Source organism: Syngnathus leptorhynchus, chromosome 12 (genome assembly GCF_054491065.1).
Source record: "Syngnathus leptorhynchus isolate UIUO chromosome 12, UIUO_Slep, whole genome shotgun sequence".
Taxonomy (NCBI): Eukaryota; Metazoa; Chordata; class Actinopteri; order Syngnathiformes; family Syngnathidae; genus Syngnathus; species Syngnathus leptorhynchus.
The window spans coordinates 5,977,745-6,089,893 of record NC_141206.1 but is presented as its reverse complement, the minus strand read 5'-3'; the positions used below and the strand labels follow the sequence as shown (position 1 = coordinate 6,089,893).

The following is a 112,149-nucleotide window of genomic DNA, read 5'->3' as shown; positions in this document are numbered from 1 at the left end:
CTTTTTTTTTGCGTACGTTTGTGCAGTAGCCAGATGTTACATCGTGATTGTTTTGGAGGAATTTAACAGCAGATTGGGTTTAGGGACAGCCTGGAACCCCTATAATGAGATCATGCGTCCGGCCTGCCCTACTGTGCAATCTGCTTAATCCAGCATCGGATCGACTAAAAACAAGATATTGCTGTAAATGAATCCACCATGTTTTCAACACACAAACATGCATTCATAGGGTCATTTTAGCAAAGTCTTTCCTGACTTTTATCTGGCCAGATGATGATTTTCTGCAGGCTCGACGAAATGCAGCGTCAGAAATTTTGGCCCGATTGGCGTTGCCATGGCGGAGTGTATACTCAAGGATGACACTCGTAATGGGCCCCCCTAGAGACAGAGCATCACATGTGCACGCGTGTGCACGCGTGTGCGTGTGAAATGGTGCTGAGGAGAATCACACCGTGTTATCCTTTCGACACCTGCCGTCGTGTTTTAGATTTTAATGAGCCGTCTAGCTGCATGCATTATTCCAGTATAGCCAGCAAATACACTCTGGCTGCAGCCTCGACTATCTGAAGTGAGGTGGGGATGTGTGAGTGCCTATAAATCCTCATATATGGTGTATAGTATATGCATTCAAGCATGTGTGCAAGGGAGGGAGGGGGGGGGGAGTACGCCCCAGGCTCCTTTCATGGCTTAAGAAAGGTTAGATTCCTCAGGGAGGTTGCTGTCCTCTTTACTCATTATTCATGTATTTTATCATTACATCTTGTTGGGTTTGTGTAGCCAAAGTTTTTAGTGACATCAGATAAAGAATAAAAAAAGTATGGACGTATGTAAAATATGCAAGTTGAAAAGCTCACAAGTTGCAGTACACTGTTTTGGAATATGATGGAAAGAAACACAATGACGCCTCAATGACGTCATCCCCATTCTAATTGCAACCCCTAGAGGGCATATTTTCATAACATCTGAGGATTGCTATGGTAAGCTTTGATGTGTTAACCAGTTTTCTTATTATTCAAGCAGAAATTTTGTTTGCAAGGAATTGCAATTATACCGTTGGCCCTCTCGTTTCTTCACTTTCTTCTACTTTTATTCTCTTCATCTCACTCATACATTCCATGTCAGCATTGTCCAAGCACCAAAGAGAACAGGGGTGCATTTTTTCTCCTTTTTTTTTTTTGGGGTGGATGGCGAGAGGGGGGGGGGGTATCCGGCAGGGTAGGTGGGGCCTGCCTGCCTGCAATTCGCCAGCACTTTCCCCTGCTTCTTGCCAGTGTTGAAGCCCCCCTCCCTCCCATCCATCCATCCTCCCACTCTCTCTCCCCCTCCCTGTGGTTCACCCTCCCCCCACCCACCCACACGCCTTTCACAAGCAAGCAATGAGGTAATCCCTAGCAGCCGCGTGAAGTGCAGCAAGTGCGGTGAGAGGCGCAAGAACAGCAGCCGGCGTGATGTCTTCAGCTATGATATCACTTTTCTCCCGTTTGCAGCTCTCTCATCGAGATGATCTGCTTAGCTACTAACAAGCTGTAGCTTTGACAATTTTTTTTTTTTTAGTCAGGGGGGGATGAATATGTGGAGGGGCTTTTAGGATAGGCAGGGGTGGGACAGGCTTAGCCCAGGGGCTCGTCGGCTTATATCGGACATCCCGGGTGGGGGTGGAGAGACAGTAGAGGCAATAAAAAGACAAGAGGACGAAAGGTGTGCAACCACTATGACGGAAAGGTGCAGTCTGTGGAGCGCCCTGTCGGCTGCAGCATGCTGCTTCTACCGGGGATCTTTCATGCAGGTGCAGGTTAGTGTTGTATTGCATGCCATGTCTTCTAATGCAATTCCTCTTGATGCACATGTGAGCCGGTTGCATCAAGCTTCATGCAAGCTGGCTCACCGGTGACATCATAGAAGTAGTACCGGGCTGTCAAAATCACCGTGAAGAGACAGGAAGTGACATTTTCGACTTTGAGTGCATTGGAGGGAAAAGTATTTTGAGGTCTACTGGATCATCTTCACTTGATCTAATTCCAGCTCAGTTTGAAACTCAATATGGGAGAATATACACGGGACCGGATGATTCTATTTTGCTTAACATATATTGGCCAATGGAAAAGGCTGTATTGAATTTCAGATGTGCTTGGATGGATGAGAACATTTGGAGAACTCAAATATATCCTGTTTGAATATAATGTAGACAGCACGTGCTGAAAGTTCTTTTTTGCGACGGTTCGGCCGACTTTGTTGTGTCACTGGTTATGACAATCTAATGAGGTGCAATGCATTTTTGGATATGATGCAAATGTGTTTGAATTAGACAGGATGAGCATTGCAATCATCAGATTGGAACTGATTGAAGCAGTTGATGCAAAATGGAGGCATTATTGATTCTGTCTCAACTAGTTTACAGTTCAAGGCAAAGATGAGCAAGCATGGAAATAGGAGTTCAGAACATTCTGGTAGACATTGCCCCCATTTCATTAGATGTCACAAGTCAGGTTGGATAGAATTGTGATCTCACCCAAAATATTCTTGAATAAACATAGCCAAAGTTGTCACTTTTGTTTACATCTGTTTGGCTTCAGATGGGAACGTTTAAGCTCAGAGTCGTTAAGTTATTTTTAATCAAAGCGGAGTCGGGTTGGTGCGTAATAGCGGTCGAATTAATTAGCTAGCGAAGCCTTTACGAGTTAAGTGGCAGCGTTTCTATTGTAAGCAAATAATTGCTTCATTCTATGCAACATGGGATTGTTTTCAAACACTTGCATTTTATCTGGCCCAATATTGACTCCCCCAATCCATTTTCATTATAGATAGCTTGTCAAGCACAATACTTGGAGGGGGGGTTGCAATTGTTACTTGTTCAACTCATCTATAGTCCCATTGACATCTCATCCATTTGTTTTCCCAACATGAAAGAGTTTCTCATATTTGTTTGAGTCTTTGCACAAACTGGATGCCATCCAGAGTTTTGAGATAGCAATCGAATTTTCCTATTCTCATATAATATTTGATGGCATGACAAATAAGGGATAAATCCGTAAGAACTGATGTTGTGCTGTGCCCCCGGCTCATCAGCTGTATCAGTGAAGAGAGATTACATTTGATCCCCTGGTCTAGACTGCACTATTCTTGCTGTGTGTACACACACACACACACAGTCATGCTGCTCAGCCATTGTGTATGCATTCTACCCAGTGCTTCCAGCGCATCTTTGTAACTGGGACAATGTAACTACCCCCTGGACTCTGACAGTGACAGTAACATCCCCCCCTCTTCATCACTCACACACACACATATGCATGGTTAGCTAGCCCTCCCTTCCACTTTGATTGTTTTTCGAGTTAATCTTCTCTTCTTCTCTCCGCCAGCCACTTTCCCTCCTTCTCCTTCTCGTCTTTCCTTAGCCTCCAAGGCTGTGGCCTCATTCCCCCGCTGACCTGAGCAGCATGTGGCCGCCATGGTACCCAAGCCAGCAGCCGGTCACTCTGTCCTTTAGCATTCCTGTGCCCGACTGGACGTGCGTGTCGCGTTCACGCAGTTCTCAACATGGCACCTCGGTGCCTGCCAGCCACATGAGCAGTCATTATCTCATGCCATTGTTTTGACGTACAATGTGACAATATCTTCTTTTGTATGTTGTGGAACATTATCACATGGAAGAGCAGCTCATCATTGTCCCTTTATATTATTGGTGGGCAAATGAAGCTTCAAATTTGCTTCATGAAGCAGTTGTATTTATTTTTTTTATTTTTTTTTTTTTGACTTCTCAATATGGCACTCTAAGAGCCTAATGTTGAACAGAGAAGAGTCCAAAAATACAATAACTGGTTTGAAGCTTCTTTTTTTTCCCCATCATGACTTTATATCCTTCTAAACATCTTGTATTCCAGTTTGTTGGATTGAGAGTAGTAAAAGAGAGTGTGTTCTGTAAATCTTTGACAAAAGCAAGGAGGTTAGTTATGGCCGACTCAGTCACAGCAGGTTAACCCGCAATGGTCTTGTCAGTCAGATGATACACTCTTGCCATTGTGTGTGTGTGTGTGTGTGTGTGTGTGTGTGTGTGTGTGTGTGTGTGTGTGTGTGTGTGTGTTGGGCCAAGGAAGAGCTGGAGCCAACTGGTATGTTTTAGCATTGAAAGATTCACCATGTAATCCCCTCCTCTTATCAGTCTCTCCTTCTCGCCCTCCTCCCTAAAAAGCATTTTGCCATAAATCCTCTTTTGGCATGCTGGCTTGTCACACCCTGGAGGCTTCATAGTGTGATGGCCGGGCAGCTGTGTGTATATATGTGTGTGTGTGTGTGTGTGTGTGTATCCTCATTCGTGCACGGCCATGTTTTTGGCATTAATTAGGCGTGGGACTTGTCTGTCAGCGGCATCTTTTTGTTTAATGGATGTTTTGTCTGTTTCGACTATACGGGCAGACATCAAACTGTGAAGGTTGAAAAGTGGGATTTGTTCAAGTCAGTTTAATTGATCATTCATTCTGTAGTTTGGATACTTTGATAACGAGAAGCCTCGTTTTGGATTCTCGGCGTGAGATCAAAGTCGGGATGTATGAAGCATACTGAACGAGTAGATAGGATTGATCAATTATCGGCCCAAAAAAGTGACTTGAAATAATAAGTGATGTAGCATTTTTTTTTTTTTTGCTCATCAGTTCGGGTGTGTTTGTAAAGTGCGGTTCCGTCGTCGGGTCGATGAAACGTACGGTTGCGGAATAACAGACAGTAAATCGTTATTTGTGATTGAGAGCGAAGGATGGACTTGAACGCCACTCGTTACGCCTTCATCAAATCTCTGATCATTTGAGTTTATCTGACCTTGATGTTGATAAAAAATAAGCTCAATTCATTTCGCTGAAATAAAATCCTTTTGACTTTTCACATATGCTTTATACTGATGATAATGACTTTTAAAAAAAAAAAAAAAAAAAAAAAGCAAAGACGCCAGCTGTAAGATGTTATCATTCCAACTATTTACTCTGGTTTGAAGTGGCGTTTTGCAATCTATAGAAGGAATTCTTATTTATACTCCATGGTTTCCCAGTAGTCTTGTGATTTTTGAGCTCCAGGCCAAGATTACCGTGCTCTCCACCTCAGCGCCTCCTGTTATCACCGCTGCTCCTCTCTAACATGATTGAGGAAAGCGTCACATTAGAATAACAAACAAAAAAAGAAAAACTGCTTCAGGAAAGGGGATTATTCCAAAGAGGAGCTGCCTGCCAGTTAAATATTCGGCCCTATCAGCATTTGAGAGAGTGATCGAAAGTTGCGTCATGGAATTGCTGAGTAAAACTAACAAAATTGAGGCCTCGCGGATTTGAATGGTGAAACTAATTAGAAATATGGACTTCATTTTACGGGACAAAATGGATCTGCAGATGCTCACAAAATGTTAACAAGGTCTTGATGGATTTAGCTTAATAGAGAGTGAAGGTTGGCTGCATCAACCATTAGTGCCATTTCTCCTCTTTGCTTATTAACTTGCTCATCTTTTCTCGCTTATACGTTTGGGTAGTTGGGAACTGACAGAATTTTTTTATATTTGGCTTTATGAACCACTAAGATACAAAAAAAAAAACCACAATTTAGCTTCAGGAGTTTTTAAGGACTGCGCCGTTGTGGGTGTGAACACTGCTCCACTCATTCTCTGCACACAGACGTAGCTTATATTTGGAAAGCCACAGCTGACGGGAAGTGCGTGGCATAGTGATGCGATCTGGAGCAAGAGGTGAGCAATTGTTTGCTTCCTTCATATTCGACCTCGGACGGCTGCAGCTTGAAGTTTCTCGTCATGTAACAATAGACGAGAGCTTTCAACTTCACATTGAAGAAATATTTACAAAGCATTAATGCTTCTGATTTCTCATGTTTTATAAATGTCTTGATGAGTCCCAATGGCTAAAGTGCGTTTTGAGGCCTCCGACCACTGGGGAGATTTCAACGCATCATTTTACTGAATGAACAGACCGGAGGCTGTTAAAGCGTCTCGGTGTGATTTGCAGGGAGCAGCTGAGAATGGCACACTTGTTTTAGACGCTTTCTTTGAAGAACAGAATTCCACGCTTGCACGCGTTCACTCCTACACGCAGCAATGCTTACATTTTAAGAACAATTTCATTTGTATGGTCAGCTCAATGGGTGTGAAAATTCCCCCCCAAATTTTATTTGAATCAAATCAATGTCAACCAACTACTTGTGGTATAAATTACAGCTTAGAAGAAAACACACAGACAAAAGAAGAACAATACATAAAATCTATAGTAGTATTTTTTTTGGGTTCTGGAACTATTGATGGGGTGCAGATACATCCTTGGGGGGGGGCATGAGGAGGAAAACAAACTTGAAGTCTCTGCAAACCAAAACAAGATTACAAACCCTAATAATAAAAGAGGGTGCCAATGCCCCCCGGGCCCCCCTTCCTCTAGCTGCGCCACTGTGAAGGTGGATTTCATCTTATGAACGGAATAGGTATAGCGTGCATGCTATTTTCCCTCCAGCTAGCACGTTAAAAAGTTTGCAAGCATCTTACGTTCACGCGTAAAGTCTTAAAAGTCATCCCAGCAGTTAGGCTGACAATTACCATCCAGTAAGTGACATCATGCTTTAAAAAAAAACGAGAGGGGGGGTGGAAGGGGAGCTCAAAGCATACAGAGGCAAGAGCGTGAACAACTGCACATCACGGGCTAATTTCCCATGAGCGTCTCTTTGCGGAACGTGTCGAGTGTCTCTCACGGGAATGTTTACGCTCATATCTTCCACACGCACAAAATCACTTTCTTGCTCTTGGTCTCTCTTCATGGCATGGCTGGTTCTCTGAAAGTGTGCTTACATCAATACACACGTGTGTGTGTGTGTGTGTGTGTGTGTGGTTTATGGCAAGTGAGAGTCCCAGCTCCATCTGCATTACCATGACAACCGCCCGGTAACAACTCGGAGACAACACCCATTTCTCCCCCCCACCCCTTCTTCAGCTTAAATTTTGTGCAGTGTTCCTCGCGTGTCTCCGAGCACGTCCATTAGTGAGCGTCCCAGCAGGTTTCAAGACCCTGATAACTGTGTGCCTCAGTCGGGCGTGGTCACACACATACACACATGAATGGAGGTGATACCTCCGAGGAGCTCTCACGCTGTGTACTTGGCCAGCCAATTGCAACGCTGGCTTTCTCCAGCTCCACAATCGCGATGACATCACCGGCGGCCAATGGCGTGGCGTTTAAAGGGCGTGCTTCTTTTTCTGCTGGCGTGCGCGGCGGTGATAAAACTAATTGATATGCATCTAAGGGTCCTTGTGGGTTCAAGCTACTCCTCTTTTTTTTTTGCCCCCCCCCATCATGCACCCTGCTTCTTTTCACTTCATCCCTTCTTTGCTATTCCCACTTCACTCGCCATCATAATCAACATCATCTCTCCTCCTCCCCCTTGCGTGCGTGAGGTGCGTGCGTGTCAAGTTCCAAGGCCAGTCGATAGGTCATTGTTTGTATTGTGACTAAGCAAGATGTGTGTGTGTGTGTGTGTGTGTGTGTGTGTGTGTGTGTGTGTGTGTGTGTGTGTGTGTGTGTGTGTGTGTGTGTGCCGGTCCAGATAAATGTCTCTATGACAACCTTCCCGGCTATGACCTTCGATCTAAATGAGTCTTCGCATCATCAATTCTCTGTCACGCCACAAGAGTTATGGTCCGTCTTGATGCAGCTATTATGTTGTCAGTTTATTAAAACGGGTCCCAAGCCGTTGGTATTGTGATAAGCCGACACTATTCTGGGTAAATACAAATTGCTCTTTTATTAAGATAACCGTCTGTCTTGAGTGTTTGGTTTTTTTGTTTTTGTTTTTTTAAGCCTGAATGTAATGTAGCTGAAGATAACTGTCTTGGTTAAACACAATGTTGTATTCTTATATTTAGAATTAGACTCAATAATTGATAAATCTATAGAAGGATGCTGTATGTGTTTGTTGAAGGTATTTGTGCTGCTAGCTTCTCATCATTCAGTGTTGAGAGGCTACAATTGATGGATTAGGATGCCAGGCTGGCTGTCAAGATGTGTTTCTCCCAGGGGATGTGGGTTAAGAGGCCCCGCCCCTCGGCTAAAAAAAAAAAAAAAAAAAAAAACATGGGCCCCTCTGAGTTTAATTGAAATTTATGCAGCTGGAAATGATGCAAGGCTTAAAATTTCGAGTTAGTCAACTATTCAATTTCTTGGTCCTGCTTTAATAATGATATTAGACAAACTATTGCTAGCAGCCATTGTTGACATCAGAGTAGCACAGCTCGGATTCGTCACCATAAATTAATGCTACTTGATTTTTGATTTTTGGCAAGACCTAAAGAGAATTTTTGAAGTCTATGCTCGTGTTTGTTGTGACAGTATCCACGGGTGGTGTTTTACATCATGGCGTAGTTCCAAGAAGCAAAGCTGATTAGGTCTCCTCTGTCAGTCATTGATTAATTCATCAGATGCTGTGTCACCATATGCTGTTTGCATTCATGGCTACAAATAAAAAAAAAATGCAGCTGAGGTTAGCATAGCATGGAATTTAATTGTGCATGATGAGATATTGTACATTGGTTTTGTCTTGGAATTGTATTTTTTTGCCATGGCTGCTGTTTATCATCCACCCTCCATTTAAGTACCCTCGTCTACTATTAAAGAACAAAGAAAAAGAAATGCATTGTGGGTTTGGGGGAGTTTTCCCATCACGCTTGTCACGGTCGAGATGGATGGTACTAGTATGGATGGTAATACTATAGTGCCTTGCTTCCAAATGGTAGTGAGGAAAGTGTGATTCTGATTGGTTGCACATCTTGTTTGGACCTTTTTTGTGTCTGTGTGAGCTTTAACGTTCGAGTGGCTAGTATTGATGAATCCCCAGAAAACATCCATCCGTCCACATGGTGACCTTTTACCTCCAAAAAGCCTGCAAATTAGCCATTAATGGCTCATCCCCAAGAGAAGAGGGTGACAGTGAGTGGCAAAGGCCCCAGGTGTGGTGTCAATGCATGTATGTGTGTGTCATAGAAAAAAAAAATTGATGACTAGGCTGGACATGGCAAGGGTGTTTTGCCATTGCCGCTGGACTTTTGGCTATTAATATTTATGCTACTATAATGAACATATTTTTTTGATGTCAAGCTGAGGTTATGGATGGTTATATTCAGTTTATATTGCTCACCCATTTTTGATAAAGGATGCATGTAGCTGACGTCATAAAGTCTATCTAGAATAATGATCGAATGACAAAAACAGAGGCGATATCATCCACCGTGAATACCCCTGGTTGCTATTAGAGGAAAATACAGTCGTTTATTTTAGTCTCCTCCATGCATCATGTCTGTTTTGCTAGTGGAACCAGATGATGCTTCCTTTAAACACACACAGGAGCTGAGTGCATTTTTAAGTGATATGTCAAAAGAAAGCAAGATGGAAGCCGGTGAGTGAGATGATCTGTCAGCGAGAAGGTAACCGGTAAAACGGCAAGGGAGGACTCGATACAAGGTGAAGGAGATAAAAAATAAATTAAAAAAAATCAAGTGAGGAAGTAAGCGTGATAAATAGCCGTGGCTGCTTAAAGAAGATAAAATGAGACAACTGAGTTCCTTACATGTATTTATCTTTATAGTTCCCGCCTGTGCCTTGTAAAGTGTCATGTTACACAGCAAGGAGGCAAAGCAAACGTACAAAAAAAAAAAAAAGAAAGAAATTGACAAGATGCTGGATACGCTATACAAGTCCCCTAGAGACTTATTTGGATGGAGTACAGATATTTGATGTCAGTGTTGTGGAGTAAAAATAAAAATGGAAGACTCAATCGATTTAATTTGGCAAACGATTAGTTCATTAATCGTACTCCATTGCGGCTCTGCTTCCCACTACATCGTAGCGCTCGAGAATGAAGGAGTAATTGCGCCAAAACCGGGCGTTCATCATATTAGTCACACTTTGTCAGCGTCTTGATAAAACTAATTGCCGCAAAATCTATCTGGAGCATTGATTAATAGAGCAGGATGAGCGCTTGGTGGTAAGATGTATTGATGGATTGTAAACTTCCCCAAACGCCCTGATAATGTAGCCTTTGTTTCAATATTTTATTTATTTATTAAGGTACGAGCTTAAATTGTAGTGTGTTCTCAAAACGTTCATATCTTAAATCATCATCCTCCATTAAAATGAATGGAAATGTCATTAATCCGTTCCGAGTCCTCATTGGAGGGATGGACAAGTTCAACATTAGACGGGCACTCACATCTGGTGTTTTGCTGAGTTGTTTGAACCGCTCCAAACTGCTGACCGAGCCGTGCCAGAATTCGAGGAACACACGGTCGTACACGGGATGAGATACCGTAATGATCCTCTCAACCTGCCGCATTTTCCTCACCAGTTCACACCATTGCACATGACAGAGCAGTACACACATGGGGCGCATTAACCTCTCTCACTCTCGCGTACGTCACATATTTTACTTCCTTAGGGCGGCGCACCAGCTGGGGTGTTCGGCGTTACCATAGCAACAGCATCTGAAGGCGTGGCATCACGTCATCTGATTTAAAAAAAATAAATAAAATAAAAATCCATACCATTTTAAAAGTGGAAGACGCTGCATATTCATTTGGTTTCATTTTACAGCAATATCAGCTACACCGCTGTGTCATTAGCCGACTTATTAATTTGAATTGGAATTAGCCTTGTGTATTTTATCTGAGTTCATCTACAGAAACAGCTCATTAAATGTGCGTTAGCACTAATCGGTATTTGTACGGTGTTCGTTTCTGGATGTGCACTGACTGCAGATGTCCTCATCAGATTTGAACAGGTACAGATCGGCACGGATCCGGTTTTGTACATTCAATTGGCAGCGAGGTCAGCCTCAGGGATTCATACATAAAAGTATACACGAGGCCTTCGGGCGGGTGATGTCATCGTATATCTTTGGGCGTGATGGGACTGGCGGACGCACGCCTGTCTCACTCACATTCAATTGTATTGTCATCAAAACGGCGTTTGCAGACTGAAGCTTTGAGGGCGTGATTGATTTGATTTCATGGTCATATGCAAAGAGGAAATATGGATTCACTGAGGAATTGGAATTAAAATGTAAATCGTAATGTCAGGTCGTGCGATACGCTGACAAAGACGTTAAATCCAGTTAGATTGCAGTGGATGTATAAAAAGGCGACACACCCCTATTTCAAATCTGTACAATACAGTAATTTGGTTTTTATATCACAAAAATCTGGCATTTTAGGCACAACATCACTATTCTAGTTGGAATTCTTTTTATTGATGATATGATGTAATTCATTGAGAACAAACCAACTAAAGAACAATTAATAGGAACCGAAATAATTGACACAGTAAGGATTGGATTTATAATACTGCTTAAAATCAAAAGGATCCTGATTTTTTGTTCAAGCGTGTCAGCGTGAACGTTATGATTGTACCCCAGTTTTCCCAAATGTGTGGCCTGGTTTAGTAAACTACAACTTATTTTCACAGCTGCTGATACAATGGAGCTTGTTGAATATTTCAAAGACTGTATAATGATGATGTACGACACTCCCCCCGGTGCACAAATGAATATGTACGACTGCTTTTGTAACCTGGAGGGGGAGCTTTAAAAAGACATTTGTCAAATGGGTCTAAATGCTGCAGCGCAACATCTTGGTTCAACCTGCCTTGACCTCACATTTAGTGGAATGTGATTGATTTGAGAACACAAAAGACAAAATTGAAATGCTTAGTGGGAAATAGTCCAAAATCAGTCTCGTGAATCAAAATCGCAAATATTCTTTCGCCATTGAAATGAATGGAAATGACATAAATCTGTTGGAGTTTCGTCCTCTAAAACTACAAAATGTTGTAATTTTTAAAAAAATGATACGAATAGTTTTCTATATTGTAGTTTATAAAAGTATGTAGTAGTTACATACTCTCAATAAAAGAACAAAAATAAGCAATTCAATGCATATTGTGCTGCTCCTTCTGGTATGTGAGCTTTGGCCACAAGGGGGCAGTATAATACGGACAAGGCATACAAAGCAAATTTTCACAATTAACTCAGTAAATTGCAGTAATATTATTCATATTTGGATAAGCTTGAAATATATATGCCTTTATTTATTGGGGTTTTTTTCTCTACATTTGTTGCTGCACCATTTGTCTTCAAACACTTTGGAAGAAAAAAAAATCTTTTTGAATGAATTTTTTTTGCTGTTGTGCAAAATCCTACTACACTCACTTGATGTGGGTCATCGGGGAGATGGAATATAAAGCAGAGCATGCAGTACAAAAATGAGGCTGCATGTGCTACTGCCTCAGTGGGAGTGTTAGTGTATGTCACATCTTTTCTACCAGCTGTCAGTCAGTCAGTCCTGGAGGTCTATTTGCACACATTACACTGACAACAACGCTGCAGGTTGTGTAGATTGCTGCAGAAAATGTGAAGTACATATCAGCATCTACCTGCTGAGCTGCCCTGAGACATTATTGCCTGGATGTGTATTTGTGTTCATTCTTAACACATGTACAACAGAAGGTCACTGTTATTATTAGACTGGTGGGTTTGCTCTTTTCAACTCAATGGTGGTCATTTTATCTAGTCATGTGCCACATTGGGTCCATTTCTTCTGCTTTTTTTTGTTACCTCACCCAAATTTGTCTCTGAAGAATGGTTTGTATTTTTTCATGCATGTGGGCAACAATAACATCACAAACACTTATCAGATGCTAATGTTGATAGCTCATGCTAATCTGTGCAGCCGACAAGCTCTGCTTACCTTGCACAAAGCCACCACTTGGTAAATGTACCAGATTGTGACCATCGAAACTATCCGAACAATATCCCAAAGTTTTGCATCGACTTTTGAGGTCAAAGAGTATTTGATGTTCCCGACCTCTCCAGCCATCATTACAGTACTCATGTGACTTTCAAACTATTATACCCGTGTGAACCAGGCAGAAGGTATCAGTACACGTCAAGCTGGAGGGCACAAAAGGATTATGAGAATCTGGAGAACAGTGATACTGGACACGTACATACGTGCAAACCCCCAATCCGTCCCCCCCTTAATGGGAGACTGGAGCGTTGCATGGTCTTAATGCCATAATCCTGGTCTGTATCTCCTAAAAAAAAAAAAAAAGAGTAGATCACAGGCCAGCTTCTACATTTTTGGTGGGATTCCCCGATCCACTCCCAAAGCCTTCCCCCATTTTCCACCCCCACTGCTTTAGGCGTTACCATGACAACAGGGTCAGCCGCAAGCCCCGTGGGTTGAAAACAGAAAAGGTGCCCTCCAGTCTTTTAAGCACACCCCCTTTTTTTTTTTTTTTTTTTTTTTTTTTTTTGTGCTCCACTTTCATTTTGTTGACATGCTGAGCAATGCATGAGACTTCCAGCAGATGTTGAGAGATTCACCATGACTTTCTGTTTTTCACTTTCCTAAAATTTGTATTAATGATGCTTCACGTGAAGGTGTAAATGAAGTGGCACATCACACCGTACGATACTATATCTACTATATATCGTACTATATACGCCTGCCTCTACGATAACAGTGCTTATCTTTGATGACATGCTCTTAGTGCCTGTCTGGACCCTCAACTAAATATTGAGTCCCATCCATCAATAGTCACTCACACAATGCACTCACAAAGTCCTGCATCAGCTGTTAAATTGCCTTAACTCTTCGTGTTGCTAATGGGCTAGCCGTTCTCCCCTCCCTGCTAGCCTCTCCTACATTTAATGAGGTTCCGTTGTTCCGACTGTCTGACTTTCAACGCTCTCTGCACTCTCGTTATGTTTTGTCTTGGTTTTCCATCGAGCGTGTGTCTAGTATAGGTTGGCTTGCTTGCTATTTAATGCTTCCCCCAGTGGGATTTTGCAGAGCGGTCCTACTTAGCATTACTGGATATGGATTGAAGGTTTCTTGTCAGAGTAACTGACTTAAGGCCACGCTCTGTTTGCTTTGACTGTTTGATTGGCTGGAACGCATTGATGGCGTTTCCATTAGTTTCAATAGTAAGGAGTGATTTGAGATAGACAAGCATAAGGCAGATGTGCTCATCATTACTGTGCTAGCCACATCTCTTCTAGGATAATAATAGATATATAGGATAATAGGATTCTTCTTGCCTATACTAAGATTGCACGGTATGTTGTCATGGAAACCAACAATTATTTTGCTACGTGAGAATTCAGTACAACGATTCACTGTAAAAATACCAGTGATGTATTATTGATGTTTTTCCCTCTACATATGTCAACAGTAATAAAAATTAATGAACACAGCTAAGTAAGTAAAAAAAAAAAAAAATTTTGATGAGTGTCACCTTGAAAACAAAGCCAAGCAGTCAATTAAGTGATGTGCTCATTTGGCCTCAGTCGTGCACTTTGGGAGATTTATTTAATTATTTTTATGTATCTATTATTTTTATTCATACACACGAACGAGTTGGGCTTGACCAACTGCACAGAACTTTTTTCTTATTTTGGTGGAAGCCAAAAGCAATATGAAGCACCATCATGTTATATAAGTTATTAAAGTCGATGTCTCTTGTGTCTTTATTCTTGTCATATTACTTTTTCCTCTCCACTTTTTTTTTTCCCCCATTGTCAATTTGTCAGTATCTCTGACGAATCCATGAAGCGCATCTATAGTGCAGCCCCATTCAATTTTCAATTTACCCCCATAACTTCTCGTATAGAGACACACAACACAAACACACAAGTCTATTGTCGAGAATCTGTTCGAGGCCTTCTGTGGGTTTCCACGGAGAGGAGCTGAAGCAATAAACGCGCACTTGACCCTGCCGCTCACTTATTGGCCTCCGCGCACACACACACACACACACACACCTCAAATCTAATCTGGGAAGAGTGAGTCTCTGAGGCCATATCCCTCCATCTGCCCCCCAGGACCAGAGGGGAGAGGAGGAGGGCGAAGGTGGTGAAGACACAAGGAAGTTAATAATTTCATTTTGGACTGACCTGGGGAAGAGAGCATCGATCACTTGCTTCTTCTGGTCACTTCATATCACCATCACAGACAGTCAACAACTTTGTGATGATGGAAACAGTAGAAACAAACAGAAGCTGTGGTTCTGTTTCTCAATATTATCTTGCATCAAGTTAATGTATTTCTCTGTTTAAAAAAAAAAGGTGCAGAAAGTGGATGATGTCATGACTGGCGTTGGCCAGTTATTTCATCAAGTTTTCTCCATTTACACATGAATAAAAAAAACTTGTACAATATTTTATGTTTGTGCAAACTATAGCAACTCTTGGCACATATTTTCATTCTGGATTCAACTAACCGAGTAGAAAATGCCTCAAAAGCAGCTTGACTTATTTGGTTATCATCATTTTTTTTTTCTGCAGCTAGAGAGTCTTTGAAAGGTAAATAGGCATGAAAATGTTTGGCGGAATTCATTTTCATGTATTACAAGCAGAGATTTCCCTAGAGTGTTGCTTATTTGTGCAAGCAAACAGCAAGTGGAAAGCTTTGAAAATCTGAAACATGATCCTCTTGTTTGTGTCTGAGAGTAGCGTGTGTACGTGTTGAGTCATTGAAAAGCAACTGAAGGACTCCGCAATTCCTCAAAATAATAAAAGCTTAGCATGATTTCTTCCTCTTGGTAATCAGGTCAGGGTCAATTGGATTGTTGTGTGCGCATTTGTGTTGTCTTGTATTATTTCCTTCTCTAATGCAGATGTTCAACCCACATTATTTTTGTTTTATCTTTACACCGTAGTTCCGACCCCAAAAAGTACCAACTTCGGTATCCATAGTGTGAACTATTTAGAGTACCAGTAAAGTAGATGTAACTTTGTTGTTTTTTTTTCTTCTCCTGTTTGTGTCCTCCAGTTCTCCAAGGAGAAGTACCTGCTGGAGTCTCCTCCCGAGAAGCTACGTAAGGAGCTAGAGGAGGAGCTGAAGCTGAGTCCTGCTGACATCAGGAGCCATGGTTGGTACCATGGACACATACCCAGAGAGGTTTGTATCACAAACACATTCCATTTTTCCATTTATTGCTTTTGTCCTCATTAGGAAATAAAATTTAAATAGCCAATACAAGGAATTTTATCTTATTTGTGGACTATATTAAAGAATAGAGTGGGCCGTTTGTGGCCCACGTGCCCTACTTTGCTCACCGCTGACTTGAATCATTTCATATGACATCACAAAAGCCTCATAATCCATCTATTTTGTGAAATAACAAAGTGTGGACATAGAATTGTGCTCAATAAACAAAGCCATGCGGATGAAAAGCATCTTGGCAGAGGTAATTAAACAAGATTAAAGTGTGGGTTGATGTGTGTTTGAAACGGCCGTGCTTTTTAAGAGCTCACTTGAGCGGCTTTTTAGCAGCGCAAACACGGGATGACATCGATTAATGACTCCCATCATCGCTCTGGCTGCTCTGCGGGATTGACTTAAGTGTTCACAAAGCGGGACTCGGTGCCAAGCAGACAGCTGGAGGCATCGCTCACCTATGCAATTGGATTTCGGTGGGGGGGGCTCAACAGTGCTCTAACAGCGCCCCCTGGTTCTTAATTGTGATTCAAACCAAGGATCACATCTACCCCGATATGTTTTTTTTATCAATGGTGTGGCATTAAGATGCATGTAGGGGGCAAAAAGAAATGAGCTGTGTTCTTACTGCCCCCTGCTGGTGATGTTGTGTCTGTACATGGATGCTTTACAGTTTACCGTCTTATCAGACATTTCTATATAATATTACTATACAATATGACTGCTTTATAATTTCACTTTTTTTATTTGTCTTTTAAAAAAATGAAAGAAAAAAAATCACAGTCTTGTTTTTGTTTACTCCTAAGCCTTAACCCACCGTGACAAAAAGATTACTTTTATAGATTGCTCTTTCTCACTTTATATTCAAAAACAAAGTGCTTTTTTTTTTTTTTTTCTAACGCAATAATGCTGAACACAATAGATTTCTACTGGGGGGGAAAAAAAAAAGCTTTTTGTAGTCAGCAGTCGCTGCCGGCACCTTATTTGTCTCTGCCAGCTTGAACAGCACAGCAGATGTATTTTGGCAGCTTTTTGCCGTTGTTGTGCAACACCAAAATGTCCTAAGGCCTTGTTGTAATTAATCCTGATAGACAGGATTCTCATTATTTTATGATTTCAAAACATGACGTTTTGACAAATGATGTCAAACAAGTGTATCTATTTTGTGATTTGATTTTATTCCATGTATTTACTGAGAGACTATTCAGATGAATGACTGAGTGAAGTTCCTCTTTGGATTTAATATACGAGATGACATCAGCATTAGAGAAGCGATGATGTCATGACAGTGGCTCAAAGCACTTTGTCCAATAAGATTGCTCTGATGTCATTCCTTTTCTTAGGACCAGCTTTATTGTCTTCTTAGGGCTCGCAGATATGGTCATAAAAAAAAAATCATAACTTGATCGATTATGCCTTGCCTTACTTTGCTTGAACAAAATTAATTCAGCACATATTCCTTCTGCATTAACTTGTATTAACTTCCACAGAAATAAAAATAAATAAATAAATAAATAAAAATAGATAAAAAAATTAAATCCACATTTTAAAAATGTTTCTTTCAATGATGTGTGTTGGTTGTGTCTAGGTGTCCGAGACTTTGGTGCAGCATCACGGAGACTTCCTGGTCCGTGACTCTCTGATCAACGCCAGTGACTACGTGCTGACCTGTCGGTGGGATAACGATGTGCTGCATTTCAAGATCAGCAAAGTCCTGGTCAAATCCAGCGACACCAAGGTTGCGCGCTCTCCACTTCAAGGCAAATGACAACTTGTCATGGGGATCAGTGAATGTCACCTTTCTTCTGGGTGGTCAATATTAGGTGCAGTACGTGCTGGAGTCGGAAAGCTTCGACTCGGTCCAGGAGCTGGTGCGTTTCTACGTAAGTCAGCGTAAAGCCATCTCGCAGTCCAGCGGCGTCCACATCTACTGCCCGGTGAGCCGGACCCTCCCGCTTCGTTACCTGGAGGCCACTTTCGCCCTATCCGGCGGCAAGCACGGCTGCGCCTACTCGCCGTCCAATCAGAGGGGAGCTTACATCAAGAGGCGGAGCGTCACCATGATGGACGGGCTCACGACGGAGAAGATGATGCCTCACAGGTGAGCTGAGTAGAGTGGTCTTCTAAATAGAAAATTCATCTCATGATTCAAAAAGTCTGACGTTTTGGATTTTATGAATTTATTCCCGATAAAATCTGCCTAGTCATGGTCTCCCCATTGAAACCATTGTTCCATTCTTATCCATGATGTCATTTTATTGCTTCTTGTCACACACGCAATCAGTGACTCAGACAGCCCGAGTCCAGTTGAGGGACCACCGGACCCTCAGCCGCAACCTGCGTCCAAATGCAGCTGGTGTGTGTATTACGTGTGTGTGTGAGACACAAGTAGAGCTAGTAAACCTGCCGCATCCCTGAAGTCCCTCACCTCATCAGCACCTCGTCCCCAGAAGTGTGTTAAATTAACATCAGGTGGACCACCAAATTTCAACCTTGACCCCTGAGCAATGAACTCCTATAACCACACCACTTCCTGTCATGTGACACTAATCTCCCCCCCCCCCCCCTTGCCATGTCGACAACATGTAAATCCACCCGTGTGGATTTTTAACAAGTGCCGACTGTTTTTGTAGTCCTTCTACCATTCACCACCACAAAGACTCAATGAGGAACTGCGCAATGAGCATGGACCAGATTCAAGAGTACCGCTGCCCTTTGTCGCCCGTCCGGGAGACCCCGATGTCTCCCGCATACTGTGCAAGTACGTTATTGACTTACATAGATACGCTTTAAAGACAATGACTTGGATTAAAATGTCTTTTCTGCAGTCACCAGACAAAGAGCCCACTCAGGTGGGCGAGTCCTGGCGGTGGTGCCCCCTTCTCCAGTCATACGACGTTCCAGCGACCCTCAGCTCAGCCCGTCTTCCGGCAACAACCCCCCAGAGCATCCCGTCTTTCACTCGGCGCACTCGTCTCCAGCCCATCGTTCCGCTTTTCAATCACACTCTTCCGAAACGGCGGGCAGCTACTGCGACCTCAGACCTTGCCCGGCCGGACCACCTAAACCTCCCACCAAGGGTTACGTGGAGCGCTTAAGGGTGGAGGAGGGAAGGAATGAGGGTGTGAGGGAGGAAGGAGACGGGATGTGCAGCGCTCCTCAGGTGGAGACGGCTTCCTTGTTTCGACCATCCAGGTATGGAAGCAACTTGTGAAAAATAAAAGGTTGAATTTTCATCTTTCATACTTATCTTGTGTCTACGTTGACTATTCAGATATGAGTCTGGCATAATGCCGGCTGACAATAAACCTCTGGAGATGTCCGTGCTGAAGAGAGTGAAAGAGCTGCTGGCTGAAGTGGATGCCAGGACGGCGGCAAAGCACATCACCTTGGTGGACTGCACGGTATGTAAATACATCTATCGGCATTAATTGGGCAGAACTTCGGAGGAGTGAGGGCAAGAACACAATATTTTGTCCCATCCCTTCTTGAGTAGATTGCCAGAATACTGGGTGTTAACTCGGACATGCAAAGGATGATGGGCGTGTCCTCGGGCTTGGAATTACTCACACTACCTCATGGACACCAGCTAAGACTTGACCTACTGGAGAGGTGCGCTGGCTTCTACTGCGATCCATCCATCTATTAGTGCTCTGTTGCTAACCAAAACAGCAGACTCAGTCAGATTCATCTTCACTCAGGTTCTACACCATGTCTATCATGACGGCCGTGGATCTGCTGGGTTGCACGGGAAGCACCGAGGAGCGGGCGGCCCTACTCCATAAGACCATCCAGTTGGCGGCTGAGCTGAAGAGCAACTTGGGGAACATGTTTGGCTTCGCCGCTGTGATGAGGGCCTTGGAGTTGCCACAGGTAAGATAAACACGGTTGCCGTCATGCACGCTTTCAATCTGTATTGTACTTTTTTTTTTTTTTTTTGACGTGATTGTGTTTCAGATTTCCAGGCTGGAGCAGACGTGGGTGACGTTACGCCAGAGACATACAGAAGGTGCCATCCTGTACGAGAAGAAGCTCAAACCTTTCCTGAAGAATTTGAATGATGGCAAAGGTAAGCAGCAAGTCAAATTAAAGTCCTCACCGGTGGTTATTTCTTTTTTTTTTTTTTTTCTTTGCCTCCAGAGAGCAGCGTCGTATCCAGCACCACCTTCCCGCACATCATCCCCGTCCTGTCTTTGCTGGAGCGAGGCCTGGCTCTCGGGGAGGTCCTGGAGCCGTGGGAGAGCTCGGAAGTGGGCGTCGACGTGGTCATGCACCACCTGGAGGCGGCTCGAACCGTCGCCCATCACGGCGGGATCTACAGGAGCAACGTGGAGAGCAAATTGCAGGGTATGCATTGAACTGTGTTTGGACTCATGGCCCTGTTGTGCCCTTCTAGCAGTCACAGCATGTATTTATTGCCATGATTAAGAATTGATCGCTCACTGTATTGATTGTGAAGCCATTAAACCTGTTAACCCTGGTTAATCAGGGTGACTAAATAGAATCGGTGGAATTGCATTTCATTTCATTCGATTGTGCTTGTAGCGTTCAGCTTCAAGGCTATTTTTGATTTTTGGGCTTAACATTGTAATATTTGCATTATTACAATTAGAGAACCAATCAATACTATCATCTGGAGCAGGTCACAATATTTTTTTTTTAGTCACAAAAACCTCACCAGAGATGATTGTATGTAATATCATTGGAGCCGCAATGTAAATCCAGACTAACTCCTCGCTTCTTCTTTGCAGGATTCCAAGTCCAAGCCGACGTCCACGAAATCTTCCAGACGGAGTTCCAGATGCGTCTACTGTGGGGCTGCCGCGGTTCCGGGGGTAGCCAGCTGGAGCGCTACGAGAAATTCGACAAGGTCCTCACCGCCCTCTCCCACAAGCTTGAGCCTCCGGTGCGCCACAGCGAGCTATAGCGAAGATGTTCACAAAAAAAAGACAACTTGCATTGATCTGCACTTACCACTCCAAAGTGGTCTTGTCTTGCATGGCCAAAAACGTGGAAGAGGGCGGGGGAGTGGACGACTGTGAGAGGAGAGGAGAGGCAGCTAAAAGTACAGTCAGATGTCACGTTTAACACGACAGGCACTCAACTGTAAACTGTGGCACTGTGGACATCCTCACCTATCCCTAAAATGTCCACAAGAGGACGCAAATGTCCCCCTGGGGGGTCCATCTGCAAAGTTTGGCTTTGCTCCGCACACACAGATGCTTCCCTGCTGTCTCACGCTGTCATAGGAATGACATTTGAATTGGATCATTCATGTACATGAATTTTTGTAAGTATGTCAATCATGTGAACATTCCTTCATTTGGTATTTATTTTTTCTTAGAGGAGCTTCATCCATTCAGGGTATTCGGCATGTCGGACCTCGTGACATAAAAGCTCAAGATGGAGCGGGTCCATCAAATATATATCAGCCACTCATTAATACATGCATCTTAAATGAAGAAGGAAGGCTTTGAGAGTTGTTCAAAACAACTCATGTCAGCTTGGAGCTGTCCGCTAAATGTTGCTAAAAGCGAGGCAAGGTTGCTGTAGTATTCCACGTACAGCATAAACATTCATGAAAATACTAACGATGGGCATTGACTTAATTTATTCATTTTTGATGAATGGGATGAATATTTCGGTATGTTTCAATGTTGTGCATATAAAATGGAAACTCAACACTGCCTTCAGTAGTTCACTCCATTTTGAGTCAATTATGCAAACAATCAAAATTGATTTCTGCTTGATAATGTTCATTAGCATTTTTTTTTTGGTAGTTATTAATAAAGGTTGTAAATGAACCTTGTGAAACAAAAAAACTACAAATCACAGTAGAGGTAATATTTTGCTTCTCTGATGCACCCATGATTGATCTGTGAACTCACCTTGTGATGATTTTGTGTTCCCTTCATTTTTAAGCAGTATACATGAATACTCAGGATCTTTTGTTCATGATAGTTGCAAGAGGGACTCCAATGTTGGTAGCAGAATAATGACAACAGCCAAAGCCCCATTTCACTTATTCTACAAAATACTTTGCCCTCCCTTCTGTCTTGTTCTCTACCTCCAAATCCAATATGAACATTCTTTAACATACTCTGAATGTTCATGTCTGATATCAATCAATCAATCAATGTGAATTCATTCTCAATTTAATTTAATCTTTACATGAGTGTTGTTATTTTGTAGTAGGAAACGCGTCGTGGGGAGTACAAGGTGTACAGGTCACGCAAAAAAAGAGACAATGCGTCATTGCCATTATAACCCAGCAGGGGGCGCCCTTAATTCAAACAAGCTCCAGAATTGTAATGCATCTGTGTTGTGTATTTTCTGAACCCCGATTCCGGTTTGTCACCTGCTCACACTGATGGTGGAAGAATGATTTTTATGTATTTTTATTGATTCTTGCTTTGGATACTGAAAAAGGTGATGCTTTGAGGACTGCGTGGAAGACGAAAGGACAGTCTGATGAATTTTGTTGTGGTTGCTTTTGTTTTTCTACATATTCTACATAGCAATTCACTCTTTTTCAAATAAAATGATTGCTTGTGTCATAGACTGCACCTTTTGATTTGAAGTCAAACATCAAGTTTCATCCATCTGACACTCTTGCTTCTTTAAAATCTTTCAGCCCCCAAGTCTTAGAATTCTCTTCCATATGTCTAATCAGAGAAAAATGATGGCATCTATGATGTAGAACCGATAAAGAAACTACAGAAACAAGCACAATGGGATGAAACTGGGCCTCCGCGCCATCTGCCACAAGAGGAAAATCATCATTGGCTCTGCTCTTTGTCTCCACCGCCCATACAGTTCCATAGGCGTAACATGTTATGGATGTAATCTCTAAAAAGGATTCTCTCTGCTTGATATCTTGGAACGTGTTCATTTCAGCTCTTTATGTTCCTTATTGAAACAGACACAAGATCTCACAGTCCCGCCAGCCAGCAAACCAGTCGGGACCGCCAACGGACCAACCGCCATCCCCTAATCTCAACCCCCCTACCCCCCCCCCCCCATCCCCTTTTATTGCTAATCCATTGTGTTGGTCATTGTCATGTGATCATGTGTGACCCGAGCAGCCGCGGTAGTGACTTTTGACGTCTGTCTACAGAAGGAAATCTTTCCTTCTCAGAGGCCATTTCTGCTCTATTAAGTTCTTGAATCATTTGGGGGAACTAAATTATTAAATGTATTCGTTTAGCATTGGGTTTTTCTAGCTTCATATCAGGCCGTATATGGCCCACAGGCTCTATGTTGCCCACCACTGTGGCACAGAATAAACCCAAAAGCTTCTCTCATTCTCTCTCGCTTTCTCACGTTTCAAAAAAACACAAACTTAACAAATCATTTAAAACATGCTAACAATGATAGAGCACTAATTGGTTTTTATGAATGTAAAGTACTCAAACTATGCAATTAAATAAGTTTGATTCCCAGTTTTTCCCCCCAGAGTTTCTCATTAGCTAAAGGAGAAAGCAGATCCATGAACCTCATGGCAGTTTAACAAATGCAAGGTGGCACCCATAGCAGTTGTTGAGGGCCGCAGGGGGTCATCCTTTTCTGGATAACTCAACCCATAACCGTGAAGCCTATATGAATATAAGACATAGCGCAGATACTTATCGCGTCTTTATTACTAAAACCACCACCGACGTTGTCATCAGGCTCCTCTCAATTTCCCGCCTGATGCTTCACATATCCTCCCCCTGGCCCCCCCCCCTGGCCCTCGCAAGGCCTCTGGTCGATCTATCTATGTGGCCCTGCACTGACTCCTCATTAACACATGAATACAGGGGAGGAAAGAGACGGCGAAGGCTTGGACGCCAACAGAAGGCAGAACGATTTGCAATTCAAACCTCTGACTGACCCTTTAGCACAGACACACACACACACACACATATGCATGCACACCCACTTCGTATCCCACTATATCCTCTATACTGGCTCCAGAACTGTCACCAGTATGACTGAGCATCTATATAAAGAGGGAGGGTCAGGGAGAGACAGATGTGGATTCACACAGCCATGTCATATTTGACCATTGAAAAAGTTCCACACAACTAATTTTTGATTAATTTCATAGAATAATTTATAGAAAACAAAGTACTGTAATAGAAATGTTGTTTTTGCTGACAATAGTAGAAGTCTAAATATTGGAATTGTATGACTCTTTACAATTTCAATAATCAGTTAAACGATATTTATTTATTTATTTATTTATTTATTTATAAATCATTTACTTATTTTAAAATAATAATGCATTAAACTAAAACTAATCATATTTGTTCAAAAATCATTTTGTAAGAATGTCCTGCCTTACATATTTATCCTCACAAATAATTTTTATCATGTTTATTAAGATAATAAAGATTTTTTAAAGATTTTCTTTAAAATAATAAAATTCCAAAACCATTCGTTGTTTCGCAAAACGGAAATGGACTTCTGTTCATTACGTCACGCTCTAAACGTCACTTCCTGCATGTGCCGACAAGATGGCTGCACCCATGGCTATACATCTGGAGTTTGGGTAGGTCATTCAAAACCCTTCGCGACTGCTTACTGTGTCTCCAAATGTACCCCAGAATTCTTTTAGTAGGAGCATACGATACTACGCAATAGTTCCAATAGTTATTGTTCCATAGTTACTCTTCTGTGTAGTTTAAGAAGACGTAAAGTGATGGAGAAGCTAGCTATAAATTAGCTGTGTTTGTAGCCTGAGCTGTTTCTGTCAACCTGACTCGCTCTCTCAGAAAGATTAGAGCGTCTTCACCGGTTTGAAAGCTGATTGCTTTATCGGTGTGTAAATACAATAATTTCGTAATTTCTAATATACTGGCACGGTAATGCCAGATGAACTGAACGCTCGAGTGTATTTAGAAATTTAGTTTTCTCAAATGCGGAGAAGAACATCATAAAAACCGTGCACTTTCAACCTGGATTATTTTTCTATACTTATCACTTTAAATGGTGAGTAAATCTGTTTGCAATAATTTTTTGTGAAATATTTGTGGTGAAATCATAAATGTATAATGCACATACTATTTTTCAGGTGTTTTTTTTAATCGATGACTTGAATGTGTACTTCGTCCATCTACTGCATTCATATTTGATTTTGACAAAGCTTACTTTGAATATGGATAGATTATATTACAAAAAAATCTAATGTTTCTTTTCTTTTCCAGTGGAGGAGCAGAGCTTCTTTTTGGTGGTGTGAAGGAACATCATGTCACTCTTCCAAGCCATGAAGAACCTTGTGAGTGTCTCTCCGCACGAACATTTATTGTTTGTTGTCTTCATAGTCAAGTCAAGATTGTTAATAATAATACTAAACATTATTAATGGCATTTGCGGAGGTAGAATTGAAAAAAATATATTTTACAAACCTTAAAATAATTTCAGAAAACGCAGATAAACATTCATGAAATGGTTCCTTTATAGGACTGAAGGAAATTTAGAAAAATATCCCCAAAAAATGAGAAAATACCCAAGTCCCCTGTGACGATGCATACAGGGTAACACGTATAGATCAAAGTGGCTAATTGGAGTTGCAATTGAGATTTACTTGGGTATAGCGAGCCCTGATTACAAGACTGCACGAAGCCTTCCCCAGCCGACTGAAGGCGAGAGGCAACATCAGCCAATCACAGCCACATTGGGTCAAAAAAGGCCAACGTGATGAAGGTGTAAGCATACCAGGCCTCTACATTTTTATGTCAGTGTGTTACTCATCTTAAACATATATAAGCTATAAAGCGTCGGGTATATATTTCCCATATCCATCTTGCCCTTATATGGCTCTCGCTTTCTTCCTCCTATTTTCCCTAACGAGTAGTGCCAGAGTGTGAACGGAGGCAGTAAAAAAGGCAGTAAAGGAGACTCAAAGGGCTTCTGGGGCTTTACAAGAATGGAATTAGGGTTCATCCTCCTAGTCCTCTTATTTTTTATTTTTATTTTTTTTTGTCCATGCTCATTTCTAGAGGACAACAAAACTGAAAAAAAATCCACTGATGGGAATTCCCTGAGACTTAAGTCGGGACCTTGCTCATTAGCTGCAGGGTTAAATGGTAGTTTCCACGCAAGTTGGAATGAACGTGGGAGAAATAAGTGTCATATTGGTTTTGGACCAAACAAAGGACGAGCGGCTGTGACGCTGGAGTTACCACGGTGACGACGACACAAAAGTTGACCAGAGAAGGGAATGTTTAAGACGATATAACCTTAGTGCACTACGCCACACCACCCGTGTGCATTTATGCATGTGTGTGTAATACGGGATTTCACATCTCAATATCGGGTTCAATTCGAAAACACATTGAGTCAAATATTACATGATTTGTAGTTTGTGACATTTCTATTTTTATACTAAAGCCCACAAATTTGATTGATTTACAGAAATAAATAAGCTTTTCACTCAAATGCTCATTTTACTATCCTGTGTCCTCCATATAATTGTAATTATTGTAGTGTGTGTGCGTGTATGTGTGTGTTGGCGGAGTGGGGTTTGAAGGGGCGGGGTGGGTTCGGGCAAATATAATTGCTTCTGAATCCTTCTTATTTCTCTGTGACCCTAGCCGGTGATTGATGACCCTCGACTGAAAGACCCCGCCCCCACTCTCCTCTCTCCTACGCACGCACACAAGCGAAAACCCCCAATGGTCTGGGGGTCTCGTCGTTTTTACATCAGTGGAAAGATGGATCACTCGTACCCCCCCTCGTAGTCACACGACCGTCATAATCGGTCAAAGAACCCCCCCCTAAAAAAAAAATAGACAGCACTGGCAGTGATTGGCCGGTCATATGAAAAGAAGAAAAAAACCCAGCATTGGCGTTTTTGAATCTCCATCAAAATGGCGCCTTTTCCCTCCCCTCGCTTCTCCTTCCCAGCACCCACGCGTCGGCGAACTCCCATGATGCACGGCAAGGACGTGACGCACTTTCTCCCCTTTACTCGTTGGCTCATGTCCATTTTGTTTTATCAGCGCTCATTCCCGGCGACGATGGCGACGTCCGTGTTCTCCCCCCCTCTGTAGTCACCTTTCGTCAGAACGACACCACATATATTTACTCTACATTCGGCTGCCTTTTCGGGTTTAATCTGAACTAGCAGCCATTAACGGCAGCGCCATTAACAGCCCCCCCCCCCCCGCCCCCCCGCCCTCTCGCCGCGGCTTGTTTCTATTTTAGGGCACAGTTTGAATGATGGCCGTGTCTTCCTGGAGGAGGAGAGCAGGTTTTATTGGGAGGAAGGTGGTGGTGGTGGTGGGGGGGTAAATGAAAAGCAAAACGGGGGCCGAGAGGTAATGATGGAGAAAAGCACAAACAGTCGATAGAGGAGAAAGTGAAGAAAAAAGAGAAGGGGTCGGACTGCAAAGGAGTTATAACTTTTCTGCTGATTACTTCCGTTTTTAGCCCTGCAGGTGTGTGTGCGCGTGTGTGTGTGTGGCGTTAGGTACACTTACACAATCTAGTGAGCTCTACGAAAATTTCGCCTTAAAATAAGAGAATGGTGTTCATTTTTTTCCCCAAGACTGTTTAATTGAACAATATGTTATATAGAAGGGGAATGCATCATATTGTACTCAGAGCTGTCTCTAATATTTTGTTTACTGTGTGCGTGCGTGTGTGTGTGTGTGTGTGTGTGTGTGTGTGTGTGTGTGTGTGTGTGTGTGTGTGTGTGTGTGTGTGTGTGTGTGTGTGTGTGTGTGTGTGTGTGTGTGTGTGTGTGTGTGTGTGTGTGTGTGTGTGTGTGTGTGTGTGTGTGTGTGTGTGTGTGTGTGTGTGTGTGTGTGTGTGTGTGTGTGTTTGGGCCCCAAAACACTCGCATTGTTATACGTCTGCCTCATAGGCACTGCGGTGAAAATGAACTATACTCGCGTAGGTTCATTCGACACATTGGCGAACACACACACTCGCACTGACACTCTCTCCCACACACACACACACACGCATTTGACAGGTAGCTAGCGCTGCAAATCCTATTTGCTCCATTTTTGATTCATTGTTCTTTAAATTTTATTTTGGTTGTTTTTATTTACACTGATGCAAGCTTTAATTGTGTTGATTTTCTTTTCTGAAGAGGAACATTCAATCTATATGGACAGGTCGTTGTCGTAAAAATGGCGGAAATAAATTGCCTTTTTTAATGATTTGATTTGTTCTTGTTTCTCATTTTAAACCAATTTATTTCCGTATTGTGTTGCCTTCCCCATTACTGCTGCGTCTCAGCGTGAATCGACTGATACCTTCACCCTACCTCACTTCACCTCGTCATACCTTCGCGCCACCTCTTCTCTTTTCCTCTCTCCTTTTTTTAATCCTCTCTTGCCATTATTTGGATGAGCTTGTGACAGGGTTTCAAACAGTGGTGGGCAATCTACGGCCCAAGGGCCTCATTTAGTTCCCGAATGCATTCGATCTAGCCCATGCAGATCATATGCATGATAAACGTGTGTTTTTTTTTTGTTCAGTCTTTTTTTTCCCCTAATATTAGTTTTGTTTGACAGAAAAAAAATCCTCGCATAAGAATTGCGTGTTGTGACTTTGACTAACACATCTTGCACTCATACACGAGTGTAATCATTTTGTCTACGAAAACACACACATTTAACATAAAGCTAATATATTCATTGGGCGATGGCGTTTAGCGTGGTCGGGGGGGGGGGGGGGCTGCTTGCATTTATCCTAAAAGTGCTCATTGTCGCCCGGTCTGAGCGCAGCTTATCCCTTTGTCGACGGGGTCAGCGTCACCGCAGATGAGGTCGTGCTCATTCAATGCCAAGCCACGACGTCGTTCAATCTCAGACGCCTTTGACTCTTAACGAAGAAAACAATCAAGCTTACGTAAACATCTGTAACACTGCTATGATGTTTGCTCTCTTTCAAATGTTGTCCTTGCTTCTTCATCAAGTGCAGTTGCCAGAAAAACGAGCTGCTCTTATTCTTCTCAGTCTCCCCCGATGTTGTAAATATGTGCGTTGTGTAATTCTTGATTCTTCTTCTGTGCTGCCGCTGTCCACTTAGCTGCTGTAAAACCAAAATCTCCTCACTGCGGGACTACTAAAGCCTCATCTATTCTATTCTAGTCTGAGCAAGGTGATCAATGTCACCCTTGGCCATTGACATTAGCCTTCCCCCCCCCCCTTCCCCTCCTCAACGCCAACACATGAACTCATACATATACATGCGGCCACGTCCCGCCTGGTGCCTCCGTCCCGTCGCGTCACATCGACCAGGGGGCTGGAAAGCACGCACCTTGACCTCTCACCCCTGACCTCTGTTGTCTGCCTTTTTTTTTTTTTTTTTTTTGCAGGGGACATGAAGCAGCTGCTGGTGTGGATCCGACTCAACCTGCTCAAGGAGCGGCCTGAGCTCTTTGTCCAGGGCGACTCTGTGTGAGTTGTGTTGTCATTGTAGGTGTTTGTCAAAAGCCGGTAAGGAAACGTAGCATCATTAGAGATCGCTGGCTGGCTGCAGAGCCGTCTGAGTTTTACGGCGTGCCTTTGCGGGACCGCTATTTATAGCATCACCTGACCACGGAATAGAGCGAGCACGCCTATAAACCTGCTCCGTTAGTCGTAGGCGTGTGTATTGTCTCCTTTCATCAAGGCGTTTTTATGACCTCTACCGTTTTGTGATCATTTTACAGTCTTTCTTGTTCTTCTGTACTTTAATGTCATATCGACACATATGACGCACACAGATGTACTGTGTGTGTGTGTTTGCGTGTGTGTGTCGTGTGTCCATCATTACCGTTAACCTTCCCCCTCTCATCCTCTCCCTCCCGCACTTGTTTAAAAGCCTCATCAGGATGTATGTGATGCTTCTGGCTCTCCATTAATTTCAACTGACATTTTGATTCCCTTCATAATCTCTATATTTACCCTCTTCCATTAAATTTCATTTAAGAAATCGAATGGGGAAACTGAGACTGACGTGGAACTCTCTACCATAATGTGACAATATATATCTAAACATAAATCATATAAATATAAACATATAATTTATATATATATAATTTATATATATATAAATATGTTCATATTTATATATATATATATAATAAATAATATTAGATAAATAATAACATTTGCATGATGGGAATAAATTATTTCAAAATTAGAACAACCGGAATTTACCTAGCATCTCTGTAAAGATTGTGTGTGGAGGTTCCACTGTGCTCATTTATGTTTCTTGCTTCTGCTGTATAAAAAAAAAAAGACCACACACATGCAATGCAAGGGGCTCCTAGGGTGCCCCTGAGTGTTGAGTGGTGGGATGAAGGGTCTTGCATTTCTCTAATACTGTAATAATTTCAGGTTTTTTTTTTTTATTCACCATCTTAAACAAAAAGGATATTTTTAATTATTTTTGTCCACGCATATTCATTATTCTCAATGTGGAAAAATTTTTACATTTTTACCTGATTATAATAAAAAAATCACATTATTAAGTATTTAAGATATTTGCGGTATAAAAATAATCTCCAATAACTTTAGAAGAAATGAACTATTCAATATTTGTAAAATAATGTGCGAAAAAATGTTTTGTTTTGTTTTTGCATATGTGCAACGTTTAAAAAATGCCCCCAACCGTCTTGTATTCAAATAGCTACTTTACATTTTTTTTATAGTTTGGCTTTTGCACATATTGAAGTATATTATGATCCCCCGCTTTACCTGTGTGATTCATTACCCCTAACCTGCCCCCCCCCCCCCCCCCCCTCTTCCTCCACCACCACGGCCATTATAGGAGACCTGGGATCTTGGTGCTGATCAACGATGCAGACTGGGAGCTAATGGTGAGCACTGCCAAATTTGTAGCCTTTTTTCACATCTGGTTGTTCGACAGAGCAGAGAGGGCAAAGCTACGGCTCGTGGGCCATATGTGGCTCTGCCAGAGCATTTGTTGTGATATAAAAAATAAGTAACTACAACTTCAGAAGAGCTTTTATTTCGGAAAAAATCTCAACACATTCAAGCCACAAATACATCATACATTTTTGACACGTTTGTCGTCGAGGAGTATTGAGGACACGTGGCCTCCATTTTGTGCCATGCGTGGTGCCTCACAGTATGCTTGCGTGTCACAATTAGAAGATGAGCACAAAGGCTAATCTGTACACCGGCGGAAGGCATTCATTGTGATCCCTATAGGTCAACGGCATTTGATGCCTGACCTTGTAGACACACACACACACACACACACACACACACACACACACACTCTTAAAGGATTCTGTGTACACAAGTCCCATTCATGGGCAATATGTTTGTATTGACACAAGGATATTTACTGTGTTATGTTGTGGGGGCCTCCAGGGCGAGTTGGACTACCGCCTGCAAGAGCGAGACAACGTGGTGTTTATTTCTACTTTGCATGGAGGATAGAATACACACAGACACATTCATGGACACATTATATCCTCCTTTCCTCATTCACATCCCAACAAAGCTGAATCCCATTGGACGTCGCCGCGTCAGATCGCAGAGGTGATGGATGGTCCTTAGGAGCCTGAGGGGATCTCAGAAATGGCTACCAAGCTTTCTGACAGGAATCTTGGAGGATTGTTCCTTCTTTTTTTTTTGTCTGGCAGAAGGTTCTCACAGGTGGACACTGTGCCATAGCAAATTATTCTCACCTCACCATGGTGGTGCTTTATTTCTAGCCATTATTCATATTTTCCCGCCGTTTTAATATAAACATGCTAATATTTTTAAAACTGCACAAATAAAATGAATTTGTTTTAGAATGAATTCATAGCAGGAGGAATGCTATTTTTGTTGTTAGTTTGCCATTTACCAATTTAATTAAATCATCATTATGAAATAACATTTATCGACTAGCTGGAGAAATTTTACTGATATTGTTACAAGGGTGCCATTTACCAATTGAATTATGCCCCCCCCCCCCCCCCCCCCCATTGTTGATAATTTTTTCCTACTTTTCTCCATTGTACTTACTTTCTTAATTCTGGTAAATGTAAACAGTAATGCAGTTTTTGCCATTATGACAAGGTGGCATTTATCAATAAATAAACCAAAACATAATTTGAGTCCCCAATATATTTTCAAATCGTGTCAAATTAGTATAAAGTATTATGTTCTTTTTGTACTAGAATAAAATTTTACAAATCACAAACCCATCTTTATATAAACATCATTTTGTGGTTCCTAGAAAGTGAAAACTCTTTTTCATGTTAGCTTTATTTCAGTTTTGTTTTTAATTCAGGCCATAACAAATCCTGTTGTCATTTTACCTCAGTAAAACCAGCTTGAACACAATATTTATATCATCCTAATTTTGAAAATGTAAAACTTCTTTAGTTACCTAATTAAAAACTCTTTATTTTTCGTTGTTATTTACAGTCCCCTTTAGTAACAAAACATCAATTGTGCTGAAGGCCTTGTCAAATGCTGTATTTTTGAAATAAATAAATTTCTCTGAAAACAGTTTTTGTGTTTTATTTTACACCGTTTTTTTTACTGTTATAATTGCACATGTTATTTTATGATCACTTGAGGGACTTTTTTTTTCAGCCTGCTAAAGGCCTGTTGTGGAACCATCCAAGACACGTGTGTTTCTGTGAGTGTGTGTCCGCGCGTGCGCGCTTCTGTGTGTTTACGCGTGTGTGTGTGTTCGAGGATGACTGCGGGAGGTCGAAGTGTCGCCTTGGGCTGCCCACTTCTACGAGCGCTCCTGGCGACCTAGCCCCCCCCCCCCCCCCCCTTCTTTTTTGCAGAATTTTTTTTATTGCCTGTAAGTTCTTATTTTGCAACGAGTTAGCGTCCGAGAATAAGCTGAAAAGAAAATGCAAATGTGTGCGCGAGGGCCTCATCAGAAACTAAAGAGATCATTTTAAATAAGTTTTTTTTAACTGTACTTAATAAGTTAAGCATTGTAAAAAAAATCACGATTTGTTAATTTGCTAACATGCATTTGAAGTGCAGCATGCATGCACACTCAACGTGGATGATTGGCAGGCATTAAGTTTCTTCTGTCGATCTATCAGGAAAAATATATAAAGCACATGCCAGGCATAGATTAATACAATTTAATTATTATTTTTTTTACTTCCAGTGTTAAATGAGGTTAAACAAATGAATGTAGTTTAAAACCTGATTGCTTTTTTGTGTGTGCATGAAGCAACATTTTCCATAAGCAAGACACACAAAACGAAACACCTTTTTACTCAAATGTTTCTGTAAATCGTTTTTGCACGTACGCGGTAATTGTGATTCACGTTTGAATTAAATTCTAAAATAATTTGCTGTGTATGTGCGTGTGTGCTCCAGATAAAGAAAATTACAAATATATTATACAAGAAATTATCTCCCAGGTTTATAGCATTTTATTTTTTTCCCAGTTGTCATTATTTGGAGTGACAATAATGCATTCAAATAAATACAAATATAGCTTATTGCTAAATCATGTTTCATCAGGCCTACGCTGTTTAAAACATTTAAACACATCTTAGTGTAACGAATTGCATCTAATGCATGCCCTATGGTCAATATGTTTTATAAACATGTAAGTTTTTTTTGTGCTAATTTTGCAGGACGGTGCAAGGTGCGATTAGTGTGGGGGGGGGGGGGGGGTTCATTTGGTGCTGAATGTGCGTCACTGTTGCTCGCAGGGCGGCCTGTCAGCACTCAACTTACTGCTTTTCTACTATTTGCCAAACCAAAGTCGATACATCGACGCCCCCCCGCTCAATATTTGCCATTTAAAGCAAACAGCCTTGATTAGATGTTCGACAAAGTGTAAATACCAATCGGGGATGGGATGGGGGGGAGGCGGCCCAAGACGTGTCCCCCCCTCCCTGAACGCATCACGAGACCTGTGCCCGTTCGTGAAATTGTCACCCCTTGTCCAAACCACCAAAATAACACATTTCCCACCTTTTTTTTTTTTTTTGCTTCCTCCTCCTCTTTCTTACCTGCAGTGACACTAAAGAAACGAGAAGGCCTCGACGTGATGAATGCGAGTCTGCAGCAACAGATGTCCATACACAATTCTTGGTGGTCGTACTGGAGTGGACGCAAGAATTGCGTTTGGACAATCAGCCGCTAAAAGACCCCAACTTGTCCTCACGGGAAGGTAACGATGCTTCAAATATTGTAGCTTTTCGATGAGGTTTCCCCTAAATATGCATATTCTCACACTAGTCAGGACACTAAACATTTTTTTGCTGTTATTAAAAAACAGCTGCATAAGCAAATTGACTTTTTTTTTGTTTGTTGCAAAACTAACTTAGCTTTAAGTCAATGCACATTTCTCGAGCAGCATTTGCCTCTTCAAATCAAATCAAAACACACTCCTTAACGTGAAATAGAAATAAGCATTTTCATTTTCCCCTAAAAGATGAATAAAGTCCATTTAGAAGACGCCATTTGTGCACCTGTCATTGGTTCACTTCCAGACGCACAAAGGCTTTCCCATTGGAAGAAGAAGGCCAAAGGGGGAAAAAAAAAAATCCTTCCCCGTTTAAAGGAGAAACGCGCCGCTGCAGGTGTCTTCGGGATTGTAACCCCAAAACGTCTTCACAAATGAAATATCACACTCTTCTCTCCCTCTTTTTTTTTTTTTGGAGCGCGTCGTTGCTTCACTTCCCTGCTGCGTTCAGGTGCCCCTCGTGCGTCGTTGCGTTCGAACGTCGCCCAGAAAAAGCAAAAAAAAAAAAAAAGGTGCAGCTTCGTCCTTGCAAAATGCCCCCTCCCCTTTTTTTTCCCCTTCCACGCCATCCTTTCCTCGTGGGTGTCGAGCTGTGACTGGGTGCGTGTTGGTGTGCCCCGCTGCCTTTTTCTTGCTTCAACAATACCAGAGAGAGAGAGAGAGAGAGGGAGAGAGAGAGGGAGTGGGGGAGAAAGAAGGGGCAAAAAAAAAAAAACCGACGCAAGGCGCAGGGAGGAGCGCGGAGAGCCTCCTCGCTTGGTACTGAATTTGAATAACACCACGGGGTGATAAATGTCCATTGTACTGCTTAAGTCATGAATCTCGGCTGTCCTCTGTGACACACACGCACACGCACCGCCAGCCAACAGCTGCGATGAGAAACCAGCAAGCTCCTCTTAAAGACACAACAACCGTTTTTTTTCTTCTCACCCCCTTTGCTCATCCCTCGTTAATTCTTTTCTTTTTTTTTTTCCTCAAATCAGAGAGATTACAATCCTGACAGTGTTTACTCGGCGGCCCGCACTGCATGACGTGTCAGTGTGCCTCTTGCAGCCAGGCACTTGCCACATAAAGTGGTGCCTTCAAGCGCCATGTGCAGCCATTCTGCAGAGAAGAGAGGAGATTTGTGTATTAAGCAGGGCTCCTTGTTGGCTAAAGAGCAAGTGCATTATGGGAGGTGACAGAAGACGTGTTGTCAAATCCAGCAACTTTGTCCTTATGGAGGATTGCGCCACGTGTGCAGCTGTCAGAATTGGACAATGTGTTTATTATTATTATCGGGCAGCATCATTTGGGCTCGGAGGTGTTTCCAAAATTCCTAGTTCGAGTAGTCACACTTGCATCCTCGTGACCTCCAGTATGCTTGATATATATAAAAATTGATTGAACACAATGATAAATTATGACTGAAGAACGTAATGCATTTGATGATTTGCACATGTCAAACTGACAGTATAGCGCCAACTACAGGTATGGAGGTCTTACTTGATGTTAGATTAAAAAAAAATGGCGGTGGCTGGTATCGGCAGCCTCCGCGAGTACCTGATACCTTCATATAATTCTATTATCAGACCGATTCGATACCTGGTATTACTACTTGGCCATCCTTACTTTTTACACTAAGTACCACCAAAGGAAATAGTTAGCTCTTCAAGCACAAACATAATAACTAACACTGGAAAAAAAAGTGTAGTTGGTCCAAATGTTCATCGAAAACAAGGAAGAGGTTGCGGTTGCTAAAATGCGTAACATTGTTCTAAGCCACTGTAACATTTGAAATCATTTGAACATAACATTTAAATATAAGAACATTTTAAATATGAAAAAAGTACCTCAATTGTTTTAAAAACGGTTTGAAAATGCAAATGTATTAAATGTAATACCAATAATACTTCTGCTGTTGATAACAAAGGTTTCAAGCAGAAGTCAAGTAAAAAAAAATTCCATGACAAAAAACAAAAATCTATATTTTCATATAGAACTGTGCCAAAAGTGAAGTGTTGAGAGACTCTGTCGCTAACATGCATGGCTGCTGTAAATCACTGCTAACAGACTTTCAAACTATCCACATGCTGTCTTTTAATCAAACCTCTTTCCTGTCCGATGCTTTTGATAATTACGCCATGTTTTTGAGGTTCATAAAAAAAAAATACAAAATAAATGAGATGCTGCAAAATTTGGCTGCAGTTTTGCTAGATGTGGCCAAAGGCTCTTTTCACCCTTAAATGTGCGGGTGTACTTAATAAAGTGTCTCAGCACTTTCTAACGCTGCAGCGTTTGTTTGATGCGTACAAACTCCCCCCCGTCCCTTTTACTTCTTCTTCTCTCCTCTCTCTTGTGTCTCTAATAAATCATCCTGACTGATCCCGCCCTGGGCGCAGGGGGTCCTCCTCTTTAAAGCTCAATCCACCCCCCCCTCCTCCTCCTCCCCTTTTCATCTCTGTGAAGAAACCGAGTTAACCTCTGCTGATCCACGGGGCCAGAGCCCCTCTTCAGCTTCAGCCCACCTCTCATTCATCCAGCCAGCCACTCATTCATTGCTCTTTTCTTGCAGGTTGCAAAAAAGTGGTGAAAAGCAAACCTCGCGTCCTCTACTTCCTCGCTTTGCCCTTTTCATGCGCCGACTCCTCCTGAGGCGGGAGAACCCAGTAAGTCAAGAGGCTTCCACTTTCACTCTCACCTCTTTGCCGCTGGGGTTTTGAGAGCTTTCACCTCGTAGTTACATGAAACGTCACGTTGGGAAAGAAGGCGCCAAAGCATCTGCTTTTTTTGCAAAGTAATTCCAGAGCATTTCAGTCTTATGTTAAGTTGTGAATTTCTTCTCTTGAAATTGTTTTCCTCTTTAATTTTTTTTTTTTCTTGTAATGTTATATAGGTCTGTAGAGTACTGGTAAAATTATAACTTCAAGATTTAAATTTTGTGTAATCACAACTTTGTTCATTAAAATTATAACTTCATTTCTAGTAACATTCCACAATATTTGCACATTTAAGCTTATTTTCTACATCACAACTTTATTGTCATAGAATTAAAACTTTTTTTCTTGTATTACAACTTGAATGTTTATGAGCTAATAGTCATAGTTTGCTGAAAAAAAAGTGGTGTGTTGAATTTTCAAACATTTTATTTCATCAAGTGGTTGCAGAAAATAAAAATCATCTTTCCTCAAATTTATTTTTGAATTAGATGTATCTGTATCCAGATGATTTTTATCTTATGCAACCACTTGATCAAATAAAATTATGTCAATCCAACCAAAATATTTTTCACCCTAATAGTATTTTTTTTTCCTTCATTGTGACTCTAACACTCACTGTGCCTATTTAATGAGATGAAAACAATTAAGTATCTTTGTCTAAATAGCAACAGTGACAAAGAAAATGTGAGGGCTCAGTACGGCACATCCAGCATTGTTGAATGAAGGCCTTTTGGCTGAGCGCCTTTTATGGTAACCCATGCTCTTGGTGGTGTATAGTGGCCGTGTGTGTGTGTACACACACAAGCAATAGGGGACTGCTGGGCTCCACGCGGGGACCACTGTGCCTCTCCCCATTCACAAATCAATGTTTAACCCGCTGGCTAAAAGGCTTGGCAGGGGAGAGGGAGGCCCAGTCGGCAGGGTGGGCTATCAAACCATCCCGTGGAGGGATAGAAGGGAGAGAGAGGGGACAAAAGCCGCATGGGAATTATTGGGCCCAACCTCATCGGGTGAAGGCATCTCCATCCTACTGCTGACTATGAGGTTGTGCTAACAGCGGGGTAATCTGCGTGAAGCGTTAAATACCCTCTCGGTACACTGATTTTTTTTGTGGTTAGCGCTGTTGTGTCATAAAAACACGGTTTCCTGCACGTCAGGAAAAAGTGGAAGTGAAACAGAACTAAGCTCGTTATATCGGCCACATCATCTTCAAGGCTATTTACGAGATCTATTTACACACTGCTGTTTTGGTTAGCAACAGAGTTCAAAAGGGCTCAGTAATTAAACTATTTAATGCTCATGTGTAAACAATAGTGTCATTGAACTGAGATAATTACAGTTACAACCTGGTTTTGTCCTGATGGGAAAAGAGGCGTGTTTATTTTTCTTAAGCAGCTGAAAACTGGTCCTGTACTTGAAAAATGTCTAGTACATTAAAAAGTATACGATTTAAAAAAAAAAAAGTTTTAACTTTATTGAATCAACCTTATTCTACTATGTTTGATTGGATTTTATTTGTTTGAATATAAATCGGATTTGCAAATAATTCAACGATTGTTTCGACAAACACTTTTGTTGTTGCTAGGCAGAGTCCACAGGTTTCAAATGTAACTGCCCTGCTGACCAATAAAAAAAAAAAAAAACACTAATGAGATTTACGCAATAGTTTCACAATTAAAACCATCTGTATTAAATATAAAAAAAACGTACTGGAAAGCAGGAAAGCGGCATCTGGTGTCTGGCAAATAAATCCAGGAAGAATCAGCTCATGGTATAATGTCTCACATTAAAGGATTAAAAGTGACTCTTTCCTCCAAGCTCACTCCCCATCCTCCCCACTTCACGCCCCCAATCATCCACAGCACCCATACAAACACACCTTCCTTCCTCCCCCCAGCTCGCATGCCATGACATTGGCTGCACTGTTGCCTGGCAACCAGGGCGGATGGACAGCGTCATCCGGGGAGTAACAACGCTAATGTAAAGCTGCTCCCCTATACATCAACTTTATATCTTCATCTGCAATTTATTTATTTATGCTAAACATGAATCGTTTCAGGCCATTTCATCATGAATCATATGCAGGTCTTCAAGTATTTTCAATGCATTTTAAATTCAATTCAATTGCTATCACCCAGTATATGAAAAAAAAAATAGTCAAGTAAATGAAATGAGGCTTCAAAATGGTGAAAATTCAAGCCGTTGTCATCACTCTCAAATAGTATCATGCGGCCTGCTGAAAAAAAGGATGCGACTTTGCCTTCCAACTTATCGTTTGAGCTAAAAAGATCTATCCACATGAAACCACCAGTTAGCCGCCAGCTAACAGCTAACATTGAAAAGTAGTTAAAAGTAGTGCTGTGCTTCCATGTTGTCAGCAACTCTAACCAATCTTAAAGCATGTACAGTATAATGGATTCAGCAACAAATCTCTGGATTGACTTTACAAGGATTTGAACATAAAACATTAAATAGGGGCAACCCACCTGTTTTTAATGTGTTTGCCTTTTTATAGTAGCTTGAATTGCTTTCGGCTCACCGCAATAAGAGCATCATGATGATGCACATGGCCATATTGGATAAGTCCTTATAAAATACACCCAGAAAATCGGTGATTCTTTGTGCAAATTACTGTGATGCGTGGAATCAGTGGTCCATTGGGGAGTGGGTGTAGCCATAGTAGACAGAGCAAACGCTCCATAGCTGCTGAGTAAGAGGGTACGTGCCTCGGCTCAGACCCTGAGTGACAGCTATTGACCCGCCCCGGCCAAAAAGACGTCTCAGTGGGAACGCTATTGATTATCGCCGCGGCAATAAAGGTCCCGGAAGCTCGGGAGAATGTCATGGATCTCGGACGCCCGTACGCAGCTGATCTGAACACACACAAGAGACACATTTTAAGCTATACAAAGAAGGTGGATAGATAGCCATCGGTTGGTGAGCTGGTAAGGTCACGCAAAAAACATAGCATCATCAGAAGCAAGGGGCCGAGGGGAGGGTCAAAGTTCCAATATTATAACCCAAAACATTTCAGAATAGAGGAAAAAAAAAAGGTGCTATCTTATATCATATGTTCTATGCGCTCCTATTAGTCGTTGCTCAGTGCTCAGGTAACGACCTTGTTTATTGAGTCATGTGACATTCAGAAGCTACGCTGTGATTGGTTGTTAAAAGTTTCCATTTCAAAGCATCAACTTCTATACTAAAGGGGCAAATTATATTACTCCGTAACAGTAAAGTCATAATACAATGGAAAAAAAATAAAATGATTTCTTTTTTTTTAGTAATAGTGAGAGAATACAAGTCGTAATCAATGAAAATTAACGAATCGATGTAATGATAAAACTTAACGGCATAGAATTGTCTTGTTTTCAAACTAACCACTTTAACTGCTAATAATATTTCATATTAAGTCAAACAAAAAGGACTGAAAAGTGATATCAAAACACTTTCAAAAATTCCAACAATTACATTAATATCAAACCTTATTAGATTTTCAATCCAATTTCATATTTCTTGAAAAAAATACTATAAAAATAAAAAAATATAACCCTAAAACCTTTGATCAAAGTGTGTCAAATGTTTTCTTCTATAATTCAACCCAATCTGCAAATTGTGTCTAATTTAGCTGAACGCTCCCTTTAAACATGTCAGGTGCGGTCAAGTGAGTCTGTATACATTTTCTTTAGCCAAACAATGATGAATTTCTTTTTGTCTTGAATGCTTTCTCTAACTTTTTCCTTTTCCTTATGCCCTGCATTCACACACCCCCGCGCCACCCTTGACCTCGCTGTGAAAAGTTAGCGCACCCGAGGTTGAACTCTCCCAGCTCGCTCGCAGCCACCGAACGCTGGGAAAGTGGCCCTCCTGACATACGTGTGTGTGCGCGTGTGTGATCTGGTGTGTGAGCGTGGCGACACTCGGGGTGTTATGAAAAGGAGAGTTTTGACCCTCAACCCCTGACCTGTCCACACAAATGACCTTTTTAATGCCCAACGCCGCTATTGTCAGCCGTGGTTGCCCGGGCTTATGCTTGGAGCCCGCCAACAGAGTCCTAATTCATTCTATTTTTGATATGGAGGACAATGATACAATTAAGAAATAAAAGACATCAAGTTTCAAAAATAAAGTTGTCATATATCACAGCAAAAAAAATATTATTCAAGAAAAATGTATCATGAAGTTCGATGATAAAGACCCAACAAAATTAATTCTAAAAAAAAATGTTTTAATATTGCAAGAATAAAATCACCTTTCTGCTAAATGTTGCAATATTGTATGAATAAAGTTAAATAGAATCTAATAAATCTTGAAAAATAGAAAGTTCTAATGTTAAAAGAAACAAGTTGTAATATTCAACGTCGTTTTTCTTAATAAGGTTGTAATATCATGATAAAAGATGACAATATTATGAGGAGAAACCATAGAATAGTAAGCAAAAAACGATTTTCCTAATTTTGACACTGAGTTACAATATTGGGATACAAGTTTTCATATCAGGAAAGAAAAGTTGTAATGCAATTTTTGGAAAAAAAATAGGCCAAGTGTTTGCATCAATCTGTTTATTGTCATTGCCATTAAATCTTTGAAGCATACAACACATAGAATTCCACGGTGTGCAATTAACTACATTACGTAAGACTAGGAGCTAAATTAATATGAATATATTTTAAAGAATACAAATAACTACGAGGTAGTAAGAGCAGGCGTGAGTGAGCGACTTTCATGACAAAGACGAGCGTGCTTTTTTTTGCCGTGTGACGTAATCTCGAAGCGTCGTATGTCGGGACCAATTTGCCGCTGCAATGGTCAAATGGGGATTTTTAATTGGGCAAACGGCGCCCTCTAGCGGCCAATTCTTGAAACTGCGGTTATGACTGGAACTTTTAGGTACATTTTCTTTCCACGTTGAAATAAGAAAGTTTTTCAAGCATATAACTTGCTGTACCCTAATATATACTTGACATCATACTTTTTATTGATACAGGAAAATATGACAATAGTCTTTGGACTCAATCCTACGTGCCTCAATTTGGTGACATGTTGTTACATAGGCGGAACTTGTAAACCGAGATGAGGGGAAATGTTCTAACTTGTACGCTGGAAAAGGGAAAGGGGCTTGGAAATTTGGGAATGCCCTCTTTTCTTTTTTTTTTCTTCTTCTTCTTCCTTGTGGTAACTTGGACTGCTGACGCGTCCGGCAGCTGCCTGCACTCCTCCTTCCTTCTTTCCTTCCAGAAGAAAAAGAAGGAGAAGCAGCTCATTCGGAGCTTGTTTCGCCATGTTGCTCCGCTACATTGTTTGTGTTTTAGGTGTCTTATTGTGCCCGTCCCGATGTTACTTCTCCGAGGAGAGATCTCCCGAGGAGTCGCGAATGCAGCTTCCAACGGTGGTGATCGCCATCATAGCCAGGAACGCCGCTCACTCCCTTCCTTACTACCTCGGAGCTTTGGAGAGGCTCGACTACCCCAAAGATCGCATCTCTGTGTGGTGGGTGAATTCATTTTCATCTTTTAAATCACGATATTAAAATCACAAAGTTATATTTTCCTAAAAAAACAGCTCCATGTTCACTCAAATGTCACTTTTGTCATCTTTGTCAAACTTGGGTTCGACGCCTATTATGGGTCATTTTTTTTGGGGGGGGGGTCAGACCTGAATGCGGTGCCATTTCTTTTGGATTTATATTTGCAGAAGGGATCAAGTACTTTTTCAATTAAAAATCCCAAGAGATGACAGAGTCGAGTTTTTATTTTGCAATCGAATTTTCTAGCCATTCTGGATGATGTCTTCCCCCAAAGTCAGGTGAGACCAGGGTCAGTGGGGTCAAGCACTCCTGGGCTATCACAGCATGTCTGCCTCACTGTTCTGAGGTTTAGGACATCCACAAATTGAAAATGCATAGAGAAGAAGTATGCGCACATGTGTCACTTTGAGCTCATGACTCAGTTGTTGGCAAGGAGGACAGAAGCGGTTGAAATGTCTGCTGATTTGGGTGTGCGGGTTGGATGGAGCCAACCACAGGGAAGGACTTTGAATTGCTGCCATGTTTCAACTTTTGTTTTAGGCCTCAGTTCAGTAGATTTGCTTTCAGCGTGATGGTAACGACTTTTGTGATTTCTCCTTCCCAACAGTTTTCTGCATCCAGTATGTTCCTTCTCACTTGTCTTTTTTTTTTTAATAAATCTGTTCTTTGTGTGCTCCTCAGGGCAGCCACAGATCACAATGCAGATAACACCACAGCCATCCTTAAAGAGTGGCTTACCATCATGCAGAAATTTTACCATTATGTGGAGTGGAGACCCATGGAGCAACCTGTGTAAGCCTTTATTTTGACATCTTTGACTATATGTGTGATTTTTTTTTTTTTTTTTCCTAGAAATGTAAATCTCAATACCTCATGTCAGGTCTTATGTGGGAGAGATGGGTCCCAAACATTGGCCTAACACCAGATACGAGTATGTGATGAAGTTAAAGCAAGCGGCGCTTAACTTTGCCCGGAAACGTTGGGCGGATTACATCCTGGTACGGAATACAATTTACATAAACACAAATAGCCAATCGATGTTATTTATTATACTGTCATAATTTCTCATCAATGGAGGTTTTGGTTATACTGAATTGGAGGTTTTTTTTTTTTTTAATCTTCCAAAACACAAGTGTGAATGAAATGTTTTTTTTTTTTTGTAGTATGCAGACACCGATAACATCCTTACCAACCCTAACGCACTCAACTTGCTGATAGCTGAGAACAAGTCGGTCATAGCTCCCATGCTGGACTCTCAGGGAGCGTACTCCAACTACTGGTGTGGAATAACACCACAGGTGAGGTGCAACTTTAACATCCTCTCTTCAAAAAATATTTTTAAAACCTCCATTTTTTTATTTTTTTAGGGCTATTATCGAAGGACAGCAGAGTATTTCCCCACCCGCCACCGTCACCGCTTGGGCTGCTTCCCCGTCCCGATGGTGCACTCCACCATGTTGCTGGATTTAAGGAAAGAGGGAATGAGGAAACTTGCTTTCTACCCTCCTCACAAAGAATACTCCTGGCCCTACGACGACATCATCGTCTTTGCCTTTTCTTGCCGAGCCGCAGGTTTGCAAACGCTCCGCTTTGTGTAATTCTCATTAATTATATCAGTTGATCTCAATCAGTAAAAAATATATCTTCAGTCTTCACTTCGGGTCTTCCTGTTTTGGAATTATTTGTAAATTGATTGCAGCGATTCAGATGTACCTTTGCAACAAGGAACGCTACGGCTACTTGAATATCCCGGCCAAACCTCAACACACTCTTGAGGACGATCGTCTCAATTTTGTCCACGTTCTCTTGGAGTCTATGAGTAAGTCCATCTTTTTCTTTGCTGTTCTTCCTCTTTGACGTCACATAAAAGAATGCAGTCAATGTGTTTTGTCTGTTGTGGTTTTTCGAACAGTTGACGGCCCTCCAATGAAGCCCTCCCGTTACGTCCACATGTTACCCAAGCAAAGAGACCTGATGGGATTTGATGAGGTAAATTTTAATATTTGATTTCTTTTCATGAAGCAATAGAAACGTCTACATTGTATTGTGCACATTTTGATGGATATTAAGTGTCTATTGGCAGCATAACATAGGGGGAAAATGTTTTCCTGTCTCGTCAGGGAAATCTACGGAAACTTTCTCCCAGTCGGTTATACTTGACGAGCAAATAATTCTGTTCATTTGTTTTTTTCTCTCTTTTTTTTTCTTTGTTTTTATTGATTAGCAAACAAATCAAATAATTTATACAATATTTTAAAACTAAAATTCATAGCAAAAAAATACTTAATTGAAATGTATTTTAATTAAAAATAATAAAAAAGCCTTTTTTTTTCCGGATAAATATCCTCAGAACATTTTTGACATCTTCCTTAGATTTACCTGATTAATTTGCGCCGGCGCCCCGACCGCAGACAGAGGATGTTATTCTCCCTGAACGAGCTGGAGATCGACGTCAAGGTAGTTGACGCCGTGGATGGAAAGTGAGTAGACTCTTACAGAAAGTCTGTTTGAAGGATGGCAGAACAATAAGCCCCGCCCACCTTACATCCATGTGTCTGTATAGTGCACTGAACAGCAGTGACATCAAAATTCTGGGGGTGGACTTACTACCGGGCTATTACGACCCGTTCTCGGGACGTACTCTCACCAAAGGAGAGGTGGGCTGTTTCCTCAGCCACTTCTACATCTGGAAGGAGGTAACAAAAACTTCATCAAAATGTGTAGATTGTAGGCTAATATTATTTTCTCCAGATGGTGGACATGCAGCTGGACAAAGCTCTGGTGCTGGAGGACGACGTCCGCTTCCAGGCAAATTTTAAACGACGAGTCCTGCTGTTGATGGAGGAGGTGGAGCAGGTGGAGCTGGACTGGGATCTCATGTGAGACCAAATTAAATGACCCTCATCCATTGCGAGAGGTTTTGTTTTGTCAGGAAGATTATGGATAAAGAACATTCTCTTGGACAACAGAGTTCCAGTCTTCATTTTGCCTTCTCTTGCTTCCACAGATATTTTGGCAGGAAGCAGGTGAACCCGACAAAAGAAGAAGCGGTAGATGATGTCCAGAATCTGGTGGTGGCAGACTATTCCTACTGGACCCTCTCTTACGCCATCTCCCAGCAAGGTGCCCAGAAGCTAGTCAATGCTGAGCCGCTTTCCAAGATGCTGCCCGTCGACGAATTCCTCCCCATCATGTACGACAAACATCCAAAGTACGTATTCACTCCATTTTTTTTTGTGTGTGTGTGGCTGCACCCGGAAATATGGATTGTTTATTTTTTTGGGTGAAAACACACCTTTAAATGATAATCACTACGACGCGTGTTTAACTTTTCCCAGCTGCTGTCTTCCTCCCCCTCACTTTATTTTCATGACCCACGGCAAAACGTTTCCACATGTTTGTTCCTCGCTTTATTTATTTTTTCTGCATTTACATGCGATCCCAGAAAATCCTTCATGTTGCATAGTTGGCCATCCCGCTGCAGAGTGAATGAGATACCGAAAAACACACCGAGTAAAATATTTGAGAGGTTTACTCACCAGACGGCCCGGCCTGGCTGTGTCCTTTTTCTCGAACATGTGTGGAAAACTGGATTATATCCAACGCCTCTGGGATTCTCATTCAACTCGCTACACTTAACCACTAAGGACTGAACAATGACAACACAGCACTTCTGAGTTCCACATTTATGTTTTAATATGGGATTAATATTTCCCTCCATTTTTTTTTTTTTTCCCTCACAGCGAGGACTACAAGTCCCACTTCCCCAACAGGAATTTACAAACCTTCAGCACGCGCCCACTTCTGGTGCAGCCCTGCCATTACGCCGGCGACCCAGAATGGGTGAGCGACACCGAAACGTCAACGCTGTGGGACGACGACGCGGTGCGTACAGACTGGAGGGGCTCCCACAAGACCCTAAAGGGGGGCGTACCCCCACCCGAGATGCTGTCGGCTTCCTACAGGGACGAACTCTAGGAGGCGAGAGAGAGAGAGAGGTGAACACTGTCGGGATAAAGTGTTGTCGCAATCCCACCCCATGTCACGTGGACCACCTTGTGCCGTTTTAAGTGGACTTTCCTGCAAAGCACGTTAATGGTGACCTGATGATGGTGGTAAGGTTGTCTTTTTTCTTTTTTTATTTGTGTTCATCAGGGACAGGTTTTCTTACACGTTGCACAGAAAGACATTTTGCAATTGTGGCAAACTATTCATTTGTTTGTTCATCCTCAAATGTACCTCATAATGTATCTGGAGCAATAATGCACTCACTTTATTAGGTACACCTACACTATCTGAAAGTTAATAAAAAAAAAAGACCTTTTCAAAATTTTTTAATGATGTTGCAGGACACTGCAGGGGTGCATGATGTGTTTTCCTTGCGGGCTGCAAAGCTTTTTGGGCAAAATTAATATTTGACTACCTACATTGGAGTTAAGGGTATCATTTGATTCGTATTCAGTATGGTAACATTACAAACTTCTTACTCACTTTTGCATATCGAGATTTGCTTTTCCACCGCACTGTTTATTTAATTTTTTTTATAAACATGGCGTCTGTGTGCTAGAAGCTAAACTGCACTGTGAGTTTATTGACTAAACGTGGCAGTTGCACTTCCTGTCCCTTCCCTGATACAAGTATGTTCTGTGCGCAAAGCCAAATAATCTTCCCAACATAATTCGAGCTGCATTTTGTTTTTCTGAATTTATATGATGCCTAACTTGTTTTGAACAGAAGTCAAGGGGGGGAAAAAAATCGCAAACTTTCCTGAAATTGATGTGTAGAATCTGACGCTGCATCATAAGCCGACATTTTTCATTATCATCCCTGTCATCCAACTAAATACTCCCAACTTCATCTTTGTTTTGAATCACTGATTTCCTCTTTAAATTCATCTCGACGGAGTTACAATTGAAGTAACTCATATTTCCGATGCGCCATCATAGATTTTGAACGCAATCACAGCGTACACACGTCAATGAAACTAGCGTTGCATTGCATTGCTTTGTTCATCACAATGTCTTAATTTATTTGTTGTCTCACAACTTTTTCCACTTGTCAGTGTCTTCTCTGCATTATGCATTTTGTTACAATAAAAAAAAAAAACAGCAACAACTGTATCATAAATATCTGGAATTCTCATTGTCTGACTGTGACTTTTTGTTGTTGATTTACAATCTTTTCACACTGTTGGTAACTTCACACATGAGTATTATTTTTACAAACTTGACCAATCTAAAATTTTGAAAATAGCTTGGTTGGATCAGTGTTAATGATTGAAGAAACATTTTGGGGGGTTTGGTGGCAAATGATATCAGAGGACTGCGATCTGGGAAATTTGCCTCCAATGACACACATTTGCACTCGATAGCACTTTCCGTCTTTATCTGCAGGGTCTATAAACAATTCTGAAATTTGAACTGGTCAGAGCACATTTAGCAGTCTGCAATAAGCACACAACTAACTATTAACTGGGTCTGAACAATATTATTGTATCATCTGAAAGAGTGTGAACTCGTATTGTGCAAGGGGCTAATTGGCTTCTTCTTATTAATGATCAACTGAAGTTTACTCGCTGAATCATGACCATTTTCTGTTGCTATGCATCTGTGATCATATTTCCATTCAACCTTGTTCAGGTTGCATCCATGTGTGCAATTCTCCTCCAAGCAACACCCCAGCTGCTCACATAGCCACCTATCTGGTTTGCATGACCTAGATTCATCTGGAACAGAGCGACTCTAACCGGATTGAGTGAGGTTCATCTGCAAACTAAAGTAAACTAAAAATAAATGTATTTTATTAGGTTCGATTCTTTTTCTGTTTTGCAAGAACCTTCACTTGCCACAAGATGGCACCGTAGCTACACTAATAGGTGGACAGTAGCTAAGTTTAGCCTGGGTTGTTAGTGGAAGAATTTACAAGTGCATTCATGTGCACACACATTTGCTGTGTCTGTAAATTATTTATTTTTAGGTCAATGTCATGAGATAGATATGTGAGTAATAAGAGATTTTTTTTTCCACCCCTATACAATTGTTACAATAAGACAATCTACCAAACTCAAATGTCCTAATTTTGAGTTTAATCTTGTTGACGGTGCACACTTGATATATAATAGTCCAGATTAGATATTGTTATCCATGACCATGGTTAGGATTCAAAGGGTTCCGTTCAAAGGTTCCTTGGGTTAATTTTCACAGGCACAAATGCAGAAGATTGTGAGATTCCACCGCTTTCGGCCTGTCGCCGTGTACTCCAACTGGTAAGAACCTACTTCTGCAGGAGGCTTCCTGAAGTAAGCTCCTCATTGGCTGCCTGGCTGCAGGTAGGGCTTTCACACATATGTTTTGCATGCATTTTTTTGAAGTTTTAATGGCCTACTCGAGCATTTTATTTTGCATTGACTATGTTCTGAATTCACTTTGACTCCAAAATGTCTGCATGTAATCATTTGCAATTTCGTGTCTTAAAATAATTCTAGAGTAATTATTAATGTTCACAGACTAGGTTTTCTGTTATACATTTAGCAAAAAAAAAACGGGCGGAATTTGACCTTATGATCGGTCGGTTCGGTTGACACCACTCGTTTCGTAAACAGGAAAGGGGCGTGGCCAACGAGTACTCAGCTCCACGTTGTGGACATATGTCCATGTGGCTTGCCAGGAAGTCTCCGATATTTTACATGTAATTGATTTCCTCTGGACATACTTACACAGCTCCAAAGCTTTTTTTTTTTTTTTGAACTTGCTCATTTTATTCATTCCGGTAAGTATTGACAAGTGTCATGGCTGCTGCATCTGTATGCCACGTAATGCCGATCAGACTTGTTTGTGCTTGCATGTGCTGCATGATCGACGCTTTCCAGTCATTGCAATACTTTATTTACATGCATTTTGCAAACCTTTCGAGGTGAACTGTGAGTGCAGGCAAACGATCATTAAAGCTCGTTTCTTCTCGTCAGCATTTCTTGGTCACAGTGAAGAAAAATCTGACAGCCCTCCTCAGCTTAGCTTGAAAGTTTGTAAATAAATAGTTAGCTCGCAGTAATAGATTTACAGCGTATTAATTGTTTTTATTTTATATGCGTTTATACATATATTTATATGCACTCGTACTTAAATATAAGTACACTGACAGAGTGTACACACACTGCACGCATTTTCGTGACGTCATCTGGTTTCTGCCTCTTTACTCCACAGAGGGCCATGGCCTTTGTTGGGACTGCAGTTAGGCGATTGGTGTCGGCGGCGCGCCCCCGGGTCACCACCCCATTGTGCCGCACAAGTTGTCGGACCTACAGTTCCGAGCACACCACAGAGAAGAGCGTCCCCTATGAGAAGACACTCAAACAAGATGACACGATCACATCCGGGCCAACTAAACCTTTACCGAGGTTTTGCGTCGATAAGATCAACCACGTGGTTGTTATGATGTCACAATAATTTGTTCTCCTGCTTCTTTATTCAGGTCAGCTGATGTAGTGGTGATCGGTGGAGGAAGTCTGGGTTGTCAGACTGTCTACCATCTTGCTAAAATGGGCATGACCAATGTGGTTCTGCTGGAGAGGGACCGACTAACTGCTGGAACTACCTGGCACACAGCGGGTTAATAGTCTTCAACTTTGGGCTTGCTCGGGGCATTGTGACTGAGAAGGTGCATTGACCAAAAAGAGGGCCTTTCTTCTAGGCCTCCTGTGGCAGCTCCGCCCGAGCGACGTTGAAGTGGAGCTACTGGCCCACACGCGTAACGTCATTAGTAAAGACCTAGAGGAAGAGACGGGCCTCCATACCGGCTGGATCCAGAACGGAGGACTCTTCATCGCCTCCAATAAGCAACGTCTGGATGAGTACAAACGTCTCATGTCGGTGAGAAACCAGATTGGAACCTTTTGTCACACAACTGCCAATTGTTGCATGCTTTCAAAATAAAATTGCTGTTTGGTTCTATACATGTCGATACATGTCGATAAGAACTGCTTTGATTACTTTGAGTCGACCGCTGCCAAGAGTCTCAAGTTCAACTCGTGCAATGAGACTCCTCTTGCATATTTGGATCCAATGTTGAAAATGGTTCTTTTCATAACCACTCTCTATTTTCTAGCTGGGGAAAGTTTACGGTATCGAATCCCATGTGCTGTCACCTGCTGAGACCAAGGACCTTTATCCTCTGATGAACGTCGATGACCTCTATGGGACCCTTTACGTGCCCAAAGATGGCACCATGGATCCTGCGGGTACCTGCACCACCCTGAGCAGAGCTGCTTCTGCTAGGGGAGCGACGGTAACATTTACTCATCGTATTATATCACAAGATGCCGATAGCTAGCATTTCTGTGATGCCCTCCTAAATCAGGTGATTGAGAACTGCCCTGTTACCGGTATCAAAGTGCGAGCGGATGACCTCGGGGTAAACAGAGTGAAGGCAGTGGAGACCCCGCACGGCACCATCGAGACACCGTGTGTGGTCAACTGTGCAGGTCGGGCAATTAGATTTTTTGTGTCAGATACAAAAAAAAATGCAAATAAGTAAATGCTAAAGTTAGGAGTGCTATCATTGCATATTTTTAAAATAAAAGGTGACATTTATGTTGGTATGTTACAGGAGTGTGGGCCAACAAGTTGGGGAAAATGGCTGGAGTGAAGGTGCCCCTCGTTGCCATGCATCACGCCTACGTGGTCACAGAGAGAATTGAAGGCATTCAGGTACTTTTTTTATACCATGCTAGTTGGTAGAAATTCTTGATCCAACCAGCAGAGGGCACTGTAACCATTTAAATGCAAAACCTCAGCTGGTTTTGTGTGGGTATTTTTTTTATGTGTGTACATATTCTAATTGTATTAGGCTGGCCGTGTATTTACAAGTCCTACCTAAAGTGACACTACTTAACTTTGTCATGTGTATCAAATTAGCAAATGTGCACCGAGCCAGTGGGCAGATGTGTAACAGTGCTCATCCTCCAGAGGCTGATGCTTTTTAAGCCAGAACTCGTCTCTCTTATCTAGTTTAAGAGGAGCTTAGGCAGCATTACTGCTCCATCACGCTCGCACACATAGGCTTTCATAAAATGGAATCAAGTAGGCACAGTCACTAAAAAGTGCTTTCTTTCTAATGGCCAGCCGGCGGCGACTCAACCGGTCATATTTTGTCAGGGGAAAAATGATTTGCTTGTCACACTGATTTATGATGATAGTCAAGTTTTTCTTGGTGAGTTTACAGTTTTGATTCACAACATATATTTTTTTCTCATCCATTGTATTATTGGTTGTAAATTGTGTTACCCTTTAAATGGAAATGATAAATGCCTCATTTGTGGGGAGAGCTCTTACATTAGACTGAAAACACCTCCACAATGTTCACACTCAGCAATAAAGTGTCGCTTTTCAGAATCTGAATGCAGCTCTGCTTACCTATTGCAATGTCTTAGTTGTCTCTCGAGCCTGACGATGACCTTTGCTTGAAAGTGGCCTGAGTTGGCAGTTTCTTTTGTCTTTCTCTTTTGTGGTGTTCTATAACATTTTGCTCCATCTGTACAGAATATGCCAAATGTGAGGGACCATGATGCATCGGTGTACCTGCGTCTCCAAGGCGACGCCTTGTCCGTGGGTGGCTACGAACAAAACCCGATCTTTTGGGATGAGGTAAACGGTCGTGTTACCTCTTAATGCATCGGTGTCAAACTCAAGGCCCGGGGGGGCCCGATACGGCCCGCCACATCATTTTATGTGGCCCGCATAGACACATTTTACATCGACTTTGAGTCATTACAAAATTACAAATTGTTGTCACTTTTTAAAGATAGGGATATTGTTAGCTATTTATATTACCATTTAAACTATTTGATTTTTTTTTTTTTACTAGTCTCAATTTCAAAACTAATCAGTTTGTCGTGTAGCCTATACTGTAAATAATGGCCATCCGAGGGAAACTATGACTACGACGTGATGAGTTTGACACCCCTGTCTTAATGTGCTGTATGATGTCATCATTGTATTTCAGCAGTGACATCATAAACTGGCATCTCAACATCCTCAAACAATTTCAGAAGGCGTTTCTATTTCACCCTGATTACACAATTGTACGCGGCGCAATACCGCAGGGGGTTACTTTTGATGCAGACATCAAAATGAATCTCTTTACTCCTAGTTGTACAAATCTCTCATCCTCGTGGAATGTTCCTTAGCGAGAGCGTCGGCTTTTATCACGTGAATGAAAAAAAATCAAATACATCACGTAGCTCATTCTGTCGACTTCGCATCCTCGCCCGTTTAATCTGTTCTTCTTTCAACTGACTCAAACACTCAGCGGGTGTGCAATTTGTTATGCTGTCATCCTTTTTGAAACTTTTTAAATTATGTTTTCTTTCTTGACCTTTATCGAAGTGGAAAAAAAAAAAACGGAGTGCACAGGTTAATTAAGTACCACCCTGAAAGAACATTCAGTCATTATTCCTGTCGCTCTATGTTGCTGGCGAAGGTAGTTGAACAAAGAGAAATTATTTCTAGAAAAGTTGGATTGGGTGTGTTTATTTCTTATCTCTTTATCAAAGCAGATTAACAGTTCCTTAGTTTGGGTTGATTCTTTTTTGTTGGTGTACCTAATGGTATGGCCCATAAATGCAAATTGCCTACGTGTGACTGCTTTCCGAAGTGACTCGATCAAACAGTTCGACTTCATCTTTCGTGACTTTACGTCTTTGTGGCGTATGCCGTGATTCATGCGTACCGGAGTCACTTCTTAATCTTTCCTCCTTGTTCTGCAGCCGAGCGCTGGCTTTGATCGCTTTAGAGGAGAAAGAGGAGATGAGAGTTAGACGGCAATAGCGAGAATAGAGGGCAAAGTAAGGAGGATTGATGTCTCGGGAAGAACGTGGAGGACTGTGCTCAATTGGACAAAAGCAATTTTCACTTGAGCAAGCTGTGCTTCGTAAGAACACAAAGCTCCTGGGCTGCATCGTTTTTGAATTCTGTCCGAAACAGTAAACATGTTTTCAAAATGTTTTGAAATTTGCCATTTTCTAATGAATAAGAATCTATGATTGGCATATGTTTATTGTTTTTTTCTTTTTCAGGTTTCTGATAAATTTGCTTTCAGCCTGTTTGACTTGGACTGGGATGTATTCATGCAACATATCGAGGGCGCTATCAACAGAGTTCCTGTTTTAGAACAGACTGGTATTAAATCCACTGTCTGTGGACCAGGTACATAAATGTCCAGAAAAAGAATTTAGAAATGAATAGATTCCATCTGTGATTCTACCGAGTCGGATTTCTCCCAGAAACACTCATACCTAATTTCAAAGAAATAAATATGGAAATATGGAAAAATGGAAAGATTATAATAAATGCAAATGAGTGATGAGGGGAGACTAATGGGTTTAGGAAGATCTGTCTGTCTGAAAATCAGTCTGATGACATCACCATGTAGGCCTACTTTAAGGGAATTTTAAATGAAATGGTAATGACCATAAATTTGTTATAGTATGCCAATATTTTATATATTCAATATGAGTTATCAGTAATGTTTGTTTTGTTCTGCTAGTGTAATGTAAACATTCTGTCTTTTTTTTTTTTTTTCTCTACAGAATCCTTCACAGCAGACCATAAGCCGCTAATGGGAGAGGCTCCAGAGGTCAGAGGTTTCTTTTTGGGCTGTGGCTTCAACAGTGCTGGTACGTTTATTTTTTGTACAACAACACATTTTGCACAAGGTTGGGTAAAAGTAAACAAAGTTATTTGTTTGGTAGCCTGCAAAGCAGTGCATATTTACATGTTGTTCTCGTTTTGTAAGTCAACAGCAAGATGAGATTTGACAAAGAAGGGAATTTTAATGAAGCATACTCCTAAAGAAATAATTCTTGCCAACAGAAATGTACATTTGCAGGAATTTGAGGGTTGATGGTCTTTACAGAAATTCAAGAGAATAGCTGAAAGGGTTGAATAACTTTAATCAAGTACCACATTCTGCAGTGGCATCAAAGTAGTGACTTTTAGGGTGCAGGTTTTATATTTATTGTAATTTATAAATTTCCCATGGAATGGTTTTATTTACATTTGTTGTATTTTATACAGTATTGTATATTTTTACATTATATTTGTGCCTGTTTTCTTATCACTCATAGTCACACATTAGCCAGAAATCATAAATAAGGTGATTAAAACCAAAAAAAAAAAAAAAACATTACATAACCAAATGATTATTCTGAATTTACTAATGACCTTTAATCTTCCCCACTATTATACCTGAACTCTGACAGGCACAAAGTAATCCAAAAGTGCCTCGGGTTAAAAGTGTCATTCCATTAAGTGACTTGACAGAGTTCACCCCTGAATTGAGACATGAAGAAATGTCAGCGTCAAGAAAGATGCATCGTGCGGAGGTGTAAATGTTAAAGTTATCGGCGTAAGAGAAAGTACCCACAAAACAATCCACCGTTAGCCTGGGCTAAAGCTGAAGTCTCGTTATGAAATCCTTGCTCTGATGTCTCTCTCTGAAAAATGCACCCCCCCCCCCTCTCGCCCGGCCGCCGTCTCATCTCACATCTCTTATCGCACAGAACACATTCACGTCACACAGCGGCTTACTTGGCGCTCTGTTTGGGTTTGGGAGAAACCAGCGGGCTAAAGTTCAGCACTTGCTTCAAGTGCTTCCTTTTCAGTAATTGTACTCGTTGCCAGGCAACATTGAATTACCTGGGCGATGTCAGAGCATCGGTCAGAACTCTTAAGAGATTTTGTTTGTAGTGATGATTATGGGCATGTAATTGCTTTTAACCACTGGATGGCTGTTGCCATGTCGCCCCATTTTATATAATCTCAATAATTAGCACCTTCATCTCAGTGATATTTGGTAGGGTACTAAAAATTGCCTGTACATTAGGCAGTGATGCTTTTAGAAAAGTAATAAGTGCAATTAGTCTGAGTGCTGCAATGCTTTTTTTTAGCAGATTTTGACTCGCTAATGCAAAAAAAAAAAAAAGTGAAACCACAATAACAAGTTAATCAAGACCTGCATGATGGTTTGTATTACCAATTTCAGAAAATTAAATCACAGAAAAAATATCAATATAACCTTATCATTTGTGGCGCTCTACTCTCAAAGTTTATATGAGGTCAGGCATGTAATGACTGTTTGTTTGTGGAAAATGCATCTGGGCTACAGTGCCCTCTCATTTGCCTTTTTTTTTTTTCTATGGGGGTGGAACAATGTATGCCAACTGACTCACGAGCCTTCCCCCAGCTGCCCTTCATGGTCCCATCAAGCTGTGTGCAACCAGAGGAAGCCATGCGTTGTACAGCTGTGGATGAAGTTGGGGTCTTTGCCAAAGCGGGCAGTCGCATGCATGCTAGCTTATTATTGCAGCGAGATGGTGGTTAGGACAAAGAAAGCGGCTATAACTAGTTGCTTTGTGTCTATTTTGGAAGAAATGGCAGAGGTATTATCAAAAGTGTTGCAGGAGAAGGGAATAAATGGCTTGAATGCGGAAATACAACCAACGTGTTATTATCCGAAGGAAAGTTTTGACATTTTGGGTTACAATTGGAGTTGTCATCCATTTTTCTTCAGCTGCTTTTAAAAAGAAATACACGGAAAGAGGATTTGATACAATGTTCTCGTATGTTGTGCCCATCATTTCCTTGGCTACCCAGTCTCTCTATTTAAACTCAATTTCTGAGCGTTTGTAAAAGCGCCACACGAGAAAGGAGCGGGAGAGAAAGATAGAGAGAGACACAGCGGGGAACAAATGTTTGCGCAGCACGAGCTAACGATAATAGAGCGGCGAGCAGACAGCCGAGTAGGAAACGAGGAGTCCTGACGAGATGAGTGGACGCACCAACACTCGCACGCCGATGCGTTCTCGCACGTCAGCCCCGGTTATCTCGAGTGACATTTATCAGTGCCACCTCGCCCCGCTGCTTGTCCAAGTGTCTCGGGAGAACTCTGTCATCCCGCTTTTCCTCCTCCCCACCATCCATCCGTTCAGACGTCCACCTCCGGGCCCGACCCCGGAGTGACGACGCTGGCAGATGTGTGAAATGATCTTCGATGGAGAGAAAGCGCTGATGGGGGGATGAAAGAAAGAAAGATGCAAGGCCACTCGGGTTGCGCTGCTGCATATTGATGCTGTGTCGCAACACACACACACACATATGCAAATTGCTAAGAAGGGAACCAAAGGGGAGGGGGTGGGGGGGGCGCTTTGAGGGAAAAACTCATTAATGCTGCTCTGTTGGGACCAAGATGGCTGAAATACTAAATTGGAAGTTAGTGTCGGGGTCAACTAACTTCCCAAATGCTGTTTTTTGAGGAGGTCACAATAAAATCATAATGTGAGTTTCTCTTTTAATTTGATTCACTTTCTGTTTGCTTATTTTTCATGTTAGCGATATTTTGACTATGGAAATGAATTTAAATACACTCATTTTTTTCCAGGTATGATGCTGGGAGGTGGCTGCGGTCGCGAGCTAGCTCATTGGATTATCCACGGCCGGCCTGAGAAGGACATGTATGGATATGATATTAGGTATGTGCAGCAAAAAAAACATACCAATGTATCATAATGGCAAATATTTTCAATCTGCATGATTGTGACTTTGCTCGTTTGGATTTTCACGTCAGGCGTTTCCATAACTCGCTGACGGACAACCAACGCTGGATCAGAGAGCGGAGCCATGAGTCGTACGCCAAGAATTACTCGGTGGTTTTCCCGTTTGATGAGCCCTTGGCGAGCAGAAACATGAGGAAGGATCCGTTCCATCGGGTACCTGACAGCTTTTGACTTATGCTTCACAAGCACAAACACTTGGTGCATATTTTATAATGCCTGCTGACGGAAAGGCTGATATTATGAAAAGTTTTGTTTGCTTTACACACTGGCAGCAGCCTACAATATTTCCCATTGAGATTAATTTGTATTTGAAGGTATTAAATCCAAAGTCCAAAGAGTCACCACATTAAAATCTTCATTAACTCCACTGGAAATTAAATGCAATCAGTAGCACATTAGCTTAATTAATTGTAGTGAACCATTTGTTAAAAACAAAACACTCTCTCTATTTGAATGTTAGTAAGAAGGGCTAATAAACATCCTGGATCTGATTATTTAACTTTGACTATCACACAAGTGGACAATTGAGATTTAAGACTTCATCACAAGTGACAAGCCGGTGGCAGCCAGCCAGTCGGTCTGAGAGAAGTGAATGTTTCTCTTCTTTGTTGCCATTTTTTAAAATGATTTCTAAAATAATTGGTCGGCAATAACAAGGCGTACCACACCTTTTGTCGGTGCATCGTTTGCAGTCAACGTGCGCGTTTGTGATGAATGTCTTCCCGCGTCAAACTTTGACTCCTTTTTTTGTTGTCTAGCCAGCGTCTGTCTCATTTAATTCCTTTGTCATTGTCATTTGTCCCCTCCGTCCCTCCTTCATCCTTTCACCCTCTGTTGCCTTTTCATGCGGTCAGAAAAACCATTGAGGCTGAAGCCGAAGGCAGTTAGCCGTGTCACTCTTCTTCCGTGGCTACGTTTATTAATGCGATCCCGCCACGGCGACTATAAATGACACACTTATCTCCACTCGCCGACTCTCGCATGTCTTTCAACTTCCCTTTACGTCCGACACAAATTCCTAATGGATCCTTGCCGTCGTATTTAAACATTAATGGCCCACTTAGTCTTGCTTCCTCTTTGCTGACTTCATTTAACTGCCACGTTGTCTGACAGGGTCTGTCCTTGTACATGCTGCTCAGCGTTTTTCTGCACAACAGATTGCGTTAACTAACGTTTGTTACTGTCGACTGTTATTTTTTTAATTCTTTTTTTTTTTTTTCTTATATGGGAGCTCATTACTTCAGCAAAGGAAGGAGGCAATGTTTGCCAATTATCTGCAGCAAACTAGTTTAGACTCAACACTGCCTCTGCTGGTCTCTGCCATGTACCGCACTCAAATTTGCTTGGATAATTCCAAAACGCAATTACGCATTATCTCAAGTTCATGCTCCCGTTGTACTTTTCCCCGGCCCGAGTAGTCACGTGTTAACGTCGGCTTTCTCCATCCTAATTACGGCACCTTTTCCACCCCCATCTTAACGTGCATGTGTTTGTAAGTAACTTTTCCTGTGCAACTAGGCTGCTCTAACCTTCGTCTCGGAGCCTTTTAAGACCCACGCTAATCACTTGCTAAGAGAGATCACCTAGCAACTGGCCTTCCTTCAGCCGGTGAGCAGTGTTGACAGTTTTAGTAGCAGCCCTGGGAAAAAAAAAAAAGGAAAAAAAAGTCCATTATTGTCTAAATGAGTCGTGTGTGTGTGTGTGTGTGTGTGTGTGTGTGTGTGTGTGTGTGTGTGTGTGTGTGTGTGTGTGTGTGTGTGTGCGATACTGGTCTCACCACAACATAGAGGTACTTAGTGTTCACTTGTTCCTTTGAAACTAATTAGATGGAGTCATTTTAGGAGGCACGGTGAGCCCGCTTTTGTAAGACTAACTGTGGCCTCCTCTGACGTGGCCGCTTGCACGTTTGCTGTGTAGCACAGATGGTAAATATAGCTCGGTGTGGGAAGGCTTGGCAGGAGACGGCTAACGCAACAGACACCTACAGTAAGCAACTGTGGGCGATTGTCAATTCCAGCGAGGAGGAGGTGAAGCATTTTATTCCGACGTGTTCCATCATATCCCAAAAAAAATTAAGAGACATTTTATGTAATTTGTGCGCTTATTGATTTTAGTCAGACAGTGATATTTTGATCCCGGATGGCTATCGGCGTAATCTTGCATGATTCACAGTTTTAAAAGGAAACACATAAATATATTACTGGAAAGGAGTGTTTCGAAGTCCACAATATTCAACTACCATCACAATTTTTTTTTTTTCTTATTTGAAATCACAAAAAAAAAAAAAAAAAACTCCCAGTTTGTAGATACGTACATCCGACTCACTTGACTATCATACCCTGAGCTTTCCATATTAACTGTTGATTGGCTTTGCTTCATAGGTGCTGACAGAGCAAGGCTGCGTCTTCCAGGAGAGACACGGCTGGGAGAGACCGGGCTGGTTCACCAAGGACGGACAAGCTCCCGTAAGACAAACACACACACATATTAAAACCACATTAGCATGGTCAAATCCAAACTAATCCCAGTACGGGATGTAGTTTGTAGTAGTAATTCCAAATCCCTCTCCTCGTTTGTGTTCATCTATGTCGTTGGGAAGGTCAAAGATTACGATTACTACGGCGCCTACGACATCAAGACTAATCAGCAGTATAAATACAACGAGCTGCTGGGCAAGGAGTACACCTTTGACTTCCCACCGCATCACGATGTGGTAAGAGTGAATTTAGCCATGGGGTTAGATATGAGCGTTTTGGTTCTTGAGTGCTCACGGTAGATTTTTTTTTTTCGTCTTCCCCAAATGCAGATCAAAAGCGAGTGCCTGTCGTGCAGGCACGCCGTTGCCGTGTTTGACATGTCCTACTTTGGAAAGTTCTATCTCACCGGTCCAGATGCCAAGAAAGCAGCCGATTGGCTGTTCACTGCCGATGTCAACAAGAAGCCAGGTCGGTGTGACTAGCCAACGCATCTCACATACGTGCAAGGTAGCGACAGATGGTGGAGAAGGATTGACAGTTTCAGAATGAGCAGTAGATTTTCTCAATCACCTCCAATTAAGTATTCGGAGTTGTTGTGAAATGGAAGCCAGCTTACTTTATCACTTAGCGAGGCATTCCTCTGATTAAAAAAAAAAAAAAACTGCAGCCAACAGTTTGATCCAAGCAACTGTTTGTGGCAGAAGAGACTGAGAAGACAAGATGTCTATCATGTGATGTTTTATGTCAATCACCTTTTTGCTGTGCGTGATGGCTGAAGGACACGTCCCCCAGTCAGCCGGGTGACGTTTATGTCTCTTGAAATTATACACAGATGTCATTCGACACAATGTCGCCGGCGGTCTCGCGGTGACTCTTTCCGCCTGCGATGCGCTCGGTTGACATTTCCGTTTTAATAGGGGTTCACGTTCAGCCGTGTTAGCTTCTGAACAAAAACCAAAAAAAGAAAAAAAGGGTTTACGTTTTATTGGTAGAGCTTCTGACAAACACTGCTGCCAGGAATCGCACACGGGCTTCAAAAGTGTGTCAAGACAAACGAGGCAGATCTGATGTGTTCTCCTTTGAGGTATTGGGATAGGCCTTTGAAGAAATCGCTCTCTATTGATAAACAAAAAATTTGTTTCTCAAAGGTGCTCTGACAATGTATAGAGCTAACTTAAAAAAATAAAAATACAGGAGCATTTTTTTTCTGATACAGCTTCATTCTAATACCCTTGATTTTTTAAAAAAAATTTTAATTGTCTTTGTGTATTTCTGGATTTTCTGTGTGTGTTTTGCAGGTTCCACTGTGTACACCTGCATGCTGAATTCAAGAGGAGGGACGGAAGCTGATCTAACAGTCAGCAGACTTGAATCCGAGGCCGCTAACCTCCCGCTGGCACCTGAGTCAAATGGTAAGTTGAAAAAAAAAAAGAAAAAATCCTGTCTTTAGTGTCATTATATCTTGTTCCATTTGTCCTTCAAATGACTACCCACCTTTTCTGGAAAATTGACATAAGGCGTTTGTGACTGTTAAATTACAGGTTGTGTCTACCTGTCTATTTTTTTTCTTTTAAGCAATAAAGTGACTTTTTTTTTTTTTTTTTTAAAGTCGTTGAATTTCTGATCTTTTTTTACCGGAGGCGATGCATACTACCTAGCCATCGGAGGCGGCGTTGCCGAGCACAACTGGAACCACATTCGAAGCGTTCTCCAAGACCAGGGCTTCCGCTGCCAGCTAACGGACCACTCAGAGGACATGGGCATGATCAGCATCCAGGGACCCAAGAGGTAAGGTGGGCAAACATGCACTCAAGCTATTCATTGGACTTGACTCGGCTCGATTTCAAATCAAAAAGAAACATTTTTAAGCATATTCCGAATCCCCTTCAATCATTAGATTCGCACTCAGTCACATTCTGCTCTACTTATATGTTGTGTTGATGGCATCCCCTTGAGGAGTATTTTTTTTTTTCCATCTTCTCTTGATCTTGCTATATTCTCCCCCTGCCGCACTTTTCTTTTATCCTCAACCAACTCTTCTAATCTTCTCCTCACCCCAACACCCGCCCTCCACCTTCTCCTCTTGCTGTGAACGTTTGCGTCAAAGCACTATCGAGTGCGTCACTAGCTCCAGGAGTCTGTCACACTAAAACCGTATGTGTGTATTTGTGTGTGTGTGTGTGTGTTCATTTCATTATAGATTCACACAACTAATTGAATGTTGACTATGGGAATTATTGAGTGGCTCTTGACTGGTGTGAACATATGAAGTAATTAAGGCATGTTTTAGCTTCAGAGAATGGAAGTGTGGTGAAGTTATGATAATTAATGTGCACGTTTTGCATGTTTATTGGAATTATGAGAGGCCGTGTTTAATAAGCGGTCTCGTGAGAATTCAGTCGGACACCAAGTTAAGTGCTGTGTTATGTTGAATGCACGCTACTATTAATCAACAACAAGCTTACTGTGCAAGTTCAAGGTGCAATCCCCCCCCCAAAGACGATTGAATGGAACCCCCAAAGTCGTTTGAAATAAAAATATTTTATATACACGGATAAGCTAGGATGTCCAAGAAAGGAGCACACGCAACCTTTTCACAGCTTATTTATAGCTAATTGTTCTTCCTCTTGTGTTCTCGAGTTCAATGAACAAAACGTAGCTTCAGGGAGGGCAGAAGTGAGACGACAGCCCCCCCCCCCCACACGCACGCACCACTGCACGCCTGCGACTTCATCGATTGCTTTTTTGAGAAAAATCCAACATGTTCCCCCAACTTCACTTGTGGCTTCCTGACATTTGGTTTTTGCTCCTGTAAAAATATCCTTCAGAGGCATTGAGTTCTTTCACTGCCCCCCCCCCTCCCCCCTTCAAAGTGTACAAGAAGCAAAGGAAGCTAAACTTAGTGCTTTTTTTTTTTTTTTGCCGCTGACTCATTTTTATGTAATATCGATTTTGTGCGTGTGTGTTAGTGGGAGAGGTTATCACGGGAGCACCTTTTTAGATTGCTTGTGAGCCGTGAGCTCTTTTTTTTTTCCCCCCTCTTCTTCTTCTTTTATTTCTTAAGTCTTATCACATCTATCTCAGTGTAATACGTCTCATATGAGAGCAGGATTTTCAAAGTGTGGCAAAGTGAGCTTCCCATAAAAAGCCGCTTTTCATATTACATTGTGCCCTCTTTAACAAACTGATATGCTTATACATTTAACATTTTATTTTGAATGTATAAAACACTTGATAAGTTAGTTTTAAACAATAAAAACAAAAACAAAAATAAAAGAAATAAATACAATTTATTAAAAATATATTTTAATGATAAGTCATAAGATTTTATATTTTATTTTTAATGTATAAAACACATGAGTTAGTTTTAAATAATTATCAAATATATTTGGTCTTATTGATGATTTTTTGTTTGCTCGTCTTGTCCAGTCGAGAGGTGCTACAAGAAGTGTTGGACACAGACCTCAGCAATGAAGCCTTTCCTTTTTCCACCCACAAAGTTGTCAAAGCGGCCGGCCACCAGGTGAGAACACGCACGTACTCGCACAGAGCACACGGTCGGTGGCTCGGCTTTTAATTGCAAGTGATGACCTGAAAATAACCCTGATTTCATTTTCTTCTCAGCTCAACTGCTGCTCAATTTCTACTAGGGGTGGGGTCATTAATCCAAATATAGTTGGGATTTTCATTTTGCCATCTCACTGTCATAGAAAAACTATGATGTGCAGCAAGTTTTGAAATTTAAATATCTTTTTTTTTTTTTCTGTAATGGCCCAGCCAGTATGTCAGAGTAAGAACGAGTGTAACTTTGGTCTTTGAAACTGACCAACAGTGTCATTGGCCTACGACCAAAGCAAACGTACTGTTCCGGCTCATGCAGCGCCTAACACATGCCCGAGCCCCGCTGTCTTGGTTGCTCTTGCGTAAATTATTCAAGGCACAAGTGACTGGAGCCGGCATTTCTCTGGCAATGTTTGCGCATGTACACAAGTGTGTTGCTTGTGCTGCTTACTGGTCTTGTCTGGGTGACATTTTAATGGCTGCACAACCCCCCCTCATAACTCGCCGGAGGAACCGAGTGTGCCGCTTTGGGTCATTTGAATTGTTCTTGGTTTGTGTTTGCTCATGTGCAACGTGTGTCCGCGTTTGATGCGGCAAGCGTGCAGATTATTTGTGAGCGTGCACTTTTTGTGACATGTACATATGGGGCCCAGGGTGAACCTTGGCTGGCCAGATGGCCCAACTGTCACAGCGCCCACTGGGGAAACTGTTGGAGACATTTCTCTCTTTACTTCACACTTTTTTTTTTTTTTTTCCTCATTTGCTCACTAATTCGTTTTTGCTATCAGGCCATCCTCTGAGCTTTGCCTTCTTGTCAAAGTGTTATTCAAATACAGAGGGACCTCTTAGGATTAACACAATCTATTTCGGAATGCAGATTTGTTCCTATTCAATTTCCCATGAGGGACCATGTAAAGTGAGCGAATCTGCCCCAGCGTCGTCATGCAGTGTCTGTTTTCTAAGAACGAGCTGTTGAGATTTTATCTAGCATCCTCATCCCATTTTGGGATTCCTGAAATCTCTGCAGCAGAGATTGCAAGATGAGAATGATGATAGGAGGGAGAGCAGACCATTTTCAAATGCTCCATTTTCTATTAAAATCCAGATTTTCTTTTTTTTTACTCTTGCCTTTCGCCAGATTTAAATGCATAAAAGTCCTTTTTCGCCTCCCCTGTCTTCCACCATTTCAACTCCAAAATGTCATTTTAAATGTCCTTTCAGGCATTTTTTGACATGTCATTTATAAAACAAAGATAATAATGGCATCTTTACTCCTGATTTTCTATGTTTTATATACTTTCTATTCATTTTGCTTTTCCTCTTCCTGGCTTCCTTCCTCTGTGTACAGACACTATTCAAATGCAATTCAATGTGGAGCTTCGAGATTAAATGTGTGCATTTGTGTCCTTGTGTTTGGCGGAGAATGCTTGTGTGTGTGTGTGTAGGCATGCCGCATCTTTTTCTAAGCCTCCTCGTCTGTCGCTCTCTTCTAGGTGCGAGCAATGCGTCTGTCCTTTGTCGGGGAGCTGGGCTGGGAGCTGCATGTTCCCAAAGACTCGTGCCTTCCCGTCTACCTCGCCGTCATGGCTGCCGGCGCCAAGCACGGCATCGTCAATTCAGGCTACAGGGCCATCGATTCGCTCAGTATAGAGAAAGGTAACGTGGACACTCAAGTCTGCTGGGAGCAATCAACATATTTAGCCTTATTATGAAGATATAAATACTTCAGCTGGAGTGTGAAACCATTTCGGAGTAGGACGGCCTTTTTCTTTATTCTGAATGTATTTTTGCAGAGTTGAACGGTTCCATGAATGGAATGACGGTAATTAGGTTGCAGGATTGTGTTGAATAATAAGCACCCGCCATTTTGTCAGGGTACCGCCACTGGCACGCCGACCTTCGCCCGGATGACACGCCCCTGGAGGCGGGGCTAGCCTTCACTTGCAAGTTGAAAAGCTCCATCCCCTTCCAGGGTCGCCATCGGCTGGAGAAGCAGAAGGAGGAAGGCCTCAGGAGACGCATCGTCTCCTTCACCATCAATGAGTCAGTCGGGCTTGAATCAGACTATATCTAACTGTAATACATCCTGTTCACTGGTGGAGCTAGAAGGGGGGGGGTCTGCAGGGGCTCTGCCTCCCCCATGTAAAGTGCCAAGATAATTAACTTTGGGGTATTTTCTGACTTACAGGAAAGTACCAATGTTTGGCCTGGAGGCAATCTTCCGTAATGGCGTCCCTGTCGGTCACCTACGGCGGGCTGACTATGGATTCTATATCGACAAGACAATCGGTTATGGATATATCCGCAATCCCGATGGCGGAGTGGTAATTATGATCTTTCACCATTCGCGTTGGGTCGAAAGCTTTTCAGTGCTACCTTTATCACCAATCCATTTGTTTTGACGTCAATATCATTTTTGCCCATCTTCAGGTGAGCACTGATTTCATCAAGAGTGGCGAGTTCACCCTGGAGAGAATGGGAGTAACGTACAAGGCCACGCCTCACGTCAGATCTCCATTTGACCCCGAGAACAAGCGTGTGAAAGGCATCTACCATTGATATGGACGTCAACCTCCTCCGCTCGGGGTTGAGCTGAGCCTCACGTGTTTTGGCTTGCAGGTGCAAGATTTCAATCAAATCTCTGGCAAATATCGAACTTTTATTCAAGCTGTGACTGGATGGGGATTTGATATCAATGCTGATGGTTCGGAGATGAAATGAATCCAATCGGAATGAGCCATCGCCAAGGGTCATTTCCGCCCTCGGCTTTTATGTGTCGCTGCTCGAGTTTACTTATTAAATGATTCTATAAATTGTTTCGAAAACAAGAATGTTACACAATTAATCTGAAAGGATCAAAAGCAAAGTAGATGATTAGAAAGGTCTAAATTCAAGATAATTGGTTTTCTTCTGGGTAATTCGCTCAAGACAACACAACTGCTAAGGTAGCAGCTCACTTAGACTAACACTAATGTATTGATTGATTTGCATTGGAAATAGTGAAGTAAAAAAAATAAAAAATAAATAACGGCCATAAAATGCAAAAAAAAAAAAAAAAAACACGACAAAATGAAATCAAAACGGCTTTAAAGTGAAATGAGAGCTTTACTTTGTCAATTTGGAGGTTTACAACAATCTCTGTTCTCAGTCAAATGATAATTTCAGCTTTTGTGGCAGGATACTTCAAAAGTATACATTAGTAGTATATCGCTAACCTTGTTTGTGGCCCATCCTATGCGGTCTAACGGTATAACATTCGCCAGTTACACACGACAAACCCTGCAGGCACTTTGAGTCACATTACAAATGACTGATGTCTATTATGAGAATCATGACTTGAGGGAGAGGAAAAAAAAAAAAAAAATTCCTTGCTCAGTCTGACTTCAATGACATTGAGCACAAAAACATATATATATATTTTTTTGATGCAGTCTTAATCACTTTTACATTTAATGTCCAGGATGAAATAAGAACCACTGGAGACTTTCTGTGAACGACTTCTTGTCTAATTATGTGGAAAAATTGTTTACAAAAAGAAATTGAATTGTGGCGCCTTTGGTTTTTAATTGAGATGAGCGTGTCTGTCTGCGCCAATTCATCTTTCTAATGGCCTATCGGGTTTTCAATTTCTATTGGATAAATCCTGCTTGTTTGATTGACTGTGTCTCATTGTGTTTCTATTGAAGCAAGCGGCTGCTCCATATCGCTAATGCGGCAACTGCTGCAACATCCATATATTATATATTATTAATTATTTGGTCAATTTACAAATCACATGAGCTTAAAATTAGTCTGTTTTCACAGCTGCAGTTAAAAAAAAAAGATTTTTCTTCACAGTACCTTTTTTTTTTCTTGTATCAACACAATACTCCAAACAACAAGCTAGTGTGTATTTTCATATAAGGGTATAATTAAACTAGCAAGTCATCAATGATCACAGACAATGTATGCAGTGTAACTTGGCCCCAAAAGTGGAACCTTCTTGGGCTCATCCCGCTTGGCTTGGCTCAGACTGGGGGGACATCAGGGCGATTGGTGGGGCGTGCGCCCACCTCACAAGGGTAAGGCGGCTTTTTGAGTGTCGAGGTTACGACAGGTAGAGTCTGCTTATCCCAATCTCCCTGGAAAAAGGAGCACATGATGGAGACTCTTCACGCTTCGCTTTTTATGTATCCTTTTTGTTCACCGAATGTTCCCATATCATGGAGTCTGTATTTATCCATTTCAAATTTCAGCTTAGTTTCGCCTGTCAAATTTTGGTGCTTGTTTGTGAGACTCACAGGAAAGAGGCGAGCAGTGGATTGGTTGCAGTGCATCGAGATGGGCGCCGTGTTGTAAAGGGAATCCAGCACCTGCGTGGCAAAGCCGTCCCACTCTAGTTTGGAGTACTGCTCTGTCACACCTTCGTCGCCACAAACACACTGATCCTTTCCTTGGAATCTAACATGTTGATTGATAGGGAAGTACATGATTGATTGATTGATGGATGGATAGATGATTGCACACTACCTGTTGATGAAGCTGAAATATTTTTGTAGGTGGTCCAAGTCCACGTGGGTCTTGCACAGCTCCAGCTGAGTGCGCGGGTAATAGTGGACGTAGTTGACGCACATTTCCTCCATGATGCCGAAACCGCCCTGAGGAACCCCAGAAAAAACAGACATGAAATGACCTAGGTATGCAATGTTCAAATTTTTGCACAGGAATCCATGAATGAATTTTTTATTTGAGTTGTAATTGGCGACTCACCACGGTGGGCTTGTCCCTATCCTCTGTATTATAAGTACACTTTGTTATGAGGACATCACCCTGTCAGGAGAAGCACATCGTTTTTTTTTTTTAGTATGCACCACAAAGCACAAAATCCCAAAATTGCAAAAAAAAAGTTTATGGATTTCCCATTATGCCACCAAATGCCGCCGTGTTCCAAAATCTACTCTATTAAACTTACAAAATCAATGGGACCCTTTGAGATTGCTATCACTCTGATGTTCTTGAGTAAAAATAAATATTACAATAGTAAAGTCAATACTAGAGTTTTATTTATAGATTTTTTTTTCTGAAATTCATGGTTCTTTTCATACTCACCGGTAAAACGTTTGCCATCTTCCTCAGAACTCGAATAGTCTATAAGAAGAAAAAAAAAACAATAGGGACAAGGAACCAGATTTAATCAATTCAAATTAATATCAAGAAATGGATAATGCTAATTAATATCCATGACAATTGTATAGTTTTATATCTTTTCTACAACACAACCTAAATAAACCATTACACAAATAGTCTAATGAATTAAATGCTTTACCTCGACTAAATTTAACCACTACAGGAGGAAACCGAGTAGAAATAGGATGTTCTTTCTTTTTCTTACTATATATGGCGTAAGGATTAATTGACTGAATAATTAATTAGCACACCTAAGGGTGTTCATAAATTTAAAGTAGAATGACTGCACTCCTAAAAATGGATTTTCAGATTTTTCCGCTATTCCTTTCTATCTCTCCAAGCATTTGTTCAAGGCGTTGCCGCACTTGAAGCTTTCGTAGTATCATCCGGCTCGCACGTCCATTGACGGCGTGTCGGAATATTCCTAATGAGGCTGAGTACTTAGACAGCAGCACCACTCGGGTGGGCTGGTGATGTTCAAGGCACAAGCAGATGTTCCTCTGCGCCACCCTCGTATGTTTAATTCATCTTCCTTCAGATGGCAATGCAAAGAACAGATGTTAGGCGTTGGTTGCTATTTGTTGCGATGATGAGAGCAAAAGCAGATGTTGATATAGAGAATGTGCTGACTCATACTGACAAATGTTTTTTTCCTAATTTCATACAAAGATCAAATTAACTAAAAAAAGAATTACAAATCAATCCCCATTACTGATTAATAAAATTGAATAGACTCAATAAAAAAAATAATGTTATTTTTCGTAAGTAAAAAAAAGATTTGCAAACACACCACTGAATCTGTGGAAAAAAAACGCAAGTCATGCAAGAGAGGCTTTACTGTGGCTCACCTGGTAGTGTGTGCTGAAATGTTGATCCTCCTGCACCACCTCCACTTCTTTACCCTCCCTAACCAAGACGGTGCGCACCCCGCGGCCCGCCAAATGCGTGTGCAGCTGCGACGCGAATATAAAGATACCGCCACGAGGCAAAGCCTATTAAAGCAGATGATGACATATAGACAAGCTTGTTACATTCAATATAATTACCTCCAAAAAGATTTTAAAAATGTTTTGCGGGCCCCCTGCGATATCCTTCACCCTCCCCATGGCCCCCCCAAGGAAATCATTTTAGCTCCGCCACTGAATATTGGTACTTTGCAGATAATATGTGTCGTGTGTACTTACAGCGCGTGTACACTTTGAGGTGCAGTAGCCAGTGAGGTAGAAGGCGTGTTGTTTAGGTGGGACGGCCATGATAGGTGTGTAGACCAGGCCCAGCTCCATGATCCCGGCGTCGTCGCGCCTCAGACTGGGGGTGTAATGTAACCTTATCCCGGATGAGTCACGTCTGCCTGCACGCAACGACGTCGCGGATCGTTAATGTGCTTCACGTGCGCTCCATTGACTCCCTGTAACATATTCACATGCTCGCAGGGCAGAATAATTTCAGCAGGACTCGTAAGCATTCATGAGTGAATGATTCAAGGCGGGCCTTGTTTTTCCTCTCGTAGCTTTGTTAGAGGATATTGAGGCGGGAATGACGGGGGATGAAAAATTCAGGATGTCATTAATTTGAGGCAGAAAAGACAATGTCGTCATGACTAAATCTGCTGCACAATGTAGTTTCCAGTGAAACATCATCACGCAATCTAGGCCAGCAGACTGCCGGATGTAAAAAAGTGGTTTCATTTCCAGTAGTGTAGAAATTTTGAAAAATTACAGGTGCTGCTTTGTGTTCTATAATTTCACAGATTCATTTTCTTTGTCTTATTTCGCACACAGTAATTTAGGCACACTATAAAAAAAAACACTCCAAAAAATAAAAATAAATAAAATAATATAAATATTATTTTTTTTAAATACTCTAAAAAATGTAAGAAACTGAATTTGGTATTTGATGAAATAGTAGAAAAAAAAAGTCAACCTGCCAGATGTTGTGTCATGGATAATAAGGAACACATGAATTAGCCCCGTCACGATGCTGATTGACATCCCCCTCCATTAGAAGAGGCAAGTATAATTATCTCCCCAGTGCGCTACATGTTTGCTTGTTTGTCAACAGCATTCAAACTCCTCTCTAACGTTGGAACATGACAGAGGCGTTGTGGTTTATGCTAATAAAAAAAAAAAAAGATGCATTTTAACCGTAGGACTTCCCTAAGTTGAACAGAATAATATGAAAGAGCAGTGAGAATATATGAAATATGAAAAAGCTAGAATATGCGGACAAGGTGTTGAAGGTCACCTGAGGAGAATAGTCTGTAATAATGACTATGGCCCAGATGAAAAAGCGTCATCTGGAAAATTTTAAATGAATTGCTCTGTTGGAAATTAGCCCGCAGCTTCTCAGCAACACTCTCCTGCTGCTTGTTGGAGTGTGTGATCACATGCGTGCCCCCGTATTTTACCCGATATAAGGAGAGGGTTGTGGTAATGGACTTCCAGGCGGAGGAACCGTGAGGAACCCGGCCCACCAATAGGGAGGCCTGCATCCAGAGGGTAGTAGAATTCCTGCAAAGACATATTTTGATTGACCAAACACATACGCAAATGAAAACAAGCCATATTTTTGGCAACACGCAAGATGGCTCTGTCCACTTCTCGCTGATGTGCCATGAAATAACAAAAGCATTCGGGGTATCTACATCACTATCGTCGGGAAATCTCGATTCAATCTTAATACATCATTTAATCGTGCACCAGATGCAAGCGCACATGCCTTCTGTTGATCCAATTGCGTAGTGTTATTTTTATATTCTAATGTTATTTCCCTTATCGGCAAAGCAAAAAATATTTGAAGACTCGAAGCCTCTTCCGCACACACGTACACAACTTTGTGTTTATTTTTGCAAGGTCGCATTTCTTTTTGTTGCGCTGCCGGGGAGAATTGAACAACGCTATTACGAGGTGATGAAAGAGGCCTGAATATTTCCCACCTAATCTCGTCTTCACCGCTCACAGAAGGCAAGGGAGGCATCCCGCTTGTTCTTGTTTGGCTGACACATAATCCAATCAGAGAGCAGCCTGGCTGGGGAGTGCAGAAATATGGTGACAGGCTCCCCGTTCCGCTGTCCTCTTTGTTTTATGTGTCACCCCCCACTGCCTGCTGGCCCGCTCCGCTGGCTGCTCTCTAGCTTCTGTTTATTACGCTAAACTTTAGCGACTATCTATTACTTCAACTAGTCTACCATAGCAGTTTTCGACTCTTTAGAGCCTCACTCCATGAAAACTGTTAATACCTTATCGTGTCCATTTCAAAAATGAGTCTCATGATGATGCCTACTAAATTTTCTAAATGTAATGCAAGACTAAAGCAGCTTTAAAAATATTACAAGACTTCAATAACCTTAAAACAATCTTGTACACTGGCGGAGCTAGGATTTTTTAACTTGGGGGGGGGGCCAAGGATATCTCGGGGCTTCGGCAAACAAAACAAATTATTAACCACAAAATGTTTTGGAGTATAATGGAATTTCTACTTGAAATATGTTTCAGGGTTTTTTTTGTCTTTGTGTGTGTGATGCTGTGCAAGGCTTTGTGTGTGAATTTTCTTCCCACATAGCGAGCGGCTGCACAGCCGTAATAATAGACTTTTTGCAGATACTTCCAGGCGGCTTTCATATTATTTGAGTAGGAGTTGGTCTCCAATGAATATAGTCGAGGACTGCGCCCCAAAATATTGGACTGAATTTCTAGTGCTGCTCCTATTAGATGGCGGGTTCTATTATTGGGAGGATCCGACTTTCACATTTTAAGTCACAAAATTCCACCATTAATAGCCCAAAATTCAAATTTCATCATACCTCAGCACCCATGGCCCAGGCGGCCAGAACGTGCCGGCAGAAGTTGAGTTTAGCCGGCACCATCTTGTTGTCGCAGGAGCCGCTGTAGTCGGGAACGTTACCGTTGTCCGGCGAACATTCAAACACCTCGATGTGATGCACGATGGCCTCGTTTCCTGGCGTTATCACCGACTCGTACTGACGCGGAGAAGAAAGAAAATGTCCCGTTATGTAAGCGATAGAATTTCATAAACATTATCAGCTGAAGCTTCAAATCTGGTTGATGAAACCAGATTTTTAATTCATAGCCAAACTATCAGGTCACTTTACTGTCATCAAAGTGTAAAGCATACTGTATGTAAATCAGACAGGAATAAAATTCATGGTGTTTCTGCATTTGCCTTGATGTACGCTTCTTCCTGCCAAGCATGACAGTCCATCTGCTGTTTGCTTCCTCCAGATGCTGCCAAAAAAAGCCGCAGTATAATTGCAGCTTGTGAACTATCTCCACCCCTCGCCACCCCCTCGTACCATGACGATGTGATTCTTGGGCATTTTTTCAGGCAGCTTGTGGATGGAGCACCAGTAGGTGGTCTCCTGAGTAGGGATGACCACGTCGGGCGACACCACGTCTAGCGTCTGAACGTCGGGGGGCAGCGTGGGAGCCGGCGTGTCGGGGCGGAGCATCAAGATGCGTTGAAGACCCGTGTGGATGCGAGAGAGGTTGAGCTCCTCCGGTGAGGCAAGTGGTTTATCCAAGACGCCGTAAATAATGTGTACTGTTCCCTCCTAAGCAAAGCGAATGTATCATGTTATAAAAATAACACAAATTATTATGAGAATAAAATTATAAATAATGAAAATAAAAAAAGAATAAATACATAAAAATAAATAAATCATAAATCTATATTCATTTCATTGATATTTATTTAATATAGGAGAAAATTGTTACAATAAAGTGAAAAATAATTGAAATGTAATTCAATTTATGATTTCATTTAACCTCAATGAGGTAGTCTCTGGGGTCACAGGTGCTAAATGGTCTTTTGAAGAGCAAGTAGAAGCCTCCGGATTTCCATTTGGCTTCTATCAACTCGTAGTCTTGTTGGCTATCCAGCGTCACTCTGCCCTCACTGTCGCTCCAGGCGTCCTGAAGGAAAACACCACAAATGGGAGATATTAGGAATTGCGTCCAAACCATTCAGCATACTGCATGGAAATAGATTTTAATGACGTGTTAAAAGCGCTTTAAATCTCATTCTATATATTCTTATCATTGTCACCACAGTGTGTGCTTTATGGCAGGTCCATCCATCCACTTGTTATCTTTCTCACATTTTTCTTCGCATTTTAGTCTGGAATAGCTCCCAAGATCTATTGCTATACTTATCTCGTTCCTCCTCTTATATAACTCTTCTCAAATGTAACAGCCTGCACACATCTCAAAATCCATCCATATACTATTTTATGCCCTCATGCACAAAGATACAATATATCAACTGCTCCATTTTATATCCACAAAAGTGGTGTGGTGTTGTATTGCGTTTGTTGGTTGCTTCACATTTTGTCTTACATGGTAAGATAAAAATCTGCATTTTTTTTTTTTAACTGTTTGAGTTTGCTTGAGACACATAAAATGAGGCGGCGGGCCAAATCTGGCCCCCGGGCCTCAGGTTCGACACCAATGTCATTGACTGGCGCCAAGTCCGGGGTGTGGTTTTCCTTTTACCCAAAGTCAGCTGGGATAGACCAATGGTCCCAGTAAGATAAATAATGAAGATGAAGGGATCTCATTCATCCCCCAATTGATTATCGCATTGATTGTGTACACCACCAGTGTATAGATCATTTGCTGTGGCGGCCAGCTTCCAAACATGTCCGCGAGTTGACAGCACAGGTGGTGTGCTGAAACCGACGCGCTCCTCCTTCATTAGCAGGGTGTCATTTGTGCGCCGGGATGGCCTCCGGTCCAAAGGTCATGTTTGTGTCCACCCAGCGAACCATCAAACCACATGTGCACCTGCCATTGATTTGTCTCAAACTAGAAGACGGAGCCTGATGGAGGTCTGCTCTGTGCTCCACTGGGGCCCACAATGTGACACTGAGAAATAATAACAACCAACATCATGTCTTCGTGTTATTCATTTACTGTTTCAATCATTTCTACTGCTCAGGAATGTGTGAAAGTGAAAAACTGAATGTAATAGTTTGTTTTTTTTTAATTAAATGTAAAGATAGATATTGTCCATTGACTCACCCCAAAATAATTTTTTCTTCCAGAATCCCAAAGCAGCACCAGATCAGCGTCGGTCAGCTCCCCTCGCTCGGACATACCCAGCACCACGCCGTGCTTCAGCTCGGCCACCTTCAGTTCCATGTAGACCTCCTGGCGGGAGTAGCTGATGTTCCACGCCAGCTGGAGCTTGCCGAGCGGGTCCAACAGCACCCGGAAGGGCATTGGCAGCTCAGGTGGCGACGGTTCTGATGACTCCGAGTCAGGACGGGCCAGCTCCACCGTTGTGATGTGAGCGGGAGCCTGGTAGGAAGCCACGAGGATGACCATGAGAGCGGCCAGGGCGGTGAAATACATGACGGTGACGTCCTGCAGGCGGAATTCTTTGCTTAGGATCCTCATGGCCGAAAAATGACGTGGGTTTGTTTATTTTCTCAAGTTTATTCTAAAGTATATGAAAGTTGAAAAATGTCCTCGCGGGTCACGGAAGCTCAACAGCTCGTACCATTCCTCTCGTCGTCTCATCCGCTCGTACCCAATCTATGCTTTTTAAGAGACTCCTCCCTTTGCGATTTGTCTGTTTTGAGGCAGACTAATGCTATTATTTGTCGAGCGCAATTCAATTGTATCCCAGAATGCCCTTGGGTCAAACATGATGGTGCACATCTGCCATACCCTAATTGGTCCAAAATCTACCATGGACATTATCAATGACAATCATCAGCGTTTATTGCTTTGTCCGTTTAAAAAAAATAAAATAAAAAAATAAACATATATCACATGTTTCTTTTTTTCAAAGAAATCTGACCTTTTTGCATTAGGCAGCAAGCTTTTCATGAAGCCATAAACAACTTAATGCATTTGTGGCTTTCCTTGAGCCGCCTCCTCGGGCTGTGAACAACCTAATTGCGCTGCCAATTATGGCCGGCACACACAAGATGGACACGTTAAAGTTGCTTAAAAAGGTTAGCCCATCCCTAGAGGGAACAGGTGACCATGTCCTCCACCTCATGTGTGTTATCTGTGGAATCGATTAAAAATTAAATAAGATGATAGAGTAAAAAAAAAAAAAGATTGCCTTGGATGTAGGTGGAAAAATGTTTTTTTGTATTTTTAACTAGAATGACTAATTGTACTGTACCGGGTCCTGAATACAGACCTGGACTTTTTTTAATTGAATTTTCTACATGATGACATTGAATTGTCTTTTCCTGGACTAAAGGGACAGCGTTTCAGTAAACAACAAACTAAGGGCAGGGGAGATGGAGTTGAGATTGTTCTTCGCCGGTAATACAATCAAAACATATCGTCCGCGATGTACGGCTGTCACGTGACCCGCTTCATTTGTCATGTATGGATACACGTTGCTCATGTTTGTGCTGATGTGTCAGCAAGGCGCCACATTGTAGGCATTTCAGCACATACTGGGGCAAAAAATGGGGGAGGGGCAACCGGGGAAAGGATTTAGGGGGAAGATGACCGAGCTTTGTGTGCCCTGTATGTGTGCAATTGTTGGTGTTTATGTGGCGAGCCTTTAGGTTTTCCTGATATTCTTCTGCACATGACAATCCCGACAGAAGAACACAAACACAAATGAAAAAAATGCATTTTTTTAATGCAGAAAAAAGGCCACATGCAGTCATGATTTTTTGAGACGGTCAGCACTATATCTACTAAAGTCATTAAATTTAGAATAATAATTAAATGAAATTAAATTAGATTAGAAGTCTACAAATTGCCATTAATCGCATGTTCTAGTAATTTGAAAGAAAATTGGACATTTATAAATCTTTCTTTAAAAATATCAATCATTGTATTTTAGGCAGGAAATTTGAATGATCAAAAGTATTAGTAGTATCGGTACTTGATATCAGTATAGGTGACAAGAACTGGAAGTGGTATTGAACATTCTTATAAAAAGATCATTTGGATGCCCAATATGAATGTTGATATAAAGTATTGCACTTCATAGCATCTGGATTATAAGCATGAATCATCACAAATCACTGGAGGATATGAAGTTACGCACAGACCGGCTGAAAGTGGAATAAAAGGCAATTTCAGCCAAACACCACCAATCTGGCCACAGTGTATTCTCATATGCCACTGATATTAAATAATTCAACACCAAACACTTTCCAAGTGCACTAATCTCCATGTCTTTGTGTGTGAATAATGAATGCAATAAAAACTCATCTGATTTGGAAAGTGGAGATAGAAAAAAAGTGGCCAGACAGTAGAGTATTGGAAAGGAAAGACTGACAGCTGAGAGGGGATGTTTGTCACACCCGCAGCTGATCGATGTTGTCATGAGGACGTGAACGACCCCTGGGGGGGACAAAAAAGTCTGAGGATATGAGACACTTGCGTCATCCAAATGGAATATTTTCCTCCATCCATCCATTTTCTGAACCGCTTAGTCCCCACGGGGGTCGCGGGCGTGCTGGAGCCTATCCCAGCCGTCATCGGGCAGTAGGCGGGGGACACCCTGAACTGGTTGCCAACCAATCGCAGGGCACACAGAGACAAACAACCATCCATACTCGCACTCACACCTAGGGACAATTTGGAGTGCCCAATTAGCCTATCAAGCATGTTTTGGGGATGTGGGAGGAAACCGGAGTGCCCGGAGAAAACCCACGCGGACACGGAGAGAACATGCAAACTCCACACAGGGAGGGCCGGAGGTGGAATCGAACCCGCACCCTCCTAACTGTGAGGCGGACGTGCTACCCACTGATCCACCGAGCCGCCATATTTTCCTCCTGTGATTGATTTTATACCTCGTGGGGAGAGGACAAAAGTATTGGGACAGCTGACACCAAAATAATAAGGTCTTGGTGTTTTTTCTGTGGCATTTTCTGTCCATTTGTCCTTGACATAACTCCAAGTTCGACTGCCTGCTATTTTGGTGATCTTTATGGTACAATTAATAGCTTTACTGATGTTTAGAAGGAGCGTAATTCTGCTATTATAATTTTAGAGAAGAAGAACAAAGCCATATTTCAGCACTGCCTAGTTTTGGGTGAAAAATAATAAATGTCAACGACTAGAAGTTTTTGTATTTCATCCTATCACTGCTTCATAGCAGCCTCTGGTGGATTCAAACTTCTTAACAGCTTTTATTTAAAAAGAGTATGCAGGGCTTTATGTTCTTCTCCTATTGTCAATTTAATTCTTTTGTGTGGTGCTGATTGATGATGTTTCATTCCCCTTTTTTCATTCATTTATTTTCAAGCCACATCCTTCCACTTACTCAGCATCCAACCATGCACAGCCTCAAAGACACAAAAGAGACTTGTCCCGTTTTTTTCTTTCTAACCCCCCCATCGTCTCTCTCTTTCTCACTCTCTCTCTCCCTCTCTCGCTCCCCCATCCCTCGCCTCTCATATCCAGTGTGAGGCTGTGACTAAAGCGCCCTCTCTCAGGCTGTTCGCTCACTGAGCGTGCTCACTGGCACCACCGCCGCATGTTTTCACTTGGCTCTGCAGGAATCGGCGTGCATTCCTCTTTTCTTTTGACATAACCTCCCCAACACAGTTTATTTTTGCTTGTGAAGGGGCTGCACAGGAGGAGCAATACATTGTTGAGCCCTGTGCTTGGACTGGTTGTGGATGAGCCGGAACCAAGGAAGCAAGCCGGACCTCCTCGGAGGGGTTTTTTTTTCTCTCTCTCTCTCTCTCTTCCTCATATTGGGATGGAGGTGTGGACTTTTGCTATCACACTGTCTTCTCCTCCATCGCATATGCCGCTGAAGCTGAGGGGGGTGTTTGCCTAGGAGGCTTTTATTTTCTTCATCAGCCTCTCCTGCTCATCTTTCTCCCAAAACAACATCTGGAGCTGTGAATGAATGTGTGTACGCAACAATCGAATTGTGTTTTTGTTTTTTTTGCGCTTGGATTCAACAGTTTTGAGAATCTAGAGATTAATATCTTCTATTCACATTCATTTTTGTCTGTTTACTCTTGTATGTTTTAAGTCTCAGCTCTTATTTTGACTGACTTGATTATAATTATTATTATTTTTTTGGTACAACACCTTTCTATAATTTTGTGACTGGGGTCGACCTGAAGACTTTCCAGCCAGTAAAGATCAGGACCTGTCACCCAATCAGCCGCCACTATCCTCCATGTGACCTGCTTGATTCATCTTATCTCTGAAGGTAAGACTGAATATTTTAAAGTCTTTCAGGGGTTTGATTTATTCTGAATCCATCCTCAATGTGATTGTTTCCCGCGTTATTTCCCCCCCAAAATAAAGTTTGCAAGGCGGTGGCGCGTCAGAACCACGGACAGCATCACCGCTTCCTTCTAGTCGTAATGGGAGACATCTGCTTCTTATCTCCCTGCATGCTCCTCAATTTAATGCATAATTGGTTATAGTCCATAAACACGGCATTGGCTGCAGTACCACTGTGTTGTTGTTGTACATGGAGTCGAGCACAGAGGCAAAAATGAGTGCGATGGGTGAGCAAGGTGAGCGAGAGTTGCCACATGCTGACAAAACAGCATGACTTGCGAGTCACTGCTCCTGTAGACAAGTGGGAGCCCATCCATCTATTTTCTAAACGGCCCAGTGGTAACCATACTCGCTTATTTTTAGATAGTCACCAACTGTTAGAATGGTCGGCAATGCTACTTACTCATTGTCGGGTTTTTTGTAATGGACGCATTTTGCAGCAAGGTGGCTTTGAGCATAGTTTTTAGAATGTTCATGTTGGAAACTTTTGGCTTCAGCGGTGGATTCTGTCAAGTTGTCAGAAAGGTTAGGTAACGAATAATAAACATTTCAAATTAAAATCAAAATATCTAAAAAACATATAGATATAATATAAATGTATAAAATATTTTGAGCAACAAAATTAATTTAACAGAAATTTTACACAAATTCAGTCTCACTAAAATTAATTTCTGGTTAGCATGCCCGCCTCAAACTAAAATTGAATAATTATATTGATATAGAATAATAATTCATACAATTCATGTCATGGCCGCGATCTGATCAAATAGTCTATTTAGTGTGAATACAATTACACCAAGGAATCATTTTCAATAAAATAATTGCCAAGATTTTTTTTAAATCTCAAACAATCCACTCGCTCATTGTGTTTTTAAGAGGCCCTCTAGCAATGGCAGAAAAGGCGGGGCCTGGGTTCCCATGGCGACATGCACCACTGACCCTCTGAATAACCTTGGCCCCCTGGGAGATCAGTCATACTCTCCACACACACACACACACGCAAACATACACACACACAGCGTGACTGTGTGTTTTTACTGCTGATGTTTCAACACGAGACCCTCGGCCATTAGAGAGCTGAAGAAGAGATGGGGAGATGAAGGATGAGGAGGAGGAGGATCTGAGATATCAAAAGAGCTTGATGAAAAAACATGAGGAAAGGCTCAGTAAGAGGAGGAGGGGGCTTATGAAATACGTTAAAAAAAAAGGGGGGGGGGGTTTTCAATGATGGTAGAAAAGCGAAGAGGTAAATGCAATTACATGTCCACTTGAGTGCTCACCCAGCAGCCTTAATTACCTTTAAAATGCACCACAGGGAGCCAGCATCACTGCAAATCCTGGACCAAGCACATAAAGACAGGGAAGGATATGATCATGTTAAATAGTCACCACCCTGCTACTCCCTTCCTCCATCCCCGCTCCCCCACCCTCTTCTCGGCTCCACCCTGCCGTGCTTTGTGATGGAGTGTCCTCATGCACCAGTCGGTGGTCAGTTGACCTCATCCCACTGAGTGATTGGTGGGGTATGGTCATGCTGGGGTGGGGGGGGGTTGTAACAGGAAGTAGCAGGAGAGATTACATTATTCCATTTGATTGGGTCATTATTAGCAGCTCTGCTATAGCACAGATTTTTAAGTCATGATTTTTTTTGCGGGGGGTAGAGGCAGCAGATAGTTTTATAATTACTGAAATTCCTCCCCCTTTTAAATGAAACACATGCTATTCAATAGTTTTATTTTAAGCATTCTGAGCGGTAGACTGGCATATTAGCTCTCAGATGTTGTCATGGCAATTCAATTCTTACTTTTAGGGCCCTATTTTCATGCCCAGCGCAATTCTACTTATTGCCATCCTGCTGAATTACACTTGCCAATGAGTGTGCATCTGTAATTATGCATAATCCGAGAATAAACAAAGTGTGTCTTTGTGCTTGTTTAGAAAAAAACTACACGAGCATTTTACTGTGTTGGATTACACATCTAAATGCATATTTCAATATTTATTTCAGCTTGAGTTGTGGATAAGATATTTTTCATGCTTGACAAGTTGCAAAACAGACCTCGAACTTTTTAGTGCAAAGCGCCCACTCAAGTAACAAAAAGGTGATGCTACTCTAAGTCAACCAGTCGCCATAGTAACACAAGTTCTCATATGGTTGTTGTTTTTCTCTGCTTTTCCTTCAACTAAACTGTATATATTTGTCAAGGATGCTTAAGTACGCCTTTTGCCACATCTAAAGGAGTATTTATTTGTATGTTTTGATCTAAATACCCCAAAGATCCAAAATTATACAACACTATACAATGCCTATTTCGAGTCTTGCTGTAATCAGCCTGATTTTGTTTAATGGGAGTAATATACAAGCAAAAACTACGCTAATCTGTTCATGTAAAAAAAAAAGCAAACTTACTGCAGCTCTGCTTACCTGTTGCAACGCGAATGAAAAGAATCTGGCCCAAATTAGACATGCTCTTACACTGTTTAATTTTTCGGCTTTGTTTTCAGTCAATTCTCACCAAGCTGTAAATGTAATATTGAGCACAGTGTCACATTTTAAGCAGCATCATTGTGCAGAAAGGAGCTGACGCTGTATCGATCTTGTTATTTTTTTCAAATCCATTCCATTACCAGATTTTGGTGAGTCATTATGTTCTATAGTGGGGAGCACTGAGGAAGGGGATGTAGGCTGTTGGCAATATCCAGCGATGAATTTCGACATTAACTTGTCATACAAGCTTGAGAAAAGATTTTGAAAGAAATTGCTACATTTAATAATAGAAGACCCAAAATAACAAATAGCCTTGTACATAGCATCAAGCTAACCCACTACTTTATTGTGATACTCAAGTGGGGCAGCACAGATGTCACACCCATATAAAAAAGTAATTGAACCACTGTTAATAGTGGGTTGTGAGCTATAAAAAAAACAAAAAAAAAAAACCCCACATCATTCTTAACTTGAAAGCATTTCCTTTAGTCTGACTCCGGGGAACGCACACCAACTCGATGTTATATGCTCTGTAGTTTAGTCCCTCCATCTGCGCATCACAGGCATTGTCTTTCGTGGCTCAGTAGCTGTTCAAAGTCATGTTGAAACAGATGCCTCGCGGTGCCTCCCCGCATCAGCTGAGCAGAGGGGAAGGAAGAGAAGAAATGGATAGGAAACCAACTGCTTAATGTGTTTGCATTGGTAACGCTTTAGTTGCTCATTAGAAATCCACAAGATGGCACCAAAATCCTGTCTCGTAGGAAGCAAGTACAACGGCGCCAATAAAATATTTTGAAGTGATACATCTCAACTTTGGCAAGCTTTGGACAAGGTCTAACTTTAGCCTGGGTCGTTAGTGGAGAGACCAATTTGGAAGTGTCATTTTGAAATCAAATAATCTGCGAGTCATTTATTGTTAATAATACGGTTATGTTTGAAATGTATTTAACCTATGCATCATAGTTGGCAGTATTTTTAATATTTGACTATTATAAGCATTTTTCAATGTTTAGGATTGTTCCACTAGGATTAGTCAAATAAAAAAATAGATGAATATAATTTATCGTTTCTTGAAATTTAAATAGAATTTTGATATCGCAAGCTGATGGTCCGAATTTTCCCTTTTAAGTCCACTTTCTGCATTGCGAACATGTTTCAAAATGCACTCCTATCACCTTTGTCACTCTATTTCATAGAGGCAATCATTTTCCAAAGACAGGAAAGTGAAAGGTCATTTGTTTCTGACTGCTCACTGTGCTCTTCTTTGTTAGCACCAAGAAAGGTTTTGGCTAAAACTAGCGATATACGGCACAGTATAAGAAACGAGTCAGCGAAGTAAGGTAGCCTGTAATGTCTAATATAGCGATGACGCTGGAGTGTGGTTTTTTTTTTTTCTGCTACTGTGGTCATAACATCACACGGTGGTTGCGGAGTTGCAATGAGACAGTGTCAAATCCGAAATGTGACACCAGGCCAGGTTGAATCAGGTGATGCTGCAGTCGTGCGGACAGGACATTTACTTTTGTCACGGCTCAAAAGCTAACTGACTCGCCAAACCTAGCATATAAACTCAAAGGAGTGGGGGCGTTATTATGTAAAGTAAATAAAAGAAGAAATTTTGCCACAATTAGACAGGAAACAAAAGATATGCTTGGTTGTTTAATTTCGCACTTAACGGGTGGGCAAGAACTCCAGAGAGCCAACTGTTTGTGTGCAAGCCCTTGGAGAAGTCAATATTCCATAATTTGTCCCTTTTAAACTTTCACTCTTCCACTCAATAGCCACTTTGCTCTTTTATTGATTAATCAAGGACATTGTATGGATCACGACAAAGTTCTTCATTCTCCTGGAAGAGGGACCCTCCCATCTGTGGTCTCTTCTCAAGGTTTCTCATTTCCCCTTTTGTTGGAGTTTAGAGTTTTTCACATGTCTTGAGTGTCACCTAAATGTTGAACAGAGGCTGTGATGTACCAAAGTCAAATTCATTGTTTGGCACCCGCGAACATGACAAATAAAAACTCTAAAATCTTAAATTAGCCTCAGAGATTTTTCAATTGAGTAGTGCTTGTGTTGAATGTGTCATTGGCGCTAAATTCAGTTTCTCAACCAAAAAGAAGCTCAATTAGTAGGACGAAATGATTTTTAGATTGAATGAATAATCAGCGAGCAACAAAAGGTTGTCGATTGACACTGTCGTTGTCGGAACAAATTACACTTCTATTCTGAGACGCAGAGAGAAAGCTGGAGAAGTTAATCACAAAACACACACTTGCATGTGTATGTTGACAGCTTAAACGTATAAGAGTGCCAATCTCATCGTTCTCCACCTCGCAAGTGCTCCCACCCCGCTCCAGCTGAGAGCTTGTCTGCGGCCATTATTTCTCGCAAAACCTCCGTTGTGATCTCTGCCATGTTCCATCAAAGTGTGGCACTTTATTCCCACATTGTTGTCTGAGCGCGTTAGCGCCGACCGAGGATTGCCGCTAACCTCGTGTCACCATGCGAGACCAACACCAGCCAAAGCAAAGCGATTACACACCGCTGTGTGTGTTGAATATTTAACACAGTGGAAAAGACAGTGATCAGGTCATTAGGGTAGTGAATGCGCTGGAGGAAACATCAAAATTCCCACCATGCAGAACCCGCTCTGGTGGTAGATCCAAAATGAGGTCAAATTGTGCATTGAATATTTTATCTAAAGTTGTCATGCTAATGTAGTCCATTAACATAATGGTTAGCATTATTAATGATTCTTGCGTATATCTTATTGAACATTAGAATTGGAGTCAGCCTTACTTTATGCTGCTTGTGATAAATTTGACAAAGCTCAACATTTATTTGCAAAGTTGTCATGTTAGTATACTTATCTAGCATATTGGTCACCCAATATTGAGCTTTTTTTTTTTAATAGGTCAGCTGTCTTATCTACATGTCGTAAATCATAATAAAATGAATTCTGACCAAGTGGAATATTTATATAGTATTTATTCTACTCAATGCAAACTTTATGTGCGAACAAACGGTACAGCAGTCCCAACATTTTTTTTTAATCATTTTTATCATTGGATTGTTTGATTATTTGTTGTGTTAGCATTGACTAGTGTTTGCCTTTTGTTAGCAGGCACCATTTTATCCCCTATCCTGTTTCACTTCCTCCCAGCATCTTGTCTTCATTTCATATCCAGTCATCATATTTGTCTCTCATCCTGACCTTCCCCTCCTCTCTCTCTCTCTCTCTCTCTCTCTCTCTCTCTCTCTCTCGTTTATTTGGCTCTTTTCCAATCTGCTCTTTCATTCTGCGTATCTCGATTGCTTGTAATCAAGCATTCTCAAACAACTTTTACTTTCCCCTGCTCTCCCCAAACGTCTACGCTGACACAGCAAGCAGCACTTGCCAGACAATTCTATTCCATTTATTTGTAACAGCTGGATAATTTAATAAGCGGTGGCGAGATGACACGCTGGTGTAATCTACTTGATGGCGCATCTCCATTGTGAGCCTTCTGCGCTTTGGTGATTCTTGTCGTCCTGCTCTTCACTTTTTTTCTTCTTCTTTGCTCCGTGCAGGCAGTTGATGGAGAGCCATTCGAATGACAGCTGGGACAGTGGTCATCACCGGTGGAATTCTTGCTACGGTCATATTACTCCTTATCATCGCAGTACTGTGCTACTGCAGATTGCAGGTGAGGAGTTATTGTTTTTTTTTGTTTTTCTTTTTAGTTTGCCGACTTTTTTTGATTTAACAAGACGCATTACATCGTAAAGACATTTTAAATGGATCTGGATGCAGTGACCCTCTAGAATGGAAAATGAACTTGTACTTGCTGGATTGTTTGAGGACTAAAACTCATATCTGCACTCACCAAAGTGTGTTTGCATAGTTTTTATTTCACGCCGGCCTCGCAAAGAAAGAAACATGCGCTGTGACTTACATCATCGATTCTGCCTCAGTGGCGCTTCTGTCTGAGTCTGCGGTAAATCATTCATGAGATTTTTTTTTTTTTTTTTTTGCCAAATTCCTTCCTCACTCGTCATTGTACATCAATCTCATTTCCCAGTGAGTTATCTCGTTTTAACAGTGTCTGATTTCATTGGAGACGAATCTCAGATTGGTATATCACACTGGTGGGAAAGCGTTAGACCAAAAAAAAAAACTTATACTGGAATGACAGCGATTTGATTTGATTGACTTTCTTTGACCCCATTTTTCTCTACTCTAGTATTATTGCTGTAAGAAGGAGGAGTCCGAGTCGGAGGAGGAGGAGCCGGACTTTGCCGTCACGTCGCGTCTGCCGCCGGTCCACTCCAACCACAACATTGTGGCGGCCACGGCCGCCGCTTCGTCCATTCCCAATGGCCCCGCCCTATTCCCCACCCCGCCTCTGGCCCGGAAACTAACACGCTCGCAGACCTTCTGCCCGTCGTGCACTCACTACGAGCTGCCCTTCTATCTGCAGCCCCCCGCCCCCCCGCCGGTCCTCCATCAAGTCGATGGCTTGAGGAACGGCGGCGATCGGGTTAGCTACCGCAGCATGCCGCCACCCCCGCCGCAACAAGCGGACATGGAACTCCCCGTGCCCGTTAACATTTCCAACTACCGGAAGCCGCACTTGGCCCGTTCAGTCACCATGAGGGAAATGTTCACTCGCAGCTGTAGCATCAGCACTGACGTTTAGCCCAACAACAATAAAAAAAAGATGGCGGTGTTCAATGTCATTGTAATCCCTCTTGTGGTGTCATCTGATGTGGTCTGCTTTGGACACTCTCAGGACTCCATTTGCTATGTTCAGGTCAAAAAAGTTGATTTATTCCAGTTGTTACATAACTTCTTGGCTTGATAGCGCTTTTGTAAAAGATTACAAAATGTCATTTATATAGTCAGGCCTCCTCTTCTGCGGGATGACGTCACGGTCAGGGATTTTCTCTCTGCCATGGTTGCGACAAAACAAAGTCAAATGTGATTAGGAGCCGTGTTTCCCCTCTGTCTGCTCGTCCATGCACAGATTATGGAGATTATGAAACATAATTCAGCGCCTGCGAGACGAGGGTGCCTTGCTTTTTTTTTTTTTTTTTTCAGATTTAACTTTGGCGGTGATGTCGAAATGACATAAAGGGCTGACGGAAGATAGAAATTTATTTCCTATCCCCAATTTTTTTTTCCAGTACGCTTCGTAGATTGATGTGAATCTGTCAGTTATACGCTCACGTGACTGTGAATGTATAACTACTATTTAATCCCTCAACGGGGTTCTCGCAAGAATTTAGTAGGAAACGTTACATACGGTGGCGCTAAAAAAATATTCATTCATTGAAAAGTGTATTTTTAAATCTGTTTTTTGCCATTATCTGTACAGGATGTGGCAATAGTATAGAACAAGGAACCATAGTTGGTAACATAGGGCACAAAATTCCATTTGCTAACTTTATAAGGAGCGCAACTTTAGGGCAAGAAACCATTTTTGATCAATATAGGGGCAAACAAACTGTTTACTTCATATAGGCTGTATATTGTCCACAATGTTTTAAAGAAATCAAGTACAGAACTAAGAACAAAAATCTTATTGCCCATTTAATGATCATTTTTAATGACTTAGGAAATGTTACTGAAAGCAAAACATGTACATTTTCTGGTGGGTTAGAATAATATTGATGGAATTCTTCTAGAAATCCTACTAAATTCTCATGGGAACGTAGCCCTGTATTTTTATTTTATTTTTACGTTACCCATGTGCTAATTGGCAGCAATAATGCTGAATATGTTTTGCATGTACTGCAAGACGATTTACCATAATTATTGATTATCCCTAAAAAAAAAAAAAAAAGCTTCATGGACTCTTCCGGACTTTCTTTCTGTTGTCCTTGATTTGTCGTTCCATGGTGAAGATTAATCAAGCTTTGAAAGCATTTCTCTAAATATTTCCCAGGCTCCAAAAAGGTGACTTGCTGAGTGGGCCTTGTTGGAAGGCTGCCGCCCGCTCGGACTAAGAAGCAGCGGCTTTTGATTTTTCATGGTCTTAATGAATGGAATTAATTATGGCTTGATAACAAGAGGAAGTGAAAGCGGACGCTACTACACTTGGACGCCCTTCTCTCATCATCCTCCCCCCTCCCCTCTTTGTTTATCCTATTACAGGACACGCTCATTTATTTTTCCAAAGGATCAAACATGGAGTGATTGACGTTCTTTCTTGCAACTATACCGTGATGCTATCGCGACGAGACTTTTCCACAGGGAACTTGGTGCCATAACGAAGGAGACAAACTCTATTCTTGTTAGTATTATTCAGATGATAACAAATAACATATTCAAACGCAGTGTTGCTTTGACGCCAAAAGTATTTGAACGGCTCATGAACAACAGACGCATTTAATGTCCTTGTTTTTAAATGGAAACCCGGCTAACAGACAACGATGTTGATAATAAAATGGTGTTAAAGCATTGTTGATGTCGCAATGTTTTCCATCAATTTTGCCATTTCTTTCTATCCTCCATCACAGGTTTGCTGGAGATAATCCAGAATAATTTGATGTACGGTGAGTCCCCCCCACCCCCACCCGCGAGTGATTATAACACTGTCCAAAGAAAAATCATCTGAAAGGGTTTTTGATGTCTGAATGCCGCAAAAATGTTGTCACAAAGCGACTATCACGTCTGTGCCGGGGAGGCTCCTCACACGCCTCCATCTGTCACAGTCTTCTCATTCATTAGCTCTGACTCACTCGTCTAATAAGTGCATCTATTTCCTCTCCCTTGAGTCTCAGTGTATTTATATATCGTACGCTTTCTTCTAAGACTGAGGCACTTTATTGTTGAAATAATTCTGGTTATCATTCCATCGCATTGCTGCCAGGTTGGTTCATTATCACTCTTGTGAATCTCGGGGAAAAGTTAGCCAGTGATTTTCACAAACAGGCGTCATCTTCACCTCAGGGCTGACTGGAGCTGAGTGCAAACTCGCTTAAGTCACTGCTGATTTCATCAGAGCTTTGACAAGGCTCCCATGGTAACATTTACTTCTTGTGCCGTTTGACTTGAATCACAAAGCACTTGCTGGATCACTGGTTCTTTTATTTGAAACGTGTCACATGGAACAAACAGCTTGGAGCAGACAGCTGTGAAAAACACCCAAATATGGTTTGGGAGTAGAAAAGAAGAGCAGATGTGGCGCCGTTATGACCAGGAAGCAGAAGAGAAGCGTAAATAAAAGCTAATATGCGAAACAAAAAAAGTCACAACAATTTTTCTGAGTAATTCTGCCCTTGTTCGTGTGCACATCAAGATTTCTCTCCAGTGACACGTCAACTAATTTAAATGAATTGGTTTCCATTTAATTTGACATCATTTGATTTCTGCAGCTCATCCCTGCAGGACACACTGCAAACTTTGCCTGTCAGATGTTTGGTTTGAATCTCAGCTCTGGTTTTTTATGTGGAGTTTGCTCTGGCTTTGGCAACACCATTTTTACAAGCAATAAAATTCAAAATGTGAGTTTCTCTTTTGTGCTGACAGCTGTCTCAGCTAGTTGTCTTGACTAAAGCCTTTTGAAAATGATCTTTTGCCCTCATTTTGTTGAATTCAAGAGCACAGTCATTATAGTACACTTATTTTACACATAGGCTTACTCGCATTCTTTTTGTGTTTTATTTAATTAGCATTAACCATTTAGATGCAAATTCATCAGCAGTGTCGGCGGAAAGTGAAGTGTATTTTTGTGTTTGTGTATCAACGTGTGCCCATTGTTTGTTCCTCTTCGCACATCTCCAGCAGTGCAAATTAGATGCAGCGCAGCAGAGTGGCTGGGATGGCCATGAATTATGAAGATGATAGATAGATAGATATGAAGCTTTCCAAAAAACACCACTAACCAACGTTGCCTTCCCAATCACTGCTTTTTTCCAAATAAGGATTTTGCAAAAAAAAAAAAAAAATCCCTCTTATCTACTAATGATCTCAACATTTGATTCAGCTCTTGTGAACCGGATCTAATTCAATTTTGAACATATACCAAATGTTGTCCAGTGGGTGCACACCAGTGCATAAACAAAAACAGCTGCTCCATACATATTTGTTGGGAGTGTTTATGGGGTACAACCCATCTCGCATGAGCCATTAGCAGCCGGTGTGTGTGATCTTTCTAAAAGGAGAGAAAGTCTATGTCTCCTGTCTGAATTTTTCATTCCCACCCTCTCTGTCTTTGTACAAACTGATAAATAAGCAATGAATCCCGAGGACATAAAACCGAATGGACTTGATTTTATGTCCTGCATTGCCAGAAGCGGCACATTTTCTCAATTTTTTGTTCTCGCTCCATGAAGCCTTCCCTCTTTCTGTGTTTGGAAAGCTAAATCTTTCACCGTCTTCCACTTCTACTTACCCAGTGAACCGTGAGGAGAATCTCCAGCCTCCAATGTGTGTTGCAACAGTAAAAGTCTTAAATTCTGTGTGTGTGTGCGTTGCATGCAGCACTTGACCTTTGCTTTGTTAATCCACCAGTGATTTAGTTTTAGAGCGCCGGTAGCGGTGAATCAGTCTGAGAGGCAGCCTTAGCTTCAGATCTCCAGAGAGGTCTCGGTGTAGATTAACACCTGAGTATAAACTGTACATTATGTCAACGTTAGGGCAAAAGAAGAGGGACTTAAGTGTCAGGAAATGAATCGGTAATATGTTTCCCTCTGGTGGTTGCAGTAAAAGGTACTTTTGAATGCAGTGTGTTAGTTGCCAGTCATAAAATGTTTTTGTACATTTGTTTCCAAAATAACGCTTCCCAGCAGCACTCGACTTTCTTCTACATAAACTTATCCTTTTCGGTTGCCGTAGTTTTCAGTCTCTGTAGCTCCGCCTATCAAGTTTTGACAACCAATCATGTTTAAGAGTGACCACAACCCGCCATTTGTGCACTTCCTGTTTATGTCTTTAAACACAAGCGAGCTACTTGTGAGTGTAAGTATGAATTCTAAACAATCGTCTGAAAATATCGGGGAACAAAATAACTCCGAAAGCCCAATTTCGACACCAGAAGGGAATGACCTAAAAAGAGGACTTTTGAAAAGGTTCGTATTTTTATTTTCTATAAGGTAGAATGTGTGCTGTTAGGCCATTTCGAAGACAGCCATTTTGTTTCTTTTTAAGCTGTATGTGTGACATATTTTCTCGATATAATGTATGTATTTACTGTTCAATTCCAACATACGAGCGACCTAGAGTTGCCTTTCACTTTATAAATCATTCTTCCTGCAGAACTCCCTTCTCAAATAGAAGGAAAGTACACTCCAACTTCAAATCACCGGTGCGTACCCACATCAAATCCAAACATATTTCTCAAATATAAGGATGTGTTTGTTTTGTTTACATTACAGGGTCAAATAACTAAGTCTAGTAAAGTTAGTCCTGCAGAAGAGGTGGAAGAGCTTGAGAAAAAGTCAATGCAGCTGGATGCTGAGATTGCACAGCTGGAAATGGAGTGAGTACAGTTACAGTGAACATGTAATGCAGGTGGCTTATTTGATTATTTATTTCAGGGGACAAATTGAAGATAAGACCATGAAATTCATGTTCTTGTCTTCACTCTGTCTAATGTAAAGTTGTGTTTTGCCAGAGGATACAACGTGGAGGAGCTGGACTGTCACATTGATATGCTGCATGAGTACAACGACATCAAGGACATTGGACAGTCCCTATTGGGGAGAATAGGTATGAAAAATGATCATATACACACTGAAGATTAATACTATGATGGATGTGCCTCCAGGTATAAAACTAGTGAAGTGTTTCTATGGTTCTGGAAAATGTCTGGAAATTATTGGATTACACACATGAACAAAAAAAAATGTATATGCAGAGTACTGATTATGCAACCATGATTCCAGGGGCGAGTTGACCTCTGGCAACATGAAAAACAAACACTACACTGTGTTTGGGAACATTTGGGACAGCTGTTTAGAGGATACACACTTTATGGCTAATATGCAAGCCTGGCAGTATCGCAATTAAACAACCATTTCCTGTAGAATAAATGTCTTTTTCAAAAAGGTTTGTGTTAATTCCAATGAAAATACTTTGCAATATGCAGAAAGGTATTTTGGGTAACTACTTGCTGGGGTCTCCTTTTGCACCGTTTGTGTGGCAAATTTGGCAAACAGAAAAATCACTTTTTTGCCATTCATTGAATTAAAATTTAATTGTAATCCCGCAGTCAACCAGTAGAGGGCACCAAAGTGTTGTTGTTGTTTCTCCAGAGAATTTGAATGAATCCCAATCGCGTTACCTTTGTACATTATGTAAGCCTGGCTGAAAATGAGGAAGGTTATCGAATCGAAGCCTTTTAGGAAAGTTTGGATGAATCATAGGCTTAGTTAGTATGTATCATCAGAGGTGAGGACCTTTTACCCACTTTACAAGATGAAGCCACAAGATGACATCTCCACGAGTTCTATTTTTGGTTTCACACATGTATATAGACTTCCTATGCTTATCATGACGCACCCAGCATAGTTTTTTTTTTTTTGAAGCCTCAATAATGACTTCTTTGTAACTAGAGGTAGCATTTCCCTTCCAGCACAATGGTCCTCATTTACCACTTAGGCACAATCGCCATCTCTGTCCATCATTTTCACACGTGTACAGTCTGACACAAACGCACAGAAACTTCCTCCCTTCGGACTTTGCTCGCTCATTTGTGTTTCACAAAGAGCCCACGCTTGGACACGGCGTTTGACGCGCTACACGCCGTCACTCTGGAGGCCGGCATGGGTGGGCGGCCTGTAGTGAGAGAATGGTGATGTGAGGAGATGCTCTGCAGCACTCGCCGGAGACAACTGTCACTTTGTTTCTCGCCATGTGCATCTGTCAGCCACAGCATTGGACATCTTTTTTTTCTTTCAAACTACAAATGCATGGGTGTAGAGATTACTTCAACTATGAAAACAATATGCGGCATGCTTCATCCAGCACAAAATAGTTGTTTAAAGCCATCGGGTTGTTGGAACACCCGAGATGTCAGCCTGGTCAGTGTTTTGTAGTTTATTTTAGGAAGACAAGAGGGAGGGGTGACCCTGCCATGAGTCAAAGGCAGGTTTAACTCCTCCTGCTTTTCTGTATCTTGCAGCTGCTCTACGCGGGACCACCGTACGAGACCTCTACAGCCACTTTGGTCTGGAACTGGAGGACTGACAGTAAAAAAAAAAAATGTTTTGAAAAGGTTTGAAAGTATAGCACACAATTTAAGTTTATTTGGACAGTCATCTAAACAAAACACTATGAGACCATAGTTACTTATGTTTATTTATTTTACTAATAGTGTCATTTAAAATATGTTAAAGCATTGCATGTTATTGGTTTCAGTTGTCAGCATTTAACAAATGAGCCGCTTTGGATAAAGCTGTGCAGACAGACAGATCCACAAAAACGTTTCCTCACAAAATTAAATCAACAATTCAGTTCAGCTCGTCTGACATGTTGAGTATAGACAGAGTCGGGTGTGTCCTTATCTGTCCCAAAACAGTTAGCGGGTTTTCTCCACGAGAGCAGCACAGGCATTTTTGCGGCCTTTAATGGTGCTGTGTATAGCCCACAATATTCTTGGGTCTACTTTTAAGGCTAAAAGTAATCTTGTGTTCTTATCTTGAGGACAAGCGGTAGATCTGTCTTAGCAGATACTGTATTAAAAGGTGAACATTTATCTCTATAGACTTTGGTATTGTTGAACACACCACTAACACAAAATGTTGATAAGGTGTTACAAGGATATCTACTAAGAGCTTATAGACCTGAGTTGGGAAGATGATAGAAGAATAAGATGCAAATAATGGTTCTCTTTCACAACAACTAAGGGTTGACCAAATGTGCATAACTAACAACAAAAGCCACATACTTGGGCCAGTCACCTTAGCTGCACTAGTTAGGAGTGACAGTGACACTTTGCATCCTGAATGAAAATTGTGTTTATTAAATTAAAGGTTGATTAACGTTATTAGTGACACTGCACGTGTTGAAACGTTTCATTTGTTTAATAATAATGAAACATTTTAAGGAACTGTCTGTTTCAGGATACTCAAATTATGAGTCCACGCATGCGCATTTGGTGAACACAGCGACCGGGACGCATGCGCCGTTGGCAGTGCTTGTTAAACACCCCCCTAGTTCCGCATCATGGCCTTTTTCACTACCGGGTGCACAAATGCTCTGTGTCAATGAACAGCAGCAGCGGGCGGTAACAAGCGGGCAGGCCTCGCCGCATTTTCCTTCCCGTCAAGCTTTTGCCCCTCCTTAGCCGTGACGTCGACACAAATACAACACCTCGATTGGTCGGGATCCCTGTCAATCACCGCTTATTCTCACGGCTCTGGCTGCAAGCTGCCCGCGGTGGGCGGGGGCTTGATGCGAAAACTATAAGGTCATTTGAATTACGACAACGCGAAGGCTTCATCAACAACAATGAAGCTAGAAAATATCGCCCATCGGCATAATAGACGGATGATGCTCGCCGGGTCAAAGTCGACACGCTCAGCCAGGCCAATCGGAACGGAGGCGCTGTGCTATTAACAAGAGGGAGGGAGATCCCCGGTGCGCGTATTCGTTTCCTTGCGTCTCAAGCGGCCGTGCGCGAGGCGGAGGAGGCGACCAGCAGCAGGCTGGCCTGTAAGCCGATCAAGAAGCTTCGCGTCTGGGATTGCTTTTTTTTTTTTGCATATTACACGCTGTGACCGGGCCAGGTGAGATGCGTTTGTGTCCGAGTGCTTGTAACAAAAGATTGACGTGATGATGACCGTGCGCTTGTCCTCTGTCAACCTTGTGAGCGATCAGTGCGCTAAATCCATTTGACTGAGAGCTCGTTCGACCGCTTTACGCAGCTCCGGTAGCAATACGCCACATCCGCCGTGGTTTTTTTTTCCGCGTTATTATACAGCACCAAGCATCCATCCACCCATCCGTATCATTTGCGTCTCGATTGCGCATGGCAGCACCTTCAGGTTGGACCTGCCCGTCCACACGGTCTCTAGAGGCCCTGTATAAACTCGCACATGGCATACTCGCTGCCATCCCACAACTGCAATATGATGCTGCGCGCAAATTTCCGGGTGCGATAGCAACCGCTTACCTCGCCTCTCAAATTGAACGTTTAAGGAAGAAGGAAGGCAAAGAGCTGACGAATATCGTAAGAATGCAACCTTCCATGACGCTCGATAATAACCCGGTTGCTGCGGGTTTTTTTATCTATATGACTGCATCATAAAAAGTTAACTTCATCCTGAGGTGTCATCGAATATCTTCCCAGCTGTCACTTAAACTTGTGACCTCCACCAAGGAGACTATAGGTTTTCTATTTTATTCAATTAACTGAAGATTGTAATTTGTTAGTTTGCCAATATCGAACCTGCATCATTGAGGTTGTTTGTTCGAGGCTGTTTGATCAATGAGCGAAACGCGCAGAGTTGATACTTTGATGCTTACTCAGGTTTGGGGTAATTGCGAGGTACTGACGTGCCCCCACGATCGGGCGGGGTCTGATGGGTGTCTGCTTATAGTGAGCCCACTCGTATGCATGGTCCAAAACACCGAATTAATGAATGACATCATGTCCGGTCATCTGACATAGCGACAGTAGTGAACGCCCCACAAAAACTTTTAGGTCAGCTGTGTTATCTTGGAAAATAAACGCACAGAAGCAATTTTTTTAAGAATGTGTGTGTTTTGCGCCAATCCAGCACAATAAAGAGTTTTATCTCATGTAACCTTTCTTCAACTGGGGTTTTTCCTTGTCACAGATTTGACCCTTTGACACGCTTACGTCATTGCAGGATGCTGCGTTTAGCGTGTTGCACAGCCCTGCTGTTCGTCTTGAGGCTGCTGATTGGCCTGCCCTGGTTCCAAGTCCTGCCAGCCATCCTCATCTTCTACCTGGGTAGCGGAGGATGGCGCTTCCTGCGGATTTTTGTCAAAACAATCGGCAGAGACTTGCAGTAAGTTTTGAGTCAAGTGAATTTCAAAATCCTACCTCCGCCATTGATCATGAATTTGCATTTTAGTCGTTGGCTTGGATTAAATGACAGATTCTTTATGAACTTTGTGGCAGAGCAGGTTAGTGCATAATGACAGTTGAATAGTTGGCAGGAAGAGCAAAACATTCTTCCCTTATGTGATCATGTTCACTGTTATCACCAATCACTCCTTTTAAAAACTAAGCAGTTGTGATTAAGTGGAAGAAATTGTGGAATTTGAATCGCTGCAGTGGTAAGTGTAGTTTTGCTGATGTAGCAATAATTATATGGCACTCTATTATCGGGACCTTTACACCGTTGCAGCGTACGTGAAATACCAAGGGCAAGGTTTACGTTTTGCCCCTCGAACTGTCACCTTTTTTTTTTTTTTTTTTATCATCACTATCCAAGGTAAAAAAAAGATGGTATTATCGTGTAGTTGTTTTCATACCATCATCACACATGAATGGAATAATTTTTAAAAACTGTTTGAAAGCAGTCTATAAATGCCAATGAGTCTTTTTTTTTTTTTTTTCCAGCGCGGCAGTAGTGCTGCTGCGGGTCAAGATGAACGTCAAGCGCCACTTACGGCAGAACAACACTATTCCCGCCATCTTCGCCGAGACGGTGCGTCGTCACGCCGACAAAACGGCGCTGATCTTCGAAGGCACCGGCGAGACGTGGACCTTTCGACAATTAGACGAGTACTCCAACCGAGTGGGCAACCTGCTGCTCCAACGCGGCTTTCAAGTATGCCAAATCCAAATTTGTAAACAACTCGCGGTGGTTTGACAGTCACTCTGCTTTCTTTGTCTATACCCTCAGGAGGGCGACGTGGTGGCTGTTTTCATGGAGAATAGGTCCCAGTATGTGGGACTGTGGCTTGGCATGGCCAAGATTGGAGTGGAGGCGGCGCTCATCAACTTTAATTTGAGACTCGAGGCCTTGGTGCACTGCGTAACCATTTCCAAAGCCAAAGCGGTGGTGTTTGGATCCGAGCTGACTGATGGTAAGGAGCCTTTTGCTAGCTAACAGGAAAGGTAGCTGAAACACCGTTGCATCCGTTGACATGTGTTGCTGAGTGCTTTGGCACGAGACATTAAGTGGAGCGGGGCCTCGCTTTGGTATCAGTCAATGGAGCTTTTAAATGACTCATGAAAGTATGAAGTGATGGAATGTCAGCACACAACATTCTCTTAAGACTAATAACAGTGAAGGCGATAAAATTGGGAGTTTGGTTCTGTTGCTGAAAGCGTCTTGAACTCATACGTTACTAAGCCTTATTTGAGTCGGTTGCTAAGTGACTTGTTCAGTCTGTGACTAATATTGAGATTTAATTAAATGAACTGTACACAATTCATAACTGAACAAATAACCTGTACTATGATGTCATTCTCTTACCTGCGGTATTTTTGCTTTTAAGCATTGGAAGCCGCATTACAGTCGGACAACTCCAGGCCAGCGTTGTGGAGTGCTCTTAAATTAGTCATTAACTGCCTCGTGGCACTTTTTTGGATGACTGCCCAATGTTAAAATAAAAAAGGTGCTGAAGTCAGCCATTTTGCAGAGTAATTTATTTGATGGCTACTTTGCATCGAATCCTCCATATCTTCTTAATGGTTGTATCTATTTTGAAAGAAAAGTGCTTTGTTTCCTCCAGCTGTGTCCGAGGTCCACGTTTCAATGGGGAAGACGGTGCAGATGTTTTGCTCCGGAGATTGGGATCCCAAACGGGTACCTCAGGGTACCGAGTGCCTCGAGCCGCTGCTGGCCGCTGCCCCGTCGCACCTGCCCAGTCGACCACAACGCTGCTTCACAGGTAAGAAGGCCACGACTGAGAAATCTTCCAAACCAGCTGCAAGTATTTCTGAAACAGTCATGTAGTCGCGTCGGCATGCAGAAAAACCTTTACGCCACTCCCGATGATCTCACTGCTCTATTTTGCAGATCGCCTCTTCTACATCTACACGTCAGGAACCACCGGGATGCCTAAAGCGGCCATTGTCGTGCACAGCAGGTGGGAAGTTTTTTGTGCGCCGAGCACAACGAGTGGTGCAGCAAACATAGTTTTTGCTTGACTCTTACATTCCTCTGGTCAAAGGTATTACCGCATGGCTGCTCTAGTGTATTACGGCTTCAGGATGACGCCAGATGACGTCTTGTATGACTGCCTTCCACTCTACCACTCTGCAGGTAAACAAGCTTCTGTATCTTGACTTGTTTAGATATTGATCATATCTGATACTATGAAGATAGAGAGAGCCCAAGTGTGCCTACTTTTACTTTTAAATGACATCCACGTGCTCATGTCTCTGTCTTACACAGGTAACATTGTGGGGGTGGGCCAGTGTATAATCCACGGCATGAGTGTCGTCATCCGAAAGAAGTTCTCTGCCTCCCGTTTCTGGGACGACTGCGCTAAGTACAACTGCACTGTAAGTAAGCACACAAGTGGTTTGTTTTATCCTGAGAATGTTTATGGAGATGTGTTCTCTTCTTGTCCTTCAGATTGTTCAGTACATAGGTGAGATTTGTCGCTACCTGCTCAACCAGCCGATACGCGAGATGGAAAAACGGCACTGTGTGCGCATGGCGCTCGGGAACGGCCTGCGTCAGTCCATATGGGAGGAATTCATGACCCGCTTCAACATTCCGCAGATAGCCGAATTCTACGGCGCAACTGAGTGCAACTGCAGCTTAGGAAACTTTGACAACAAGGTAGGCGTGTGAGATATGAAGAACCTGTTGAGCTCTGGTATCTTCTAGCTCCACCTGTGAACAGAAAGTTATTCACTGACACACCATGAAGACAAGTTTTGCACCTTTTGGCTTTCAATTCTGTTCTTCACCATTGGGTGTCTTACAGGTGGGAGCGTGCGGCTTCAACAGTCAAATTCTACCCTTCATCTACCCCATCCGACTAGTGAGGGTAGATGAAGAGACCATGGAGCTCATCCGAGGGCCCGACGGCGTCTGCATTCCCTGTAAACCCGGTGAGTGGCTTCATCCTTTCTGGATACTACTCGTGAAAACAAATCTGCTAAGTCCTCACTCTCCAAATGTTCATCTGTTCAGGTGAGCCTGGTCAACTGGTGGGCAGGATCATCCAGAATGACCCTCTACGCAGGTTCGACGGTTATGTCAATCAATCGGCAACCAGCAAGAAAATTGCTCAGAGCGTCTTCAAGAAGGGAGACAGTGCTTATTTATCCGGTAAGTGTGTATTGCCTCTTCGCTATGCAGTTCTTTGGGATTGATATTTTATCTTCTCAACAGGCGATGTGCTAATCATGGACGAGTGCGGACATATGTACTTCAAGGACAGGACTGGAGACACGTTTCGCTGGAAAGGAGAGAACGTCTCCACCACCGAGGTGGAAGGGACACTCAGCAGGCTGCTCGACATGAAGGACGTCGTGGTCTATGGAGTGGAAGTACCTGGTAAAATCTTAATACTGGTTTAAGTCATCTGTTCTGACTTGAAAGATTCACAGGAACAATCTACCTTTTTTTAATTTAGGTGCAGAAGGGAAGGCTGGGATGGCCGCCATAGCCGATCCAAATCACTCCTCGGACCTGGAAAAGTTTGTGAAGGATCTGGACAAGGCTCTCCCGCCATACGCCAGGCCGGTCTTCCTTCGCTTTCTCCCAGAAGTCAACAAAACTGGTAAAAGTGCTCTCCTTTTTTATTTCTGTACATTCTTATTCATTTGAAATCCTAACGTGTGTTTTCTGTCTCAACAGGAACGTTTAAATTCCAGAAAACGGATCTTCGACGAGAAGGCTTTGACCCTAAAGCGGTGTCAGACAGACTGTACTTCCTAGATTCCAGCAGAGGGCGCTACGTGCTGCTGGATGAGGAGTTGTACCGCTCCATACTTTCAGGGAAACATAAATTGTGATAACGGAGCTTGCCTCGACATCTCCCACGTGTATGTATGCACACACTCACACGCAAACGGATTCAAAAATGAAGATATGTGATCAAGATGGAAAATTACAGCAACTGAAATAGCCACATCCCACCCGGAGCTCCATTTTGGATTGCTACAACACACACAGCAGTGCTCTCTCCCTTCATCCCCTGCTGAAGTCTCCCTCGCGACCCCTTTGGCTACCTCAGTTATAACACACACATGAAGCCAGTAACCAGATATCTCTGGTAGCTTGAAACCAACCACATTGAGTCTGTTTTTGCTGGACCGCCCCAAAAAATAAATAAACAAGACACACATGCACAAACACACACTTGAAGGATGCTGAGAGGGATTGTGACATCAGAGAAGTCGTCTGTCTTCTTTTTTTTTTTTTTTTGTCTTTTAACTTGCAAAGAGGCTCCAAGTGAGCTTCGTCAACTTTGGCTGACACCGGACGACATGTGGAAAAGGCATCAAGTGTTGTGGAGCGGAATACTCGGAATACAACCCGCAGGAGTTGATGGGATTCAAAGCGTTTTAGTCAAATAAGTTGCACCAAATATTTCCTTTGTTTACATATTTAATGGGAAAGGAATTTATTTATGTTCGCCATAGCCATCAAAAATGTCATTTTTGTTTGACAACATCTCTCAAGCTTTATTTGTATGCAGTTTTGCTCCAGAAAGGACTTTTTTTTTTTTTTGTGGGGTTTGTTTTGTAACTCCAAAGGGGTAATGCAAACACACTGAAACAAAATCGTAACGTAATGAATTTATAATATCATTCGAATTATAATGAATAAAGTTGCAATATAACTAGGACATGTGTCAAAATTACAACAATCCTCATGATGGCTTTTAACATTAGGACTTAATCTGTTCTTGCAACATCCCAATTATGTGCTAGGAACAATGTGATCTTGTTCTCGTAACATTGCAACTTGTTTCTTGTAATTTCATGACAATTTATGATAATTAGTTTCATTCTTGTAAAGCTACAACTTAATTTTCAGAACAATGTGACTTTTCCAGTAACATTACAATTTATTTCTCTGAAGGTTATGACGTTGGAACATTCCAAAGCATTTTTTTTTTTACATTACATTTTGTGCCCTACCCCTTGTTTTTTTTTTTTTTTTGTTTTTTTAAAGTGTGGCCCAAATACTCCTTTGTGCATAACTGACTCTGGCAACTCAACGCTATGCGGCTTTGTTCAGTTAGACAGCGCTTTTTGTGTGTCTGTGTTTGAAGGAAACACATTTTGAGCCGAAAAAGATCCAAAGACGGTTCGAGTAGGAAAAAACTGGGAAAGTCCAAAAATGTCTTTATTGTATTATTTTTTTTTGTGCAGTGTCTGTCATTAGCAGTTGTAAAGGCATGAATGAGCATCGTCAAGCAGTGCCTTACTTGTGATTCGCAGGCCCTGAACCACTGGCATCTAGAAAGTACAAAATATGAAGTGTAGTTCTCGGGGTCGCTTTTTTTTTTTTTTTAATTCAGCTTCTGTCTCCAAAGGTTTTGTCCCTTTTTCTTCTTCACGTGCACCCACCAAAACGTCCGGTCCAACTGGCTAAATGATCAAATCCTTCATGTTTATGTTTGTAGCTCTGTTTCATTCACTGCTCCGGCCAGCTAACATTTTTCCGTTTTACATTCTTACAACCATAAAAGAAAAAGAGAAGAATGCAAACTGGAGTGGTTTCTTGTCATGCACTTTGAGACGTGTGACAAAAAACCAAAGTGAGTTTACCCATCAGCTGAGTTTTTTTTTTTTTTTGTCTGCTCCACGTCCTACTGGTAATAATAAAAATGTAAAAAGACGGTGATGGATGGCAATGTTCATCTCATGGGAGCACTTGAGGGCTGTTAATGATGCTTCCAAGAGTCAACTTTGACCCACGAAGGGGGCGTGTGACTCGATAGCCTTACAGGAGCAGCACACTAAAAATGTATGGTTTCCATTTTTACATTTTTTTTATGATCTTAAATTATTATTTCTGAGAAACTATTAATTATATTTTGATCTGTCAATGTTTGTGTATTTTTCATGTTGTGTTTGTGTGAAATTTTTGATTTGTGTGATTATTTTTTCATTGTTGGTCAGGGTTTATGCTTAAGTGGAAGACAATCTGCTGCAAACATATATGTGTAAGATTTCTGAAATTGTCTCATTTTAAGCTAAATCGTTTTTGGAAATTCTGTGTTGGAATTTGACTGAAATTCATGTTTTGATTTTGAGACTTGTTGGATTAAAAGGGCCGCTGCGTTCACAAAAATATCAAATTACAGCACACTTATTAGCCACTTGTCACATTCTAGTTGAAATCACACTGGACATGCAAATTGTGAGTATTTTTGTTGTTATCATTTTGTTTTGTTTAAATGATGAGCAACCATTTTAGTGTTATCGAAGACTTGTGGAGGAGATGTGCACTCGAGAGACCAACCTATTTGTATACAAAAAGTCTTTTTTTTTTTTCTTGTGTTGCACTGTGATTCCATGAGTAAATACGAATACATCTAATGATTATAATTTATCGGAAATGTCCCTCTACTGGCTCTTGATTGGCCTTTTTAAATGATCAGAATTATCTGTAATATATATTGACCATTTGTGTTTTACATTGTTATTGACAGCCAACACACAACTTAAAATTGAAAAGTGATTTAATACAATCCGTGAGACTTCAGTACAAAATATTTGAAGAACTGTATAACATGTTGATGTAGCACTCTTGTCTCTCTACCCCAACCAACACGTCCCGACCTTATTCTTGCACTTTTTATTTTTCCCCTCCTCCCATTAATAACATGAAGCGATGCTAGAGAAGGAAAAAAAAATTGTACATGAGTGCTTTAAAGCTTTTTTTGTTTATTTTGTTTTGAGATATGTCCCTGCACAGGTGGCAGCTCTCAGCTCACGCAGTGTGTGTGGAATATAAAAGGTGTGTGAAGTGTGCTGTGTGTCTGCGACACACACATTGATGTCCTCTTATCCACCATATTGTTGCATCTGTGAATTTCAAGCAAATGAGAAAGGCTGTTGTGGAAAATGAAAGATCGTGAATAAAAACCATGCAAATTCTTGACAAGGGCTCTCGTTGGTGACATATATCCTTTCTCCCATATCTCTCCACTCAAAACATGTTCGGAAGATATAAAAAGTCCTTACTCAGCATTATTGTTCTTCAAATATTTTCCACTTTAACCAGTTTATTATGAGATAACCTAGTTGCATTAATATGCACACCCTTTTACAACTGGGCTGTGGCTGTATTGAGAATTCATCACACAGTAACCTCCCACCATTTAGCGTACCCCAAATGAAGTTCAGATGTTCTAGTAAGCTTTATTCTGATGTTTGTTTTTCTTTCTTGCAGAAGCCGCTGCTGATAATTCCTTCCACCGTGTTTAAGGCCCAATTCCAGCTGAAGCAAAACAGTATGATGCCCCCCACCACCAGCATTGTGTTGATCTTGTGATCAGCAGGTTTGTGTCTATCAATGCAAGAATGACCCAATAAGCCCAAATCTCATGACACCAAAGCCTTTTGTGCTTGTGAGGTCCCCACATGAACCTCAGCTGATACTCCAAAACCACAAAGCTATGATTTATTGCCCTCACTGAATTGATCAGAGCCAGACGCTTGTTTTGGCTTCTCCAACTCTTGGCCCCCGTTTCCTGCTCCCTGCTGCTGCTGCTTAGCCGTGATTGGCTGACCACTGGGTGGGTGGATCGCACAGAATAAACAAATGTCGCTGCAGAGAGGATTTGAGTCCACTTGGATCACAACTCGCTCCCGTGCCTCGTTTTTGCAGCTCATCCACATCACCTCAGTCCATTTTCTCCGCTCCCCCACCCCCTCCTCCACGCCACCATGAGGACCGCCGTGGTGGCTGTTGTCATGGTGATGTTGTGTACATCCATGGCGAGCAGGGATGTGAAGCCGCAGAGGGATTTCAACTTGCAGAGGGTACGTTTGACTTTGATTTTCAATCGGGAGCCACGAGGTTGCAGTTGTTTTAAACAAACTTTTCAACTTTAACACGATTGAACTTTTATAGCAGACTTGAAAAGTGATTTTTTAAAGATCAATCTGCTAGCACAGAGGACAACATCAAATTTTCACGTTCTTCTGAGGACATTTATTTTGCATACAATTATTGCTCGGAATTTGAGAATTGAGTAAATATATTTTAAAGACCAGCAGGCTGTATTATTAATAATCCAACAAATAACTTTAATATCTCTGACAAACTATTATGTTCTCAAATAATGTTCCTTTTTGTAATCAAACTCTTGCTTTGACATTGACTAAACCTCTGCTGGCTTCACTAAATGACCTTGAATGTTATCTTAAAAGATAACACTAAACTGATTATTTAATGTTGGCCACAAATGACCTTTATGGAGCACTTTTACTCACTTTTGTGTACTTTTTTTTTTCAGGCAGCAAATGACTTATTTATGTATGTGAGTTTTTTTAGTTTGCAGGTAGGTGGTACCGCGTAGGCCTGGCGTATGACTCGGCAAGCTTTGTCCCATACAGAGACAAACTGAAGGTCTCCCTTGGTGTCGTCACAACGCAAGCAAATGGCAATGTTAATCTCACAATGTGGGACGCCATGTGAGTATTTTGCCGTTACCTTCTTCTTATTGGACTGCGAGAATTTGACACTTTGTACTGTGTACTAGGCCCGCAGGATGTCAAAGTAAAATGTACTACTATGAGAAAGCAAATCTTCCAGGACAATTTACATACTTTAGTACACGTAAGTCACATGACTCATTACTTTTATTAGTCAGTGTGTTATGTTGGGTGTTTTCATATGTGATTGTTTTCTTGGGCTTTTCTGTGCGTAGGTCACAACATGGTGAAGGACATCACTGTTGTGGACACAAACTACAGTGAATATGCCGTGGTGCTCAAACACAAAGTGTTTCATAGAGAGTACACCCAGGTGGCCCTCTATGGTGAGACATACGTGCACAAGTGCACCAGCAGTAACGTCGCAATGATCACGCATTTGCTCACAGGTCGCACACCCAGGGTGAGGGTTGATGTCATTCAGAAGTTTAAAGCCTTTGCTTTGTCTCAAGGATTTCCAAGAGAAGCCATTCTCACCCCGCCGCTAGCAGGTATAAATTGGCAGGCAGCAATCAATAATTTTTGTGGCTTTTTTTTTAGAACACATTGAAATGAAGGAACACAATGCACAGTCACAGAAAATAGGAAAATTCAGAGAGAGAAAAAAAAAATTAAAAATCATATTCTGGGAAAATGACTGGATTAAAGTTATCGTATTTATCATTGCATTTTTTTTTTTTTCAACCAACAGATAATTGCCCTCCATCGCCTTCTGGATAGGTGAGTTAATTGATAATCAAATATTTAAATGCATGAGGATTCATAATGTATTCAGCACATCTTCACTATGTGTGTTAAAATCTGCAGGTCCCTTGTTCTTCTCCATTGTATTGACTTGGCCTTTTACCTGTCATCAGTTACTGTAAACACCTCTCTTTCAATAATAACCTGACTATGAGAATGATGATGTAAACAAATCTGCTGATTCATTTTTCCATAAATAAATCATTTATAGATGACAACGCTATCCTCCAAACTGTGTCGTTGTTTGTTGTACTTTTTTTGAGTATTATTGATCCCCCCTCGTAGGAATAAAACCTTTTATGCTTTTATGCTTATCATTTAATTGCTCCGTGTTAGTATTTAATTTCCATTCTGACTCCAATGGCGTCCAAATATCGTTTGGTTATGACGTGATGACGTTATTTCTATGTACGTGTCCATCCCCTAAATAACCACAAGAGGGCAGACAAACAATGGTCTGACAACGGTAGCACTAACTAAATTGACTTGGTAGCGTCTCGTTTTCGTCTTGTTTACAAACGCTGTCATGTGCACACAGAACTTTGCTCGACCACCTACATAAAGTCAACATGACAATCTTAGCTTTGTTGCGTAGGATGAGTAACTTCCAGCCAGAGAAATTATGATGCCAGGAATTCGGAGTTTGTTGTTTTTATTTGTCTTTGACTGGATCCTGCATGGAGAAAGTCGAATCGTTCCTCATGAAAGCTTTGATTTGGACCAGGTGAGTTTAGTTCGAACCCAAGTTTGATTGTCTTTCAACATAGTTCATGCTTCATGATAATATGCTTCCTTGCAGTTCATGGGGAAGTGGTACGAGGTGGCGGTTCTTTCTGACTGTCCTCATTATATGCAAAACAAGAAGGGAAACCCCGTCATTGTCATCTTGGACCTGAAATCCTCTCAGCAGGGGAACGTCACTGTGCTGGCCACAGTTCTCAGGTGAGGATGAAAGTACAGCTTTATGGTTTCAAATGAAAGGGAAAAAATAATACTCAAGCAAAATACCTGGAAAATCAGTACAGTCGCTAAGAATTTGCACTTTGCAATAAATGCAATTGACGATTCATTTATTCATTTATTTATTTTGCATAGGAATGGCTCATGTCATCAGACATCCACTCAGTATGCTTCAACTGACACCGCGGGACAATTTTTCTACCACATCCCAAGTAAGTTTCAATAACAATAACTGTCCATGGCCCACCACCACATTAACTAACTGCATTACCTCCCTCAAGGGCTTGGCGTGGATGTTGATGCCTACGTGGTCCGGACCAACTATGACCAGTACGCCATGTTGGGGCTGCTGAGCACGGAGATAGCATCACAGAACAAGACCACCATCTTCAAACTTTACAGTGAGTTTTGATAATCACATTTATCTTGTTCATTTTTTTTAAATATGATGTTAGCAAATTAACAATTAGTAATTGTGAAATTTATTTTAAATCATTAATTTTGCTCATTAAAATTGTATCATATTATTTGAAATAAAATGATTGCCTGAACAATTATTGTTCAAACTAGGGATGTCAGAATAGAATAACATTAGTAAACATAAATACTACTACTGCGTATTGTATTATTTTTTTATGATATTATTGTGTAAACATGATGTGCTAACCTATACCAATTCAACATAGTGTATATATTTCAAAATTTGAGACTGGTTTGTTATAAAAAAAAAAAAAAATTATGGATGTGATTGTGTCTTTGTTAGATCGATCTTTGGATGTTAGGCAAGCCGTGCTGGACGACTTCCAGACGCTGGTCCGAACATTTGGAATGAGAGATGACATCATTGTTAATGAGAACGAAGGGTCTAATACATGTTTGTGAAACTTGACACACGACTCGACTCTGTTGTCTTGAGCCCGTCAGTAACTAGAATGATCAAGGATAATTCTTAAAACAAAAAGTAACAAGCACCACACACCAGTTATTCATTAATCGCTCAAATAATCACATATTGATTTGGCCAAAATTCTGAAGTCTGTCAGTGGACGAGTGGCAGAACTTTGCTCTTTCACTTGTTTGCGTTGTCTGCCGAGGCACACATATAACACAGGGTCAACGCTCCTCACGCGAACCAGTGCATCGAAAGACTGTGATCATGCAGAAAGCTGTGTTTCTAGCTTTTACGCTAATCCTGGGATGGACCTGCAGCAGCCAGGTTCTGGTTCTCCCAGAACCTCTGTATCCTACGCAGGAGAACTTTGACCTAACCAGGGTGAGTGGCACTTCTTTCTTGAAGAAACTTCTACCTCCTTTTTTTTTTTTTTGCTCAGTACTGGACTAAAATTTGCCACCAAAGTGTAGAATCAATATTTTTATTCCAGTTTTTAGGGACTTGGCATGATGTGGCTGTGGCCAAGACATGCCTTCACGATCGCCCCCGGAAGGACTCTGCAATCGGCAAGTTGGTGCTGCAGAAAGGTTCCGCTGAGGATAAACTGCAAATGACCAGAACAGTACTCAAGTCAGTGCTTGTTGTTTGGTGCTTTATACACTTTTACAGCACATGCAATTACTCACAATTGAAGATTTTGGGTTTTTTTCCGTGTGTGTGTTCAGAAATGGGACCTGTAAGCACAAAAGTGGAGACTATAATCTAACTCCAACACCGGGACGTTTTCGTTATTCAAGTACGATTCTCTCTCATCATAAATAAGCCATCGAGAACTAGATGAACTAGGCTCCAACGTCCATTTGTGTGACTCTGCTTACTTTCGCCACAGAGTTGGACGCCGAAGTGGACGCCTACGTGGTGCACACTAACTACGAGGAATACGCTCTCATGATAATGATGAAGCAGAGATCACTGGGCCAGAACTGCACCACAGTGAAGCTTTACAGTGTGTGGACGCTCGTCACGCAGCATCGCTTTGCCGGGCTTTATCCTCAGCCGGGTTGTTGCAATCTTCCCGCAGGTAGGACCATGGATGTGAGGGACACGGTGCTGGATGACTTTCAAACGCTGGTCAGAGAACAAGGGATGAGCGACGACAACGTTGACATTAAACATAACAAAGGTATGGCACAAAGCAGTAACATTGATGCTTTCCGAATGGCATTTTCTCCAGCAGATGTTTTTACAGGTGACTGTGTTCCTGGTGAGCAGGTGGAAGAGCCAATTGTGGTCAAGGTAAGTTATTATTTCTTCGATATGCTCTGTTAAGTTAACTAGTGATCTGAGTGGAACTGCTTTGTTTCTTTGTTATCAATAGTCAAGGGCGGAGCTACATATAAGAGGAAAAATATGTTCATGTTGTTCATGTTTGTGAGACAGAAGGTGAAGAGGGACGTAGAATCGGATGATCCGCCGGAAGAAGTGGAACTTGACGGTTCTGGTGACGACACCCTCATGTTCAACGGATCAGGTTAGAGCAGCAAAAATAAAAGAGTCAATCGAAAGACGTCAGAGGCTCAGATCTTTGTCATCCCCTCAGAGGCGTGCAGTCTAGGAGCGGAGGCGGGGCCTTGTTTTGGTCTACACCCGCGCTACTTCTACAACTCCAGCGCCATGAGCTGTCAGGTGTTCAACTATGGAGGTTGTCTGGGCAACAAGAACAACTTCAAGAACGAGAGGGAGTGTCTGCAGAGGTGCCGCACTGAAGGTGAGCATACACACAATGATGGGAGAGCTTAGTATTTTTTTAGATGGTGATGCCATGACTCCTCCCTTGCAGCGGTGTGTCGTCTTCCCCTGACCGCCGTGCCGTGCTCGGGTGAGCCCCTCAACTGGTCTTTTGATTTTATGCTGGGCGAGTGTCTGGCTTACAAACCAGGCTTCTGCCAGACCAACGGCAACAAGTTCTACAGCAAGGCAGAGTGTGACGAGTACTGCGGCGTGAAAAGTGAGCGGGCCACATGCTGTTTGAAAGACACCTCGTGAAATGTTTCATTTGATATTATTTTTTTCTTTCTCTTCAACAGCTGCAAAACTCTTGGAAGACTAAGGGGAGCATCCAACGCTTTTTGACAGTCAAAATTCCAAACACCGACTGCAATTTATTTGGAGGGGAAATATCTTTGAATATTGCCAGGTATGCCAGAACACTTTGCAAATAAAAAAAATTAAATGTGAAAATGAATGTCTTGTCAATTTCTTTTGAGCCTATCTTCAGCCAAACATGGCGAATAAAAACTCTTGAATCTTGAATCGTGTCGTATGCATGATGTGGGCGTGTCTCTTGTGCAAGTTGCCAAAGAGGCGCTTTTGTGTGACTTGAATTGAGCTTTCTCGACTACCGTACACTTCCACTTCAGCGAGCAGCTAGCTCTTCAGGTTGTTACCATTTGGGCTTTCGAGTGAGTAATGTCAACTTTTCCCAAGCTCTCGATTTGCTGTATGTATGTAAATGCGTACATGTAAACAATGACGTGAAAGGAGAATATTTGTTAGTCGTTAGGTCAGTGGAAACTCGCTAGCTCTCGTGAAACAAGAGGTGGAGCGTTAGCTAGCACGCCCACAAGTAGCACTCACTCGGCTGTCAGTCAATGGCTAATGGCGTTTGACTTGAACATTGTTTCCAAACTTGAAGACTGGAGGCTTCACGTCGGCTGCTGGTCGTCGTTTATCTGCATATCTCGAAAGGTACCTCCCCATTTTGTTTGCCTCCTTATCTTAATCGTGTCATATATGACTTCAAATATTCCAAAATGTTATCAACGGACATTTGAATTGGTCATTTCCCAAATGAAGAATGTCCTGATGATTATTTGGGCCACAGTGAAACGAAACAAAAGAATTGCTTAACGTTACATGTCAATGGAAGAAGTAGAGGTTTGAAAAATGCATTTGAAGTATATTTTTGATCACGGTTGGCACACATGAAAAGTCAAAGTGTACCACTTTGTTCTTCTAAAATTATGACTTGAATTTAAAAATATACATGTATATAAATATATAAAAAAAGAAAACATTTGTGTTAGTTAGTTGGTAGTGTTATGTGCTTGAGGAGCTGATGTGCGATGTCATCTTGTCATGGCACACAAGGAAGAAGGTGAGCACATGCAAGCAGCTGACATCTCTCACAAAACCTAAGTGCCAGGTACTTGCACAATATCATCATCACACTTGTCTGGATGTGTTTTTTCATGACATTGATGCAAACCAAGTTAGTCAAAAACATATATTGAACTGACTTGGTTTGCGTCAATGTCATGGAAAAACTTGTCCAAAAGTGAGTGGTAGTGGTACTGTGCAGTACTTGGCTGGCACTTAGGTTTTGTCCCAGTGAGAGACGTTTGCACTGTTTGCATGTGCTCACCTTCCCCCTAGTGCCTGCCATGAGAAGTAAGTGACATTGGACCTGAGCTCATCAAGCACATAAACTGCTTCCATGCAGGCAAACTGCTTTTCTATTTGATAAATTGATCAAGTGGAATGTGAGTCTTTGTGATTTATGAGCAAATTTGCTCATTTGAAGTCTTTCGTGCTTGGTGGTCACTGCATTGACAAAGTACTGTTTGAAGTCTTGAGTTGGCCACTTCCAAAACCTAAGTGTCCAAAGTTTTTAGCCTTGAGGTGAGTGTCACTGCAAGAGACCCAAGTGTTTGACTGCTTCTCTCTGTCTCCACATGAGTCAAAGTGATGCAATTGTACAATCGCAGTCACTTTGAGTCATGGAGAAGCAGTCAAACACTTGGCTCTCTTCAGTGGCTGAAGGCAAACACTCAACTCAAAGCTGAAAAGAGCCTTCCAAAACCTAAGTGCCACTTTGCCTGCCTCCTGGCTCTGCCCAAATTCAACCTGGCCAATCACGTCCACTTGCAAAATTTGCATAACCACGCCCACTTTCTGCCAGCCAATCAGAATGCAGCATTTGCACATCCAACCAATCAGATTGCTTCCTTTTAATGAGACCACGCCCCCTAAAAAGTGAACCAATCGCAGGTGAGCTCATTTGCATATCCACGCCCACTTTTCAGCCAATCACAGCCTTTCATTCTTATTGCTCCACCCAGTTTTAGCGCTCTCAGCCAATCAGGAAGCAGTATTTTGGTCAGAATTCCACCCCTTTTCTCAAAATTTCACCCAAAAATTAAAAAAAAAAAAAAAAAAATCGAAAAAAAAAAATCCAGAAACTTTTTTTGTGGGGAAAAAAAATATTTAAAATAAAATTAGTTTTGATTTGATGTTTGAAAATAGAGATTTGAAAGTTTGTTATTTGTAATAAAGCTTTATTTCTTTTGCAGAGTAAACATTTAATCACAACAAAGTAACAAGTTGGATGGCAGTCTGCTCTTGGACGAGTGGTGAAGTGATCGGCCGGTGGCACAAGTGGTCAGCCAGTGGGACGAGTGATTCTCCATGCCTGGACCTGAGATAGAGTGGTAAGTAAAAATCTAAATCAACGTCTTGTGCAGAAAATGTTTTGGCATGATACTTACCACTGCCCAAGTAGGATATTGTACAGAGTATTGTAAGCTGCGTGACCAGGAAGTTGCTTTTGTTCCTTGCTGCATGACCCAGGAAGTTGATTTTATTCCTGTCTGTCAGAAAACTGGAGAAAAAAAATAAAAGGAATAAAGATTGTGCAATGAGGAGCATTTAAAGTTTCTCACTTCTCAGGTTGCCTTAGAGCTGAGTAAGTACGAAACTGCTGGTATGCGGCTTTACTCTGGTCCTTAACTTCCGCTATGAGCAAGTACTTGGTGTTCACCCTGGACACAAAAAAAGTCATTCAAATTTGGAAACACGTTAGCTAATATATCATTTCCTTTTCTTCTCTTACCAGCAGAGGGCAGCACGGAACCAGCTGAACAAGCTCAGAGGCTGAAGACAAACTGGCAGGCTTTGCTACCTCTGCCTGGAAAGAAAAAAGGAACATTGACACAACTCCATTTAAGTTGACTGCTTTTATTCTTAACTGTAGACTGGAACCTCCCGCTGAAGCAGCTGATGCACAGGCAGAGTTCCTGAAATTTGTCAAGACTCTCCAGGGTAGACACCTGCACACAACAAACGAGGGAATCATCAAACTGCCATTTAGTACATTTTATTTGAGCGTTACCTCTGAAAATGGAGGCAGCCTTAAAGGAAGGCACTTCTGCATGGTTTTGGAGGACTGTGTTTTTGTCCAGCAGGTGGCATTTTTTCCAACTGCATCCTTACTGGAAACTGCTCTGCAGGAAGAGGTAAGCATTCAAAAAAAAAAAAAAAAACAGGTGTTTTTAAATAATGTCAAGTTTGTAGTAAGTGTTCACCTGTCAGCACATTGGGACAGGAAGGAGATTGATGTCACAGGTTCAAAACTTTGTAGATCTTCACCAGTAGATCCATGCTGCAGAAACTAGGTCCTTTGGCCCCACCTGGTGGACAAAAGGAGGAAGAACATGCTGAAATGTTTGACACGTGTCAGTCAAACATTTTGGACATGTGCGCGTTTCATCAGTGAGGAATGGAGGGCAGCGCCGGACGTCTCTCCAACTTGCTGGTCTGAAAGGCACGGTAACATTACAACCATTCTGCTTTTAAATTTTCAGCCTAACAAGCAAACTGGGCTCGGCAATGTGTTGAGCAAGAGTAGACAGACCTACCTGTAAGTGTCTCATGAAGCCATGTGAGAACTGCAAGTCGGCCATCTTGGACCCTGCAGACAAAAGAACAAATGTTTGCTTTAGTTAATTTGATATGATGCCTTGCTAATAAAAATATTTTTGCCATTTTGCAATCGATCTGCTCCCTCTGTTCCAGATGCAGGCCTGTGGGCAGAAATGAGAAGGCAATTAGAGGCAGTCGATTGGAAGTTTACTTTAAAACTCACAAAGTCAGTCGGCCATGCCGGGGTCGTTTTGAAGATTCGCACCTGCAGACAGAAAGTAGAAAATTAACACGAATGCATCAAAATATTTTAGTCATTCATTCGCTGGTGGATTTAT

General features: G+C 41.8%; 11 protein-coding genes and 2 long non-coding RNA genes across 30 annotated transcripts in view; 11 read left to right on the top strand and 2 right to left on the bottom strand.

Moving 5' to 3' along the window:
- The first annotated feature begins 1,366 nt into the window (after window positions 1-1,366).
- sh2d3ca (SH2 domain containing 3Ca) lies at window positions 1,367-22,577 on the top strand. 2 transcript variants are annotated; one of them, XM_085926819.1, is made up of 12 exons: window positions 1,367-1,786; window positions 15,851-15,979; window positions 17,607-17,756; window positions 17,842-18,119; window positions 18,652-18,779; window positions 18,847-19,213; window positions 19,293-19,422; window positions 19,515-19,630; window positions 19,720-19,891; window positions 19,976-20,087; window positions 20,159-20,365; window positions 20,770-22,577. In XM_085926819.1, the coding sequence occupies exons 1-12, from the start codon at window positions 1,712-1,714 to the stop codon at window positions 20,943-20,945; spliced, it is 2,040 nt and encodes a 679-aa protein (XP_085782945.1). In that variant the 5' UTR covers window positions 1,367-1,711; the 3' UTR covers window positions 20,946-22,577. The 2 variants fall into 2 exon arrangements, with proteins under 2 accessions (XP_085782945.1, XP_085782944.1); XM_085926818.1 differs by having other exon boundaries at window positions 1,367-1,792.
- A 1,884-nt stretch (window positions 22,578-24,461) lies between these two features.
- On the top strand, window positions 24,462-31,852 carry urm1 (ubiquitin related modifier 1). The gene is made up of 5 exons (XM_085927019.1): window positions 24,462-24,551; window positions 25,207-25,277; window positions 29,334-29,415; window positions 30,773-30,821; window positions 31,342-31,852. The coding sequence occupies exons 1-5, from the start codon at window positions 24,517-24,519 to the stop codon at window positions 31,408-31,410; spliced, it is 306 nt and encodes a 101-aa protein (XP_085783145.1). The 5' UTR covers window positions 24,462-24,516; the 3' UTR covers window positions 31,411-31,852.
- A 2,174-nt stretch (window positions 31,853-34,026) lies between these two features.
- Window positions 34,027-47,528, top strand: cercam (cerebral endothelial cell adhesion molecule). Of its 4 annotated transcripts, XM_085926100.1 has the most exons (14): window positions 34,027-34,120; window positions 36,750-36,843; window positions 42,207-42,384; window positions 43,103-43,213; window positions 43,302-43,419; window positions 43,585-43,719; window positions 43,789-43,993; window positions 44,121-44,240; window positions 44,334-44,410; window positions 44,795-44,901; window positions 44,985-45,117; window positions 45,173-45,300; window positions 45,429-45,632; window positions 46,165-47,528. In XM_085926100.1, the coding sequence occupies exons 3-14, from the start codon at window positions 42,269-42,271 to the stop codon at window positions 46,397-46,399; spliced, it is 1,689 nt and encodes a 562-aa protein (XP_085782226.1). In that variant the 5' UTR covers window positions 34,027-34,120; window positions 36,750-36,843; window positions 42,207-42,268; the 3' UTR covers window positions 46,400-47,528. The 4 variants fall into 4 exon arrangements, with proteins under 4 accessions (XP_085782226.1, XP_085782227.1, XP_085782225.1 ...); XM_085926101.1 differs by lacking the exon at window positions 34,027-34,120 and having other exon boundaries at window positions 36,630-36,843; XM_085926099.1 differs by lacking the exons at window positions 34,027-34,120; window positions 36,750-36,843 and having other exon boundaries at window positions 41,693-42,384.
- A 1,494-nt stretch (window positions 47,529-49,022) lies between these two features.
- On the top strand, window positions 49,023-75,021 carry sardh (sarcosine dehydrogenase). 2 transcript variants are annotated; one of them, XM_085926098.1, is made up of 25 exons: window positions 49,023-49,189; window positions 49,624-49,817; window positions 49,892-50,028; window positions 50,111-50,289; window positions 50,525-50,704; window positions 50,777-50,900; window positions 51,026-51,126; window positions 51,958-52,062; window positions 53,493-53,622; window positions 54,006-54,092; window positions 56,855-56,945; window positions 57,041-57,182; window positions 59,411-59,494; window positions 59,629-59,742; window positions 59,836-59,974; window positions 60,805-60,918; window positions 61,147-61,294; window positions 62,936-63,029; window positions 64,561-64,723; window positions 64,942-65,110; window positions 65,256-65,391; window positions 65,498-67,128; window positions 67,350-67,743; window positions 72,578-72,756; window positions 74,295-75,021. In XM_085926098.1, exons 2-22 carry the CDS (start codon window positions 49,630-49,632, stop codon window positions 65,624-65,626), a joined length of 2,754 nt encoding a protein of 917 aa, XP_085782224.1. In that variant the 5' UTR covers window positions 49,023-49,189; window positions 49,624-49,629; the 3' UTR covers window positions 65,627-67,128; window positions 67,350-67,743; window positions 72,578-72,756; window positions 74,295-75,021. The 2 variants fall into 2 exon arrangements, with proteins under 2 accessions (XP_085782224.1, XP_085782223.1); XM_085926097.1 differs by having other exon boundaries at window positions 65,498-67,743.
- dbh (dopamine beta-hydroxylase (dopamine beta-monooxygenase)) lies at window positions 67,075-74,649 on the bottom strand. Its single transcript, XM_085926104.1, has 12 exons — window positions 74,272-74,649; window positions 73,018-73,164; window positions 72,546-72,803; window positions 72,036-72,212; window positions 70,641-70,743; window positions 69,418-69,584; window positions 69,082-69,225; window positions 68,156-68,194; window positions 67,817-67,876; window positions 67,577-67,704; window positions 67,348-67,507; window positions 67,075-67,188 (listed from the first exon to the last, which is right to left on the bottom strand). The coding sequence occupies exons 1-12, from the start codon at window positions 74,647-74,649 to the stop codon at window positions 67,075-67,077; spliced, it is 1,875 nt and encodes a 624-aa protein (XP_085782230.1).
- A 9,515-nt stretch (window positions 75,022-84,536) lies between the features above and the next one.
- LOC147048028 (protein FAM163B-like) lies at window positions 84,537-85,650 on the top strand. Its single transcript, XM_085926816.1, has 2 exons — window positions 84,537-84,657; window positions 85,195-85,650. Exons 1-2 carry the CDS (start codon window positions 84,565-84,567, stop codon window positions 85,648-85,650), a joined length of 549 nt encoding a protein of 182 aa, XP_085782942.1. The 5' UTR covers window positions 84,537-84,564.
- Window positions 85,651-89,857: 4,207 nt separating this feature from the next.
- On the top strand, window positions 89,858-92,945 carry swi5 (SWI5 homologous recombination repair protein). Of its 2 annotated transcripts, none has more exons than XM_085926392.1 (5): window positions 89,858-90,025; window positions 90,213-90,261; window positions 90,332-90,435; window positions 90,571-90,665; window positions 92,080-92,945. In XM_085926392.1, exons 1-5 carry the CDS (start codon window positions 89,883-89,885, stop codon window positions 92,142-92,144), a joined length of 456 nt encoding a protein of 151 aa, XP_085782518.1. In that variant the 5' UTR covers window positions 89,858-89,882; the 3' UTR covers window positions 92,145-92,945. The 2 variants fall into 2 exon arrangements, with proteins under 2 accessions (XP_085782518.1, XP_085782519.1); XM_085926393.1 differs by lacking the exon at window positions 92,080-92,945 and adding an exon at window positions 90,842-90,989.
- Window positions 92,946-93,385: 440 nt separating this feature from the next.
- slc27a4 (solute carrier family 27 member 4) lies at window positions 93,386-101,959 on the top strand. 3 transcript variants are annotated; one of them, XM_085925517.1, is made up of 14 exons: window positions 93,386-93,685; window positions 94,772-94,933; window positions 95,491-95,701; window positions 95,777-95,960; window positions 96,612-96,770; window positions 96,899-96,968; window positions 97,053-97,144; window positions 97,277-97,386; window positions 97,460-97,669; window positions 97,818-97,944; window positions 98,027-98,164; window positions 98,228-98,392; window positions 98,472-98,618; window positions 98,696-101,959. In XM_085925517.1, exons 2-14 carry the CDS (start codon window positions 94,773-94,775, stop codon window positions 98,851-98,853), a joined length of 1,932 nt encoding a protein of 643 aa, XP_085781643.1. In that variant the 5' UTR covers window positions 93,386-93,685; window position 94,772; the 3' UTR covers window positions 98,854-101,959. The 3 variants fall into 3 exon arrangements, with proteins under 3 accessions (XP_085781643.1, XP_085781644.1, XP_085781645.1); XM_085925518.1 differs by lacking the exon at window positions 93,386-93,685 and adding an exon at window positions 93,850-94,128 and having other exon boundaries at window positions 94,739-94,933; XM_085925519.1 differs by lacking the exon at window positions 93,386-93,685 and having other exon boundaries at window positions 94,928-95,051.
- Window positions 101,960-102,658: 699 nt separating this feature from the next.
- ptgdsa (prostaglandin D2 synthase a) lies at window positions 102,659-104,477 on the top strand. The gene is made up of 7 exons (XM_085925522.1): window positions 102,659-102,840; window positions 103,355-103,494; window positions 103,563-103,639; window positions 103,731-103,841; window positions 103,905-104,006; window positions 104,207-104,235; window positions 104,323-104,477. The coding sequence occupies exons 1-6, from the start codon at window positions 102,745-102,747 to the stop codon at window positions 104,233-104,235; spliced, it is 555 nt and encodes a 184-aa protein (XP_085781648.1). The 5' UTR covers window positions 102,659-102,744; the 3' UTR covers window positions 104,323-104,477.
- Window positions 104,478-104,608: 131 nt separating this feature from the next.
- LOC147048024 (protein AMBP-like) lies at window positions 104,609-106,106 on the top strand. Its single transcript, XM_085925521.1, has 5 exons — window positions 104,609-104,983; window positions 105,059-105,201; window positions 105,355-105,431; window positions 105,501-105,620; window positions 105,983-106,106. Exons 1-5 carry the CDS (start codon window positions 104,882-104,884, stop codon window positions 106,099-106,101), a joined length of 561 nt encoding a protein of 186 aa, XP_085781647.1. The 5' UTR covers window positions 104,609-104,881; the 3' UTR covers window positions 106,102-106,106.
- A 218-nt stretch (window positions 106,107-106,324) lies between these two features.
- On the top strand, window positions 106,325-108,352 carry LOC147048023 (protein AMBP-like). Its single transcript, XM_085925520.1, has 10 exons — window positions 106,325-106,492; window positions 106,602-106,741; window positions 106,837-106,907; window positions 107,001-107,117; window positions 107,193-107,294; window positions 107,361-107,407; window positions 107,552-107,642; window positions 107,712-107,879; window positions 107,952-108,119; window positions 108,199-108,352. The coding sequence occupies exons 1-10, from the start codon at window positions 106,376-106,378 to the stop codon at window positions 108,219-108,221; spliced, it is 1,044 nt and encodes a 347-aa protein (XP_085781646.1). The 5' UTR covers window positions 106,325-106,375; the 3' UTR covers window positions 108,222-108,352.
- A 167-nt stretch (window positions 108,353-108,519) lies between these two features.
- Window positions 108,520-112,149, top strand: part of LOC147048021 (uncharacterized) — a 4,234-nt gene continuing 604 nt past the window's right edge. The window contains exons 1-3 of the long non-coding RNA XR_015067696.1: window positions 108,520-108,859; window positions 110,464-110,601; window positions 111,006-112,149. The exon at window positions 111,006-112,149 is cut by the window's right edge and continues 604 nt beyond it. This is a non-coding gene — a long non-coding RNA (uncharacterized LOC147048021). The remainder of the gene's footprint in view (window positions 108,860-110,463; window positions 110,602-111,005) is intronic.
- The window catches only part of LOC147048022 (uncharacterized), a 2,140-nt gene continuing 430 nt past the window's right edge, over window positions 110,440-112,149 (bottom strand). For 2 of the 10 annotated variants that reach the window (XR_015067690.1, XR_015067693.1), the window contains exons 4-13: window positions 112,035-112,076; window positions 111,932-111,972; window positions 111,808-111,860; window positions 111,475-111,706; window positions 111,282-111,393; window positions 111,139-111,219; window positions 111,003-111,077; window positions 110,833-110,931; window positions 110,659-110,771; window positions 110,440-110,588 (exon numbers count right to left, since the gene is read on the bottom strand). This is a non-coding gene — a long non-coding RNA (uncharacterized LOC147048022). Of the gene's footprint in view, window positions 110,589-110,658; window positions 110,772-110,832; window positions 110,932-111,002; window positions 111,078-111,138; window positions 111,220-111,281; window positions 111,413-111,474; window positions 111,707-111,807; window positions 111,973-112,034; window positions 112,077-112,149 lie in introns of those variants that run through there. The other 8 variants (XR_015067687.1, XR_015067691.1, XR_015067694.1 and 5 more) reach the window with 6 other exon arrangements.

What these genes read in the sequence shown, in the direction of transcription:
- sh2d3ca (XM_085926818.1), top strand. Translation starts at nt 1,712, where the DNA reads ATGACGGAAAGGTGCAGTCTGTGGAGCGCCCTGTCGGCTGCAGCATGC. An exon ending in TCCTTGTTTCGACCATCCAG is followed by an intron (nt 19,214 to 19,292) that starts GTATGGAAGCAA and finishes TTGACTATTCAG; the next exon opens with ATATGAGTCTGGCATAATGC. An exon ending in GGGCCTTGGAGTTGCCACAG is followed by an intron (nt 19,892 to 19,975) that starts GTAAGATAAACA and finishes ATTGTGTTTCAG; the next exon opens with ATTTCCAGGCTGGAGCAGAC.
- urm1 (XM_085927019.1), top strand. Translation starts at nt 24,517, where the DNA reads ATGGCTGCACCCATGGCTATACATCTGGAGTTTGG. An exon ending in GCTATACATCTGGAGTTTGG is followed by an intron (nt 24,552 to 25,206) that starts GTAGGTCATTCA and finishes TTTCTTTTCCAG; the next exon opens with TGGAGGAGCAGAGCTTCTTT. An exon ending in ATGCAGACTGGGAGCTAATG is followed by an intron (nt 30,822 to 31,341) that starts GTGAGCACTGCC and finishes GGGGGCCTCCAG; the next exon opens with GGCGAGTTGGACTACCGCCT.
- cercam (XM_085926099.1), top strand. Translation starts at nt 42,176, where the DNA reads ATGTTGCTCCGCTACATTGTTTGTGTTTTAGGTGTCTTATTGTGCCCG. An exon ending in CGTTCTCTTGGAGTCTATGA is followed by an intron (nt 44,241 to 44,333) that starts GTAAGTCCATCT and finishes TTTTTCGAACAG; the next exon opens with TTGACGGCCCTCCAATGAAG. An exon ending in GTTGACGCCGTGGATGGAAA is followed by an intron (nt 44,902 to 44,984) that starts GTGAGTAGACTC and finishes GTGTCTGTATAG; the next exon opens with TGCACTGAACAGCAGTGACA.
- sardh (XM_085926098.1), top strand. Translation starts at nt 49,630, where the DNA reads ATGGCCTTTGTTGGGACTGCAGTTAGGCGATTGGTGTCGGCGGCGCGC. An exon ending in CTGTGGCTTCAACAGTGCTG is followed by an intron (nt 54,093 to 56,854) that starts GTACGTTTATTT and finishes ATTTTTTTCCAG; the next exon opens with GTATGATGCTGGGAGGTGGC. An exon ending in GTCTCCTTCACCATCAATGA is followed by an intron (nt 65,111 to 65,255) that starts GTCAGTCGGGCT and finishes TCTGACTTACAG; the next exon opens with GAAAGTACCAATGTTTGGCC.
- dbh (XM_085926104.1), bottom strand. Translation starts at nt 74,649, where the DNA reads ATGAGGATCCTAAGCAAAGAATTCCGCCTGCAGGACGTCACCGTCATG. An exon ending in GAAGAAAAAATTATTTTGGG is followed by an intron (nt 73,165 to 74,271) that starts GTGAGTCAATGG and finishes GTTTTCCTTCAG; the next exon opens with GACGCCTGGAGCGACAGTGA. An exon ending in CCAAGAATCACATCGTCATG is followed by an intron (nt 72,213 to 72,545) that starts GTACGAGGGGGT and finishes TCTCCGCGTCAG; the next exon opens with TACGAGTCGGTGATAACGCC.
- LOC147048028 (XM_085926816.1), top strand. Translation starts at nt 84,565, where the DNA reads ATGACAGCTGGGACAGTGGTCATCACCGGTGGAATTCTTGCTACGGTC. An exon ending in TGTGCTACTGCAGATTGCAG is followed by an intron (nt 84,658 to 85,194) that starts GTGAGGAGTTAT and finishes TCTCTACTCTAG; the next exon opens with TATTATTGCTGTAAGAAGGA.
- swi5 (XM_085926392.1), top strand. Translation starts at nt 89,883, where the DNA reads ATGTCTTTAAACACAAGCGAGCTACTTGTGAGTGTAAGTATGAATTCT. An exon ending in ACTCCAACTTCAAATCACCG is followed by an intron (nt 90,262 to 90,331) that starts GTGCGTACCCAC and finishes TTTACATTACAG; the next exon opens with GGTCAAATAACTAAGTCTAG. An exon ending in GTCCCTATTGGGGAGAATAG is followed by an intron (nt 90,666 to 92,079) that starts GTATGAAAAATG and finishes TGTATCTTGCAG; the next exon opens with CTGCTCTACGCGGGACCACC.
- slc27a4 (XM_085925517.1), top strand. Translation starts at nt 94,773, where the DNA reads ATGCTGCGTTTAGCGTGTTGCACAGCCCTGCTGTTCGTCTTGAGGCTG. An exon ending in TGGATCCGAGCTGACTGATG is followed by an intron (nt 95,961 to 96,611) that starts GTAAGGAGCCTT and finishes TGTTTCCTCCAG; the next exon opens with CTGTGTCCGAGGTCCACGTT. An exon ending in CTGCATTCCCTGTAAACCCG is followed by an intron (nt 97,945 to 98,026) that starts GTGAGTGGCTTC and finishes TCATCTGTTCAG; the next exon opens with GTGAGCCTGGTCAACTGGTG.
- ptgdsa (XM_085925522.1), top strand. Translation starts at nt 102,745, where the DNA reads ATGAGGACCGCCGTGGTGGCTGTTGTCATGGTGATGTTGTGTACATCC. An exon ending in ATTTACATACTTTAGTACAC is followed by an intron (nt 103,640 to 103,730) that starts GTAAGTCACATG and finishes TTCTGTGCGTAG; the next exon opens with GTCACAACATGGTGAAGGAC. An exon ending in CACCCAGGTGGCCCTCTATG is followed by an intron (nt 103,842 to 103,904) that starts GTGAGACATACG and finishes ATTTGCTCACAG; the next exon opens with GTCGCACACCCAGGGTGAGG.
- LOC147048024 (XM_085925521.1), top strand. Translation starts at nt 104,882, where the DNA reads ATGATGCCAGGAATTCGGAGTTTGTTGTTTTTATTTGTCTTTGACTGG. An exon ending in AAAGCTTTGATTTGGACCAG is followed by an intron (nt 104,984 to 105,058) that starts GTGAGTTTAGTT and finishes GCTTCCTTGCAG; the next exon opens with TTCATGGGGAAGTGGTACGA. An exon ending in GTGCTGGCCACAGTTCTCAG is followed by an intron (nt 105,202 to 105,354) that starts GTGAGGATGAAA and finishes TATTTTGCATAG; the next exon opens with GAATGGCTCATGTCATCAGA.
- LOC147048023 (XM_085925520.1), top strand. Translation starts at nt 106,376, where the DNA reads ATGCAGAAAGCTGTGTTTCTAGCTTTTACGCTAATCCTGGGATGGACC. An exon ending in ATGACCAGAACAGTACTCAA is followed by an intron (nt 106,742 to 106,836) that starts GTCAGTGCTTGT and finishes GTGTGTGTTCAG; the next exon opens with AAATGGGACCTGTAAGCACA. An exon ending in CGAGTACTGCGGCGTGAAAA is followed by an intron (nt 108,120 to 108,198) that starts GTGAGCGGGCCA and finishes TCTCTTCAACAG; the next exon opens with CTGCAAAACTCTTGGAAGAC.